Source organism: Somniosus microcephalus, chromosome 13 (assembly GCF_052327205.1).
Source record: "Somniosus microcephalus isolate GS21.2 chromosome 13, FLI_Smic_1.0, whole genome shotgun sequence".
Classification (NCBI taxonomy): Eukaryota; Metazoa; Chordata; class Chondrichthyes; order Squaliformes; family Somniosidae; genus Somniosus; species Somniosus microcephalus.
In genome coordinates, this window is record NC_140999.1 from 588 (window position 1) to 122500 (window position 121913).

General features: G+C 49.5%; 1 protein-coding gene across 1 annotated transcript; it reads right to left on the bottom strand.

The window, feature by feature from the left end:
• Positions 1 to 39446: 39446 nt before the first annotated feature.
• On the bottom strand, positions 39447 to 121261 carry gdf15 (Growth differentiation factor-15). Its single transcript, XM_086006010.1, has 2 exons — positions 120952 to 121261; positions 39447 to 40421 (listed from the first exon to the last, which is right to left on the bottom strand). Exons 1-2 carry the CDS (start codon positions 121259 to 121261, stop codon positions 39601 to 39603), a joined length of 1131 nt encoding a protein of 376 aa, XP_085862136.1. The 3' UTR covers positions 39447 to 39600.
• Between the last annotated feature and the right edge of the window lie 652 nt (positions 121262 to 121913).

Consider the following 121913-nt stretch of genomic DNA (forward strand, 5'->3'; position numbering starts at 1 on the left):
CTTCTCCTTTAACTCCACTCATTTCCTCCAAATCAAAGGTGTTGCCATGGGTACCCGCATGGGTCCTAGCTATGCCTGCCTTTTCGTGGGCTATGTGGAACAATCTTTGTTCCAGTCCTACTCAGGTCCCCTCCCTCACCTCTTTTTCCGATACATTGATGACTGTATCGGTGCCATTTCCTGCTCTCGCCCCGAACTTGACAATTTCATTCACTTTGCCTCCAATTTCCCCCTTTCCCTCACCTTCACATGGTCCATCTCTGACTCTTCCCTTCCCTTCCTCGACTTCTCCGTCTCCATCTCTGGGGATAGGTTATCGACCAATATTCCCTACAAGCCCACTGACTCCCACAGCTACCTGGACTACACTTCCTCCCACCCCGCTTCCTGTAAGGACTCTATTCCATTCTCGCAGTTTCTCCGTCTCCGCCGTATCTGCTCCGACGATGCCACCTTCCACACCAGTGCTTCAGACATGTCTTCCTTTTTCCGCAACCGAGGATTCCCCTCTACTGTGGTTGACACTGCCCTCGACCGTGTCAGTTCTATTTCCCGCACTTCTGCCCTCACCCCTGCCCCTCCCTCCCGGAACCACGATAGGGTTCCCCTTGTCCTCACCTTTCACCCCACCAGCCTCCACATTCAATGGATCATCCACCGGCATTTCTGCTACCTCCAAAGTGATCCCACCACCAAAGGTATCTTTCCCTCCCCTCCCCTTTCAGCATTCTGTAGGGACCGCTCTCTCCGAGACACCCTAGTCCACTCCTCTATCACCCCAAACAGCCCTTCCCCTTCGCCTGGCACCTTCCGTGCAAGTGGAGGAGATGTAACACCTACCCCTATACCTCCCCCCTTCCCACTGTCCAGGGCTCCAAACACCCCTTCCAGGTGAAACAGCGATTTACTTGTACTTCTCGCAATCTAGTATACTGTATTCGCTGCTCACGATGCGGTCTCCTCTACATTGGGGAGACCAAACGCAGATTGGGTGACCGCTTTGCGGAACACCTCCGTTCAGTCCGTAAGGGTGACCCCGAGCTTCCGGTCGCCTGTCACTTTAATTCACCGCTCCACTCCCACTCGGACCTCACCGTCCTTGGCCTCTTGTATTGTTCCACGGAAGCTCAACGTAAACTCGAGGAACAGCACCTCATCTTCCGATTAGGCACTCTGCAGCCTTCCGGACTCAATATCGAGTTCAACAATTTCAGATCATAACCTCGGGCCCTATTACATTTTTTCTTGTAATTTTTCCACTCCTTTCCCCCCCCCCCCTTTCCTTTTGTTTCTCTCTCCCACCTGGCAGCTATCTCTTGCCCTGCCAGTACACTTCACACCTAATCTCAGCCTATTACCATCTCGTCTAGCTTCAAATACCTTTTATTGTCTCTTCTACTTCTTTTGTTTCTTTCACTTCTTTTGTCCGATTGCAGCCCTGCCTTCGATCTATTTTCTTTTCTTTCCAGTTTTGAAAAAGGGTTCGACCCGAAACGTCAACTCAAATTTCTCTCCATGGATGTTGCCTGACCTGCTGAGTTTTTCCAGCATTTTCTGTTGTTATTTCGATGCAAGAGAGCATCTGGTTTAGTCAATAGCACTTGAGCACCCTGATCGTTGACTTGTAACTCATGGTAACACTGACTGCACCAATGACGCCACGCCATGCCCCCTGTGTTGATAAATGTGGGAGCATCTCCTTGCACAGGGTGCTGCAGAATGTGGGAGCACCTCCTTGCACAGGGTGCTGCAGAATGTGGGAGCACCTCCTTGCACAGGGTGCAGCAGAATGTGAGAGCACCTCCTTGCACAGGGTGCTGCAGAATGTGAGAGCACCTCCTTGCACAGGGTGCAGCAGAACGCTGTGAGCTCCAGATGAATTTGCAGAGGTGATGGAGCTGAGCGATTCTGCTGATCCTTCACCTCTGAGGTTTGGCTTCAAAGCCCCATCATGCGGAGGTGGTGAAGATTCTTTGTGTGATGAGTTTGGGTCATTTCAGCCAACTCCCAGAGAGAGTGAGGCCAGAGCAGAAACACCCCTCCCCCAGCCCATCCAGGAAGAACAATCCAGTTATGACCGGTTCGGACCGGATAGTGGAAGAGGAACCTCATGCACATAACCTGGGGGAGCAGCAAAGGTCATCGTCTCATCCATGGGGTCTCAGGAAAAAAGAATTGGGGTTCTGGGGGGACCCCTTGGGGGATTCGCGAAATAAACCAGAAGATGCAGGTTATGCTGAGCTACTTGTTTCTTTGTAATAGTTTTTTTTTGCACCTTATCTTCTTCCAGGACACAGCAGACCCCCGATGATACTTACTACCTGGAGAGCGATCCAGCTTGCGACCTTTACTTAAACGAGCAGCCGATATATTGTAACTACACAGAGTCGGTGGATAACCCAGAGGATGATGTGTATATCGTACCTGACAAGTAAATACAATGCTGTGACTCCCCGTGTACCTGTAAAATGACCGGTCAGATGCAGATCCTTTATTCCATTTCCTTTTTATACTGAGCACGAAAACCTTTAATCGTTAAGAACCTGGACAGATGACATGGACAATCCTACCAGAACATCGGGAACCCAACAGAACATCAGGAACCCAACAGAACATCAGGAACCCAACAGAACATCAGGAACCCAACAGAACGTCGGGAACCCAACAGAACATCAGGAACCCAACAGAACATCGGGAACCCAACAGAACATCAGGAACCCAGCAGAACATCGGGAACCCAACAAAACATCAGGAACCCAACCAGAACATTAGGAAGTGGATGAGAACAGTATCAGGACACTGCCAGTATGATATTGAATCCAGATGGCCGCACGTTTCGATATTTTGTAAAGAGGATTCATTCTACGTGGTGAATTTAGCACCAGGACGAGAGTGTGAAATTGTGCTTAGAATGCTGGGCCAGTCTGTTGGTTCCTCGTCTGGTTTTGTGTTTGAAATTTGACACCATCAGAACTGCAGGGCCTTTGTATTCCACAATGGGATGGTGGAGAGGCCTTGGGGTCATGGGAAATTCAGCCAATGGTCAGCAGGGATATGAGGAACCAGTCAATGGGATCAGTAAGAGCTGGTCAGCCAGCATCTAGCCTTTAGAGTCAGGGGAGAAGGTTAGTGAGGTCAGGAGGAACTGTTCAGAGGAGCTGAGAGAAACTGGTCAGTGGGTTGGGAAGAGCTAGTCAGTATGTTCACTAGTCGTTAGTCCGGGGGATCAGGTGAACCTGGGAGTTCATAGGGATACACTGGGAGTACATTGGGACACACCGGGAATCCATAGGGACACACCGGGAATCCATAGGGACACACCGGGAGTCCATAGGGACACACCGGGAGTCCATAGGGACACACCGGGAATCCATAGGGATACACCGGGAATCCATAGGGATACACCGGGAGTCCATAGGGACACACCGGGAATCCATAGGGATACACCGGGAATCCATAGGGACACACTGGGAATCCATAGGGATACACCGGGAGTCCATAGGGACACACCGGGAATCCATAGGGATACACCGGGAATCCATAGGGACACACCGGGAATCCATAGGGATACACCGGGAGTCCACAGGGATACACCGGGAGTCCATAGGGACACACCGGGAATCCATAGGGATACACCGGGAATCCATAGGGACACACCGGGAATCCATAGGGACATACCGGGAATCCATAGGGACACACTGGGAGTCCATAGGGACACACTGGGAGTCCATAGGGATACACCGGGAGTACATAGGGACACACTGGGAGTACATTGGGATACACCGGGAATCCATAGGGACACACTGGGAGTACATAGGGATACACCGGGAATCCATAGGGATACACCGGGAATCCATAGGGACACACTGGGAGCCCATAGGGATACACCGGGAGTACATAGGGACACACTGGGAGTACATTGGGATACACCGGGAATCCATAGGGATACACCAGGAATCCATAGGGACACACCGGGAGTCCATAGGGACACACCGGGAGTCCATAGGGACACACTGGGAGTACATTGGGATACACCGGGAATCCATAGGGACACACTGGGAGTCCATAGGGACACACTGGGAGTCCATAGGGATACACCGGGAGTACATAGGGACACACCGGGAGTCCATAGGGATACACCGGGAATCCATAGGGACACACCGGGAGTCCATAGGGATACACCGGGAGTACATTGGGATACACCGGGAATCCATAGGGACACACCGGGAGTCCATAGGGATACACCGGGAGTACATTGGGATACACTGAGACTCTCGGTCCACAGGGCACGTTTGATAAACTGCCTCAAATGGAATAGTTTGTGATCTCATCTGCGTAAAATGTCAATATCATTTTATTTCTAATCACTGGGGAGCAGCTTCGAGCTTGAGCTACAGCAGCGGCGTCATCGAGTGACCCTCACCCCGAATAAACAGTGACTCTGTACAGTTACACAGTGAGTGACCCTTACCCTGAATAAACAGTGACTCTGTACAGTTACAGCGAGTGACCCTCACCCTGAATAAACAGTGACTCTGTACAGTTACACATTGAGTGACCCTTACCCTGAATAAACAGTGACTCTGTACAGTTACAGTGAGTGACCCTTACCCTGAATAAACAGTGACTCTGTACAGTTACAGTGAGTGACCCTTACCCTGAATAAACAGTGACTCTGTACAGTTACAGTGAGTGACCCTTACCCTGAATAAACAGTGACTCTGTACAGTTACAGTGAGTGACCCTTACCCTGAATAAACAGTGACTCTGTACAGTTACACAGTGAGTGACCCTTACCCTGAATAAACAGTGACTCTGTACAGTTACAGTGAGTGACCCTTACTCTGAATAAACAGTGACTCTGTACAGTTACAGTGAGTGACCCTTACCCTGAATAAACAGTGACTCTGTACAGTTACAGTGAGTGACCCTTACCCTGAATAAACAGTGACTCTGTACAGTTACAGTGAGTGACCCTTACTCTGAATAAACAGTGACTCTGTACAGTTACAGTGAGTGACCCTTACCCTGAATAAACAGTGACTCTGTACAGTTACAGTGAGTGACCCTTACTCTGAATAAACAGTGACTCTGTACAGTTACAGCGAGTGACCCTTACCCTGAATAAACAGTGACTCTGTACAGTTACAGTGAGTGACCCTTACTCTGAATAAACAGTGACTCTGTACAGTTACAGTGAGTGACCCTCATCCTGAATAAACAGTGACTCTGTACAGTTACAGTGAGTGACCCTTACCCTGAATAAACAGTGACTCTGTACAGTTACAGTGAGTGACACTTACCCTGAATAAACAGTGACTCTGTACAGTTACAGCGAGTGACCCTTACCCTGAATAAACAGTGACTCTGTACAGTTACAGTGAGCGACCCTTACCCTGAATAAACAGTGACTCTGTACAGTTACAGTGAGTGACCCTTACCCTGAATAAACAGTGACTCTGTACAGTTACAGTGACCCTTACCCTGAATAAACAGTGACTCTGTACAGTTACAGCGAGTGACCCTCACCCTGAATAAACAGTGACTCTGTACAGTTACACAGTGAGTGACCCTTACCCTGAATAAACAGTGACTCTGCACAGTTACAGCGAGTGACCCTCACCCTGAATAAACAGTGACTCTGTACAGTTACAGTGAGTGACCCTCACCCTGAATAAACAGTGACTCTGTACAGTTACAGTGAGTGACCCTCGCCCTGAATAAACAGTGACTCTGTACAGTTACAGTGAGTGACCCTCGCCCTGAATAAACAGTGACTCTGTACAGTTAGTGAGTGACCCTTACCCTGAATAAACAGTGACTCTGTACAGTTACAGTGAGTGACCCTTACCCTGAATAAACAGTGACTCTGTACAGTTAGTGAGTGACCCTTACTCTGAATAAACAGTGACTCTGTACAGTTACACAGTGAGTCACCCTTACTCTGAATAAACAGTGACTCTGTACAGTTACAGTGAGTGACCCTTACCCTGAATAAACAGTGACTCTGTACAGTTACACAGTGAGTGACAACCAAAAACTCCCATTCCTACTGGGGGAGGAGAGAAGCTGTGTAACACTGGCGGCACACTATGTTACAGCTTGCCATGAACAGAGGGACAACCAGTAAACTAAGACAAGAGTATATATAAACAAGGCGAAAATATATTTATAAACTCAGGGATATACCTGTTTATACACAGTATGAATGGAACCGCGTTTATGTGTTCAACCATAAATGTATTTTGATGCTTTGGCAACATAAGATGTACCTTATCATGCCAATAAAGCGATTTGTATTGTATTATTATTATTGAGTGACCCTTACCCTGAATAAACAGTGGCTCTATACGGTTACGCTGTGTTTCTCCAGTGGCTGCAGCTCCGGTGGTGGGAGACAGCTGATCTTCCATTGAGGACCCTTCAGATGGTGGGCGACCTGAGTGGCTGTGGGCCATGAGGCCCCGGGCACAGACAGCAGCCTCTCGGAGAGGGTTGCTGAGGGTATATGTATATGAACTTTCAAAAGGCATTTAATAAAGTACCACATAACAAACTTGTTGGCAAAATTGAAGTCTATGGGATTAAAGGGGCAGCGACTGGGTGGATACAAACTGGCTGAGGGACAGGAAGCAGAGAACAATGGTGAGCGATTTTTCAAACTGGAGGGCAGTATACAGTGGCTCTGACGACAGATCATTGACCTGAAACATTAAGGGGGAAAAATTCGGTTGCTTTGCGCCTCCCGTTAGCGCCCTAACGGTGGGCGCAAAGCAACTAGCGCCGGGCGCAGCGATGTTTGCGTCGCTTGTGAAATTGACCAGACATTTTGCGGCGGTGCTAAACACTACCGCCACGATCTCCTGCGCCGGCAGATTGTGACGTCAGTCAAGCGTGCAACGCCCCGGTAGCGCCCCGGACCGGATATTGAGTGGCGCCCCCTGCCTTACCGCCTGCCGCTAGTAACGACAGGTTGAGGGGAGCGTTTTGCAGTCGGGAAGGGACGGGGGGAGCGCTATTTAAAGGCGACCGCTTCCTGTCTCTTTTTGTCGGCGACATTTTTGCACCACGCATTCTGAGAGAGAGAGAGAGAGACTTCTAGAGAGATTCAACGCTGTGTGAAGGAGTTTTGGGTACTGAGCAGCACTTTGCAGGTTCATTTTGATTTGGCCTTCCTTGCATCGATTTAGAAGAGACTATGGGGGCTGCACTCTGAGCTCTTTCCCTGGGCCTCTCCATTGTTCTTTCCAGCAGATTCGATGCACAGGTCTCTCCAGGCCGAGATTCAAGGCTGCAATGAGCAGGGTGTGGATGGAGAGCAAGATCGACCCTCCCCTTTAAGAACTGGCCGGCGCCAGTCTGTCTGTGTTCCATTGCTGACTGACATCACATGAGCTTCGCCAGCGCTCTGAGGTAGCGCCTCGCTCCTCGGCATTAGCGCCTTAAGAGAGGTGTGTAGCACCTGATTTAGCGCTCCAATCACCTCCAGGGGCGATAGAAGCCAAGTTTGCAGTCAGAGGCGATAATTAGCGCCAGGCGCGAATCTTTGCGCCCGGTCGATAATCGCGCCCCAAACGGGGCGATACCGAATTTCTCCCCCTAACTCTGTTTCTCTCTCCACAGATGCTGCCCGACCTACTGAGTATTTCCAGCATTTTCTGCTTTGATTATAGTATATATACAGTGGTGTTCCCCAGGGGTTGGTGTTGGGACCACTGCTCTTTCTACATAGATTAATGACCTGGAGTTGGGGGTACAGGGCATCGTTTCAAAGTTTGCAGATGACACGAAGCTCGGAAATGTAGTAAATAGTGAGGAGGATAGTAACAGACTTCAGGAGGGCATAGACAGACTGGTGACACACGGCAGATGAAAATTAATGCAGAGAAGTTTGAAGTAGGAAGAATGAGGACAGGCAATATAAACTATATATAAACTAAATGGTACTGTATTAAAGGTGTTTCAAGAACAGATACCTGACGTGTTGGCTCCACCCGCCGTGATTCTGCTGCGAGGGACCGGACAATACGGGACTCCCCTCCCCCGACTCCCCTTCCCCGACTCCCCTCCCCCCCCGACTCCCCTCCCCCTCAGGACCGGTCAGCGGTGACCTATAACCCACGGTTCACCCAGGCAGATTCGGCCTCTCTTGACCATATTCAGGTCAGCCTGTCAGTCCGTGGTTCCCGCCAGCAGGCAGGCATTTCGGGGAAAGAGGAAGTTGGGCTGATCAGTCTTTGTGAGTGAGTCGCGGCTGTTTGTCTGAGGAAGTTAAACTGCAGCATTCAGCTTCTCGCACCCTCCTCGCACCCTCCTTTCACAATCCACTTCCCTCCGGCCAAAAACTGCTTCTCGAAACATTTCACATTTCCCAGAATTTGAACTTTTTCAGTCACTGCAGAAATTGGTGCCAGTCAGTTGAAACATTACAATATTTAAATCTGTCATTTCCCCCACGCTCCCCTCCACACTCCCCCCCTCCTGCACTCTCCCCTCTCCCTCCCCTCCCCCACACTCCCCTCTTCCTCCCTCCCCCACGCTCCCCTCCCCCATCCTTCCCTCCCCTCCCTCACACTCCCCTCCCCTCCCCCACACTCCCCTTCCCCACCCCGGCTATGCCCCCTCGCACTCTGCCAGCAGATCTACACTCACCGCCCCTCCCCCCATTTGCCCCCAGACTGTCCATTCAATTGCAATAATTGACCAGTAATTTCATTGATATTCCGGCTTTGACTCGACCGTGGCTCAAGGCTGTTCTCACCTCCCCTCCCCGCTTGGCCATTGCTTCCTCCGCTTGCCCCGCCCAGACCGTCGCGGTGGCGATGTGGCCCTTATCACCAAATCACCCCTTGCTCTCTCCCCATCTCCTCCGGGACCTCCTTCCAGCGTCTCACCTCGTTCCACCCATCACCTCTCCTTTAAAGTCCTGACACTCTCCTGCCTGACGAAGGTTTTTACAGATTCACCATCACATCTCCACTTTTACGTTCTATACCTCTTGCCATAAAGCCCAGGATTCCATTCTCTTTTTCTATTTCCGTATCCACTTTTAATGTTGTGAACCCGAAGTCCTAAATCCCTCTGCTCTTCCATATCTCCCAGCTTTCCCCCATTCAAAGTATCATTATTACCTTTTATTTTACCAACATTTATCACACTTACTGACATTGCCACTTTTTGCCATTCCACCATCTTATCAGTATCCCCTTCCAGTTTCCTTTGATCCACAGAATTATTTACTGTGCCTCCTATTTTAATATCTTCTGAAAATTTGGCCCCACTCCCTCTAGTCCTGAGAGGAGAAACGGCCTGTGAATGGTTATAACGTTAGAAAAGGCTGGAACAGATTAGATTCGAATCTCGGTGAGTCTGGTGCTGTGTCACATCTCATTTCACCAGTTGAACAGCTCAAAGCAATCAGTGTGTATGAAATAAAAACAGAAAATGCTGGAAATACTCAGCAGGTCAGGCAGCAACTGTGCAGAGAGGAACAGTGAAGATTTCAGGTCGATGACCTTTCGTCGGTGTGTGAGCTGCTTTGAGACAATTGAGAGAAATGCAAGGCGCAGCATCAGGAGCGCGAGGCCGCTGAGCCTGAGCTGGTCACTGGTCAAAGAGGAAGTTTTAAAGGGGTTTTGTGGAAACAACCACATTGTAAATCTGAGGAAATAAAATGCAAAGTGAGCAGAGGCACTTCTCTCTGATTTCACAGGGTGGAGGTTTTCAGCATCGAACAGCGGTGAAAGGGGTGGGAGCGGCCCAGTTACTGTGAGTGTGTGAGTGAGTGAGTGAGTGAGTGTGAGTGTGTGAGTGAGTGTGAATGTGAGTGAGTGTGAATGTGAGTGTGTGAGTGTGTGAGTGAGTGTGAATGTGAGTGAGTGTGAATGTGAGTGTGTGAGTGTGTGAGTGAGTGTGAATGTGAGTGTGTGAGTGTGTGTGTGAGTGAGTGAGTGTGAATGTGAGTGTGTGAGTGAGTGTGAATGTGAGTGTGAATGTGAGTGTGTGAGTGTGTGAGTGAGTGTGAATGTGAGTGTGTGAGTGAGTGTGTGAGTGAGTGAGTGTGAATGTGAGTGTGTGAGTGTGTGAGTGAGTGTGAATGTGAGTGTGTGAGTGTGTGAGTGTGTGAGTGAGTGAGTGTGAATGTGAGTGCGTGAGTGAGTGTGAATGTGAGTGTGAATGTGAGTGTGTGAGTGTGTGAGTGAGTGTGAATGTGAGTGTGTGAGTGTGTGAGTGAGTGAGTGTGAGTGGGAGTGAGTGTGAATGTGAGTGTGTGAGTGTGTGAGTGAGAGTGAGTGTGTGAGTGAGTGTGAATGTGAGTGTGTGAGTGTGTGAGTGTGTGAGTGAGTGAGTGAGTGTGAATGTGAGTGTGTGAGTGAGTGTGAATGTGAGTGTGAATGTGAGTGTGTGAGTGTGTGAGTGAGTGTGAATGTGAGTGTGTGAGTGTGTGAGTGAGTGAGTGTGAGTGGGAGTGAGTGTGAATGTGAGTGTGTGAGTGTGTGAGTGAGAGTGAGTGTGTGAGTGAGTGTGAATGTGAGTGTGTGAGTGAGTGAGTGAGTGTGAGTGTGAGTGAGTGTGAATGTGAGTGTGTGAGTGTGTGAGTGAGTGAGTGAGAGTGAGTGTGTGTGTGTGTGAGTGAGTGTGAATGTGTGAGTGTGTGAGTGAGTGAGTGAGAGTGAGTGTGTGTGTGTGTGAGTGAGTGTGAATGTGAGTGTGTGAGTGAGTGAGTGAGTGTGAGTGGGAGTGAGTGTGAATGTGAGTGTGTGAGTGAGTGAGAGAGTGTGTGTGTGTGAGTGTGTGTGTGAGTGAGTATGTGAGTGAGTGTGTGTGTGTGTGTGAGTGAGTGAGTGTGAATGTGAGTGAGTGAGTGAGTGTGTGAGTGTGTGAGTGAGTGAGAGTGAGTGTGTGTGTGTGAGTGTGTGTGTGTGTGAGTGAGTGTGAGAGTATGAGTGTGAGAGTGAGTGAGTGTGAATGAGTGCGCGTGTGTGTGAGTGTGTGTGAGTGTGTGTGTGTGAGTGTGTGTGTGAGAGTGTCTGTGAGTGAGTGTGTGAGTGAGTGTCTGTGAGTGAGTGAGTGAGTGTGAGTGAGTGTGTGAGTGAGTGTGTGTGTGAGTGTGTGTGTGAGTGAGTGTCTGTGAGTAAGTGAGTGAGTGTGAGTGAGTGTGTGAGTGAATGTGAATGAGTGTGAGTGAGTGTGGGTGAGTGTGTGTGTGAGTGTGTGTATGTGTGAGCGAGTGAGTGTGTGAATGAGTGTGAGTGAGTGTGTGTGTGAGTGAGTATGTGAGTGAGTGTGTGTGTGTGTGTGTGAGTGAGTGAGTGTGTGTGAATGTGAGTGAGTGAGTGTGTGAGTGTGTGAGTGAGTGAGTGAGAGTGAGTGTGTGTGTGTGTGTGAGTGTGTGTGTGTGTGTGAGTGTGAGAGTATGAGTGTGAGAGTGAGTGAGTGAGTGTGAATGAGTGCGTGTGTGTGTGAGTGTGTGAGTGACTGTGAGTGAGTGTGTGAATGAGTGTGAATGTGTGTGAGTGTGTGTGAGTGTGTGTGTGAGTGTGTGTGTGAGTGAGTGTCTGTGAGTGAGTGTGTGAGTGAGTGTCTGTGAGTGAGTGTGAGTGAGTGTGTGTGTGAGTGTGTGTATGTGTGAGCGAGTGAGTGTGTGAATGAGTGAGTGTGTGAGTGAGTGAGTGTGTGAGTGAGTGAGTGTGTGAATGAGTGAGTGAGTGTGTGAGTGTGTGAGTGAGTGAGTGTGTGAATGAGTGAGTGAGTGTGTGAGTGAGTGTGTGTGAGTGAGTGTGTGAATGAGTGAGTGAGTGTGTGAGTGAGTGTGAGTGAGTGAGTGAGTTTGTGAGTGTGTGTGTGAGTGAACATGTGAGTGAGTGTGTGAATGAGTGAGTGTGTGAGTGAGTGAGTTTGTGAGTGTGTGTGAGTGAATGTGTGAGTGAGTGTGTGAATGAGTGAGTGTGTCAGTGAGTGTGAGTGAGTGAGTGAGGTTGTGAGTGTGTGAGTGAGTGTGAGTGAAAGTGAGTGAGTGTGTGTGTGAGTGAGTGAATATGTGAGTGAGTGAATGTGTGAGTGAGTGTGTGTGAGTGTGTGAGTGAGTGTGTGAGTGTGTGAGTGAGTGTGTGAATGAGTGTGTGAGTGAGTGAGTGTGTGAGTGAGTGTGTGAGTGTGTGTGTGTGAGTGAGTGTGTGTGGGAGTGAGTGTTTGTGTGAGTGAGTGTGAGTGAGTGTGTTTGTGAGTGAGTGAGTGTGTGTGAGTGAGTGAGTGTGTAAGTGAGTGTGAGTGTGTGAGTGAGTGAGTGAGTGTGAGTGTGTGAGTGAGTGTGTGTGTAAGTGAGTGTGAGTGAATGAGTGTGAGTGAATGAGTGTGAGTGAATGAGTGTGAGTGTGTGTTGCACAGACGTGGGATGAGCTCAGCTCCTTGATGCTGTTTCCACAAGGCCACCAGAGGGCAGTAGAGACAGGGTGAGATCTGACGGGTGATTCTCTGGTTCCTCTCCTCGAATCGCCCAACACCCAGTCCTGGGGCATGTTGATGATTTTAATACTGACATCACACGAGTATTGCACAGGAGTTGTTCACCGCTTGCACACTCCAAGCTGATACAGGAATGAACTCCAGACCCTTCATCACGAGCACACACACAACCTCAGCCGTGGCTCAGTGGGCAGCTCTCTCGCCTCGGAGTCAGAAGGTTGTGGGTTCGAGTCCCACTCCGGAGACTTGAGCACAAAATCAGGCTGACACTCCCAGTGCAGTACTGAGGGAGTGCCGCACTGTCGGAGGGGCAGTACTGAGGGAGCTCCGCACTGTCGGAGGGGCAGTACTGAGGCAGCGCTGCACTGTCGGAGGGGCAGTACTGAGGCAGCGCCGCACTGTCGGAGGGGCAGTACTGAGGGAGCGCCGCACTGTCGGAGGGGCAGTACTGAGGGAGCGCTGCACTGTCGGAGGGGCAGTACTGAGGGAGCTCCGCACTGTCGGAGGGGCAGTACTGAGGCGGCGCCGCACTGTCGGAGGGGCAGTACTGAGGCAGCGCCGCACTGTCGGAGGGGCAGTACTGAGGGAGCACTGCACTGTCGGAGGGGCAGTACTGAGGGAGTGTCGGAGGGTCAGTACTGAGGGAGTGCCGCACTGTTGGAGGGTCAGTACTGAGGGAGCGCCGCACTGTCGGAGGGGCAGTACTGAGGGAGCGCTGCACTGTCGGAGAGGCAGTACTGAGGGAGCGCTGCAGTGTCGGAGGGGCAGTACTGAGGGAGCGCCACACTGTTGGAGGGGCAGTACTGAGGGAGCGCTGCACTGTTGGAGGGGCAGTACTGAGGGAGCGCCGCACTGTCGGAGGGGCAGTACTGAGGGAGCGCTGCACTGTCAGAGGGGCAGTACTGAGGGAGCGCCGCACTGTCGGAGGGGCAGTACTGAGGGAGCGCTGCACTGTCAGAGGGGCAGTACTGAGGGAGCGTCGCACTGTAGGAGGGGCTGTCTTTCGGATGAGATATTAAACCGAGGCCCCGTCTGCTCTCTCAGGTGGATGTAAAAGATCGCACAGCCTCTATTTTGAAGAAGTTTGTCCTGGGTCAATATTTATCCCTCAATCAACATCACTAAAACAGATGATCTGGTCATTATCGCATTGCTGTTTGTGGGAGCTTGCTATGCACAAATTGGCTGCCGCGTTTCCCACATTACATCATTGACTACACTTCAAAAAGTACTTCATTGGCTATAAAGCGCTTTGGAACGTCCGGTGGTCGTGAAAGGCGCCATAGAAATGCAAGTCTTTCTTTCCTCAAAACCATCGGAGCCCAAAGCAGACTGACCCCGACATTAACCCTAACCCTAGAATCAAAATACTTAGCTGGAGGAGGGTTAACTTCAGCGAATTGAGGAGGGATCTGGCCCGGGTAAATTAGAGTCAAAGACTGGCAGGCAGAAATGCAATGGAGCAATGGGCGGCCTTTAAAGAGGAGATGGTTCGGGTACACTCGAGGTAGATTCCCACGAGGGGGAAAGGGGGGGCAGCCAAAGCCAGAGCTCCCTGGGTGACAAAGGAGTTGGAGAGTCGGATGAAGCAGAAAAAGGGGGCGTATAACAGACGTCAGCTTGATAATACAAGGGAGAATCAGGCTGAATATAAAAAGTACAGAGGAGAAGTGAAAAAGGAATTAAGAGGGGCAAAGAGACAGCTCAAGAATAGATTGGCGGCCAACATAAAAGGGAATCCAAAAGTTTTCTATCGGCATATTGACGGTAAAAGGGTTGTCAGAGGCGTGGTGGGGCCGATTAGGGGCCAAAATGGGGATCATTGGTGGAGGCAGAGGGCATGGCTGAGGTAATAAATTAATACTTTGCATCGGTGTTTACCAAGGAAGAGGACTTTGCCAAAGATACGGTAAACGAGGTGGTTGCTGGGATACTGGATGAGAAAAAAAGCAAAAGGAAAAATATCTGACATATTGGGCAGAAACAACAAAAACCCAAAGCAAACTCAGTTGCTACTTGGCCCTAAACAGACAATACAACATGGCTGATTACCTGACCATGGTAAAGGACAGCAAACTGAGAAAAATCTTGACAATGTACAGACTTAGTGAACATAGCCTGGCGATCAAAAAAGGTAGACACAGGCAGACCCGGCTACCAAGAGAGGACAGGATATGCTCTCACTGCAGTCAGGGAATGGTGGAGACAGAGATGCACTTCCTCACAGCTTGTAGAAAATATCAGGGCATAAGGGAGAATTTCTACCCAAAATTTACAAAAATATGCCCGGAATTCAGAAATTTGAATGACGACCAAAAACTCCCATACCTACTAGGGGAAGAGAGAAATTGCATAACACTAGCGGCACACTATGTTACAGCTTGCCATAAACAGAGGGACAACCACTAAAGATAAGATAAGAGTATATATAAATTATATGAAAGTATATTTATACACTCAGGGATATATCTGTTTATACACTGTATGGATAGATCTGTATTTTTGTGAACAAACATGAATGTCTTCTGATGCTTTGGCAACATAAGATGTAACTTGTCATGCCAATAAAGCGATTTGAATTGAATTGAATAAAGAGGAGGGAATAGACAGGCTGGCGTTACTTAAAGTGGATAATCACCCGGTTCGGATGGGATGCATCCCAGGTTGCTGAGGGAAATTGCGGAGACTGGCCACAATCTTCAAATCCTCCTCAGATACAGGGAGTGGTGCTAGAGGACTGGAGGATTGCAAATGTTACACCATGGTTCAAAAAAGGAGAGAAGGATAAATCTGGCAATTACAGACCAGTCAGTTTATCGTCGGTAGTGGGGAAGCTGAAGCCCATGGAATAAAAGGGGCAGTAGCAGCATGGATACAAAATTGGCTAATGGACAGAAAGCAGAGAGTAGTGGCGAATGGCTGTTTTTTGGACTGGAGGGAGATATACAGGGGCGTTCCCCAGGGTTCAGTACTCGGGCCCCTGCTGTTTTTGATGTACATTAATGACTTGGACTTGGGTGTACAGGGCACAATTTTGAAATTTGCAGATGACATGAAACTTGGAAGTGTAGTAAACAGTGAGGAAGGTAGTGATAGACTTCAAGAAGACATCGACAGACTGGTGAAATGGGCAGACACGCAGCAGATGAAATTTAATGCCGAGAAGTGTGAAGTGATACATTTTGGTAGGAACAATGAGGAGAGGCAATATAAACTACATGGTACAATTTTAAAGTGGGTGTAGGAACAGAGAGCTGGGGGGGGGGTGGTGTATACACATCGCTGAAGGTGGCAGGACAAGTTAACAAAGCATATAAAGAAAAGAAAGACTTACCTTTCTATAGCGCCTTTCACAACCTCATGACGTCCCAAAGCGTTTTACAGCCAATGAAGGATTTTTGAAGGACTTCTGGGACCTGGCCTTTTTAAATAGGAGCTTTCAAAAGGGAATTGGATAAATACTTGAAGGAGAATCAATTGTAGCGATATGGGGAAAGAGCGGGGGAGCGGGACTGACTGGATCGCTCTTCGAAAGAGCCGGCACAGACTCGATGGGCCGAATGGCCTCCTGCCGTGCTGGACAATTCTATGATTCTATGAAAACTCAAATAAACTGCACCCAAGGAGCAAATAACCCTAATCTAGGAAGTCACAGTTTGATGTTGACTAAAATCAGCCCCACTACTATAACCCCAGCCAGGGATAGATAATGGCAAGTTAAACTGGACAAAAAGCAATGGATAGAGTGAACCAAACAAAAGTGGCAGATACCAGTGAAACAAAAAACTCGAGTAATGAGAATACGAACACAAGATTTCCTACATTACATAGAAACATAGAAGATAGGAGCAGGAGTAGGCCATTCGGCCCCTCGAGCCTGCTCCGCCATTCAATGAGATCATGGCTGATCATTCAAATTCAGTACCCTGTCCCTGCCTTCTCCCCATATCCCTTGATTCCTTTAGCCTCAAGAAATATATCTAACTCCTTCTTGAATATATTTAATGAATTGGCCTCAACTGCCTTCTGTGGTAGAGAATTCCACAGGTTCACCACTCTCGGTGAAGAAATTCCTCCTCATCTCAGTCCTAAATGGCTTACCTCTTATCCTTAGACTGTGACCCCTGGTTCCGGACTCCCCCGCCATCGGGGACATCATTCCTGCATCTAGTCTGTCTAGTCCTGTTACAATTTTATAATTTTCAATGAGATCCCCTCTCATTCTTCTAAACTCTAGCAAATATAAGCCCAATCGACCCAACCTCTCTTCATACGTCATTCCTGTCATCCCAGGTATCAGTCTGGTGAATCTTCGCTACATTCCCTCCATGGCAAGAACATCCTTCCTCAGATAAGGCGACCACAACTGCAAACAATACTCAAGGTGTGGTCTCACCAAGGCCCTGTACAACTGCAGCAAGACATCCTTGCTCCTGTACTCGAATCCTCTCACTATGAAGGCCAACATGCCATTTGCCTTCTTAACCGTCTGCTGCACTTGCATGCTTACCTTCAGCGACTGGTGCACAAGGACACCCAGGTCTCGTTGTACTTCCCCTTTTCCCAATCTATTGCCGTTCAGATAATAATCTGTCTTCCTGTTTTTGCCACCGAAGTGGATAACCTCGCATTTATCCACATTATACTGCATCTGCCATGCATCTGCCCAATCACCCAACCTGTCCAAATCATACTGGAGTTTCTCTGCATCCCCCTCACAGCACACATGCCTACCCAGCTTTGTGTCGTCTGCAAACTTGGAGATATTACATCTAGTTCCCTCGTCTAGATCATTAATATATATTGTGAATAGCTGGGGTCCTAGCACCGATCCCTGTGGTACCCCACTAGTCACTGCCTGCCACTCTGAAAAGGACCCATTTATTCCAACTCTTTGCTTCCTGTCTGCCAACCAGTTCTCTATCCAAGTCAGTACCTTACCCCCAATCCCATGTGCTTTAACTTTGCATGCCAATCTCTTATGAGAGACCTTATCGAAAACCTTCTGAAAGTCCAGATACACCACATCCACTGGTTCTCCCTTATCTATTCTACCAGTTACATCCTCAAAAATTTCCAGTAGATTAGTCAAGCATGATTTACCTTTTGTAAATCCATGTTGACTTTGTCCGATCCTGTCACTGTTTTCCAAGTGGTCTGCTATTACATCTTTTATAATGGACTCTAGCATTTTCCCCACTACCGATGTCAGACTTACCGGTCTATAATTCCCTGTTTTCTCTCTACCACCTTTTTTAAATAATGGGGTAACATTAGCTACCCTCCAAGCCATGGGACTATTCCAAAGTCTATAGAATTTTGGAAGATGACCACCAATGCACCTACTATTTCTAGGGCCACTTCCGTAAGTACCCTGGGATGTAGATTATCAGGCCCTGGGGATTTATCGGCCTTCAATCCCGTAAATTTCCCTAACACTATTTCACTACAAAAACTGATTTCATTCAGTTCCTCCCTCTCATTAGACCCTATGTTCCCCGACATCTCTGTAGTTACAACAGTGACTACATTTCAAACGCACTTCATTGACTGTAAAGCGCTTTGGGATGTCCTGAGGTTGTGAAAGGCGCTGTTTAACTGCAAGCTACAGTATTTCTTTCAAGAGGGGACAAACACCCTCCTCCCACACCCACCAACCTAACCCCTAGACCCTAACCCCTGAACCCTAACCCCTAAACCCTAACCCCTAAGCACTAACCCTGACCATAAACCTAACCCTGACCCGAACATTAACCCTGACCCTGACCCTACCATTAACCCTGACCCTAACATTAACCCTGATCCTGACCCTACCATTAACCCTGACCCTACCATTAACCCTGACCCTACCATTAACCCTGACCCTAACATTAACCCTGACCCTGACCCTACCATTAACCCTGACCCAAACATTAACCCTGACCCTGACCCTGGCCCTACCATTAACCCTGACCCTACCATTAACCCTGACCCTGACCCTAACATTAACCCTGACCCTACCATTAACCCTGACCCTAACATTAACCCTGACCCTGACCCTAACATTAACCCTGACCCTACCATTAACCCTGACCCTGACCCTAACATTAACCCTGACCCTACCATTAACCCTGACCCTACCATTAACCCTGACCCTGACCCTAACATTAACCCTGACCCTACCATTAACCCTGACCCTACCATTAACCCTGACCCTAACATTAACCCTGACCCTGACCCTAACATTAACCCTGACCCTACCATTAACCCTGACCCTAACATTAACCCTGACCCTGACATTAACCCTGACCCTGACCCTACCATTAACCCTGACCCTACCATTAACCCTGACCCTACCATTAACCCTGACCCTACCATTAAACCTGACCCTAACATTAACCCTGACCCTACCATTAACCCTGACCCTACCATTAAACCTGACCCTAACATTAACCCTGACCCTACCATTAACCCTGACCCTACCATTAACCCTGACCCTAACATTAACCCTGACCCTAACATTAACCCTGACCCTACCATTAACCCTGACCCTACCATTAACCCTGACCCTAACATTAACCCTGACCCTAACATTAACCCTGACCCTACCATTAACCCTGACCCTACCATTAACCCTGACCCTACCATTAACCCTGACCCTAACATTAACCCTGGCCCTGACATTAACCCTGACCCTACCATTAACCCTGACCCTAACATTAACCCTGACCCTGACCCTACCATTAACCCTGACCCTAACATTAACCCTGACCCTACCATTAACCCTGACCCTACCATTAACCCTGGCCCTAACATTAACCCTGACCCTACCATTAACCCTGACCCTAACATTAACCCTGACCCTGACATTAACCCTGACCCTGACCCTACCATTAACCCTGACCCTAACATTAACCCTGACCCTACCATTAACCCTGACCCTACCATTAACCCTGGCCCTAACATTAACCCTGACCCTAACATTAACCCTGACCCTGACCCTACCATTAACCCTGACCCTAACATTAACCCTGACCCTACCATTAACCCTGACCCTGGCCCTACCATTAACCCTGACCCTAACATTAACCCTGACCCTGACCCTAACATTAACCCTGACCCTAACATTAACCCTGACCCTAACATTAACCCTGACCCTGGCCCTACCATTAACCCTGACCCTAACATTAACCCTGACCCTGACATTAACCCTGACCCTGACCCTACCATTAACCCTGACCCTAACATTAACCCTGACCCTACCATTAACCCTGACCCTGACGTTAACCCTGACCCTGACATTAACCCTGACCCTGACCCTACCATTAACCCTGACCCTAACATTAACCCTGACCCTAACATTAACCCTGGCCCTGACATTAACCCTGACCCTGACGTTAACCCTGACCCTAACGTTAACCCTGACCCTCGGGCTGCAGTCTGGGAACGTCCGTGAGCTGCAACACGTGACTTTGCAGTGAGTCAGAACCTGTTCTTGGTTTTAATGTGTTGTAAGCTCTCGGATCAGGAGCAGTGATGCAGCCCTTGAACTTGGGCTTGGATTAAATCCAAATGTGAGAGATGAGGAACACTCGGATCCGGCCAGGCTCCACGGACTCGAGCTCCCAGCCTGAGCTGCTCCACTTTTACTCCAATGGACAGCGATCTGCGCCCACTGCTGGACAGGACAGGTACTTACACAAGATTTCCTGGGTCAGCTTATTTGCATATCCATTGGAGGAGCCACTGGTGTAAAACAAGTGTAAAACGAGTGTAAATTGCTGGAAATTTAAAGAGACAGTCCCGCTCGAAGAGTCCAGCAGCAGCCGAGGGGAGGTGTGGGACAAAGCTCACTCACTGACTCTCACAAAACAAAATTGTTCCACGTTTTCCGGGCGAAAAATGGGGGCAAAATGGAGCAAGGCTGGGCGTGACACCCTGTGCCAGGATTGGGCACCGCCATATTGAAAAAGGCGACTTGTGAGGCGTCTCTGGCTCACCCAAATCACGTGTCGGTTAGGGGTCTTCGCCTGTGCGAGGAGGCTGCCCAGGAACCCCGAGAGCAGCTGGTGCTGGGGTGGATCCTCGCAGGAGTACCGGCTCCACACGCAGCCATACAGGGATCGCCGGGGGCCTCAACAAACAAGGGTCAGTGTCAGCAAGCAACACCTTCCCCTCCAAACTACACACAGTAAGAATGAACCAGAATGGAATACAGAGGGGGGAGAGTGTACCCAGGGTACAGAGGGGGGACAGTGTACCCAGGGTACAGAGGGGGGAGTGTACCCAGGGTACAGAGGGGGGAGAGTGTACCCAGGGTACAGAGGGGGGAGAGTGTACCCAGGGTACAGAGGGGGGAGAGTGTACCCAGGGTAGAGAGGGGGGAGAGTGTACCCAGGGTACAGAGGGGGGAGAGTGTACCCAGGGTATAGAGGGGGGAGAGTGTACCCAGGGTAGAGAGGGGGGAGAGTGTACCCAGGGTATAGAGGGGGGAGAGTGTACCCAGGGTACAGAGGGGGGAGAGTGTACCCAGGGTAGAGAGGGGGGAGAGTGTACCCAGGGTACAGAGGGGGGAGAGTGTACCCAGGGTACAGAGGGGGGAGAGTGTACCCAGGGTACAGAGGGGGGAGAGTGTACCCAGGGTACAGAGGGGGGAGAGTGTACCCAGGGTAGAGAGGGGGGAGAGTGTACCCAGGGTACAGAGGGGGGAGAGTGCACCCAGGGTACAGAGGGGGGAGAGTGTACCCAGGGTAGAGAGGGGGGAGAGTGTACCCAGTGTACAGAGGGGGGAGAGTGTACCCAGGGTACAGAGGAGGGAGAGTGTACCCAAGGTACAGAGGGGAGAGTGTACCCAGGGTACAGAGGGGGGAGAGTGTACCCAGGGTACAGAGGGGGGAGAGTGTACCCAGGGTACAGAGGGGGGAGAGTGTACACAGGATACAGAGGGGGGAGAGTGTACCCAGGGTAGAGAGGGGGGAGAGTGTACCCAGGGTACAGAGGGGGAGAGTGTACCCAGGGTACAGAGGGGGGAGTGCACCCAGGGTACAGAGTGGGGAAGGTGTACCCAGGGTACAGAGGAGGGAGAGTGTACCCAGGGTACAGAGGGGAGAGAGTGTACCCAGTGTACAGAGCGGGGAGAGTGTACCCAGTGTACAGAGGGGGTAGAGTGTACCCAAGGTACAGAGGGGAGAGTGTACCCAGGGTACAGAGGGGGGAGAGTGTACCCAGGGTACAGAGGGGAGAGAGTGTACCCAGGGTACAGAGGGGGGAGAGTGTACACAGGGTACAGAGTGGGGAGAGTGTACCCAGGGTAGAAAGGGGGGAGAGTGTACCCAGGGTACAGAGGGGGGAGAGTGTACCCAGGGTGCAGAGGGGGGAGAGTGTACCCAGGGTACAGAGGGGGAGAGTGTACCCAGGGTACAGAGGGGGGAGAGTGTACCCAGGGTACAGAGGAGGGAGAGTGTACCCAAGGTACAGAGGGGAGAGTGTACCCAGGGTACAGAGGGGGGAGAGTGTACCCAGGGTACAGAGGGGAGAGAGTGTACCCAGGGTACAGAGGGTGGAGAGTGTACACAGGGTACAGAGGGGGGAGAGTATGCCCAGGGTAGAGAGGGGGGAGAGTGTACCCAGGGTACAGAGGGGGGAGAGTGTACCCAGGGTACAGAGGGGGGAGGGTGTACCCAGGGTAAAGAGGGGAGAGTGCACCCAGGGTACAGAGTGGGGAGAGTGTATCCAGGGTACAGAGGGGGTAGAGTGTACCCAGGGTACAGAGGGGAGAGAGTGTACCCAGTGTACAGAGGGGGGAGCGTGTACCCAGGGTACAGAGGGGGGAGAGTGTACCCAGTGTACAGAGGGGGGGAGCGTGTACCCAGGGTACAGAGGGGGGAGAGTGTACCCAGGGTACAGAGGGGGGAGCGTGTACCCAGGGTACAGAGGGGGGAGCGTGTACCCAGGGTACAGAGGGGGGAGAGTGTACCCAGGGTACAGAGGGGGGAGAGTGTACCCAGTGTACAGAGGGGGGAGCGTGTACCCAGGGTACAGAGGGGGGAGAGTGTACCCAGGGTACAGAGGGGGGAGAGTGTACACAGGGTACAGAGTGGGGAGAGTGTACCCAGGGTAGAAAGGGGGGAGAGTGTACCCAGGGTACAGAGGGGGGAGAGTGTACCCAGGGTGCAGAGGGGGGAGAGTGTACCCAGGGTACAGAGGGGGAGAGTGTACCCAGGGTACAGAGGGGGGAGAGTGTACCCAGGGTACAGAGGAGGGAGAGTGTACCCAAGGTACAGAGGGGAGAGTGTACCCAGGGTACAGAGGGGGGAGAGTGTACCCAGGGTACAGAGGGGAGAGAGTGTACCCAGGGTACAGAGGGTGGAGAGTGTACACAGGGTACAGAGGGGGGAGAGTATGCCCAGGGTAGAGAGGGGGGAGAGTGTACCCAGGGTACAGAGGGGGGAGAGTGTACCCAGGGTACAGAGGGGGGAGGGTGTACCCAGGGTAAAGAGGGGAGAGTGCACCCAGGGTACAGAGTGGGGAGAGTGTATCCAGGGTACAGAGGGGGTAGAGTGTACCCAGGGTACAGAGGGGAGAGAGTGTACCCAGTGTACAGAGGGGGGAGCGTGTACCCAGGGTACAGAGGGGGGAGAGTGTACCCAGTGTACAGAGGGGGGAGCGTGTACCCAGGGTACAGAGGGGGGAGAGTGTACCCAGGGTACAGAGGGGGGAGCGTGTACCCAGGGTACAGAGGGGGGAGCGTGTACCCAGGGTACAGAGGGGGGAGAGTGTACCCAGGGTACAGAGGGGGGAGAGTGTACCCAGTGTACAGAGGGGGGAGCGTGTACCCAGGGTACAGAGGGGGGAGAGTGTACCCAGGGTACAGAGGGGGTAGAGTGTACCCAGGGTACAGAGGGGAGAGAGTGTACCCAGTGTACAGAGGGGGGAGCGTGTACCCAGGGTACAGAGGGGGGAGAGTGTACCCAGTGTACAGAGGGGGGAGCGTGTACCCAGGGTACAGAGGGGGGAGAGTGTACCCAGGGTACAGAGGGGGGAGCGTGTACCCAGGGTACAGAGGGGGGAGCGTGTACCCAGGGTACAGAGGGGGGAGAGTGTACCCAGGGTACAGAGGGGGGAGAGTGTACCCAGTGTACAGAGGGGGGAGCATGTACCCAGTGTACAGAGGGGTAGAGCTTGCCCCGATTCTGTCCTGTTCCCTGGGCTGGTTCAGTTAGAATCGGGACATTCAGTTGCCCTGACGGTTAGATTGATTCATGCTACAAGCAGTTAGTAACAATGCTTTTTCCTGTTTTGCAGCAATGACACAGATTCTAAACGTTAACTCTCAGCAATATTTACACAGTTCCTCATTCAGTCTCAGTTCACTGTGGTCTCGCCCCCGGTACAGCCTGTTTTTACATTGTGACAGATACTTTCCTTTCTGCCGCACCGGATGACTTGGTCTAAATTTGAGCCGTGACAGAATGACGACGTTTGGTTCCTGAATATTCGGATAAACCGGCAGATTTGCTTTCCTGGGGAAAGGAGACGGCGGGGTGGGGGGGGGGAAATTCGGTTGCTTTGCGCCTCCCGTTAGTGACCTAAGAGGGCGCTAATGGACGCAAAGCAACTTGCGCCCGGATTGGCGCTGCCAACGCCTCCTGCGAAATTCAGTGGGAGGTTAGCGGCAGCGCTAACCGTTAGTGCCCCATGGTGCTGCGCCGCCGGTAATGACATCATCGCCATGCGCAGCGCCCCGCTCACGTCCCGGCTGCGATCTTCGGTGGCTCCCCTTGACTTACCGCCAGACGCCATGTCCGACTGGGTCAGGGGGGCCTACCTGTTGCCGGGACGGCGCTATTGAAAGGGGAGGTGCCGGGCGGCCATTTTTATTGCTGGCCACTTGCCAGCACCTGCCTCCGCTCCCGTCCCCCGCGGAGTGCTAGCTGTGCGCTCCCTGAGCCCAGCACTTCTTTTGAGTGCCGGGCTCTTTTGTCGGCACTCCCGATCCCCGGGGGCCCAGTTGGGCCCCGGGTCACGCTGCGCAAGGCCCCTCCCCTTTAATAAGGAGAGAAAGTCCTGCAATACCGCGGCGCGCCGTGCCGCAGCACCGCGATATTCCCTCACAGCGCCCCAAGAGGGAGGCGGGGGTACTTCCAGTAGGGGGCGCTACCACTCAATTTCGGTCGCGGGGATGCTAATTTTTCAGAACTGCTAAACCCGGCGAAGTTAGCATCCCAGAGGGGGCGCGACTCAACTTCTCGCCCGGAGTGTTCGCCCACTGCAGGAAGATTTCTGGAACTTCATGAAGATAAAATAGAAAGGAATTGGACAGAAAGTGGTTGACGAAATCCCAGTGGCACGGAGAGTGTCAGAACGCCATCGTCACCTCGCCAGGTCTCAGCGGCCCGGGCCGGTCTGTTTGAATTTCAGTTTCATCCTGAGAGAGTCTCAGGATCCGTCCCGTGCTCGTCTAACTCATCATCTCCACAATGACAACATGTTCCCAGACATGGGGCCAGTTTCCACATGTAGGTGGACGACACCCTGCTCCACCTCACCACCACAAGTGTTGGGGACTGGGAGCCAATGGAGGTCAGTGAGCACAGGGGTGATAGTTGAGTAGGACTTGGTGTGAGCCAACGATATGGGCAGCAGTGTTTTGGATCAGTTTGGAACAAAGAAACATAAGAAGACGGGAACAGGAGGAGGCCATTCAGCCCCTCGAGCCTGTTCCGCCATTCAATTAGATCCTGGCTGATCTGTATCTTAACTCCATTTACCCGCCTTGGTTCTGTAACCCTTAATACCCTTACCCAACAAAAATCTATCAATCTCAGTTTTGAAATTTTCAGTTGACCCCCAGCCTCAACAGCTTTTTGGGGAGAGAGTTCCAGATTTCCACCACCCTTTGTGTGAAGAAGTGCTTCCTGACATCACCCCTGAACGGCCGGGCTCTAATTTTAAGGTTCTGCCCCCTTGTTCTGGACTCCCCCCACCAGAGGAAATAGTTTCTCTCTCTCCACCCGATCAACTCCTTTAATCATCTTAAACACCTCGATCAGATCATCCCTTAATCTTCTAAACTCGAGGGAATACAAGCCCAGTCTGTGCAACCTGTCCTCGTAATTTAACCCTTTCAGCCCCGGTATCATTCTGGTGAATCTGCGCTGCTCCCCCTCCGAGGCCGATATATCCTCCCGAGGGCGGGGCCCAGAACTGAACCCAGTGTCCAGAGGGGGTCTGACCAGAGCTCGGTACAACAGAAGCTTCACTTCCTCCCCACTGCATTCCAGCCCTCTTCCTGTGCTTGGACCCCTCGATCTCTCGGCTCCTCCACAGTTCCCAACTTCTCACCATTTAGAAAATACTCTGATTTATCTTTCTTAGGTTCAAAGTGGGTGACCTCACACTTCCCCACATTGGACTCCATCTGCCACTGTTTGGCCCACTCACTGAATCGACCAATGCCCCTTTGCAACTTTCTGCTCCCATCTACGCTAGTTACTGAGCCTCCGAACTTAGTGTCCTCAGCAAACCTGGATACACGGCTCTCTATTCCTTCATCCAAGTCATTTACAAATACAGTGAAAAGCTGAGGCCCCAGGATAGATCCCTGGGGACATCCTGCCCATTATCCCAACCTCTGTCTCCTGCCTCTCAACCACTTCCCGGCCACAAGTGGGCCAAACGCCGCACGTTCAGCATCCTGTGGAAATTAATATCTGCAAATTAGGTTCCCGCACATCTTGCAGAATTTGTTCTCCGTTATCGATCACCCCAACATGCACTCGCCATGTACTGACCTCTCTCAGCTTAATATACCGCTAACTAGCAGGAAACCCCCCCCCACCAGCGCTAGTTACCGGGATCAGGCAGGAAGAGGGGAGGGGGAGAAGGGGAGGAGGAGGGGGAGGAGGATTGGGGGAGGGGAGGAGGTGGAGGGGAGGAGGAGGGGTGGAGGGGAGGAGGAGGAGGAGAGAGTCTTCAGCGAAAACCTCTCCCTCAGACTGATTGAGTTCTGATCACAGAATCACAGAATCACAGAATCCCCACAGTGCAGATAGAGGCCATTTCGGCCCATCGAGCCTGCACCAACACATATCCCACCCTATCCCCGTAACCCCACGTATTTAATCCCCTAACACTAAGGGTCAATTTATCATAGCCAAATCAACCTAACCTGCACATCTTTGGACTGCAGCAGTAGTGCACGATCTCCTGTCAGACTGCAACAGGTGAGATCAGTAACAGCGGGCAGTTCACAGAGCACTGCAGTACCAGGGAAGGCACTGAGTCTCTCTACACCAGGAGGAATACATTCCTCGCGGATAGAGTGACACCTGGCGGGCTTGCCCAGGGTGCAAGGTGCCACAGACTGCATCCACATTGCGTCCCCATCACCAGCCCTGTGTCTTTCGCAATTGAAAGGGATTCCACACCCTCAACGTACAGCTGGTTTGCCATCACAGGCTATGCATTGTGGAAGCGAAGTGTGTTAGTGAGAGTGTGGTGAGGAGTTTGGACAATGTGGCTGTCAAGGTGGAATAGCTGACAGTGTGTGTGTGTAAGATGTAAGTTATGGGTGTGAGGAGTATAATAGTGGTGAGTGTGTGAGGATGAGGGAAAGGAGGTTTAGTGAAGTGTGGTGCAGTGATTCTCTTCTCTTAGGCAGTCCCTCGGAACCGAGGGTGACTTGCTTCCACACTAAAAATGAGTTCTCAGGTGACTGATGAGTCCAATGCGGGACCTACAGTCTCTGTCACAGGTGGGGCAGACGGTGGTTGAAGTGGCGGGCGTGTGGGGTGCTTGGGTTGACCCGCGCTCCTTGCGCTGCCTGCGCTTGGCTTCCACTTGCTCCCGGCGAAGAGACTCGAGGTGTTCGGCGCCTTCCCAGATGCTTCTCCTCCACTTTGTGCGGTCTTGGGCCAGGGATTCCCAGGTGTCGATGGGGATGTTACACTTTTTCAATGGAGGCTTTGAGGGTGTCCTTGAAGAGTTTCCTCTGCCCACCTGGCGCTCTCTTGCTGTGTCGGAGCTCCGAGTAGAGCGCTTGTTTTGGGAGTCTCGTATCGGGCATGCGGACAATGTGGCCCGTCCATCGGAGCTGTTCGAGTGTGGTCAAAGCTTCGATGCTGCGGATGTTGGCCTGAGCAAGAACACTGACGTTGGTGCGCCTATCCTGCCAATGGATTTGCAGGATCTTGCGGAGGCAGCGTTGGTGGTACCTCTCCAGTGCTTTGAGGTGCCTGCTGTACATGGTCCATGTCTCTGAGGCATACAGCAGGGCGGGTATCACTGCTGCTCTGTAGACCATGAACTTAGTGCCGGGTTTGAGGTCCTGGTCTTCAAACACTCTCTTCCTCAGGCGATGGAAGGCTGCACTGGCACACTGAAGGCAGTGTTGGACTTCGTCATCGACGTCTGCCCTTGTTGACAGTAGGCTCCCGAGGTATGGAAAGTGGTTCACGTTGTCCAAGGCCTTGTCGTGGATTTTGATAATCAGGGGGGCAGTACTGTGTGGCGGGGGCAGGTTGGTAGAGGACTTTTGTGTTACGGATGTTTAGTGTAAGGCCCATGCTCTCGTACGCTTCAGTGAAGGTGTTGACGATGGTTTGGAGTTCGGCCTCCGAGTGAGCGCAGTGATTGGAGGACAGATGGTGGAGGGCAGTGCGGTGATGGGAAAGTGTTTCACTGTAAACTTTTTCCGGCACTTCCTCCTCATCACATCTGGGAGGTTTCCTGCCCCCCGGGGGGAGCGGACCTCCCTCCTCCTGCCCCCCGGGGGGAGCGGACCTCCCTCATCCTGCCCCCCGGAGGGAGCGGACCTCCCTCCTCCTGCCCCCCGGGGGGAGCAGAGCTCCCTCCTCCTGCCCCCCTGGGGGGAGCGGACCTCCCTCCTCCTGCCCCCCTGGGGAGAGCGGACCTCCCTCCTACTGCCCCCCGGGGGGAGCGGACCTCCCACCTCCTGCCCCCCGGGGTGAGAGGACCTCCCTCCTCCTGCCCCCCGGGGGGAGCGGACCTCCCTCCTCCTGCCCCCCGGGGGGAGCGGACCTCCCTCCTCCTGCCCCCCTGGGGGGAGTGGACCTCCCTCCTCCTGCCCCCCTTGGGGGAGCAGACCTCCCTCCTCCTGCCCCCTGGGGGGAGCGGACCTCCCTCCTCCTGCCCCCCGGGGGGAGAGGACCTCCCTCCTCCTGCTCACTTTGGGCACTAAAGCCTCCAGCGCAGCATCAAACTCTTGGTGCCGCTCGCCCTCTCCTTCACCAGGAATGAGAATAGATCTCCCGAGTGCCGATTCTCCCACATGTTGCAGTTACAGGTTTTGAATGTTTCTTGCTTCTTTAAGTAGCTTCCTGGCCTCCCGATACCGACACCTCCTGATGAGGCGTGCAGCCAATGAACTGTGTGCTGCATACCCTCATCATTCTCATTGTAATGTATATATAGAGTGTATATACCTTTAAGGGGGGAACTACTTTTTACAGCTCATGTATACTGCAGTACCGGCAGTGACCACACCTGTATATAGCACTGAGTAGTAATCTGTATAGTTCAGTTCCAGAGTGAGCCACGTTGAGTAAACACCTGTTGTACCGTTCTCCTGCAGTCTTGTGTCTTATTACTGATGGACACAACATTGGCGACGAGAAAAATTCGATCCTACCTGCAACTCTGCATCACCTCCCAGGGATTTGTTCCTGGAAACCAGAAGATTGGAGGTCAAGGCTAGAGACACGGGCGTTGACCACGGGCAAACGCCCAGTCATCCATCAGAGCAGCAGAGACTCGAGAATTGCGGGGGAGGCTGTTGAGAGCCAGGCTTAGCGGTGGTCCAGCGAAATAGGCTGGCAACAGGGAGTGCGCAGACCCTTCCCGGACAGCGGCGGGCTAGAGCCCGACCGAGCGGCACAGCAAAGGGCCGAGCAGCGTCGACGGGGGAGAGAGAGCGAGGGCAGAGCGCACAGGGCGCAGCCGGTGTTCAGGGGCCGAGCAGCGTCGAGGAGAGAGAGAGAGATGAACAGAAACCCGCGAGGCGCCGCCATTGCCACGAGGACCGCCGAGAGCAGCGTTGGCAGCAGCGTAGGGAGGCCCGCGGAAAACTCGTTGGCAGCAGCGGGGGAGGAAGGAAAGCGCGGGAGACGCCATTTTAAGCCATTTTAAACCACACCCAAAATGCCGAAGAGTGGCAGTATCACCGCATTTGACAATGAAGTCAAAGATTGGACTACATATGTCGAACGAATAGAGGTATACTGCAAGGCAAATGAGGTGCCAGATGACAAGAAAGCGCTGGTATTGTTAAACTTAATGGGTGCAAAGACGTATGGTTTATTACGAAATCTAGTGACCCCAGCGAAGCCAGTGGAAAAGAGTTTTGGAGACATAGTGACGATACTACAGGAACATTTAAACCCCACACCGCTGCTGATAGCAGAAAGATTCAAGTTTCACAAACGGAACCAGCATAAGGATGAAAGCAATGCTGAATATTTAACAGAACTGCGCAAACTATTGAAACACTGCCAGTTTGGAATGGGACTGGCAGATACCTTAAGGGACAAGTTTGTGTGTGGGCTTCAAAGTGAAGGAACCCAGAAACGGCTTTTATCTGAAAAGGACCTTACGCTGGACAAGGCTTTCAGCATTGCGGTATCATATGAAGCAGCAGCACGGGGCGCTGCAGAGATACAACAGAGACCGCAAGAATATGGCACAAACGAAATGTCATACAGAACAGAGAAGTGCTATCGCTGCGGCAGAACAACACACGACCACAATGGTTGCTGGTTCAAAGACAAAGTGTGCAGACAGTGTGGAAAAGTAGAACACAGAGCACGAGTCTGCAGGTCGGGAGAGAAAACCAGCAATAAGAAATCTCCAAAAGAAAAGTACAAGAAGGTACATAAGGTGATGGAGAATGGTTCAGACGAACAAAAGAGTGATACCGACTCCGAAAGCAGGGAGCTGAGTTGTCTGAAACTACATAATGTGATCAAAACGGAGGATCACCGAACCATTTGGGTCACTCTCAAGATAGCAGGAGTCCAGGTAAAAATGGAATTGGACACAGGATCAGCCCTAACAGTCATAAACCGACGGGACTACGAGCAGCTATTCTCACACATACCCTTGAGAGACACAAAAATTATTTTGAAGACGTACACGGGGCAAAAAGTCTACCCCAAAGGAAAAATAAGAGTGACCGTTATATATAACAGTAAGGAAACACCAAAACTAGACCTGTATGTATTGCAAGATGGAGGACCACCATTACTGGGACGTGAATGGATCCGGAAAATACAGCTAGATTGGCATTCCATACAAGCACTAACTGTGGCTGCCAAAAAGGATGACGACGTCACACCTGGGCGACTGTCAAAGATCCTAACCGATGCGCAAGAAGTTTTCCAGCAAGGACTCGGAACACTAAAAGGCATGACAGCAACAATTAAAATTGAAGAAAACGCAAGCCCAAAATTTTTTAAGGCCAGACCGGTACCTTATGCGATCCGCCCAGCCGTCGAAGCAGAGCTGGAGAGTTTGGAACATTCAGGAGTACTGTCCAAGGTAGACTGGAGCGAGTGGGCTACGCCCATCGTCTCTGTGATGAAAAAGTCGTTGAGCAGCACGCCTGGGGAACCAAGGAAGGTTCGCATCTGTGGGGACTTTAAGGTAACAGTGAACCCAATCCTTCACACCGTACAATATCCACTTCCGCAGATTGAAGATATTTTCGCCTCGCTATCTGGAGGGAAACGCTTCACTAAGATTGATCTGGCCCAGGCGTATCTGTAAATGGAGGTAGAAGAAGCATCAAAAAAATACCACACAATCAACACCCATAAAGGTCTCTACCAATACAACCGGCTGGTATTTGGGGTAGCATCAGCTCCGGCTATTTGGCAAAGGGCAATGGAACAAGTCCTGCAAGGGATCCCAGGGACCCAGTGTTATTTGGACGACATCCTGGTCACAGGCAAAAATGACAGTGATCACCTCGCCAACCTGGAGCAGGTGCTCACTAGATTGAAGGAATATGGGCTCTGAGCTAACCGCCACAAATGCGAGTTTTAAAAAAAACAGATCTCGTATTGTGGCCACGTTATAAGAACATAAGAACATAAGAAATAGGAGCAGGAGTAGGCCAATCGGCCCCTCGAGCCTGCTCCGCCATTCAATAAGATCATGGCTGATCTGATCCTAACCGCCAATCTACTATCACAGAACCATCTCCTGAATCTAACAGAATTAGACACACGAAATAGGAGCAGGATCAGGCTACACGGCCCCTGGGCCCGCTCCGCCACCCACAGGGCCATGACCGATCCGAACCTAGACTCATGTCCAAATTCCTGCCCGCTCCCCGTAACCTTTAATTCCCTTTACTTCTAGGAAACTGTCTATTTCTGTTTTAAATTTATGTAATGATGTAGCTTCTACAGCTTTTTGGGGCAGCATATTCCATGGACCTACCACCCTCTGAGTGAAGTAGTTCCTCCTCATCTCAGTTTTGAAAGAGCAGCCCCTTATTCTAAGACTATGCCCCCTAGTTCTAGTTTCACCCATCACCGGGAACATCCTCCCCGCATCCACCCGATCCAACCCCTTCACAATCTTATATGTTTCAATAAGATCGCCTCTCATTCTTCTGAACTCCAATGAGTAGCGTCCCAATCTACTCAACCTCTCCTCATATGTCTGATATACCTATCAATTCATTCCATGAAAAGCGACGAGTTAAGATAGTAACTATAGGTTTTTATTGGCTAAATAACAGAGCCCACCCTCGTGGGTGATCGGTTCCAGCAAGGAAGAATACTAGCCAAGCAATCACCTTTATACCTGGGCAAGCAGGTGGAGCCATGGGCGGAGTCAGCTGAGGTATGCCTAGGTATAACAGTGTGCGAGGCAAGAGGTAACCTTGTGTAGCGATAACAACAGTGTAAACAGTGATAACAACAGTGTAACAATAGTGAATGGTTGTGAACGGTAACAGTGGTTTACCACAATGTCCATCCCCTCATCCCTGGGATTAACCGAGTGAGCCTTCTTTGTATTGACTCGAGAGCAAGTATGTCTTTTCTTAAGTATGGACACCAAAACTGTATGCAGTATTCCAGGTGCGGTCTCACCAATACCTTGTACAACTGAAGCAATACCTCCCTATTTTTATATTCTATCCCCCTAGCAATGAAAGCCAACATTCCATTGGCCTTCTTAATCACTTGCTGCACCTGCATACTAACCTTTTGAGTTTCGTGCACCAGGACCCCCAGATCCCTTTGTACTTCAGTACTTTCCAGTTTCTTGCCATTAAGATAATAGCTTGCTCTATGATTTTTCCTGCCAAAGTGCATAACCTCACACTTTCCAGTATTGTATTCCATCTGCCAAATCTCTGCCCACTTACTTAGGCTGTCTATGTCCCCTTGCAGGTTTTTTATGTCCTCCTCACTCACTACTTTCCCTCCCATCTTAGTATCATCTGCAAACTTTGATATGTTACACTCGGTCCCCTCCTCCAAATCGTTAATATAGATTGTAAAGAGCTGGGGACCCAGCACTGACCCCTGCGGAACACCACTAGTTACTGATTGCCAGTCTGAGAATGAACCATTTATCCCAACTCTCTGCCTTCTGTTAGATAGCCAATCCTCTATCCATGCCAGAATATTACCCCCAATCCTGTGATTTTTTATCTTAAGCAATAATCTTTTGTGTGGCACCTTGTCAAATGCCTTTTGGAAGTCTAAATACACTACGTCCACTGGTTCCCCTTTATCCACCCTATATGTTACTTCCTCAAAGAACTCAAGCAAATTTGTCAAACATGACTTCCCCTTCATAAAACCATGCTGACTTTGTCCTATTAAATGATGTTTATCCAAATGTCCTGTTACTGTCTCCTTAATAATGGACTCCAAAATTTTACCTACCACAGATGTTTCCAGCCTTCTGTCTTATCGATAAAGAGGGGTTACATAAGTCCCCAGAAAAGATTGAGGCAGTAGTCAAGGCTCCAGCACCGGAAAACGTGTCATAACTGAGGTCGTTCCTCGGGCTGGTATACTACTACCATAAGTTCTTGCCAAATTTGTCTACAATACTACACCCACTGAACACCCTACTGCAAACTGGGGTGCCATGGAAATGGAGTGATGAATGTAAACGAGCTTTCCAGAAGAGCAAAACACTAATCACATCGATAGAGGTATTGGCCCATTTCAACCCAGCACTACCAATTTGGTTGGCGTGTGATGCGTCACCCTACGGCATTGGAGCGGTGCTGTCGCACAAATTCTCGGATGGCTCAGAGAGGCCAATAGCCTTTGCGTCACGATCACTAACCTCAGCCGAGCATAACTACGCCCAGATTGAAAGGGAGGCCCTCAGCCTAGTGTGGGGAGTGAAAAAGTTCAATCACTATCTGCACGGGCAGAAGTTCACCTTGCTGACTGACCACCAGCCCCTTGTCTCCATTTTTAATCCAAAGAAGGGCGTTCCGGTGATGATTGCGCAACGACTACAAAGATGGTCACTCTTTCTAGGGGCGCACCACTATGAGATTGAATATTACGGCACGAAACAGCATGGAAATGCTGATGGGCTATCACGCCTGCCACTGCCTACTGCGGAGGAAGCACCAGCAGTGGATCCTGTCGAAATATTTCATTCGACTATAGTTGAATACCTACCGGTAACTAATGCTCGTATAGAAAAGGAGACCCGAAATGACCCGACACTGTCTCGGGTATATGATTTGACGGTGAAGGGATGGTCAGCACATGGCGACTCACTGTTGCCAGCATTCTCGTCAAGAAGAGAACAGCTGTCAGTGTGCCGGGGGACCTTGATGTGTGGATCCCGAGTGGTAATTCCACCCAAGTTAAGGGATAGAGTGCTCAATGAGCTTCATGAGGGTCATCTGGGAGGGGTAAAAATGAAAAGCCTTGCCAGGGCTTATGTGTGGTGGCCGGGAATCGATAAACAAATCGAGGACCTGACCAAGAGCTGCTCAGGATGCCAGCAAGTCCAAAATGCACCACCACATGCCCATTGGAGTGGCCCTCATCTCCATGGCAACGGGTGCATATTGATTTTGCTGGTCCATTCATGGACTCAATGTTTTTAATAGCTGTGGATGCGCACTCGAAATGGCCTGAGGTCATCAAAATGTCCTCCACCACCACGGAGAAAACTATTGCAGTCCTACAGACTATTTTTGCCAGGAACGGCTTGCCAGAACAGATTTGCTCCGATAACGGACCACAGTTTGTGTCCGAAGAGTTCCAGAGGTTTATGAAGAAGAATGGGGTAAGGCATTACACATCCGCCCCGTATCATCCAGCCACAAATGGATTGGCTGAGAGGTTCGTACAAACCTTTAAGAAGGCAATAAAGGCTATGTAAAATGACAACATTCCGCTGCAGCATAAGGTGGACAATTTCCTGTTTGCCTACCGGAATGCGACACATGCAGTCACCAACCAGGCCCCGGCCATGATGTTCTTTAACCGAAGGTTAAGATCTCACCTGGATTTGCTCAGACCAAACGTACGAAGAGATGTTGAGAGTAAGCAATTCCAGCACATCCATGAGAAGCCAACAAGGAGCTTCAATGTAGGGCAACCAGTCTTGGCCCGCGACTACTGAACAGAAAAATGGCAGCCAGGAACGATATGCACACGGCAGGGCCCACTAATGTACACAGTGGACGTTGGGGAGAACATCGTGAGACGCCATGCTGACCAGATCCTAGAGTCACAGGAACAAGTCAACCCCATGTCTCGCCCATACGTACCTGGTGAGGAACCCAACGTACAGGTCGCATCTACCTCAGAAACAGTAGCATCGGAAGCTGATGACCCAACCGACGACAGGGTGCCAGAATTGCCTCCGCACCAAGAGTGAGACACTCGGGAAAGGCGTTATCCAGAAAGGATCAGGAAGCCTCCCCAAATACTGAATATATAAATGGACTATTTTCAGATAACGTTGTATGTTAAAAGTGTTAATTGTAATTAGTTTGATATTTAATTGTTAAAAAAGTGTTATGGTACTGTTAATCTAAAAGGGGAGGAATTGTAATGTATATATAGAATGTATGTACCTTTAAGGGGTGAACTACTTTTTACAGCTCATGTATACTGCAGTACCGGCAGTGACCACACCTGTATATAGCACTGAGTAGTAATCTGTACAGTTCAGTTCCAGAGTGAGCCACGTTGAGTAAACACCTGTTGTACCGTTCTCTTGCAGTCTTGTGTCTTATTACTGACGGACGCAACACTCATCATTGGCAGTAACGAGCACTGACACTTCGCATCCCCCGTCCCAAACGCTTTATGGAAGTCCATATACACATCAACTGCCCTGCCCTAATCCACCCTCTGCTACCTCATCAAAAAACTCAATCAAGTTCGTCAAACACGATTTGCCCTCAACAAATCCTTGCTGGCTCTCCTTTATTAGTCCATGCTTGTCCAAGTGGCTGTTCATTTTCTCCCGGATTGTTGTTTCTAAAACCTTCCCCACCACCGACGGTAAACTGACTGGCCTGTAATTGCCAGGTTTATCCCTCTCTCCTTTTTTGAGTAAGGGTGTAACATTTTCAATCCTCCAGTCCTCTGGCAGCACCCCTGTATCTAAGGAGGATTGGAAGATTGTGGCCAGAGCCTTACTTCCCCCGGCAACCTGGGATGCATCCCATCCGGAGCGGGTGATTTATCCACTTTAAGTACAGCCAGCCTGTCTATTCCCTCCTCTTTATCTATTTATCTCATCCAGTATCCCAGCAACCACCTCGTTTACTGTAGCTTTGGCAAAGTCCTCTTCCTTGGTAAACACCGATGCAAAACCATCTCCCCTTGACATTCAATGGCATTACCATCGCTGAATCCCCCACTATTAACATCCTGGGGGTTACCATTGATCAGAAACTGAACTGGACCAGCCATATAAATACTGTGGCTACAACAGCAGGCCAGAGGCTGGGAATTCTGCGGCGAGTGTCTCACCTCCTGACTCCCCAAAGCCTTTCCACCATCTACAAGGCACAAGTCAGGAGTGTGATGGAATACTCTCCACTTGCCTGGATGAGTGCAGCTCCAACAACACTCAAGAAGCTCGACACCATTCAGGATAAAGCAGCCCGCTTGATTGGCACTCCATCCACCACCTTCAACATTCACTCCCTCCACCACTGGCGTACCGTGGCTGCAGTGTGTACCATCTACAAGGTGCACTGCAGCAACTCGCCAAAGCTCCTTCAACAGCACCTTCCAAACCAGCGACCTCTACCGCTTAGAAGGACAAGGGCAGCAGACGCATGGGAACATCACCACCTACAAGTTCCCCTCCAAGCCACACACCATCCTGACTTGGACCTGTATCGCCGTTCCTTCACTGTCGCTGGGCCAAAATCCTGGAACTCCCTTCCTAACAGCATTGTGGGTGTACCTACACCATATGGACTGCAGCGGTTCAAGAAGGCGGCTCACCACCATCTTCTCAAGGGCAATTAGGGATGGGCACTAAATGCAGGCCTAGCCAGCGACGCCCACATCCCATCAATGAATTAAAAAAATAAAAAAAATATTAATTTATTACCTCAGCCATGCCCTCTGCCTCCACCAATGATCCCCATTTTGGCCCCTAATCGGCCCCACCACGCCTCTGACAACCCTTTTACATCAATCTGCCGATAGAAGACCTTTGGATTCCCTTTCTGTTAGTTCAAGAATCCTTCTCCTTTCTTTTCTCTGATTTAAATAAAAGCAACGTGGAGTTAATTTTTCTATTTATTTAAATATTTTATTCTATAAATGTACAAAATACATTCAAAATATGTGTAATTTGCAAACAATTCCCATCACAAAATGCCTGATTGATGAGTCAGGGAAACATTCCAATAAATTAAAGATTAAAATAAATAATGTCAAAATAAATATCAAATACAATATGGTGCATTGTGGGTCAAAGTACTGGGACCAATCAGATCGCCAGGAGGAGCTGACCTAACGAGCAATTGCGCAGGTCACGGGACTGACCCCCGCTGAACTGACCCCCACTGACCCCCGGTGGACTGATTCCCACTGACCCCGCAGGACTGACCCCCGGCGTGACTGACCCCCCACTGACCCCACAGGACTGACCCCCGGCGTGACTGACCCCCCACTGACCCCGCAGGACTGACCCCCGGCGTGACTGACCCCCCACTGACCCCGCAGGACTGACCCCCGGCGTGACTGACCCCCCACTGACCCCGCAGGACTGACCCCCGGCGTGACTGACCCCCCACTGACCCCGCAGGACTGACCCCCGGCGGGACTGACCCCCCACTGACCCCGCAGGACTGACCCCCGGCGGGACTGACCCCCCACTGACCCCGCAGGACTGACCCCCGGCGTGACTGACCCCACACTGACCCCGCAGGACTGACCCCCGGCGGGACTGACGCCCCACTGACCCCGCAGGACTGACCCCCCACTGACCCCCGGCGTGACTGACCCCCCACTGACCCCCGGCGTGACTGACCCCCCACTGACTCCCGGCGGGACTGACCCCGCAGGACTGACCCCCGGCGGGACTGACTCCCCACTGACCCCGCAGGACTGAACCCCCACTGACCCCCGGCGTGACTGACCACCCACTGACCCCCGGTGTGACTGACCCCCCACTGACTCCCGGCGGGACTGACCCCGCAGGACTGACCCCCGGCGGGACTGACCCCCCACTGACTCCCGGCGGGACTGACCCCGCAGGACTGACCCCCGGCGGGACTGACCCCCCACTGACCCCGCAGGACACCCCCGGCGGGACTGACCCCCCCACTGACCCCGCAGGACTGACCCCCGGCGGGACTGACCCCCCACTGACTCCCGGCGGGACTGACCCCGCAGGACCGACCCCCGGCGGGACTGACCCCCCACTGACCCCGCAGGACACCCCCGGCGGGACTGACCCCCCCACTGACCCCGCAGGACTGACCCCCGGCGGGACTGACCCCCCACTGACCCCCGGCGTGACTGACCCCCCCACTGACCCCCGGCGGGACTGACCCCCCACTGACCCCCGGCGGGACTGACCCCCCACTGACCCCCGGCGGGACTGACCCCGCAGGACTGACCCCTGGCGGGACTGACCCCCCCACTGACCCCGCAGGACTGACCCCCAGCGTGACTGACCCCCCACTGACCCCCGGCGGGACTGACCCTCCCACTGACCCCGCAGGACTGACCCCCAGCGTGACTGACCCCCCACTGACCCCCGGCGGGACTGACCCCCCACTGACTCCCGGCGGGACGGACTGCCACTAAACATGCTGTCCGCGGGGTGTGATCTTAACCTGCTATTATTAGCAGTCGAGAAGGTAGCGGAATTCTTTAAAGATGTAAATCAGACTCCGATGATGTCATTTGGGCTGGAGACCTGTTTCAGAAGCCCCTCCCCCAACCACGAGCCCCTCCCCCAACCACGAGCCCCTCCCCCAACCACAAGGCCCCTCCCCCAACCACAAGGCCCCCCCCCCCACCTACCTGCGTGTCGGGAGTAACACCTGCTGGTTGCGAATGGGTTAATCTCAGCTGGCAGTGGCTGAGATGGGCTAGAATGCTGACTGATGGATCTCTGCCTGATGGGCAGTCTGCTGGACACTGATGGTGGATTTGGCTGTGTGCTGGACACTGATGGGGGACTGGGCAGTGTGCTGGACATTGATGGGGGACTGGGCAGTCTGCTGGACACTGATGGGGGACTGGGCAGTGTGCTGGACACTGATGGGGGACTGGGCAGTGTGCTGGACACTGATGGGGGACTGGGCAGTGTGCTGGACATTGATGGGGGACTGGGCAGTGTGCTGGACACTGATGGGGGACTGGGCTGTGTGCTGGACACTGATGGGGGACTGGGCTGTGTGCTGGACATTGATGGGGGACTGGGCAGTGTGCTGGACACTGATGGGGGACTGGGCTGTGTGCTGGACACTGATGGGGGACTGGGCTGTGTGCTGGACACTGATGGGGGACTGGGCTGTGTGCTGGACACTGATGGGGGACTGGGCAGTGTGCTGGACACTGATGGGGGACTGGGCAGTGTGCTGGACACTGATGGGGGACTGGGCTGTGTGCTGGACATTGACGGGGAGCATGTAGAGAGGTGGCAGGGACATCAGGAGCAGTGACAATTTGTGACAATCATGTCGTCAAAGGCTGTGAGTGTGAGCTTTCCCTCAGTGCTGTAGTGCAGCAGGGTCATCGGTTCATAGGCTGCGGGAATGCAGCAAAGTCCTGGACTGGTGCCTCCAGAGAGCTGGTGCATGGCAGATTTAATCATGGCGTGCATGTTGGCAGGTTTGTAGTTGGCAGGGCAGGCGCCCCCACAGTTGTACATATTGTAGGACTCGGGCGCCCTAATCCAGTCACTCCACCCGATTTCTTTAAACGACACCTGCAAAGATTTCCTGCAGCAGCTCCTCTGTCTCCGCAGACAGTCCTCAGCTGAGCTTGTGGCTCGTCGCTCCCTCGTGATACTGCGCACCTCCTTGGTCTCAACCTCCAATCTCAGATAACTGCTTGTATCTGAGGTCAAGATTGGCACCAAAATTTCAGGATGTGGTGGGTGAAATTCCAGCTGCACTCGGACTTGCTCCTGGCCACTGTCCGTCCAGCGCTGAATAAGTGGCCTGACATTGCTGCTGAAGGTGATGATGGGCCCATAGTCCAACGCCTTAGAATCAAGCAGCTGGTGAAACTGTTCTCCAGCCTGGCTGGTGGGCTCCAATATCTCGTAAACGTTGACATGCCGTCCAGAGCTGGAATTTACCCTTTCAAGATTCTCAGTGATCAGGAGACGTTTGTAAAATTTTAATTCAGCGCGGACAACCTTTAACCCTGGGTAAATGGCCTTAGTCCTGGAGAAGCAAAGCGTGAGTCTATGAGTAAGGTCTAGCTCCTCTTGAGTATTCAATCCACTTACTTTGGCTGTTTCAACTGTGGGGAGAACAACAGCATTAAATTAGGTCAAGGAAACAGTGAGAAACTTCTGCCCATATCAGAGCTCACCACGACCAGGATAGCATCCAGGCTGGGCTGACAGTTGGCAGGAACATTCAAACCATATAATTGTCAGGCAATGACCATCTCTAGAATCATAGAATCATAGAATCATAACAGCACAGAAAGAGGCCATTCGGCTCGTTGAGCCCATGCCGGCTCTCTGCAAGAGCACTTCAGCTAGTCCCACTCCCCCGCACTTTCCCCCTGGCCTTGCAAATTTCTTCCCCTCGGGTACTTATCCCATTCCCTTTTGAAAGCCGTGATTGAATCTGCCTCCACCACCCTTTCAGGCAGTGCATTCCAGATCCTAACCACTCGCTGCGTAAAAAAGTTTTTCCTCATGTCGCCTTTGGTTCTTCTGCCAATCGCCTTAAATCTGAGTCCTCTGCTTCTCGACCCCTCTGCCAATGGGAACAGTTTCTCTCTCTCTACTCTGTCCAGATCCCTCATGATTTTGAACACCTCTATCAAATCTCCTCTCAACCTTCTCTGCTCTAAGGAGAACAACCACAGCTTCTCCAGTCTATCAACATAACTGAAGTCCCTCATTCCTGGAATCATTCTCGTAAATCTTTTCTGCACCCTCTCTAAGGCCTTCACATCCTTTCTAAAGTGCGGTGCCCAGAATTGGACACAATACTCCAGTTGAGGCCGAATCAGTGATTTATAAAGGTTCATCATAACTTCCTTGCTTTTGTACTCTATGGGCAGGATTTTCATTGGGCCGTGGAGTCGGGATTGGAGGCGTGCGGGGGGTTAAAATCCCGAAATCAGGGGTCACGACCCCATCCCGCACCCAAACCTGCCTCCATGCCAGTTTCAAAGGAGGTGGGTACCCGCCCCGCACTGGGACCCGCCTACCCGAGGTGAGAAGGGATTAGTGCCAATTAACTGCCTGTTAACAAGTAGTTAACAGGCGGTTTTTAGCCTAATCCCTATTTTTAAGGTTGAAGTGTGGGATTCCCGACGGCTCCAAACCACGCCAAGTTAGAGGAGGCGGGCCGTCGGGTTGAAGGACTTGGAGGGGTCGAGATGTCGGTGTTCAGGTGAGTGATGTGTGCATGAGTGCAAAGGTAAGTGTGTTTGGTGTGTCTAAAGTGATTAAATAAGTTTTACATACCTTTTCTTACCTCTTCAGCCTTCCTTCCTTCAGGTCTCGGGAGTCCCTCATCTCACTGGCACAGAAAGCAGAATGGCTGCGAACTGTCAAAAGTGACAGCCTTCAGCTTTCTATGCAGGAGAGATTTCTAACTGAGTCTGTGGAGAAGGACTCATGTTAGAAGTAAGACTGTCAGTGTTTGACAGCTTCAAACAGCTGTGAAACGCTGATATTTCATCTGTCAAAACCTCTTGACAGATGAAATTTCAGTCTGTGACATCACCTGTTGCCGGGTGGCCCTTAATTGGTCTGCTGAGCCCGCTGGGTGGGCTCAACAAAGTCAATCAAGTTAAAATCGCGCGGATTGGCCGCATCTCGATGGAGGCGGGACTACAACCCCGAAAGTTGTAGTCCCGCCTCCAACCCGACTCCTGAATGAAAATCCTGCCCTATGCCTCTATTCATAAAACCCAGGATCCTGTAACTGCTTTCTCAACCTGCCCTGCCACCTTCAACGATTTGTGTACATATGCCCCCAGGACTCTCTGATCCTGCACCCCCTTTAGTATTGCACCATTTAGTTTATATTGCTTCTCCTCATTCTTCCTACCAAAATGTATCACTTCACATTTTTCTGCATTAAATTTCATCTGCCACGTGTCCGTCCATTTCACCAGCCTGTCTGTCCTCTTGAAGTCTATCACTCTCCTCCTCACTGTTCACTATACTTCCAAGTTTTATGTTGTTTGCAAAATTTGAAATAGTGCCCTCTACACCCAAGTCCAATTCGTTAATATATATCAAGAAAAGCAGTGGTCCTAGAACCGACCCCTGGGGAACACCACTGTAAACCTTCCTCCAGTCCGAGAAACAACCGTTCACCACTACTCTCTTTAGCAGGAGAATGGCCAACGATCAGCATCCAAGAGTCACAACCAACCAGAAACTGAACTGGATCAGACACATCAACACCATGGCAACAAGTACAGGTCAGAGGATGCTGCAGTCAGTGGCTCACCGCCTGAACCTTCAATGCCTCTCCAGCATCTACAAGGCACCAAGGCAGACGAGCGATCGATCAGTCACTGCTCAGGTGGGCAGTGCAGCCACAGAAACCCTCGGGAGAATCAACAACATTCCAGGACTCGCTGCCACTGGACTCAATCGGTTCTATTCAGCAATGTAAGGAACGGCGAGAGCTCGCTCTATTTAGGACTGAGTTACTCTCTCACAGTCACTCACTCACTAAGTTACTGTCTCTCACACTCACTCACTCACTGAGTAACTCTCTCTCACACTCATTCACTCAGAGAGTTATTCTCTCACTCTCAATCGGTGAGTTACTCTCTCTCACACTCACTCACTCGGTGAGTTACTCTCACACTCACTCGGTGAGTTACTCTCTCACACTCACTCACTCGGTGAGTTACTCATTCTCACACTCACTCACTCGGTGAGTTACTCTCTCACACTCACTCACTCGGTGAGTTACTCTCACACTCACTCACTCGGTGAGTTACTCTCTCACACACTCACTCACATGGTGAGTTACTCTCTCACACACTCACTCACTTGGTGAGTTACTCTCTCTCACACTCACTCGGTGAGTTACTCTCTCTCACACTCACTCACTTGGTGAGTTACTCTCTCACACTCACTCATTCGGTGAGTTATTCTCTCACACTCACTCACTCGGTGAGTTACACTCTCTCACACTCATTCACTCGGTGAGTTACTCTCTCTCACACTCACTCACTCGGTGACTTACTCTCTCTCACACTCACTCACTCGGTGAGTTACTCTCTCTCACACTCACTCACTCGGTGAGTTACTCACTCTCACTCACTCACTCGGTGAGGTAATCTCTCTCACACTCACTCACTCGGTGAGCTAATCTCTCTCACACTCACTCACTCGGTGAGTTACTCTCTCTCACACTCCCTCACTTGGTGAGTTACTCTCTCACACTCACTCACTCGGTGAGATACTCTCTCTCACACTCACTCACTCGGTGAGTTACTCTCTCACACTCACTCACTCAGTGAGTTACTCACTCTCACTCACTCACTCGGTGAGTTACTCTCTCACACTCACTCACTCAGTGAGTTACTCTCTCACACTCACTCACTCAGTGAGTTACTCATTCTCACTCACTCAGTCGGTGAGTTACTCTCTCTCACACTCACTCACTCGGTGAGTTACTCTCTCTCACACTCACTCACTCGGTGAGTTACCCTCTCAAATACTCACTCACTTGGTGAGTTACTCTCTCACACTCACTCACTCAGTGAGTTACTCGCTCTCACATTCACTCACTCGGTGAGTTACTCTCTCACACACACTCACTCGGTGAGTTACTCTCTCTCACACACACTCACTCGGTGAGTTACTCTCTCTCACACTCACTCACTCGGTGAGTTACTCTCTCTCACACTCACTCATTCGGTGAGTTACCCTCTCAAATACTCACTCACTCAGTGAGTTACTCTCTCAAACTCACTCACTCGGTGAGTTACTCACTCAAATACTCACTCACTCGGTGAGTTACTCTCTCACACTCACTCACTCAGTGAGTTACTCGCTCTCACATTCACTCACTTGGTGAGTTCCTCTCTCACACACACTCACTCGGTGAGTTACTCTCTCTCACACTCACTCACTCGGTGAGTTACTCTCTCTCACACTCACTCACTTGGTGAGTTCCTCTCTCACACACACTCACTCGGTGAGTTAATCTCTCTCACACTCACTCACTCGGTGAGTTACTCTCTCTCACACACACTCACTCAGTGAGTTACTCTCTCTCACACTCACTCACTCGGTGAGTTACTCTCTCACACACACACTCACTCGGTGAGTTACTCTCTCTCACACTCACTCACTCGGTGAGTTACTCGATCTCACTCACTCACTCGGTGAGTTACTCTCTCTCACACTCACTCACTTGTTGAGTTACTCTCTCACACTCACTCGCTTGGTGAGTTACTCTCTCTCACACTCACTCACTCGGTGAGTTACTCTCTCACACTCACTCACTCGGTGAGTTACTCTCTCACACTCTCTCACACGGTGAATTACTCTCTCACACTCACTCACTCGGTGAGTTATTCTCTCTCACACTCATTCACTCGTTGAGTTACTCTCTCTCACTCAGTCACTCGGTGAGTTACTCTCTCTCACACTCACTCACTTGTTGAGTTACTCTCTCACACTCACTCGCTTGGTGAGTTACTCTCTCTCACACTCACTCACTCGGTGAGTTACTCTCTCACACTCACTCACTCGGTGAGTTACTCTCTCACACTCTCTCACACGGTGAATTACTCTCTCACACTCACTCACTCGGTGAGTTACTCTCTCTCACACTCATTCACTCGTTGAGTTACTCTCTCTCACTCAGTCACTCGGTGAGTTACTCTCTCACACTCACTCACTCGGTGAGTTACTCTCTCTCACACTCATTCACTCGTTGAGTTACTCTCTCTCACTCAGTCACTCGGTGAGTTACTCTCTCACACTCACTCACTCGGTGAGTTACTCTCTCTCACACTCATTCACTTGGCGAGTTACTCTCTCTCTCACTCACTCACTCGGTGAGTTACTCTCTCACACTCACTCACTCAGTGAGTTACTCTCCCAAACTCACTCACTCGGTGAGTTACTCTCTCTCACACTCACTCACTCAGTGAGTTACTCTCCCACACGCACTCACTCGGTGAGTCACTCTCTCTCACAATCACTCGGTGAGTTACTCTCTCACACTCACTCACTCGGTGAGTTACTCTCTCTCACACTCACTCACTCGGTGAGTTACTCTCTCACACTCACTCACTCGGTGAGTTACTCTCTCACACGCACTCACTTGGTGAGTTACTCTGTCACACTCACTCACTCGGTGAGTTACTCTCTCTCACACTCATTCACTCGGTGAGTTACTCTCTCACACTCACTCAGTTGGTGAGTTACTCTCTCGCACTCACTTGGTGAGTTACTCTCTCACACTCACTCACTCGCTGAGTTACTCTCGCTCACACTCACTCACTCGGTGAGTTACTCTCTCTCACACTCACTCACTCGGTGAGTTACGCTCTCACACTCAGTCACTCGCTGAGTTACTCTCTCACACACTCACTCACTCGGTGAGTTAATCTGTCACAGTCACTCACTCGGTGAGTTACTCACTCTCACACTCACTCAGTCGGTGAGTTACTGTCTCTCACACTCACTCACTGGGTGAGTGACTCTCTCTCACGCTCACTCACTCGGTGAGTTACTCTCTCTCACACTCACACACTCAGTTAGTTACTCTCTCTCACACTCATTCACTCGGTGGGTTCCTCACTTTCACACTCACTCACTCGGTGAGTTACTCACTCTCACTCCCTCACTTGGTGAGTTAATGTCTCTCACACTCACTCACTCGGTGAGTTACTCACTCTCACTCCCTCACTCGCTGCGTTAATCTCTCTCACACTCAGTCACTCGGTGAGTTACTCTCTCTCGCGCTCACTCACTCGGTGAGTTACTCTCTCTCACACTCACTCACTCAGTGAGTTACGCTCTCACACTCACTCACTCATTGAGTAACTCACTCTCACTCACTCGGTGAGTTACTCTCTCTCACACTCACTCACTCAGATAGTTACTCTCTCACACTCACTCGGTGAGTTACTCTCTCACACTCACTCACTCGGTGAGTTACTCTCGCAAATACTCACTCACTCTTTGAGTTACTCTCTCAAATACTCACTCACTCGGTGAGTTACTCTCTTTCACACTCACTCACTCGTTGAGTTACTCGCTCACATTCACTCACTCGGTGAGTTACTCTCTCTCACACTCACTCACTTGTTGAGTTACTCTCTCAAACTCACTCACTTGGTGAGTTACTCTCTCTCACATTCATTCACTCAGTGAGTTACTCTCTCACACTCACTCACTCGGTGAGTTACTCCCTCACACTCACTCACTCGGTGAGTTACTCCCTCTCACACTCACTCACTCGGTGAGTTACTCTCTCTCACACTCATTCACTTGGCGAGTTACTCTCTCTCTCACTCACTCACTCGGTGCGTTACTCTCTCACACGCACTCACTCGGTGAGTTACTCTCTCATACTCACTCGGTGAGTTACTCTCCCACACTCACTCACTCGGTGAGTTACTCTCTCTCACACTCACTCACTCGGTGAGTTACTCTCTCACACTCACTCACTCGGTCAGTTAATCCGTCACACTCACTCACTCGGTGAGTTACTCACTCTCACACTCACTCAGTCGGTGAGTTACTCTCTCTCACACTCACTCACTTGGTGAGCTACTCTCTCTCACACGCACTCACTCGGTGAGTTATTCTCTCTCACACTCGCTCGGTGAGTTTCTCTCTCACACTCACTTGGTGAGTTACTCTCTCACACTCACTCATTCAGTGAGTTACTCTCTCTCACACTCACTCACTCAGTGAGTTACTCCCTCTCACACTCACTCACTCGGTGAGTTACTCTCCCTCACACTCATTCACTCGGTGAGTTATGCTCTCACACTCACTCACTTGGTGAGTTACTTTCTCACACTCACTCATTCAGTGAGTTACTCTCTCTCACACTCACTCACTCGCTGAGTTAATCTCTCACATTCACTCACTCGGTGAGTTCATCTCTCACACTCAATCACTCGGTGAGTTACTCTCTCTCACACTCACTCACTCGGTGAGTTACTCTCTCTCATACTCACTCACTCAGTGAGTTACTCTCTCTCACACTCACTCACTCGGTGAGTTACTCGCTCACACTCACTCTCTCGGTGAGTTAATCTCACACTCACTCACTCGGTGAGTTACTCTCTCTCACACTCATTCAGTCGGCGAGTTACTCTCTCACACACACTCACTCGGTGAGTTACTCTCTCACACTCACTCGGTGAGTTACTCTCTCACACTCACTCACTCAGTGAGTTACTCTCACACTCACTCACTCGGTGATTTACTCTCGCACATGGTGAGTTACTTGCTCACACTCACTCACTCGGTGAGTTACTCTCTCACACATTCACTCACTCGGTGAGTTACTCTCTCACACTCATTCGGCGAGTTATTCCCTCACACTCGCTCACTCGGTGAGTTACTCTCTCTCACACTCACTCACTCGGTGAGTTACTCTCTCTCACACTCACTCACTCGGTGAGTTATCCTCTCACACTCACTCACTCACTCGGTGAGTTACTCTCTCACACATTCACTCACTCGGTGAGTTACTCTCTCACACTCACTCACTCATTGAGTTACTCACTCTCACTCACTCACTTGGTGAGTTACTCTCTCTCACACTCACTCACTCGGTGAGTTACTCTTTCACACTCACTCGCTGAGTTACTCTCTCTCACACTCACTCAGTGAGTTACTCTCTCACACTCACTCACTCAGTGAGTTACTCACTCTCACTCACTCACTCGTTGAGTTACTCTCTATCATACTCACTCACTTGGTGAGCTACTCTCTCACACTCACTCACTCGGTGAGTTAATCTCTCAAATACTCACTCACTCGGTGAGTTACTCTCTCATACTCACTCACTCGTTTAGTTACTCTCTCTCACACTCACTCACTTGGTGAGTTACTCTCTCACACTCACACACTCGGTGAGTTACTCTCTCACACATTCACTCATTCGGTGATTTACTCTCTCACACTCACTCACTCGGTGAGTTACTCTCTCTCACACTCACTCACTCGGTGAGTTACTCTCTCTCACTCACTCACTCGGTGAGTTACTCTCTCACACTCACTCACTCGGTGAGTTAGTCTCTCACACTCACTCCCTCGGTGAGTTACTCTCTCTCACATGCGCTCACTCCGTGAGTTACTCTCTCTCATACTCACTCAATCGGTGAGTTACTCTGTCACACTCACTCACTCACTTAGTTACTCCCTCACACACACTCACTCGGTGAGTTACTCTCTCACACTCATTCACTCGCTGATTTACTCCCTCTCACAATCACTCACTCGGTGAGTTACTCTTTCTCACACACACTCACTCGGTGAGTTACTCTCTCTCACACTCACTCACTTGTTGAGTTACTCTCTCACACTCACTCACTCAGTGAGTTACTCCCTCACACTCACTCACTCGGTGAGTTACTCCCTCTCACACTCACTCACTCGGTGAGTTACTCTTTCTCACACTCATTCACTCGGTGAGTTACTCTCTCTCACTCACTCACTCAGTGAGTTACTCTCTCACACTCAATCACTCGGTGAGTTACTCTCTCACACTCATTCACTTGGCGAGTTACTCTCTCTCTCACTCACTCACTCGGTGCGTTACTCTCTCACACGCACTCACTCGGTGAGTTACTCACTCATACTCACTCGGTGAGTTACTCTCCCACACTCACTCACTCGGTGAGTTACTCTCTCTCACACTCACTCACTCGGTGAGTTACTCTCTCACACTCACTCACTCGGTCAGTTAATCTGTCACACTCACTCACTCAGTGAGTTACTCACCCTCATACTCACTCAGTCGGTGAGTTACTCTCTCTCACACTCACTCACTTGGTGAGTTACTCTCTCTCACACGCACTCACTCGGTGAGTTACTCTCTCTCACAGTCACTCAGTGAGTTACTCTCTCACACTCACTCACTCGGTGAGTTACTCTCTCACACTCACTTGGTGAGTTACTCTCTCACACTCACTCACTCGGTGAGTTACTCTCTCTCACACTCGCTCACTCGGTGAGTTACTCTCTCTCACTCACTCACTCGGTGAGTTACTCTCTCACACTCACTCACTCGGTGAGTTACTCTCTCACACTCACTCCGTCGGTGAGTTACTCTCTCTCACATGCGCTCACTCCGTGAGTTACTCTCTCTCATACTCACTCAATCGGTGAGTTACTCTGTCACACTCACTCACTCACTGAGTTACTCCCTCACACTCACTCACTCGGTGAGTTACTCTCTCACACTCATTCACTCGCTGATTTACTCCCTCTCACACTCACTCACTCGGTGAGTTACTCTCTCTCACACACACTCACTCGGTGAGTTACTCTCTCTCACACTCACTCACTTGTTGAGTTACTCTCTTACAATCACTCACTTGGTGAGTTACTCTCTCTCACACTCACTCACTCAGTGAGTTACTGTCTCACACTCACTCACTCGGTGAGTTACTCCCTCACACTCACTCACTCGGTGAGTTACTCCCTCTCACACTCACTCACTCGGTGAGTTACTCTGTCTCACACTCATTCACTCGGTGAGTTACTCTCTCTCACTCACTCACTCACTCAGTGAGTTACTCTCTCACACTCACTCACTCGGTGAGTTACTCTCTCACACTCATTCACTTGGCGAGTTACTCTCTCTCTCACTCACTCACTCGGTGCGTTACTCTCTCACACGCACTCACTCGGTGAGTTACTTACTCATACTCACTCGGTGAGTTACTCTCCCACACTCACTCACTCGGTGAGTTACTCTCTCTCACACTCACTCACTCGGTGAGTTACTCTCTCACACTCACTCACTCGGTCAGTTAATCTGTCACACTCACTCACTCAGTGAGTTACTCACCCTCATACTCACTCAGTCGGTGAGTTACTCTCTCTCACACTCACTCACTTGGTGAGTTACTCTCTCTCACACGCACTCACTCGGTGAGTTACTCTCTCTCACACTCATTCAGTGAGTTACTCTCTCTCACAGTCACTCACTCAGTGAGTTACTCCCTTTCACACTCACTCACTCGGTGAGTTACTCTCCCTCACACTCATTCACTCGGTGAGCTATACTCTAACACTCACTCACTTGGTGAGTTACTCTCTCACACTCACTCATTCAGTGAGTTACTCTCTCTCACACTCACTCACTCGGTGAGTTACTCTCTCTCACACTCACTCACTCGGTGAGTTACTCTCTCTCACACTCACTCACTCGGTGAGTTACTCACTCTCACTCACTCACTCGGTGAGGTAATCTCTCTCACACTCACTCACTCGGTGAGCTACTCTCTCTCACACTCACTCACTCGGTGAGTTACTCTCTCTCACACTCCCTCACTTGGTGAGTTACTCTCTCACACTCACTCACTCGGTGAGATACTCTCTCTCACACTCACTCACTCGGTGAGTTACTCTCTCACACTCACTCACTCAGTGAGTTACTCACTCTCACTCACTCACTCGGTGAGTTACTCTCTCACACTCACTCACTCAGTGAGTTACTCTCTCACACTCACTCACTCAGTGAGTTACTCATTCTCACTCACTCAGTCGGTGAGTTACTCTCTCTCACACTCACTCACTCGGTGAGTTACTCTCTCTCACACTCACTCACTCGGTGAGTTACCCTCTCAAATACTCACTCACTTGGTGAGTTACTCTCTCACACTCACTCACTCAGTGAGTTACTCGCTCTCACATTCACTCACTCGGTGAGTTACTCTCTCACACACACTCACTCGGTGAGTTACTCTCTCTCACACACACTCACTCGGTGAGTTACTCTCTCTCACACTCACTCACTCGGTGAGTTACTCTCTCTCACACTCACTCATTCGGTGAGTTACCCTCTCAAATACTCACTCACTCAGTGAGTTACTCTCTCAAACTCACTCACTCGGTGAGTTACTCACTCAAATACTCACTCACTCGGTGAGTTACTCTCTCACACTCACTCACTCAGTGAGTTACTCGCTCTCACATTCACTCACTTGGTGAGTTCCTCTCTCACACACACTCACTCGGTGAGTTACTCTCTCTCACACTCACTCACTCGGTGAGTTACTCTCTCTCACACTCACTCACTTGGTGAGTTCCTCTCTCACACACACTCACTCGGTGAGTTAATCTCTCTCACACTCACTCACTCGGTGAGTTACTCTCTCTCACACACACTCACTCAGTGAGTTACTCTCTCTCACACTCACTCACTCGGTGAGTTACTCTCTCACACACACACTCACTCGGTGAGTTACTCTCTCTCACACTCACTCACTCGGTGAGTTACTCGATCTCACTCACTCACTCGGTGAGTTACTCTCTCTCACACTCACTCACTTGTTGAGTTACTCTCTCACACTCACTCGCTTGGTGAGTTACTCTCTCTCACACTCACTCACTCGATGAGTTACTCTCTCACACTCACTCACTCGGTGAGTTACTCTCTCACACTCTCTCACACGGTGAATTACTCTCTCACACTCACTCACTCGGTGAGTTATTCTCTCTCACACTCATTCACTCGTTGAGTTACTCTCTCTCACTCAGTCACTCGGTGAGTTATTCTCTCTCACACTCACTCACTTGTTGAGTTACTCTCTCACACTCACTCGCTTGGTGAGTTACTCTCTCTCACACTCACTCACTCGGTGAGTTACTCTCTCACACTCACTCACTCGGTGAGTTACTCTCTCACACGGTGAATTACTCTCTCACACTCACTCACTCGGTGAGTTACTCTCTCTCACACTCATTCACTCGTTGAGTTACTCTCTCTCACTCAGTCACTCGGTGAGTTACTCTCTCACACTCACTCACTCGGTGAGTTACTCTCTCTCACACTCATTCACTCGTTGAGTTACTCTCTCTCACTCAGTCACTCGGTGAGTTACTCTCTCACACTCACTCACTCGGTGAGTTACTCTCTCTCACACTCATTCACTTGGCGAGTTACTCTCTCTCTCACTCACTCACTCGGTGAGTTACTCTCTCACACTCACTCACTCAGTGAGTTACTCTCCCAAACTCACTCACTCGGTGAGTTACTCTCTCTCACACTCACTCACTCAGTGAGTTACTCTCCCACACGCACTCACTCGGTGAGTCACTCTCTCTCACAATCACTCGGTGAGTTACTCTCTCACACTCACTCACTCGGTGAGTTACTCTCTCTCACACTCACTCACTCGGTGAGTTACTCTCTCACACTCACTCACTCGGTGAGTTACTCTCTCACACGCACTCACTTGGTGAGTTACTCTGTCACACTCACTCACTCGGTGAGTTACTCTCTCTCACACTCATTCACTCGGTGAGTTACTCTCTCACACTCACTCAGTTGGTGAGTTACTCTCTCGCACTCACTTGGTGAGTTACTCTCTCACACTCACTCACTCGCTGAGTTACTCTCGCTCACACTCACTCACTCGGTGAGTTACTCTCTCTCACACTCACTCACTCGGTGAGTTACGCTCTCACACTCAGTCACTCGCTGAGTTACTCTCTCACACACTCACTCACTCGGTGAGTTAATCTGTCACAGTCACTCACTCGGTGAGTTACTCACTCTCACACTCACTCAGTCGGTGAGTTACTGTCTCTCACACTCACTCACTGGGTGAGTGACTCTCTCTCACGCTCACTCACTCGGTGAGTTACTCTCTCTCACACTCACACACTCAGTTAGTTACTCTGTCTCACACTCATTCACTCGGTGGGTTCCTCACTTTCACACTCACTCACTCGGTGAGTTACTCACTCTCACTCCCTCACTTGGTGAGTTAATGTCTCTCACACTCACTCACTCGGTGAGTTACTCACTCTCACTCCCTCACTCGCTGCGTTAATCTCTCTCACACTCAGTCACTCGGTGAGTTACTCTCTCTCGCGCTCACTCACTCGGTGAGTTACTCTCTCTCACACTCACTCACTCAGTGAGTTACTCTCTCACACTCACTCACTCATTGAGTAACTCACTCTCACTCACTCGGTGAGTTACTCTCTCTCACACTCACTCACTCAGATAGTTACTCTCTCACACTCACTCGGTGAGTTACTCTCTCACACTCACTCACTCGGTGAGTTACTCTCGCAAATACTCACTCACTCTTTGAGTTACTCTCTCAAATACTCACTCACTCGGTGAGTTACTCTCTTTCACACTCACTCACTCGTTGAGTTACTCGCTCACATTCACTCACTCGGTGAGTTACTCTCTCTCACACTCACTCACTTGTTGAGTTACTCTCTCAAACTCACTCACTTGGTGAGTTACTCTCTCTCACATTCATTCACTCAGTGAGTTACTCTCTCACACTCACTCACTCGGTGAGTTACTCCCTCACACTCACTCACTCGGTGAGTTACTCCCTCTCACACTCACTCACTCGGTGAGTTACTCTCTCTCACACTCATTCACTTGGCGAGTTACTCTCTCTCTCACTCACTCACTCGGTGCGTTACTCTCTCACACGCACTCACTCGGTGAGTTACTCTCTCATACTCACTCGGTGAGTTACTCTCCCACACTCACTCACTCGGTGAGTTACTCTCTCTCACACTCACTCACTCGGTGAGTTACTCTCTCACACTCACTCACTCGGTCAGTTAATCCGTCACACTCACTCACTCGGTGAGTTACTCACTCTCACACTCACTCAGTCGGTGAGTTACTCTCTCTCACACTCACTCACTTGGTGAGCTACTCTCTCTCACACGCACTCACTCGGTGAGTTATTCTCTCTCACACTCGCTCGGTGAGTTTCTCTCTCACACTCACTCACTCGGTGAGTTACTCTCTCACACTCACTTGGTGAGTTACTCTCTCACACTCACTCATTCAGTGAGTTACTCTCTCTCACACTCACTCACTCAGTGAGTTACTCCCTCTCACACTCACTCACTCGGTGAGTTACTCTCCCTCACACTCATTCACTCGGTGAGTTATGCTCTCACACTCACTCACTTGGTGAGTTACTTTCTCACACTCACTCATTCAGTGAGTTACTCTCTCTCACACTCACTCACTCGCTGAGTTAATCTCTCACACTCACTCACTCGGTGAGTTCATCTCTCACACTCAATCACTCGGTGAGTTACTCTCTCTCACACTCACTCACTCGGTGAGTTACTCTCTCTCATACTCACTCACTCAGTGAGTTACTCTCTCTCACACTCACTCACTCGGTGAGTTACTCGCTCACACTCACTCTCTCGGTGAGTTAATCTCACACTCACTCACTCGGTGAGTTACTCTCTCTCACACTCATTCAGTCGGCGAGTTACTCTCTCACACACACTCACTCGGTGAGTTACTCTCTCACACTCACTCGGTGAGTTACTCTCTCACACTCACTCACTCAGTGAGTTACTCTCACACTCACTCACTCGGTGATTTACTCTCGCACATGGTGAGTTACTTGCTCACACTCACTCACTCGGTGAGTTACTCTCTCACACATTCACTCACTCGGTGAGTTACTCTCTCACACTCATTCGGCGAGTTATTCCCTCACACTCGCTCACTCGGTGAGTTACTCTCTCTCACACTCACTCACTCGGTGAGTTACTCTCTCTCACACTCACTCACTCGGTGAGTTACCCTCTCACACTCACTCACTCACTCGGTGAGTTACTCTCTCACACATTCACTCACTCGGTGAGTTACTCTCTCACACTCACTCACTCATTGAGTTACTCACTCTCACTCACTCACTTGGTGAGTTACTCTCTCTCACACTCACTCACTCGGTGAGTTACTCTTTCACACTCACTCGCTGAGTTACTCTCTCTCACACTCACTCAGTGAGTTACTCTCTCACACTCACTCACTCAGTGAGTTACTCACTCTCACTCACTCACTCGTTGAGTTACTCTCTATCATACTCACTCACTTGGTGAGCTACTCTCTCACACTCACTCACTCGGTGAGTTAATCTCTCAAATACTCACTCACTCGGTGAGTTACTCTCTCATACTCACTCACTCGTTTAGTTACTCTCTCTCACACTCACTCACTTGGTGAGTTACTCTCTCACACTCACACACTCGGTGAGTTACTCTCTCACACATTCACTCATTCGGTGATTTACTCTCTCACACTCACTCACTCGGTGAGTTACTCTCTCTCACACTCACTCACTCGGTGAGTTACTCTCTCTCACTCACTCACTCGGTGAGTTACTCTCTCACACTCACTCACTCGGTGAGTTAGTCTCTCACACTCACTCCCTCGGTGAGTTACTCTCTCTCACATGCGCTCACTCCGTGAGTTACCCTCTCTCATACCCACTCAATCGGTGAGTTACTCTGTCACACTCACTCACTCACTTAGTTACTCCCTCACACACACTCACTCGGTGAGTTACTCTCTCTCACACTCACTCATTCGGTGAGTTACCCTCTCAAATACTCACTCACTCAGTGAGTTACTCTCTCAAACTCACTCACTCAGTGAGTTACTCGCTCTCACATTCACTCACTTGGTGAGTTCCTCTCTCACACACACTCACTCGGTGAGTTACTCTCTCTCACACTCACTCACTCGGTGAGTTACTCTCTCTCACACTCACTCACTTGGTGAGTTCCTCTCTCACACACACTCACTCGGTGAGTTAATCTCTCTCACACTCACTCACTCGGTGAGTTACTCTCTCTCACACACACTCACTCAGTGAGTTACTCTCTCTCACACTCACTCACTCGGTGAGTTACTCTCTCACACACACACTCACTCGGTGAGTTACTCTCTCTCACACTCACTCACTCGGTGAGTTACTCGATCTCACTCACTCACTCGGTGAGTTACTCTCTCTCACACTCACTCACTTGTTGAGTTACTCTCTCACACTCACTCGCTTGGTGAGTTACTCTCTCTCACACTCACTCACTCGATGAGTTACTCTCTCACACTCACTCACTCGGTGAGTTACTCTCTCACACTCTCTCACACGGTGAATTACTCTCTCACACTCACTCACTCGGTGAGTTATTCTCTCTCACACTCATTCACTCGTTGAGTTACTCTCTCTCACTCAGTCACTCGGTGAGTTACTCTCTCTCACACTCACTCACTTGTTGAGTTACTCTCTCACACTCACTCGCTTGGTGAGTTACTCTCTCTCACACTCACTCACTCGGTGAGTTACTCTCTCACACTCACTCACTCGGTGAGTTACTCTCTCACACTCTCTCACACGGTGAATTACTCTCTCACACTCACTCACTCGGTGAGTTACTCTCTCTCACACTCATTCACTCGTTGAGTTACTCTCTCTCACTCAGTCACTCGGTGAGTTACTCTCTCACACTCACTCACTCGGTGAGTTACTCTCTCTCACACTCGTTCACTCGTTGAGTTACTCTCTCTCACTCAGTCACTCGGTGAGTTACTCTCTCACACTCACTCACTCGGTGAGTTACTCTCTCTCACACTCATTCACTTGGCGAGTTACTCTCTCTCTCACTCACTCACTCGGTGAGTTACTCTCTCACACTCACTCACTCAGTGAGTTACTCTCCCAAACTCACTCACTCGGTGAGTTACTCTCTCTCACACTCACTCACTCAGTGAGTTACTCTCCCACACGCACTCACTCGGTGAGTCACTCTCTCTCACAATCACTCGGTGAGTTACTCTCTCACACTCACTCACTCGGTGAGTTACTCTCTCTCACACTCACTCACTCGGTGAGTTACTCTCTCACACTCACTCACTCGGTGAGTTACTCTCTCACACGCACTCACTTGGTGAGTTACTCTGTCACACTCACTCACTCGGTGAGTTACTCTCTCTCACACTCATTCACTCGGTGAGTTACTCTCTCACACTCACTCAGTTGGTGAGTTACTCTCTCGCACTCACTTGGTGAGTTACTCTCTCACACTCACTCACTCGCTGAGTTACTCTCGCTCACACTCACTCACTCGGTGAGTTACTCTCTCTCACACTCACTCACTCGGTGAGTTACGCTCTCACACTCAGTCACTCGCTGAGTTACTCTCTCACACACTCACTCACTCGGTGAGTTAATCTGTCACAGTCACTCACTCGGTGAGTTACTCACTCTCACACTCACTCAGTCGGTGAGTTACTGTCTCTCACACTCACTCACTGGGTGAGTGACTCTCTCTCACGCTCACTCACTCGGTGAGTTACTCTCTCTCACACTCACACACTCAGTTAGTTACTCTGTCTCACACTCATTCACTCGGTGGGTTCCTCACTTTCACACTCACTCACTCGGTGAGTTACTCACTCTCACTCCCTCACTTGGTGAGTTAATGTCTCTCACACTCACTCACTCGGTGAGTTACTCACTCTCACTCCCTCACTCGCTGCGTTAATCTCTCTCACACTCAGTCACTCGGTGAGTTACACTCTCTCGCGCTCACTCACTCGGTGAGTTACTCTCTCTCACACTCACTCACTCAGTGAGTTACTCTCTCACACTCACTCACTCATTGAGTAACTCACTCTCACTCACTCGGTGAGTTACTCTCTCTCACACTCACTCACTCAGATAGTTACTCTCTCACACTCACTCGGTGAGTTACTCTCTCACACTCACTCACTCGGTGAGTTACTCTCGCAAATACTCACTCACTCTTTGAGTTACTCTCTCAAATACTCACTCACTCGGTGAGTTACTCTCTTTCACACTCACTCACTCGTTGAGTTACTCGCTCACATTCACTCACTCGGTGAGTTACTCTCTCTCACACTCACTCACTTGTTGAGTTACTCTCTCAAACTCACTCACTTGGTGAGTTACTCTCTCTCACATTCATTCACTCAGTGAGTTACTCTCTCACACTCACTCACTCGGTGAGTTACTCCCTCACACTCACTCACTCGGTGAGTTACTCCCTCTCACACTCACTCACTCGGTGAGTTACTCTCTCTCACACTCATTCACTTGGCGAGTTACTCTCTCTCTCACTCACTCACTCGGTGAGTTACTCTCTCACACTCACTCACTCGGTCAGTTAATCCGTCACACTCACTCACTCGGTGAGTTACTCACTCTCACACTCACTCAGTCGGTGAGTTACTCTCTCTCACACTCACTCACTTGGTGAGCTACTCTCTCTCACACGCACTCACTCGGTGAGTTATTCTCTCTCACACTCGCTCGGTGAGTTTCTCTCTCACACTCACTCACTCGGTGAGTTACTCTCTCACACTCACTTGGTGAGTTACTCTCTCACACTCACTCATTCAGTGCGTTACTCTCTCTCACACTCACTCACTCAGTGAGTTACTCCCTCTCACACTCACTCACTCGGTGAGTTACTCTCCCTCACACTCATTCACTCGGTGAGTTATGCTCTCACACTCACTCACTTGGTGAGTTACTTTCTCACACTCACTCATTCAGTGAGTTACTCTCTCTCACACTCACTCACTCGCTGAGTTAATCTCTCACACTCACTCACTCGGTGAGTTCATCTCTCACACTCAATCACTCGGTGAGTTACTCTCTCTCACACTCACTCACTCGGTGAGTTACTCTCTCTCATACTCACTCACTCAGTGAGTTACTCTCTCTCACACTCACTCACTCGGTGAGTTACTCGCTCACACTCACTCTCTCGGTGAGTTAATCTCACACTCACTCACTCGGTGAGTTACTCTCTCTCACACTCATTCAGTCGGCGAGTTACTCTCTCACACACACTCACTCGGTGAGTTACTCTCTCACACTCACTCGGTGAGTTACTCTCTCACACTCACTCACTCAGTGAGTTACTCTCACACTCACTCACTCGGTGATTTACTCTCGCACATGGTGAGTTACTTGCTCACACTCACTCACTCGGTGAGTTACTCTCTCACACATTCACTCACTCGGTGAGTTACTCTCTCACACTCATTCGGCGAGTTATTCCCTCACACTCGCTCACTCGGTGAGTTACTCTCTCTCACACTCACTCACTCGGTGAGTTAGTCTCTCTCACACTCACTCACTCGGTGAGTTACCCTCTCACACTCACTCACTCACTCGGTGAGTTACTCTCTCACACATTCACTCACTCGGTGAGTTACTCTCTCACACTCACTCACTCATTGAGTTACTCACTCTCACTCACTCACTTGGTGAGTTACTCTCTCTCACACTCACTCACTCGGTGAGTTACTCTTTCACACTCACTCGCTGAGTTACTCTCTCTCACACTCACTCAGTGAGTTACTCTCACACTCACTCACTCAGTGAGTTACTCACTCTCACTCACTCACTCGTTGAGTTACTCTCTATCATACTCACTCACTTGGTGAGCTACTCTCTCACACTCACTCACTCGGTGAGTTAATCTCTCAAATACTCACTCACTCGGTGAGTTACTCTCTCATACTCACTCACTCGTTTAGTTACTCTCTCTCACACTCACTCACTTGGTGAGTTACTCTCTCACACTCACACACTCGGTGAGTTACTCTCTCACACATTCACTCATTCGGTGATTTACTCTCTCACACTCACTCACTCGGTGAGTTACTCTCTCTCACACTCACTCACTCGGTGAGTTACTCTCTCTCACTCACTCACTCGGTGAGTTACTCTCTCACACTCACTCACTCGGTGAGTTAGTCTCTCACACTCACTCCCTCGGTGAGTTACTCTCTCTCACATGCGCTCACTCCGTGAGTTACCCTCTCTCATACTCACTCAATCGGTGAGTTACTCTGTCACACTCACTCACTCACTTAGTTACTCCCTCACACACACTCACTCGGTGAGTTACTCTCTCACACTCATTCACTCGCTGATTTACTCCCTCTCACACTCACTCACTCGGTGAGTTACTCTTTCTCACACACACTCACTCGGTGAGTTACTCTCTCTCACACTCACTCACTTGTTGAGTTACTCTCTCACACTCACTCACTCAGTGAGTTACTCCCTCACACTCACTCACTCGGTGAGTTACTCCCTCTCACACTCACTCACTCGGTGAGTTACTCTGTCTCACACTCATTCACTCGGTGAGTTACTCTCTCTCACTCACTCACTCAGTGAGTTACTCTCTCACACTCAATCACTCGGTGAGTTACTCTCTCACACTCATTCACTTGGCGAGTTACTCTCTCTCTCACTCACTCACTCGGTGCGTTACTCTCTCACACGCACTCACTCGGTGAGTTACTCACTCATGCTCACTCGGTGAGTTACTCTCCCACACTCACTCACTCGGTGAGTTACTCTCTCTCACACTCACTCACTCGGTGAGTTACTCTCTCACACTCACTCACTCGGTCAGTTAATCTGTCACACTCACTCACTCAGTGAGTTACTCACCCTCATACTCACTCAGTCGGTGAGTTACTCTCTCTCACACTCACTCACTTGGTGAGTTACTCTCTCTCACACGCACTCACTCGGTGAGTTACTCTCTCTCACACTCACTCAGTGAGTTACTCTCTCACACTCACTCACTCGGTGAGTTACTCTCTCACACTCACTTGGTGAGTTACTCTCTCACACTCACTCACTCGGTGAGTTACTCTCTCTCACACTCGCTCACTCGGTGAGTTACTCTCTCTCACTCACTCACTCGGTGAGTTACTCTCTCACACTCACTCACTCGGTGAGTTACTCTCTCACACTCACTCCCTCGGTGAGTTACTCTCTCTCACATGCGCTCACTCCGTGAGTTACTCTCTCTCATACTCACTCAATCGGTGAGTTACTCTGTCACACTCACTCACTCACTGAGTTACTCCCTCACACTCACTCACTCGGTGAGTTACTCTCTCACACTCATTCACTCGCTGATTTACTCCCTCTCACACTCACTCACTCGGTGAGTTACTCTCTCTCACACACACTCACTCGGTGAGTTACTCTCTCTCACACTCACTCACTTGTTGAGTTACTCTCTTACAATCACTCACTTGGTGAGTTACTCTCTCTCACACTCACTCACTCAGTGAGTTACTGTCTCACACTCACTCACTCGGTGAGTTACTCCCTCACACTCACTCACTCGGTGAGTTACTCCCTCTCACACTCACTCACTCGGTGAGTTACTCTGTCTCACACTCATTCACTCGGTGAGTTACTCTCTCTCACTCACTCACTCACTCAGTGAGTTACTCTCTCACACTCACTCACTCGGTGAGTTACTCTCTCACACTCATTCACTTGGCGAGTTACTCTCTCTCTCACTCACTCACTCGGTGCGTTACTCTCTCACACGCACTCACTCGGTGAGTTACTTACTCATACTCACTCGGTGAGTTACTCTCCCACACTCACTCACTCGGTGAGTTACTCTCTCTCACACTCACTCACTCGGTGAGTTACTCTCTCACACTCACTCACTCGGTCAGTTAATCTGTCACACTCACTCACTCAGTGAGTTACTCACCCTCATACTCACTCAGTCGGTGAGTTACTCTCTCTCACACTCACTCACTTGGTGAGTTACTCTCTCTCACACGCACTCACTCGGTGAGTTACTCTCTCTCACACTCATTCAGTGAGTTACTCTCTCTCACAGTCACTCACTCAGTGAGTTACTCCCTTTCACACTCACTCACTCGGTGAGTTACTCTCCCTCACACTCATTCACTCGGTGAGCTATACTCTAACACTCACTCACTTGGTGAGTTACTCTCTCACACTCACTCATTCAGTGAGTTACTCTCTCTCATACTCACTCACTCGGTGAGTTACTCTCTCTCACACTCACTCACTTGGTGAGTTACTATCTCTCACACTCACTTGGTGAGTTACTCTCTCTCACACTCACACTCACTCACTCGGTGAGTTACTCTCTCACACAGTCATTCGGTGAGTTTCTCTCTCTCACACTCACTCACTCGTTGAGTTACTCTCTCATTCTCACTCACTCAGTGAGTTACTCTCTCACTCACTCACTGACTCGGTGAGTTACTCTCTCTCACACTCACTCACTTGGTGAGTTACTCACTCTCACACTCACTCTTGGTGAGTTACTCTCTCACACTCACTCACTCGGTGAGTTACTCTCTCACACTCACTCACTCGGTGAGTTACTCACTCTCACACTCACTCACTCGGTGAGTTACTCTCTCATCTCACTCGGTGAGTTACTCTCTCTCACACTCACTCACTCGGTGAGTTACTCTCTCTCACACTCACTCACTCGGTGAGTTACTCTTTCTCACACTCACTCACTCGGTGAGTTATTCGCTCACACTCACTCACTCGGTGAGTTACTCTCTCTCACACTCACTCATTCGATGAGTTACTCTCTCACACTCACTCACTCGGTGAGTTACTCTCTCTCACTCTCACTCGCTGAGTTACTCTCTCACATGCGCTCACTCGGTGAGTTACTCTGTGACACTCACTCACTCGTTGGGTTACTCTCTCTCACTCTCACTCAGTGAGATGCTCCCTCTCACACTCACTCACTCGGTGAGTTACTCTCTCTCACACTCACTCACTCGTTGGGTTACTCTCTCTCACTCTCACTCAGTGTGATGCTCCCTCTCACACTCACTCAATCTGTGAGTTACACTCTCACATGAGCTCACTCGGGGAGTTACTCTGTCACACTCACTCACTCGGTGAGTTACTCTCTCTCGCACTCACTCGCTGAGTTACTCTCTCTCACAATCACTCGGTGAGTTACTCTCTCACACTCACTCACTCGTTGGGTTACTCTCTCTCACTCTCACTCAGTGAAATGCTCCGTCTCACACTCACTCACTCGGTGAGTTACTCTCTCTCACACTCACTCAGTCGGTGAGTTACTCTCTCACTCTTACTCACTCAGTGATTTACTCTCTCTCACACTCACTCACTCGGTGAGTTACTCTCTCATATGCACTGACTCGCTGAGTTAAGCTCTCTCACACTCACTCACTCGGTGAGTTACTCTCTCTCACACTCACTCACTCGGTGAGTTACTCTCTCACACTCACTCACTCGGTGAGTTACTCTCTCTCACACTCACTCATTTGGTGAGTTACTCTCTCACACTCACTCACTCGGTGAGTTACTCTCTCTCACACTCACTCACTCTGTGAGTTACTCCCTCTCACACTCACTCACTCGGTGAGTTACTCTCTCACACTCACTCACTCGGTGAGTTACTCTCTTTGACTCTCACTGGGTGAGTTACTGTCTCACTCTCGGTGATTTACACTCTCTCATGCGCTCACTCGGTGAGTTACTCTGTCACACTCACTCACTCGGTGAGTTACTCTCTCTCACACTCACTCGCTGAGTTACTCTCTCTCACACTCACTCACTCTTTGGGTTACTCTTTCTCACTCTCACTCAGTCAGTGAGATGCTCCCTCTCACACTCACTCACTCGGTGAGTTACTCTCTGTCACACTCACTCTCTCGGTGCGTTACTCTCTCACACTCACTCACTCGGTGAATTACGCTCTCACACTCACTCACTCGGTGAGTTACTCTCTCACATGCGCTCACTCGGTGAGTTGCTCTCTCTCACTCACTCACTCGGTGAGTTACTGTCTCACACTCACTCGGTGAGTTACTCTCTCACACTCACTCACTCGGTGAGTTACTCTCACACTCACTCACTCGGTGAGTTACTCTCTCACACTCACTCACTTGGTGAGTTACTCTCTCACACACTCACTCACTCGGTGAGTTACTCTCTCACAGTCACTCACTCGGTGAGTTACTCTCTCTCACACTCATTCACTCGGTGAGTTACTCTCTCTCACACTCACTCACTCGGTGAGTTACTCTCCCTCACACTCACTCACTCGTTGAGTTAAGCTCTCTCACACTCACTCACTCGGTGAGTTACTCTCTCACACACTCACTCACTTGGTGAGTTACTCTCTCACACTCACTCACTTGGTGAATTACTCTCTCTCACACTCACTCACTCAGTGAGTTACTCTCTCTCACACTCACTCACTCGGTGTGTTATAGAGTCATAGAGTTTTTACAGCACAGAAAGAGGCCCTTCGGCCCATCGTGACTGCACCGCCCATCCATCCCTGTCCAGTCTAATCCCATTTTCCAGCATTTGGTCCATAGCCTTGTATGCAATGGCATTTCAAGTGCTCATCCAAATGCTTCTTGAATGTTGTGAGGGTTCCTGCCTCTACCACCCTTTCAGGCATTGAGTTCCACATTCCAACCACCCTCTGGGTGAAAAAGTTCCTCCTCAAATCCCCTCTAAATCTCCTGCCCCTTACCCTGAATCTATGCCCCCTTGTTATTGACCCCCCCACTAAGAGGAAAAGTTCCTCTTTATCTACCCTATCTATGCCCCTCACCATTTTGTACACCTCAATCAGGTCCCCCCTCAGCCTTCTCTGCTTAAAGGAAAACAACCCCAGCCTGTCCAGCCTCTCTTCATAGCTGAGGCGCTCCATCCCAGGTAACATCCTGGTGAATCTTCTCTGCACCCTCTCCAAAGCAATCACATCCTTCCTATAGTGAGGCGACCAGAACTGCACACAGTACTCCAGCTGTGGCCTCACCAGCATTTTGTACAGCTCCATCATAACCTCCCTGCTCTTATATTCTATGCCTCGGCTAATGAAGGCAAGTATCCCATATGCCTTTTTAACCACCTTATCTACCTGCTCCGCTGCCTTCAGGGATCTATGTACATGTACACCAAGGTCCCTCTGACCCTCTGTACTTCCTAGGGTCCTACCACTCATTGCGTATTCCCTTGCCTTATTTGTCCATCCAAAATGCATCACCTCGCACTTTTCAGGGTTAAATTCCATTTGCCACTATTCCGCCCATCTGACCAACCCGTTTATATCGTCCTGTACTCTCTCACACACTCACTCACTTGGTGAGCTACTCTCTCACACTCATTCACTTGGTGAGTTACTCCCTCTCACGCTCACTCACTTGGTGAGTTACTCTCTCTCAGTCTCACTCACTTGGTGAGTTACTCTCTCTCAGTCTCACTCACTTGGTGAGTTACTCTCTCTCTCACTCAATCACTCGGTGAGTTACTCTCTCACACACTCACTCACTTGGTGAGTTACTCTCTCACACTCAGTCACTTGGTGAGTTAAGCTCTCTCACACTCACTCACTCGGTGAGTTACTCTCTCACACACTCACTCACTGGGTGAGTTACTCTCTCACACTCATTCACTTGGTGAATTACTCTCTCTCACACTCACTCACTCAGTGAGTTACTCTCTCTCACACTCACTCACTCGGTGAGTTACTCTCTCACGCACTCAGTCACTTGGTGAGTTACTCTCTCACACTCACTCACTTGGTGAGTTACTCTCTCTCACACTCACTCACTTGGTGTGTTACTCTCTCTCAGTCTCACTCACTTGGTGAGTTACTCGCTCACACTCACTCATTCAGTGAGTTACTCTCTCTCATACTCACTCACTCGGTGAGTTACTCTCTCTCACACTCACTCACTTGGTGAGTTACTATCTCTCACACTCACTTGGTGAGTTACTCTCTCTCACACTCACACTCACTCACTCGGTGAGTTACTCTCTCACACAGTCATTCGGTGAGTTTCTCTCTCTCACACTCACTCACTCGTTGAGTTACTCTCTCATTCTCACTCACTCAGTGAGTTACTCTCTCACTCACTCACTGACTCGGTGAGTTACTCTCTCACACTCAGTCACTTGGTGAGTTACTCTCTCACACTCACTCACTTGGTGAGTTACTCTCTCTCACACTCACTCACTTGGTGTGTTACTCTCTCTCAGTCTCACTCACTTGGTGAGTTACTCGCTCACACTCACTCACTCAGTGAGTTACTCTCTCTCTCCCTCAATCACTCGGTGAGTTACTCTCCACACACACTCACTCGGTGAGTTACTCTCTCTCACTCACTCACTCGGTGAGTTACTCTCTCTCACACTCACTCACTCAGTGAGTTACTCTCTCTCACTCAATCACTCGGTGAGTTACTCACTCTCACACTCACTCACTCGGTGAATTACTCTCTCACACTCACTCAGTGAGTTGCTCGCTCACACTCACTCGGTGAGTTACTCTGTCACACTCACTCACTCGGTGAGTTACTCTCTCACACTCACTCACTCGGTGAGTTACTCTCTCTCACACTCACTCACTCGGTGAATTACTCTCTCACACTCACTCGGTGAGTTACGCTCTCTCACTCACTCGGTGAGTTACTCGCTCACACTCACTCGGTGAGTTACTCTCTCACACTCACTCACTCGGTGAGTTACTCTCTCACACTCACTCACTCGGTGAGTTACTCTCTCTCACACTCACTCGGTGAGTTACTCTCTCACACTCACTCACTCGGTGAGTTACTCTCTCACACTCACTCACTTGGTGAGTTACTCTCTCTCACATTCACTCAGTGAGTTACTCCCTCCCACTCACTCACTTGCTGAGTTACTCTCTCTCACACTCACTCACTCGGTGCGTTACTCTCTCACACTCACTCACTCGGTGAGTTACTCCCTCTCACACTCACTCGGTGAGTTACTCCCTCACACTCACTCACTCACTGAGTTACTCTCTCTCACTCTCACTCACTCGGTGAGTTACTCTCTCTCACACTCACTCACTCGGTGAGTTACTCTCTCACACTCACTCACTCGGTGAGTTACTCTCTCACACTCACTCACTTGGTGAGTTACTCTCTCACACTCATTCACTCGGTGAGTTACTCACTCTCACACTCACTCATTCGGTGAGTTACTCTCTCACACTCACTCACTCGGTGAGTTACTCTCACACTCACTCACTCGGTGAGTTACTCTCTCACACACTCACTCACTTGGTGAGTTACTCTCTCTCACACTCACTCACTTGGTGAGTTACTCTCTCACACTCACTCACTCGGTGAGTTATTCTATCACACACACTCACTTGGTGAGTTACTCTCTCACACTCACTCACTCGGTGAGTTACTCTCTCTCACACTCACTCACTCGGTGAGTTACTCTCTCTCACACTCACTCACTTGGTGAGTTACTCTCTCACACTCACTCATTCGGTGAGTTATTCTCTCACACTCACTCACTCGGTGAGTTACTCTCTCTCACATTCACTCACTCGGTGAGTTACTCTCTCTCACACTCACTCACTCGGTGAGCTACTCTCTCTCACACTCACTCACTTGGTGAGTTACTCTCTCTCACACTCCCTCACTTGGTGAGTTACTCTCTCACACTCACTCACTCGGTGAGATACTCTCTCTCACACTCACTCACTCGGTGAGTTACTCTCTCACACTCACTCACTCAGTGAGTTACTCACTCTCACTCACTCACTCGGTGAGTTACTCTCTCACACTCACTCACTCAGTGAGTTACTCTCTCACACTCACTCACTCAGTGAGTTACTCATTCTCACTCACTCAGTCGGTGAGTTACTCTCTCTCACACTCACTCACTCGGTGAGTTACTCTCTCTCACACTCACTCACTCGGTGAGTTACCCTCTCAAATACTCACTCACTCGGTGAGTTACTCTCTCACACTCACTCACTCAGTGAGTTACTCGCTCTCACATTCACTCACTCGGTGAGTTACTCTCTCACACACACTCACTCGGTGAGTTACTCTCTCTCACACACACTCACTCGGTGAGTTACTCTCTCTCACACTCACTCACTCGGTGAGTTACTCTCTCTCACACTCACTCACTCGGTGAGTTACCCTCTCAAATACTCACTCACTCAGTGAGTTACTCTCTCAAACTCACTCACTCGGTGAGTTACTCTCTCAAATACTCACTCACTCAGTGAGTTACTCTCTCACACTCACTCACTCAGTGAGTTACTCGCTCTCACATTCACTCACTTGGTGAGTTCCTCTCTCACACACACTCACTCGGTGAGTTACTCTCTCTCACACTCACTCACTCGGTGAGTTACTCTCTCTCACACACACTCACTCAGTGAGTTACCCTCTCTCACACTCACTCACTTGGTGAGTTCCTCTCTCACACACACTCACTCGGTGAGTTAATCTCTCTCACACTCACTCACTCAGTGAGTTACTCTCTCTCACACACACTCACTCAGTGAGTTACTCTCTCACACACTCACTCACTCGGTGAGTTACTCTCTCACACAGACACTCACTCGGTGAGTTACTCTCTCTCACACTCACTCAGTGAGTTACTCCCTCACACTCACTCACTTGCTGAGTTACTCTCTCTCACACTCACTCACTCGGTGCGTTACTCTCTCACACTCACTCACTCGGTGAGTTACTCACTCTCACACTCACTCACTCGGTGAGTTACTCTCTCACACTCACTCACTCGGTGAGTTACTCTCACACTCACTCACTCGGTGAGTTACTCTCTCACACACTCACTCACTTGGTGAGTTACTCTCTCTCACACTCACTCACTTGGTGAGTTACGCTCTCACACTCACTCACTCGGTGAGTTATTCTATCACACACACTCACTTGGTGAGTTACTCTCTCACACTCACTCACTCGGTGAGTTACTCTCTCTCACACTCACTCACTCGGTGAGTTACTCTCTCTCACACTCACTCACTTGGTGAGTTACTCTCTCACACTCACTCATTCGGTGAGTTATTCTCTCACACTCACTCACTCGGTGAGTTACTCTCTCTCACATTCACTCACTCGGTGAGTTACTCTCTCTCACACTCACTCACTCGGTGAGTTACTCACTCTCACTCACTCACTCGGTGAGGTAATCTCTCTCACACACACTCACTCGGTGAGCTACTCTCTCTGACACTCACTCACTCGGTGAGTTACTCTCTCTCACACTCCCTCACTAGGTGAGTTACTCTCTCACACTCACTCACTCGGTGAGATACTCTCTCTCACACTCACTCACTCGGTGAGTTACTCTCTCACACTCACTCACTCAGTGAGTTACTCACTCTCACTCACTCACTCGGTGATTTACTCTCTCACACTCACTCACTCAGTGAGTTACTCTCTCACACTCACTCACTCAGTGAGTTACTCATTCTCACTCACTCAGTCGGTGAGTTACTCTCTCTCACACTCACTCACTCGGTGAGTTACTCTCTCTCACACTCACTCACTTGGTGAGTTACCCTCTCAAATACTCACTCACTCGGTGAGTTACTCTCTCACACTCCCTCACTCAGTGAGTTACTCGCTCTCACATTCACTCACTCGGTGAGTTACTCTCTCACACACACTCACTCGGTGAGTTACTCTCTCTCACACACACTCACTCGTTGAGTTACTCTCTCTCACACTCACTCACTCGGTGAGTTACTCTCTCTCACACTCACTCACTCGGTGAGTTACCCTCTCAAATACTCACTCACTCAGTGAGTTACTCTCTCAAACTCACTCACTCGGTGAGTTACTCTCTCAAATACTCACTCACTCGGTGAGTTACTCTCTCACACTCACTCACTCAGTGAGTTACTCGCTCTAACATTCACTCACTTGGTGAGTTCCTCTCTCACACACACTCACTCGGTGAGTTACTCTCTCTCACACTCACTCACTCGGTGAGTTACTCTCTCTCACACACACTCACTCAGTGAGTTACTCTCTCTCACACTCACTCACTTGGTGAGTTCCTCTCTCACACACACTCACTCGGTGAGTTAATCTCTCTCACACTCACTCACTCGGTGAGTTACTCTCTCTCACACACACTCACTCAGTGAGTTACTCTCTCTCACACTCACTCACTCGGGGAGTTACTCTCTCACACACACACTCACTCGGTGAGTTACTCTCTCTCACAGTCACTCACTCGGTGAGTTACTCGATCACACTCACTCACTCGGTGAGTTACTCTCTCTCACACTCACTCACTTGTTCAGTTACTCTCTCACACTCACTCGCTTGGTGAGTTACTCTCTCTCACACTCACTCACTCGGTGAGTTACTCTCTCACACTCACTCACTCGGTGAGTTACTCTCTCACACTCACTCACTCGGTGAGTTACTCTCTCACACGGTGAATTACTCTCTCACACTCACTCACTCGGTGAGTTACTCTCTCTCACACTCATTCACTCGTTGAGTTACTCTCTCTCACTCAGTCACTCGGTGAGTTACTCTCTCACACTCACTCACTCGGTGAGTTACTCTCTCTCACCCTCACTCACTCGGTGAGTTACTCTCTCTCACACTCACTCACTCAGTGAGTTACTCTCCCACACTCACTCACTTGGTGAGTTACCCTCTCTCACACGCACTCACTCGGTGAGTCACTCTCTCTCACAATCACTCGGTGAGTTACTCTCTCACACTCACTCACTCGGTGAGTTACTCTCTCTCACACTCACTCACTCGGTGAGTTACTCTCTCACACTCACTCACTTGGTGAGTTACTCTCTCACACTCACTCACTCGGTGAGTTACTCTCTCACACGCACTCACTCGCTGAGTTACTCTGTCACACTCACTCACTCGGTGAGTTACTCTCTCTCACACTCATTCACTCGGTGAGTTACTCTCTCACACTCACTCAGTCGGTGAGTTACTCTCTCGCACTCACTTGGTGAGTTACTCTCTCACACTCACTCACTCGGTGAGTTACTCTCGCTCACACTCACTCACTCGGTGAGTTATTCTCTCTCACACTCACTCACTCGGTGAGTTACGCTCTCACACTCAGTCACTCGCTGAGTTACTCTCTCACACACTCACTCACTCGGTGAGTTAATCTGTCACAGTCACTCACTCGGTGAGTTACTCACTCTCACACTCACTCAGTCGGTGAGTTACTGTCTCTCACACTCACTCACTGGGTGAGTGACTCTCTCTCACGCTCACTCACTCGGTGAGTTACTCTCTCTCACACTCACACACTCAGTGAGTTACTCTCTCTCACACTCATTCACTCGGTGAGTTCCTCACTTTCACACTCACTCACTCGGTGAGTTACTCACTCTCACTCCCTCACTTGGTGAGTTAATGTCTCTCACACTCACTCACTCGGTGAGTTACTCACTCTCACTCCCTCACTCGCTGCGTTAATCTCTCTCACACTCAGTCACTCGGTGAGTTACTCTCTCTCGCGCTCACTCACTCGGTGAGTTACTCTCTCTCACACTCACTCACTCAGTGAGTTACTCTCTCACACTCACTCACTCATTGAGTTACTCGCTCTCACTCTCACTCACTCGGTGAGTTACTCTCTCTCACACTCACTCATTCAGATAGTTACTCTCTCACACTCACTCGGTGAGTTACTCTCTCTCACACTCACTCACTCGGTGAGTTACTCTCGCAAATACTCACTCACTCTTTGAGTTACTCTCTCAAATACTCACTCACTCGGTGAGTTACTCTCTCTCACACTCACTCACTCGGTGAGTTACTCGCTCACATTCACTCACTCGGTGAGTTACTCTCTCTCACACTCACTCACTTGTTGAGTTACTCTCTCAAACTCACTCACTTGGTGAGTTACTCCCTCTCACATTCATTCACTCAGTGAGTTACTCTCTCACACTCACTCACTCGGTGAGTTACTCCCTCACACTCACTCACTTGGAGAGTTACTCTCTCTCACACTCACTCACTTGGTGAGTTACTCTCTCACACTCACTCACTCGGTGAGTTATTCTATCACACACACTCACTTGGTGAGTTAATCTCTCACACTCACTCACTCGGTGAGTTATTCTCTCACACTCACTCACTTGGTGAGTTACTCTCTCACACTCACTCACTCGGTGAGTTACTCTCTCTCGCACTCACTCACTCGGTGAGTTACTCTCTCTCACACTCACTCACTTGGTGAGTTACTCTCTCACACTCACTCATTCGGTGAGTTATTCTCTCACACTCACTCACTCGGTGAGTTACACTCTCTCACACTCATTCACTCGGTGAGTTACTCTCTCTCACACTCACTCACTCGGTGAGTTACTCTCTCTCACACTCACTCACTCGGTGAGTTACTCTCTCTCACACTCACTCACTCGGTGAGTTACTCACTCTCACTCACTCACTCGGTGAGGTAATCTCTCTCACACTCACTCACTCGGTGAGTTACTCTCTCTCACACACACTCACTCGGTGAGTTACTCTCTCTCACACTCACTCACTCGGTGAGTTACTCTCTCTCACACTCACTCACTCGGTGAGTTACCCTCTCAAATACTCACTCACTCAGTGAGTTACTCTCTCAAACTCACTCACTCGGTGAGTTACTCTCTCAAATACTCACTCACTCGGTGAGTTACTCTCTCACACTCACTCACTCAGTGAGTTACTCGCTCTCACATTCACTCACTTGGTGAGTTACTCTCTCACACTCACTCACTCGGTGAGTTACTCTCTCTCACACTCACTCACTCGGTGAGTTACTCTCTCTCACACTCACTCACTTGGTGAGTTACTCTCTCACACTCACTCATTCGGTGAGTTATTCTCTCACACTCACTCACTCGGTGAGTTACACTCTCTCACACTCATTCACTCGGTGAGTTACTCTCTCTCACACTCACTCACTCGGTGAGTTACTCTCTCTCACACTCACTCACTCGGTGAGTTACTCTCTCTCACACTCACTCACTCGGTGAGTTACTCACTCTCACTCACTCACTCGGTGAGCTAATCTCTCTCACACTCACTCACTCGGTGAGTTACTCTCTCTCACACACACTCACTCGGTGAGTTACTCTCTCTCACACTCACTCACTCGGTGAGTTACTCTCTCTCACACTCACTCACTCGGTGAGTTACCCTCTCAAATACTCACTCACTCAGTGAGTTACTCTCTCAAACTCACTCACTCGGTGAGTTACTCTCTCAAATACTCACTCACTCGGTGAGTTACTCTCTCACACTCACTCACTCAGTGAGTTACTCGCTCTCACATTCACTCACTTGGTGAGTTCCTCTCTCACACACACTCACTCGGTGAGTTACTCTCTCACACTCACTCACTCGATGAGTTACTCTCTCTCACACACACTCACTCAGTGAGTTACTCTCTCTCACACTCACTCACTTGGTGAGTTCCTCTCTCACACACACTCACTCGGTGAGTTAATCTCTCTCACACTCACTCACTCGCTGAGTTACTCTCTCTCACACACACTCACTCAGTGAGTTACTCTCTCTCACACTCACTCACTCGGTGAGTTACTCTCTCACACACACACTCACTCGGTGAGTTACTCTCTCTCACACTCACTCACTCGGTGAGTTACTCGATCACACTCACTCACTCGGTGAGTTACTCTCTCTCACACTCACTCACTTGTTGAGTTACTCTCTCACACTCACTCGCTTGGTGAGTTACTCTCTCTCACACTCACTCACTCGGTGAGTTACTCTCTCACACTCACTCACTCGGTGAGTTACTCTCTCACACTCTCTCACACGGTGAATTACTCTCTCACACTCAGTCACTCGGTGAGTTACTCTCTCTCACACTCATTCACTCCTTGAGTTACTCTCTCTCACTCAGTCACTCGGTGAGTTACTCTCTCACACTCACTCACTCGGTGAGTTACTCTCTCTCACACTCATTCACTTGGCGAGTTACTCTCTCTCTCGCTCACTCACTCGGTGAGTTACTCTCTCACACTCACTCACTCAGTGAGTTACTCTCCCACACTCACTCACTCGGTGAGTTACTCTCTCACACTCACTCACTCAGCGAGTTACTCTCCCACACTCACTCACTTGGTGAGTTACCCTCTCTCACACACACTCACTCGGTGAGTCACTCTCTCTCACAATCACTCGGTGAGTTACTCTCTCACACTCACTCACTCGGTGAGTTACTCTCTCTCACACTCACTCACTCGGTGAGTTAGTCTCTCACACTCACTCACTCGGTGAGTTACTCTCTCACACTCACTCACTCGGTGAGTTACTCTCTCACACGCACTCACTTGGTGAGTTACTCTGTCACACTCACTCACTCGGTGAGTTACTCTCTCTCACACTCATTCACTCGGTGAGTTACTCTCTCACACTCACTCAGTCGGTGAGTTACTCTCTCGCACTCACTTGGTGAGTTACTCTCTCAGACGCACTCACTCGGTGAGTTACTCACTCATACTCACTCGGTGAGTTACTCTCCCACACTCACTCACTCGGTGAGTTACTCTCTCTCACACTCACTCACTCGGTGAGTTACTCTCTCACACTCACTCACTCGGTCAGTTAATCTGTCACACTCACTCACTCAGTGAGTTACTCACCCTCATACTCACTCAGTCGGTGAGTTACTCTCTCTCACACTCACTCACTTGGTGAGTTGCTCTCTCTCACACGCACTCACTCGGTGAGTTACGCTCTCTCACACTCACTCAGTGAGTTACTCTCTCACACTCACTCACTCGGTGAGTTACTCTCTCACACTCACTTGGTGAGTTACTCTCTCACGCTCACTCATTCAGTGAGTTACTCTCTCTCACAGTCACTCACTCAGTGAGTTACTCCCTTTCACACTCACTCACTCGGTGAGTTACTCTCCCTCACACTCATTCACTCGGTGAGCTATACTCTCACACTCACTCACTTGGTGAGTTACTCTCTCACACTCACTCATTCAGTGAGTTACTCTCTCTCATACTCACTCACTCGGTGAGTTACTCTCTCTCACACTCACTCACTTGGTGAGTTACTATCTCTCACACTCACTTGGTGAGTTACTCTCTCTCACACTCACACTCACTCACTCGGTGAGTTACTCTCTCTCACACTCACTCACTCGTTGAGTTACTCTCTCATTCTCACTCACTCAGTGAGTTACTCTCTCACTCACTCACTGACTCGGTGAGTTACTCTCTCTCACACTCACTCACTTGGTGAGTTACTCACTCTCACACTCACTCTTGGTGAGTTACTCTCTCACACTCACTCACTCGGTGAGTTACTCTCTCACACTCACTCACTCGGTGAGTTACTCACTCTCACACTCACTCACTCGGTGAGTTACTCTCTCATCTCACTCGGTGAGTTACTCTCTCTCACACTCACTCACTCGGTGAGTTACTCTCTCTCACACTCACTCACTCGGTGAGTTACTCTTTCTCACACTCACTCACTCGGTGAGTTATTCGCTCACTCTCACTCACTCGGTGAGTTACTCTCTCTCACTCTCACTCGCTGAGTTACTCTCTCACATGCGCTCACTCGGTGAGTTACTCTGTGACACTCACTCACTCGTTGGGTTACTCTCTCTCACTCTCACTCAGTGAGATGCTCCCTCTCACACTCACTCACTCGGTGAGTTACTCTCTCTCACACTCACTCACTCGTTGGGTTACTCTCTCTCTCTCTCACTCAGTGTGATGCTCCCTCTCACACTCACTCAATCTGTGAGTTACACTCTCACATGAGCTCACTCGGGGAGTTACTCTGTCACACTCACTCACTCGGTGAGTTACTCTCTCTCGCACTCACTCGCTGAGTTACTCTCTCTCACAATCACTCGGTGAGTTACTCTCTCACACTCACTCACTCGTTGGGTTACTCTCTCTCACTCTCACTCAGTGAAATGCTCCGTCTCACACTCACTCACTCGGTGAGTTACTCTCTCTCACACTCACTCAGTCGGTGAGTTACTCTCTCACTCTTACTCACTCAGTGATTTACTCTCTCTCACACTCACTCAGTCGGTGAGTTACTCTCTCATATGCACTGACTCGCTGAGTTACTCTCTCTCACACTCACTCACTCGGTGAGTTACTCTCTCTCACACTCACTCACTCGGTGAGTTACTCTCTCACACTCACTCACTCGGTGAGTTACTCTCTCTCACACTCACTCATTCGGTGAGTTACTCTCTCACACTCACTCACTCGGTGAGTTACTCTCTCTCACACTCACTCACTCTGTGAGTTACTCCCTCTCACACTCACTCACTCGGTGAGTTACTCTCTCACACTCACTCACTCGGTGAGTTACTCTCTTTGACTCTCAGTGGGTGAGTTACTGTCTCACTCTCGGTGATTTACACTCTCTCATGCGCTCACTCGGTGAGTTACTCTGTCACACTCACTCACTCGGTGAGTTACTCTCTCTCACACTCACTCGCTGAGTTACTCTCTCTCACACTCACTCACTCTTTGGGTTACTCTTTCTCACTCTCACTCAGTCAGTGAGATGCTCCCTCTCACACTCACTCACTCGGTGAGTTACTCTCTCTCACACTCACTCTCTCGGTGCGTTACTCTCTCACACTCACTCACTTGGTGAGTTACTCTCTCACACTCACTCACTCGGTGAATTACGCTCTCACACTCACTCACTCGGTGAGTTACTCTCTCACATGCGCTCACTCGGTGAGTTGCTCTCTCTCACTCACTCACTCGGTGAGTTACTGTCTCACACTCACTCGGTGAGTCACTCTCTCACACTCACTCACTCGGTGAGTTACTCTCACACTCACTCACTCGGTGAGTTACTCTCTCACACTCACTCACTTGGTGAGTTACGCTCTCACACACTCACTCACTCGGTGAGTTACTCTCTCACAGTCACTCACTCGGTGAGTTACTCTCTCTCACACTCATTCACTCGGTGAGTTACTCTCTCTCACACTCACTCACTCAGTGAGTTACTCTCCCTCACACTCACTCACTCGTTGAGTTAAGCTCTCTCACACTCACTCACTCGGTGAGTTACTCTCTCACACACTCACTCACTTGGTGAGTTACTCTCTCACACTCACTCACTTGGTGAATTACTCTCTCTCACACTCACTCACTCAGTGAGTTACTCTCTCTCACACTCACTCACTCGGTGAGTTATAGAGTCATAGAGTCATAGAGTTTTTACAGCACAGAAAGAGGCCCTTCGGCCCATCGTGTCTGCACCGCCCATCCATCCCTGTCCAGACTAATCCCATTTTCCAGCATTTGGTCCATAGCCTTGTATGCAATGGCATTTCAAGTGCTGATCCAAATGCTTCTTGAATGTTGTGAGGGTTCCTGCCTCTACCACCCTTTCAGGCATTGAGTTCCACATTCCAACCACCCTCTGGGTGAAAAAGTTCCTCCTCAAATCCCCTCTAAATCTCCTGCCCCTTACCCTGAATCTATGCCCCCTTGTTATTGACCCCCCCACTAAGGGGAAAAGTTCCTCTTTATCTACCCTATCTATGCCCCTCACCATTTTGTACACCTCAATCAGGTCCCCCCTCAGCCTTCTCTGCTTAAAGGAAAACAACCCCAGCCTGTCCAGCCTCTCTTCATAGCTGAGGCGCTCCATCCCAGGTAACATCCTGGTGAATCTTCTCTGCACCCTCTCCAAAGCAATCACATCCTTCCTATAGTGAGGCGACCAGAACTGCACACAGTACTCCAGCTGTGGCCTCACCAGCGTTTTGTACAGCTCCATCATAACCTCCCTGCTCTTATATTCTATGCCTCGGCTAATGAAGGCAAGTATCCCATATGCCTTTTTAACCACCTTATCTACCTGCTCCGCTGCCTTCAGGGATCTATGTACATGTACACCAAGGTCCCTCTGACCCTCTGTACTTCCTAGGGTCCTACCACTCATTGCGTATTCCCTTGCCTTATTTGTCCGTCCAAAATGCATCACCTCGCACTTTTCAGGGTTAAATTCCATTTGCCACTATTCCGCCCATCTGACCAACCCGTTTATATCGTCCTGTACTCTCTCACACACTCACTCACTTGGTGAGCTACTCTCTCACACTCACTCACTTGGTGAGTTACTCTCTCTCACGCTCACTCACTTGGTGAGCTACTCTCTCTCAGTCTCACTCACTTGGTGAGTTACCCTCTCTCAGTCTCACTCACTTGGTGAGTTACTCTCTCGCTCACTCAATCACTCGGTGAGTTACTCTCTCACACACTCACTCACTTGGTGAGTTACTCTCTCACACTCAGTCACTTGGTGAGTTACTCTCTCTCACGCTCACTCACTTGGTGAGTTACTCTCTCTCAGTCTCACTCACTTGGTGAGTTACTCTCTCTCTCACTCAATCACTCGGTGAGTTACTCTCTCACACACTCACTCACTTGGTGAGTTACTCTCTCACACTCAGTCACTTGGTGAGTTAAGCTCTCTCACACTCACTCACTCGGTGAGTTACTCTCTCACACACTCACTCACTGGGTGAGTTACTCTCTCACACTCACTCACTTGGTGAATTACTCTCTCTCACACTCACTCACTCAGTGAGTTACTCTCTCTCACAGTCACTCACTCGGTGAGTTACTCTCTCACGCACTCAGTCACTTGGTGAGTTACTCTCTCACACTCACTCACTTGGTGAGTTACTCTCTCTCACACTCACTCACTTGGTGTGTTACTCTCTCTCAGTCTCACTCACTTGGTGAGGTACTCGCTCACACTCACTCACTCAGTGAGTTACTCTCTCTCTCACTCAATCACTCAGTGAGTTACTCTCCACACACACTCACTCGGTGAGTTACTCTCCCTCACTCACTCACTCGATGAGTTACTCTCTCTCACACTCACTCACTCAGTGAGTTACTCTCTCTCTCACTCAATCACTCGGTGAGTTACTCTCTCACACACACTCGGTGAGTTACTCTCTCTCACTCACTCACTCGGTGAGTTACTCTCTCTCACACTCACTCACTCGGTGAGTTACTCACTCTCACACTCACTCACTCGGTGAATTACTCTCTCACACTCACTGAGTGAGTTGCTCGCTCACACTCACTCGGTGAGTTACTCTGTCACACTCACTCACTCGGTGAGTTACTCTCTCACACTCACTCACTCGGTGAGTTACTCTCTCTCACACTCACTCACTCGGTGAATTACTCTCTCACACTCACTCGGTGAGTTACTCTCTCTCACTCACTCGGTGAGTTACTCGCTCACACTCACTCGGTGAGTTACTCTCTCACACTCACTCACTCGGTGAGTTACTCTCTCACACTCACTCACTCGGTGAGTTACTCTCTCTCACACTCACTCGGTGAGTTACTCTCTCACACTCACTCACTCGGTGAGTTACTCTCTCACACTCACTCACTTGGTGAGTTACTCTCTCTCACACTCACTCAGTGAGTTACTCCCTCACACTCACTCACTTGCTGAGTTACTCTCTCTCACACTCACTCACTCGGTGCGTTACTCTCTCACACTCACTCACTCGGTGAGTTACTCCCTCTCACACTCACTCGGTGAGTTACTCCCTCACACTCACTCACTCACTGAGTTACTCTCTCTCACTCTCACTCACTCGGTGAGTTACTCTCTCTCACACTCACTCACGCGGTGAGTTACTCTCTCACACTCACTCACTCGGTGAGTTACTCTCTCACACTCACTCACTCGGTGAGTTACTCTCTCACACTCATTCACTCGGTGAGTTACTCACTCTCACACTCACTCACTCGGTGAGTTACTCTCTCACACTCACTCACTCGGTGAGTTACTCTCACACTCACTCACTCGGTGAGTTACTCTCTCACACACTCACTCACTTGGTGAGTTACTCTCTCTCACACTCACTCACTTGGTGAGTTACTCTCTCACACTCACTCACTCGGTGAGTTATTCTATCACACACACTCACTTGGTGAGTTACTCTCTCACGCTCACTCACTCGGTGAGTTACTCTCTCTCACACTCACTCACTCGGTGAGTTACTCTCTCTCACACTCACTCACTTGGTGAGTTACTCTCTCACACTCACTCATTCGGTGAGTTATTCTCTCACACTCACTCACTCGGTGAGTTACACTCTCTCACACTCATTCACTCGGTGAGTTACTCTCTCTCACACTCACTCACTCGGTGAGTTACTCTCTCTCACATCCACTCACTCGGTGAGTTACTCACTCTCACTCACTCACTCGGTGAGGTAATCTCTCTCACACTCACTCACTCGGTGAGCTACTCTCTCTCACACTCACTCACTCGGTGAGTTACTCTCTCTCACACTCCCTCACTTGGTGAGTTACTCTCTCACACTCACTCACTCGGTGAGATACTCTCTCTCACACTCACTCACTCGGTGAGTTACTCTCTCACACTCACTCACTCAGTGAGTTACTCACTCTCACTCACTCACTCGGTGAGTTACTCTCTCACACTCACTCACTCGGTGAGTTACTCTCTCACACTCACTCACTCAGTGAGTTACTCATTCTCACTCACTCAGTCGGTGAGTTACTCTCTCTCACACTCACTCACTCGGTGAGTTACTCTCTCTCACACTCACTCACTCGGTGAGTTACCCTCTCAAATACTCACTCACTCGGTGAGTTACTCTCTCACACTCACTCACTCAGTGAGTTACTCGCTCTCACATTCACTCACTCGGTGAGTTACTCTCTCACACACACTCACTCGGTGAGTTACTCTCTCTCACACACACTCACTCGGTGAGTTACTCTCTCTCACACTCACTCACTCGGTGAGTTACTCTCTCTCACACTCACTCACTCGGTGAGTTACCCTCTCAAATACTCACTCACTCGGTGAGTTACTCTCTCAAACTCACTCACTCGGTGAGTTACTCTCTCAAATACTCACTCACTCGGTGAGTTACTCTCTCACACTCACTCACTCAGTGAGTTACTCGCTCTCACATTCACTCACTTGGTGAGTTCCTCTCTCACACACAGTCACTCGGTGAGTTACTCTCTCTCACACTCACTCACTTGGTGAGTTACTCTCTCTCACACACACTCACTCAGTGAGTTACTCTCTCTCACACTCACTCACTTGGTGAGTTCCTCTCTCACACACACTCACTCGGTGAGTTAATCTCTCTCACACTCACTCACTCGGTGAGTTACTCTCTCTCACGCACACTCACTCAGTGAGTTACTCTCTCTCACACTCACTCACTCGGTGCGTTACTCTCTCACACTCACTCACTCGGTGAGTTACTCCCTCTCACACTCACTTGGTGAGTTACTCCCTCACACTCACTGACTCACTGAGTTACTCTCTCTCACTCTCACTCACTCGGTGAGTTACTCTCTCTCACACTCACTCACTCACTCGGTGAGTTACTCTCTCACACTCACTCACTCGGTGAGTTACTCTCTCACACTCACTCACTCGGTGAGTTGCTCTCTCACACTCATTCACTCGGTGAGTTACTCACTCTCACACTCACACACTCGGTGAGTTACTCTCTCACACTCACTCACTCGGTGAGTTACTCTCACACTCACTCACTCGGTGAGTTACTCTCTCACACACTCATTCACTTGGTGAGTTACTCTCTCTCACACTCACTCACTTGGTGAGTTACGCTCTCACACTCACTCACTCGGTGAGTTATTCTATCACACACACTCACTGGTGAGTTACTCTCTCACACTCACTCACTCGGTGAGTTACTCTCTCTCACACTCACTCACTCGGTGAGTTACTCTCTCTCACACTCACTCACTTGGTGAGTTACTCTCTCACACTCACTCATTCGGTGAGTTATTCTCTCACACTCACTCACTCGGTGAGTTACACTCTCTCACACTCATTCACTCGGTGAGTTACTCTCTCTCACACTCACTCACTCGGTGAGTTACTCTCTCTCACATTCACTCACTCGGTGAGTTACTCTCTCTCACACTCACTCACTCGGTGAGTTACTCACTCTCACTCACTCACTCGGTGAGGTAATCTCTCTCACACTCACTCACTCGGTGAGCTACTCTCTCTCACACTCACTCACTCGGTGAGTTACTCTCTCTCACACTCCCTCACTTGGTGAGTTACTCTCTCACACTCACTCCCTCGGTGAGATACTCTCTCTCACACTCACTCACTCGGTGAGTTACTCTCTCACACTCACTCACTCAGTGAGTTACTCACTCTCACTCACTCACTCGGTGAGTTACTCTCTCACACTCACTCACTCGGTGAGTTACTCTCTCACACTCACTCACTCAGTGAGTTACTCATTCTCACTCACTCAGTCGGTGAGTTACTCTCTCTCACACTCACTCACTCGGTGAGTTACTCTCTCTCACACTCACTCACTCGGTGAGTTACCCGCTCAAATACTCACTCACTCGGTGAGTTACTCTCTCACACTCACTCACTCAGTGAGTTACTCGCTCTCACATTCACTCACTCGGTGAGTTACTCTCTCACACACACTCACTCGGTGATGTACTCTCTCTCACACACACTCACTCGGTGAGTTACTCTCTCTCACACTCACTCACTCGGTGAGTTACTCTCTCTCACACTCACTCACTCGGTGAGTTACCCTCTCAAATACTCACTCACTCGGTGAGTTACTCTCTCAAACTCACTCACTCGGTGAGTTACTCTCTCAAATACTCACTCACTCGGTGAGTTACTCTCTCACACTCACTCACTCAGTGAGTTACTCGCTCTCACATTCACTCACTTGGTGAGTTCCTCTCTCACACACACTCACTCGGTGAGTTACTCTCTCTCACACTCACTCACTTGGTGAGTTACTCTCTCTCACACACACTCACTCAGTGAGTTACTCTCTCTCACACTCACTCACTTGGTGAGTTCCTCTCTCACACACACTCACTCGGTGAGTTAATCTCTCTCACACTCACTCACTCGGTGAGTTACTCTCTCTCACACACACTCACTCAGTGAGTTACTCTCTCTCACACTCACTCACTCGGTGAGTTACTCTCTCACACACACACTCACTCGGTGAGTTACTCTCTCTCACACTCACTCACTCGGTGAGTTACTCGATCACATTCACTCACTCGGTGAGTTACTCTCTCTCACACTCACTCACTTGTTGAGTTACTCTCTCACACTCACTCACTTGGTGAGTTACTCTCTCTCACACTCACTCACTCGGTGAGTTACTCTCTCACACTCACTCACTCGGTGAGTTACTCTCTCACACTCTCTCACACGGTGAATTACTCTCTCACACTCACTCACTCGGTGAGTTACTCTCTCTCACACTCATTCACTCGTTGAGTTACTCTCTCTCACACAGTCACTCGGTGAGTTACTCTCTTGCACTCACTCACTCGGTGAGTTACTCTCTCTCTCACTCATTCACTTGGCGAGTTACTCTCTCTCTCACTCACTCACTCGGTGAGTTACTCTCTCACACTCACTCACTCAGTGAGTTACTCTCCCACACTCACTCACTCGGTGAGTTACTCTCTCTCACACTCACTCACTCAGTGAGTTACTCTCCCACACTCACTCACTTGGTGAGTTACCCTCTCTCACACGCACTCACTCGGTGAGTCACTCTCTCTCACAATCACTCGGTGAGTTACTCTCTCACACTCACTCACTTGGTGAATTACTCTCTCTCACACTCACTCACTCGGTGAGTTACTCTCTCACACTCACTCACTCGGTGAGTTACTCTCTCACACTCACTCACTCGGTGAGTTACTCTCTCACAGGCACTCACTCGGTGAGTTACTCTGTCACACTCACTCACTCGGTGAGTTACTCTTTCTCACACTCATTCACTCGGTGAGTTACTCTCTCACACTCACTTGGTGAGTTACTCTCTCACACACTCACTCGGTGAGTTACTCTCGCTCACACTCACTCACTCGGTGAGTCACTCTCTCTCACACTCACTCACTCGGTGAGTTACGCTCTCACACTCAGTCACTCGCTGAGTTACTCTCTCACACACTCACTCACTCGGTGAGTTAATCTGTCACAGTCACTCACTCGGTGCGTTACTCACTCTCACACTCACTCAGTCGGTGAGTTACTGTCTCTCACACTCACTCACTGGGTGAGTGACTCTCTCTCACGCTCACTCACTCGGTGAGTTACTCTCTCTCACACTCACACACTCAGTGAGTTACTCTCTCTCACACTCATTCACTCGGTGAGTTCCTCACTTTCACACTCACTCACTCGGTGAGTTACTCACTCTCACTCCCTCACTCGCTGCGTTAATCTCTCTCACACTCAGTCACTCGGTGAGTTACTCTCTCTCGCGCTCACTCACTCGGTGAGTTCCTCTCTCTCACACTCACTCACTCAGTGAGTTACTCTCTCACACTCACTCACTCATTGAGTTTCTCACTCTCACTCTCACTCACTCGGTGAGTTACTCTCTCTCACACTCACTCACTCAGATATTTACTCTCTCACACTCACTCGGTGAGTTACTCTCTCTCACACTCACTCACTCGGTGAGTTACTCTCTCAAATACTCACTCACTCTTTGAGTTACTCTCTCAAATACTCACTCACTCGGTAAGTTACTCTCTCTCACACTCACTCACTCGGTGAGTTACTCTCTCACACTCACTCCCTCGGTGAGTTACTCTCTCTCACATGCGCTCACTCCGTGAGTTACTCTCTCTCATACTCACTCAATCGGTGAGTTACTCAGTCACACTCACTCACTCACTGAGTTACTCCCTCACACACACTCACTCGGTGACTTACTCTCTCACACTCATTCACTTGATGATTTACTCCCTCTCACACTCACTCACTCGGTGAGTTACTCTCTCTCACACACACTCACTCGGTGAGTTACTCTCTCTCACACTCACTCACTTGTTGAGTTACTCTCTTACAATCACTCACTTGGTGAGTTACTCTCTCTCACACTCACTCACTCAGTGAGTTACTCTCTCACACTCACTCACTCGGTGAGTTACTCCCTCACACTCACTCACTCGGTGAGTTACTCCCTCTCACACTCACTCACTCGGTGAGTTACTCTGTCTCACACTCATTCACTCGGTGAGTTACTCTCTCTCACTCACTCACTCAGTGAGTTACTCTCTCACACTCACTCACTCGGTGAGTTACTCTCTCTCACACTCATTCACTTGGCGAGTTACTCTCTCTCTCACTCACTCACTCGGTGCGTTACTCTCTCACACGCACTCACTCGGTGAGTTACTCTCTCATACTCACTCGGTGAGTTACTCTCCCACACTCACTCACTCGGTGAGTTACTCTCTCTCACACTCACTCACTCGGTGAGTTACTCTCTCACACTCACTCACTCGGTCAGTTAATCTGTCACAATCACTCACTCAGTGAGTTACTCACCCTCGCACTCACTCAGTCGGTGAGTTACTCTCTCTCACACTCACTCATTTGGTGAGTTATTCTCTCACACTCACTCACTCGGTGAGTTACACTCTCTCACACTCATTCACTCGGTGAGTTACTCTCTCTCACACTCACTCACTCGGTGAGTTACTCTCTCTCACATTCACTCACTCGGTGAGTTACTCTCTCTCACACTCACTCACTCGGTGAGTTACTCACTCTCACTCACACACTCGGTGAGGTAATCTCTCTCACACTCACTCACTCGGTGAGCTACTCTCTCTCACACTCACTCACTCGGTGAGATACTCTCTATCACACTCACTCACTCGGTGAGTTACTCTCTCACACTCACTCACTCAGTGAGTTACTCATTCTCACTCACTCAGTCGGTGAGTTACTCTCTCTCACACTCACTCACTCGGTGAGTTGCTCTCTCTCACACTCACTCACTCGGTGAGTTACTCTCTCACACTCACTCACTCGGTGAGATACTCTCTCACACTCACTCACTCAGTGAATTACTCACTCTCACTCACTCACTCGGTGAGTTACTCTCTCACACTCACTCACTCGGTGAGTTACTCTCTCACACTCACTCACTCAGTGAGTTACTCTCCCACACTCACTCACTCGGTGAGTTACTCTCTCTCACACTCACTCACTCAGTGAGTTACTCTCTCTCACACACACTCACTCGGTGAGTTACTCTCTCTCACACTCACTCACTTGTTGAGTTACTCTCTTACAATCACTCACTTGGTGAGTTACACTCTCTCACACTCACTCACTCAGTGAGTTACTCTCTCACACTCACTCACTCGGTGAGTTACTCCCTCACACTCACTCACTCGGTGAGTTACTCCCTCTCACACTCACTCACTCGGTGAGTTACTCTGTCTCACACTCATTCACTCGGTGAGTTACTCTCTCTCACTCACTCACTCAGTGAGTTACTCTCTCACACTCACTCACTCGGTGAGTTACTCTCTCTCACACTCATTCACTTGGCGAGTTACTCTCTCTCTCACTCACTCACTCGGTGCGTTACTCTCTCACACGCACTCACTCGGTGAGTTACTCTCTCATACTCACTCGGTGAGTTACTCTCCCACACTCACTCACTCGGTGAGTTACTCTCTCTCCCACTCACTCACTCGGTGAGTTACTCTCTCACACTCACTCACTCGGTCAGTTAATCTGTCACAATCACTCACTCAGTGAGTTACTCACCCTCGCACTCACTCAGTCGGTGAGTTACTCTCTCTCACACTCACTCATTTGGTGAGTTATTCTCTCACACTCACTCACTCGGTGAGTTACACTCTCTCACACTCATTCACTCGGTGAGTTACTCTCTCTCACACTCACTCACTCGGTGAGTTACTCTCTCTCACATTCACTCACTCGGTGAGTTACTCTCTCTCACACTCACTCACTCGGTGAGTTACTCACTCTCACTCACACACTCGGTGAGGTAATCTCTCTCACACTCACTCACTCGGTGAGCTACTCTCTCTCACACTCACTCACTCGGTGAGATACTCTCTATCACACTCACTCACTCGGTGAGTTACTCTCTCACACTCACTCACTCAGTGAGTTACTCATTCTCACTCACTCAGTCGGTGAGTTACTCTCTCTCACACTCACTCACTCGGTGTGTTGCTCTCTCTCACACTCACTCACTCGGTGAGTTACTCTCTCACACTCACTCACTCGGTGAGATACTCTCTCACACTCACTCACTCAGTGAATTACTCACTCTCACTCACTCACTCGGTGAGTTACTCTCTCACACTCACTCACTCGGTGAGTTACTCTCTCACACTCACTCACTCAGTGAGTTACTCTCCCACACTCACTCACTCGGTGAGTTACTCTCTCTCACACTCACTCACTCAGTGAGTTACTCTCTCTCACACACACTCACTCGGTGAGTCACTCTCTCTCACACTCACTCACTTGTTGAGTTACTCTCTTACAATCACTCACTTGGTGAGTTACACTCTCTCACACTCACTCACTCAGTGAGTTACTCTCTCACACTCACTCACTCGGTGAGTTACTCCCTCACACTCACTCACTCGGTGAGTTACTCCCTCTCACACTCACTCACTCGGTGAGTTACTCTGTCTCACACTCATTCACTCGGTGAGTTACTCTCTCTCACTCACTCACTCAGTGAGTTACTCTCTCACACTCACTCACTTGGTGAGTTACTCTCTCTCACACTCATTCACTTGGCGAGTTACTCTCTCTCTCACTCACTCACTCGGTGCGTTACTCTCTCACACGCACTCACTCGGTGAGTTACTCTCTCATACTCACTCGGTGAGTTACTCTCCCACACTCACTCACTCGGTGAGTTACTCTCTCTCACACTCACTCACTCGGTGAGTTACTCTCTCACACTCACTCACTCGGTCAGTTAATCTGTCACAATCACTCACTCAGTGAGTTACTCACCCTCGCACTCACTCAGTCGGTGAGTTACTCTCTCTCACACTCACTCATTTGGTGAGTTATTCTCTCACACTCACTCACTCGGTGAGTTACACTCTCTCACACTCATTCACTCGGTGAGTTACTCTCTCTCACACTCACTCACTCGGTGAGTTACTCTCTCTCACATTCACTCACTCGGTGAGTTACTCTCTCTCACACTCACTCACTCGGTGAGTTACTCACTCTCACTCACACACTCGGTGAGGTAATCTCTCTCACACTCACTCACTCGGTGAGCTACTCTCTCTCACACTCACTCACTCGGTGAGTTACTCTCTCTCACACTCCCTCACTTGGTGAGTTACTCTCTCACACTCACTCACTCGGTGAGATACTCTCTCACACTCACTCACTCGGTGAGTTACTCTCTCACACTCACTCACTCAGTGAGTTACTCATTCTCACTCACTCAGTCGGTGAGTTACTCTCTCTCACACTCACTCACTCGGTGAGTTGCTCTCTCTCACACTCACTCACTCGGTGAGTTACTCTCTCACACTCACTCACTCGGTGAGATACTCTCTCACACTCACTCACTCAGTGAATTACTCACTCTCACTCACTCACTCGGTGAGTTACTCTCTCACACTCACTCACTCGGTGAGTTACTCTCTCACACTCACTCACTCAGTGAGTTACTCTCCCACACTCACTCACTCGGTGAGTTACTCTCTCTCACACTCACTCACTCAGTGAGTTACTCTCCCACACTCACTCACTTGGTGAGTTACCCTCTCTCACACGCACTCACTCGGTGAGTCACTCTCTCTCACAATCACTCGGTGAGTTACTCTCTCACACTCACTCACTCGGTGAATTACTCTCTCTCACACTCACTCACTCGGTGAGTTACTCTCTCACACTCACTCACTCGGTGAGTTACTCTCTCACACTCACTCACTCGGTGAGTTACTCTCTCACAGGCACTCACTCGGTGAGTTACTCTGTCACACTCACTCACTCGGTGAGTTACTCTTTCTCACACTCATTCACTCGGTGAGTTACTCTCTCACACTCACTTGGTGAGTTACTCTCTCACACTCACTCACTCGGTGAGTTACTCTCGCTCACACTCACTCACTCGGTGAGTCACTCTCTCTCACACTCACTCACTCGCTGAGTTACTCTCTCACACACTCACTCACTCGGTGAGTTAATCTGTCACAGTCACTCACTCGGTGAGTTACTCACTCTCACACTCACTCAGTCGGTGAGTTACTGTCTCTCACACTCACTCACAGGGGAACGTGTTGATCTGTGGGGACCTCAATTCAAGAACGGGCGAAGAACCAGACTTCACCAATAATCAGGGAAACAATTACGCATTCGGGAATAACCACTTTGACATCCCTTCCCTTCCATACAGGCATAACTGCGACAAGCAGTCAAATACCAACGGTAAACAGCTACTACAGCTCTGTCGAAACCTGGGTCTGTACATTGTCAATGGTAGGTTCATAGGAGACCTCCTAGGAAGATCGACCTACTGCTCACCTCTTGGCTGCAGCACAGTAGACTATATGATTACAGACTTGGACCCATCCTCTTTCAGAGCATTCACAGTCAAACCACAAACAACACTGTCAGATCACAGTCAAATTACTATGTTTCTCAAAAAGACAGAAACAAACAACATAGAAACACAACCCAGTAAACTGTACAACACCAAAAACTCGTACAGATGGGCCAAAAACGACACGGAAAAATACCAGAAAACAATTAGCAATGCATCAACTCAAGCTCTCTTAGACACCTTTCTGGATAACATATACACTCACAATAAAGAAGGCGTAAACCGGGCAGTTAGTAAACTAAACAATATTTTTGATAATTTGGCAACAAATGCAAACTTGAAAGCTCGCAAGAACAAACCCAAAACAAAAAACTATGAAAAATGGTTTGACCATGATTGCCATAACATGAGGAAAAAACTTAGAAAACTATCAAACCAAAAACACAGACATCCAGAAAACGAGGAATTACGCCTTACTTATTGTCAGACGCTAACACAATACAGAAACACACTCAGGACCAAAAAAGAGCAATTTATTAAGAATACACTCAGCTCCATGGAGGAATCCATTGAGTCGAATTATTTCTGGGACAACTTGAAAACACTACACAAAAAACAACACGACGATTTGTCCATTCAAAATGGGGACACATGGGTAAACCACTTTGAAAAATTATACCAGAAAAACACACTAGGACCAGAGCAACACCAAATACGCAAAAAACTTGAAAAGCTTGAAATGGCCATAAAAGATAACCAAAACCCGCTAGACGCCATAATAACAGAAAAAGAACTTCTTGAAAAACTCAAGGACCTGCGACCAGGAAAAGCTTGCGGGACAGACGGCATACTAAACGAGATGATTAAACACGCAGACGACAAACTGAAACTGGCTATCCTAAAACTCTTCAACTTGGTTCTGAGTGTCGGTTATTTCCCTGACATCTGGAACAAAGGACTCATAACACCCATATACAAAAGTGGGGACAAAATCGACCCAAACAACTATCGAGGCATCTGTGTAAACAGTAACCTGGGGAAGGTATTCTGTAGCATCATAAACAAAAGACTTATAAACTTCCTTGAAGAGCACAATGTCTTGAGTAAAAGCCAAATTGGATTCCTGCCAAACTATAGAACATCCGATCATATCTTCACCCTACAGACCCTAATTGACAAACACGTTCACCATAACAAAAGCAAAATCTACGCATGCTTTGTAGATTTCCAGAAGGCTTTCGACTCCATCTGGCATGACGGTTTATTCCTGAAACTTATCGAAAGCGGGGTAGGAGGTAAAACATATGATGTAATTAAATCAATGTATACAAACAATAAATGTGCAGTTAAAATTGGAGACAAACAAACAAAATACTTCCCACAGGGGCGGGGGGTGACGCAGGGCTCGCCAATCTCACCGACACTCTTTAATATTTACATTAATGGATTGGCAAAACTACTTGAACAATCTACAGCACCCGGCCTCACCCTATATGAATCCAAGGTTAAATTCCTCCTCTATGCCGACGACCTGGTTCTGCTGTCACCAACTAAGGAGGGTCTACAGCAGAACCTGGACCTGCTGGAGTCGTACTGCCAGACTTGGGCCCTGACAATAAATCCCCAAAAAACCAAAGTCCTTGTGTTCCAGCAAAGATCCAAACAACATGGACCCACAATAAATTTCACAGTAGGAACAACCAAAATTGAACAAACCACTCACTACACATACTTGGGCTTAAAAATCAGTTCTACGGGAAACTTCAAACTGGCTGTGAATGAACTGAAAGAGAAAGCAAGAAGGGCTTTCTATGCCATCAAAAAATCAATCCAAATAGAAATCCCAATTAGCATTTGGCTCAAAATTTTCAAATCAGTAATTGAACCAATTGCACTCTATGGCAGTGAGGTCTGGGGACCACTAACACAACAAGATTTTGCAAAATGGGACAAACACCCAATTGAGATCCTACATGCGGAATTCTGTAAAAGTATCCTCCGGACTCAAAGGAAAACAGTAAACAACGCATGCAGGGCGGAACTAGGCCAATACCCATTAATAATCACTATCCAAAAAAGAGCCACCAAATTTTGGAATCACCTACAAATGAGCAACCCCCAATGCTATCACTACGACGCCCTGAAATGCCAAGAGCTGACCATAAAGAAGAATACCCTCAGTCAACTAGCCCTGGGACTCAATAAAGTAACTAATAACAATACTAACAATAACCAGCCCCAGGACAGTGACAGGGTAACACAAAGAATTCGACCCAACACAATCGTCGCTAAGCAAAAGGAAAAATATCTGTCATATTGGGCAGAAACAACAAAAACCCAAAGCAAACTCAATTGCTACTTGGCCCTAAACAGACAATACAACATAGCTGATTACCTGACCATGGTAAAGGATAACAAACTGAGAAGAACCTTGACAAGGTACAGACTTAGCGAACATAGCCTAGCGATCGAAAAAGGCAGACACAGGCAGACCAGGCTGCCAAGAGAAGACAGGATATGCTCTCACTGCAGTCAGGGAGTAGTTGAGACAGAGATGCACTTCCTCACAGCCTGTGGAAAATATCAGGGCATCAGAGAGAATTTCTATCAAAAATTCTCACAAATATGCCCTGAATTCAGAAATCTGACTGACAACCAAAAACTCCCATTCCTACTGGGGGAGGAGAGAAGCTGTGTAACACTGGCGGCACACTATGTTACAGCTTGCCATGAACAGAGGGACAACCAGTAAACTAAGACAAGAGTATATATAAACAAGGCGAAAATATATTTATAAACTCAGGGATATACCTGTTTATACACTGTATGAATGGAACCGCGTTTATGTGTTCAACCATAAATGTATTTTGATGCTTTAGCAACATAAGATGTACCTTATCATGCCAATAAAGCGATTTGTATTGTATTGTATTGTATTGGGTGAGTGACTCTCTCTCACGCTCACTCACTCGGTGAGTTACTCTCTCTCACACTCACACACTCAGTGAGTTACTCTCTCTCACACTCATTCACTCGGTGAGTTCCTCACTTTCACACTCACTCACTCGGTGAGTTACTCACTCTCACTCCCTCACTCGCTGCGTTAATCTCTCTCACACTCAGTCACTCGGTGAGTTACTCTCTCTCGCGCTCACTCACTCGGTGAGTTACTCTCTCTCACACTCACTCACTCAGTGAGTTACTCTCTCACACTCACTTACTCATTGAGTTTCTCACTCTCACTCTCACTCACTCGGTGAGTTACTCTCTCTCACACTCACTCACTCAGATATTTACTCTCTCACACTCACTCGGTGAGTTACTCTCTCTCACACTCACTCACTCGGTGAGTTACTCTCTCAAATACTCACTCACTCTTTGAGTTACTCTCTCAAATACTCACTCACTCGGTGAGTTACTCTCTCTCACACTCACTCACTCGGTGAGTTACTCTCTCACACTCACTCCCTCGGTGAGTTACTCTCTCTCACATGCGCTCACTCCGTGAGTTACTCTCTCTCATACTCACTCAATCGGTGAGTTACTCAGTCACACTCACTCACTCACTGAGTTACTCCCTCACACACACTCACTCGGTGACTTACTCTCTCACACTCATTCACTCGCTGATTTACTCCCTCTCACACTCACTCACTCGGTGAGTTACTCTCTCTCACACACACTCACTCGGTGAGTTACTCTCTCTCACACTCACTCACTTGTTGAGTTACTCTCTTACAATCACTCACTTGGTGAGTTACTCTCTCTCACACTCACTCACTCAGTGAGTTACTCTCTCACACTCACTCACTCGGTGAGTTACTCCCTCACACTCACTCACTCGGTGAGTTACTCCCTCTCACACTTACTCACTCGGTGAGTTACTCTGTCTCACACTCATTCACTCGGTGAGTTACTCTCTCTCACTCACTCACTCAGTGAGTTACTCTCTCACACTCACTCACTCGGTGAGTTACTCTCTCTCACACTCATTCACTTGGCGAGTTACTCTCTCTCTCACTCACTCACTCGGTGCGTTACTCTCTCACACGCACTCACTCGGTGAGTTACTCTCTCATACTCACTCGGTGAGTTACTCTCCCACACTCACTCACTCGGTGAGTTACTCTCTCTCACACTCACTCACTCGGTGAGTTACTCTCTCACACTCACTCACTCGGTCAGTTAATCTGTCACAATCACTCACTCAGTGAGTTACTCACCCTCGCACTCACTCAGTCGGTGAGTTACTCTCTCTCACACTCACTCATTTGGTGAGTTATTCTCTCACACTCACTCACTCGGTGAGTTACACTCTCTCACACTCATTCACTCGGTGAGTTACTCTCTCTCACACTCACTCACTCGGTGAGTTACTCTCTCTCACATTCACTCACTCGGTGAGTTACTCTCTCTCACACTCACTCACTCGGTGAGTTACTCACTCTCACTCACTCACTCGGTGAGGTAATCTCTCTCACACTCACTCACTCGGTGAGCTACTCTCTCTCACACTCACTCACTCGGTGAGTTACTCTCTCTCACACTCCCTCACTTGGTGAGTTACTCTCTCACACTCACTCACTCGGTGAGATACTCTCTCACACTCACTCACTCAGTGAGTTACTCACTCTCACTCACTCACTCGGTGAGTTACTCTCTCACACTCACTCACTCGGTGAGTTACTCTCTGACACTCACTCACTCAGTGAGTTACTCATTCTCACTCACTCAGTCGGTGAGTTACTCTCTCTCACACTCACTCACTCGGTGAGTTACTCTCTCTCACACTCACTCACTCGGTGAGTTACCCTCTCAAATACTCACTCACTCGGTGAGTTACTCTCTCACACTCACTCACTCAGTGAGTTACTCGCTCTCACATTCACTCACTCGGTGAGTTACTCTCTCACACACACTCACTCGGTGAGTTACTCTCTCTCACACACACTCGCTCGGTGAGTTACTCTCTCTCACACTCACTCACTCGGTGAGTTACTCTCTCTCACACTCACTCACTCGGTGAATTACCCTCTCAAATACTCACTCACTCGGTGAGTTACTCTCTCAAACTCACTCACTCGGTGAGTTACTCTCTCAAATACTCACTCACTCGGTGAGTTACTCTCTCACACTCACTCACTCAGTGAGTTACTCGCTCTCACATTCACTCACTTGGTGAGTTCCTCTCTCACACACACTCACTCGGTGAGTTACTCTCTCTCACACTCACTCACTCGGTGAGTTACTCTCTCTCACACACACTCACTCAGTGAGTTACTCTCTCTCACACTCACTCACTCGGTGAGTTACCCTCTCAAATACTCACTCACTCGGTGAGTTACTCTCTCAAACTCACTCACTCGGTGAGTTACTCTCTCAAATACTCACTCACTCGGTGAGTTACTCTCTCACACTCACTCACTCAGTGAGTTACTCGCTCTCACATTCACTCACTTGGTGAGTTCCTCTCTCACACACACTCACTCGGTGAGTTACTCTCTCTCACACTCACTCACTCGGTGAGTTACTCTCTCTCACACACACTCACTCAGTGAGTTACTCTCTCTCACACTCACTCACTTGTTGAGTTCCTCTCTCACACACACTCACTCGGTGAGTTAATCTCTCTCACACTCACTCACTCGGTGAGTTACTCTCTCTCACACACACTCACTCAGTGAGTTACTCTCTCTCACACTCACTCACTCGGTGAGTTACTCTCTCACACACACACTCACTCGGTGAGTTACTCTCTCTCACACTCATTCACTCGGTGAGTTACTCGATCACATTCACTCACTCGGTGAGTTACTCTCTCTCACTCACTCACTTGTTGAGTTACTCTCTCACACTCACTCACTTGGTGAGTTACTCTCTCTCACACTCACTCACTCGGAGTTACTCTCTCACACTCACTCACTCGGTAAGTTACTCTCTCACACTCTCTCACACGGTGAATTACTCTCTCACACTCACTCACTCGGTGAGTTACTCTCTCTCACACTCATTCACTCGTTGAGTTACTCTCTCTCACACAGTCACTCGGTGAGTTACTCTCTCGCACTCACTCACTCGGTGAGTTACTCTCTCTCACACTCATTCACTTGGCGAGTTACTCTCTCTCTCACTCACTCACTCGGTGAGTTACTCTCTCACACTCACTCACTCAGTGAGTTACTCTCCCACACTCACTCACTCACTCGGTGAGTTACTCTCTCTCACACTCACTCACTCAGTAAGTTACTCTCCCACACTCACTCACTTGGTGAGTTACCCTCTCTCACACGCACTCACTCGGTGAGTCACTCTCTCTCACAATCACTCGGTGAGTTACTCTCTCACACTCACTCACTCGGTGAGTTACTCTCTCACACTCACTCACTCGGTGAGTTACTCTCTCACAGGCACTCACTCGGTGAGTTACTCTGTCACACTCACTCACTCGGTGAGTTACTCTCTCACACTCACTCAGTCGGTGAGTTACTCTCTCTCACACTCACTCACTCGGTGAGTTGCGCTCTCACACTCAGTCACTCGCTGAGTTACTCTCTCACACACTCACTCACTCGGTGAGTTAATCTGTCACAGTCACTCACTCGGTGAGTTACTCACTCTCACACTCACTCAGTCGGTGAGTTACTGTCTCTCACACTCACTCACTGGGTGAGTGACTCTCTCTCACGCTCACTCACTCGGTGAGTTACTCTCTCTCACACTCACACACTCAGTGAGTTACTCTCTCTCACACTCATTCACTCGGTGAGTTCCTCACTTTCACACTCACTCACTCGGTGAGTTACTCACTCTCACTCCCTCACTCGCTGCGTTAATCTCTCTCACACTCAGTCACTCGGTGAGTTACTCTCTCTCGCGCTCACCCACTCGGTGAGTTACTCTCTCTCACACTCACTCACTCAGTGAGTTACTCTCTCACACTCACTCACTCATTGAGTTTCTCACTCTCACTCTCACTCACTCGGTGAGTTACTCTCTCTCACACTCACTCACTCAGATATTTACTCTCTCACACTCACTCGGTGAGTTACTCTCTCTCACACTCACTCACTCGGTGAGTTACTCTCTCAAATACTCACTCACTCTTTGAGTTACTCTCTCAAATACTCACTCGGTGAGTTACTCTCTCTCACACTCACTCACTCGGTGAGTTACTCTCTCACACTCACTCCCTCGGTGAGTTACTCTCTCTCAGATGCGCTCACTCCGTGAGTTACTCTCTCTCATACTCACTCAATCGGTGTGTTACTCTGTCACACTCACTCACTCACTGAGTTACTCCCTCACACACACTCACTCGGTGAGTTACTCCTTCACACTCATTCACTCGCTGATTTACTCCCTCTCACACTCAGTCACTCGGTGAGTTACTCTCTCACACACACTCACTCGGTGAGTTACTCTCTCTCACACTCACTCACTTGTTGAGTTACTCTCTTACAATCACTCACTTGGTGAGTTACTCTCTCTCACACTCACTCACTCAGTGAGTTACTCTCTCACACTCACTCACTCGGTGAGCTACTCCCTCACACTCACTCACTCGGTGAGTTACTCCCTCTCACAATCACTCACTCGGTGAGTTACTCTGTCTCACACTCATTCACTCGGTGAGTTACTCTCTCTCACTCACTCACTCAGTGAGTTACTCTCTCACACTCACTCACTCGGTGAGTTACTCTCTCTCACACTCATTCACTTGGCGAGTTACTCTCTCTCTCACTCACTCACTCGGTGCGTTACTCTCTCACACGCACTCACTCGGTGAGTTACTCTCTCATACTCACTCGGTGAGTTACTCTCCCACACTCACTCACTCGGTGAGTTAGTCTCTCTCACACTCATTCACTCGGTGAGTTACTCTCTCACACTCACTCACTCGGTCAGTTAATCTGTCACAATCACTCACTCAGTGAGTTACTCACCCTCGCACTCACTCAGTCGGTGAGTTACTCTCTCTCACACTCACTCATTTGGTGAGTTATTCTCTCACACTCACTCACTCGGTGAGTTACACTCTCTCACACTCATTCACTCGGTGAGTTACTCTCTCTCACACTCACTCACTCGGTGAGTTACTCTCTCTCACATTCACTCACTCGGTGAGTTACTCTCTCTCACACTCACTTACTCGGTGAGTTACTCACTCTCACTCACTCACTCGGTGAGGTAATCTCTCTCACACTCACTCACTCGGTGAGCTACTCTCTCTCACACTCACTCACTCGGTGAGTTACTCTCTCTCACACTCCCTCACTTGGTGAGTTACTCTCTCACACTCACTCACTCGGTGAGATACTCTCTCTCACACTCACTCACTCGGTGAGTAACTCTCTCACACTCACTCACTCAGTGAGTTACTCACTCTCACTCACTCACTCGGTGAGTTACTCTCTCACACTCACTCACTCGGTGAGTTACTCTCTCACACTCACTCCCTCGGTGAGTTACTCTCTCTCACATGCGCTCACTCCGTGAGTTACTCTCTCTCATACTCACTCAATCGGTGAGTTACTCAGTCACACTCACTCACTCACTGAGTTACTCCCTCACACACACTCACTCGGTGACTTACTCTCTCACACTCATTCACTCGCTGATTTACTCCCTCTCACACTCACTCACTCGGTGAGTTACTCTCTCTCACACACACTCACTCGGTGAGTTACTCTCTCTCACACTCACTCACTTGTTGAGTTACTCTCTTACAATCACTCACTTGGTGAGTTACTCTCTCTCACACTCACTCACTCAGTGAGTTACTCTCTCACACTCACTCACTCGGTGAGTTACTCCCTCACACTCACTCACTCGGTGAGTTACTCCCTCTCACACTTACTCACTCGGTGAGTTACTCTGTCTCACACTCATTCACTCGGTGAGTTACTCTCTCTCACTCACTCACTCAGTGAGTTACTCTCTCACACTCACTCACTCGGTGAGTTACTCTCTCTCACACTCATTCACTTGGCGAGTTACTCTCTCTCTCACTCACTCACTCGGTGCGTTACTCTCTCACACGCACTCACTCGGTGAGTTACTCTCTCATACTCACTCGGTGAGTTACTCTCCCACACTCACTCACTCGGTGAGTTACTCTCTCTCACACTCACTCACTCGATGAGTTACTCTCTCACACTCACTCACTCGGTCAGTTAATCTGTCACAATCACTCACTCAGTGAGTTACTCACCCTCGCACTCACTCAGTCGGTGAGTTACTCTCTCTCACACTCACTCATTTGGTGAGTTATTCTCTCACACTCACTCACTCGGTGAGTTACACTCTCTCACACTCATTCACTCGGTGAGTTACTCTCTCTCACACTCACTCACTCGGTGAGTTACTCTCTCTCACATTCACTCACTCGGTGAGTTACTCTCTCTCACACTCACTCACTCGGTGAGTTACTCACTCTCACTCACTCACTCGGTGAGGTAATCTCTCTCACACTCACTCACTCGGTGAGCTACTCTCTCTCACACTCACTCACTCGGTGAGTTACTCTCTCTCACACTCCCTCACTTGTTGAGTTACTCTCTCACACTCACTCACTCGGTGAGATACTCTCTCACACTCACTCAGTCAGTGAGTTACTCACTCTCACTCACTCACTCGGTGAGTTACTCTCTCACACTCACTCACTCGGTGAGTTACTCTCTCACACTCACTCACTCAGTGAGTTACTCATTCTCACTCACTCAGTCGGTGAGTTACTCTCTCTCAGACTCACTCACTCGGTGAGTTACTCTCTCTCACACTCACTCACTCGGTGAGTTACCCTCTCAAATACTCACTCACTCGGTGAGTTACTCTCTCACACTCACTCACTCAGTGAGTTACTCGCTCTCACATTCACTCACTCGGTGAGTTACTCTCTCACACACACTCACTCGGTGAGTTACTCTCTCTCACACACACTCGCTCGGTGAGTTACTCTCTCTCACACTCACTCACTCGGTGAGTTACTCTCTCTCACACTCACTCACTCGGTGAATTACCCTCTCAAATACTCACTCACTCGGTGAGTTACTCTCTCAAACTCACTCACTCGGTGAGTTACTCTCTCAAATACTCACTCACTCGGTGAGTTACTCTCTCACACTCACTCACTCAGTGAGTTACTCGCTCTCACATTCACTCACTTGGTGAGTTCCTCTCTCACACACACTCACTCGGTGAGTTACTCTCTCTCACACTCACTCACTCGGTGAGTTACTCTCTCTCACACACACTCACTCAGTGAGTTACTCTCTCTCACACTCACTCACTCGGTGAGTTACCCTCTCAAATACTCACTCACTCGGTGAGTTACTCTCTCAAACTCACTCACTCGGTGAGTTACTCTCTCAAATACTCACTCACTCGGTGAGTTACTCTCTCACACTCACTCACTCAGTGAGTTACTCGCTCTCACATTCACTCACTTGGTGAGTTCCTCTCTCACACACACTCACTCGGTGAGTTACTCTCTCTCACACTCACTCACTCGGTGAGTTACTCTCTCTCACACACACTCACTCAGTGAGTTACTCTCTCTCACACTCACTCACTTGTTGAGTTCCTCTCTCACACACACTCACTCGGTGAGTTAATCTCTCTCACACTCACTCACTCGGTGAGTTACTCTCTCTCACACACACTCACTCAGTGAGTTACTCTCTCTCACACTCACTCACTCGGTGAGTTACTCTCTCACACACACACTCACTCGGTGTGTTACTCTCTCTCACACTCATTCACTCGGTGAGTTACTCGATCACATTCACTCACTCGGTGAGTTACTCTCTCTCACTCACTCACTTGTTGAGTTACTCTCTCACACTCACTCACTTGGTGAGTTACTCTCTCTCACACTCACTCACTCGGAGTTACTCTCTCACACTCACTCACTCGGTAAGTTACTCTCTCACACTCTCTCACACGGTGAATTACTCTCTCACACTCACTCACTCGGTGAGTTACTCTCTCTCACACGCATTCACTCGTTGAGTTACTCTCTCTCACACAGTCACTCGGTGAGTTACTCTCTCGCACTCACTCACTCGGTGAGTTACTCTCTCTCACACTCATTCACTTGGCGAGTTACTCTCTCTCTCACTCACTCACTCGGTGAGTTACTCTCTCACACTCACTCACTCAGTGAGTTACTCTCCCACACTCACTCACTCACTCGGTGAGTTACTCTCTCTCACACTCACTCACTCAGTGAGTTACTCTCCCACACTCACTCACTTGGTGAGTTACCCTCTCTCACACGCACTCACTCGGTGAGTCACTCTCTCTCACAATCACTCGGTGAGTTACTCTCTCACACTCACTCACTCGGTGAGTTACTCTCTCTCACACTCACTCACTCGGTGAGTTACTCTCTCACACTCACTCACTCGGTGAGTTACTCTCTCACACTCACTCACTCGGTGAGTTACTCTCTCACAGGCACTCACTCGGTGAGTTACTCTGTCACACTCACTCACTCGGTGAGTTACTCTCTCACACTCACTCAGTCGGTGAGTTACTCTCTCTCACACTCACTCACTCGGTGAGTTACGCTCTCACACTCAGTCACTCGCTGAGTTACTCTCTCACACACTCACTCACTCGGTGAGTTAATCTGTCACAGTCACTCACTCGGTGAGTTACTCACTCTCACACTCACTCAGTCGGTGAGTTACTGTCTCTCACACTCACTCACTGGGTGAGTGACTCTCTCTCACGCTCACTCACTCGGTGAGTTACTCTCTCTCACACTCACACACTCAGTGAGTTACTCTCTCTCACACTCATTCACTCGGTGAGTTCCTCACTTTCACACTCACTCACTCGGTGAGTTACTCACTCTCACTCCCTCACTCGCTGCGTTAATCTCTCTCACACTCAGTCACTCGGTGGGTTACTCTCTCTCGCGCTCACCCACTCGGTGAGTTACTCTCTCTCACACTCACTCACTCAGTGAGTTACTCTCTCACACTCACTCACTCATTGAGTTTCTCACTCTCACTCTCACTCACTCGGTGAGTTACTCTCTCTCACACTCACTCACTCAGATATTTACTCTCTCACACTCACTCGGTGAGTTACTCTCTCTCACACTCACTCACTCGGTGAGTTACTCTCTCAAATACTCACTCACTCTTTGAGTTACTCTCTCAAATACTCACTCACTCGGTGAGTTACTCTCTCTCACACTCACTCACTCGGTGAGTTACTCTCTCACACTCACTCCCTCGGTGAGTTACTCTCTCTCAGATGCGCTCACTCCGTGAGTTACTCTCTCTCATACTCACTCAATCGGTGTGTTACTCTGTCACACTCACTCACTCACTGAGTTACTCTCTCTCACACACACTCACTCGGTGAGTTACTCTCTCTCACACTCACTCACTTGTTGAGTTACTCTCTTACAATCACTCACTTGGTGAGTTTCTCTCTCTCACACTCACTCACTCAGTGAGTTACTCTCTCACACTCACTCACTCGGTGAGCTACTCCCTCACACTCACTCACTCGGTGAGTTACTCCCTCTCACAATCACTCACTCGGTGAGTTACTCTGTCTCACACTCATTCACTCGGTGAGTTACTCTCTCTCACTCACTCACTCAGTGAGTTACTCTCTCACACTCACTCACTCGGTGAGTTACTCTCTCTCACACTCATTCACTTGGCGAGTTACTCTCTCTCTCACTCACTCACTCGGTGCGTTACTCTCTCACACGCACTCACTCGGTGAGTTACTCTCTCATACTCACTCGGTGAGTTACTCTCCCACACTCACTCACTCGGTGAGTTAGTCTCTCTCACACTCACTCACTCGGTGAGTTACTCTCTCACACTCACTCACTCGGTCAGTTAATCTGTCACAATCACTCACTCAGTGAGTTACTCACCCTCGCACTCACTCAGTCGGTGAGTTACTCTCTCTCACACTCACTCATTTGGTGAGTTATTCTCTCACACTCACTCACTCGGTGAGTTACGCTCTCTCACACTCATTCACTCGGTGAGTTACTCTCTCTCACACTCACTCACTCGGTGAGTTACTCTCTCTCACATTCACTCACTCGGTGAGTTACTCTCTCTCACACTCACTTACTCGGTGAGTTACTCACTCTCACTCACTCACTCGGTGAGGTAATCTCTCTCACACTCACTCACTCGGTGAGCTACTCTCTCTCACACTCACTCACTCGGTGAGTTACTCTCTGTCACACTCCCTCACTTGGTGAGTTACTCTCTCACACTCACTCACTCGGTGAGATACTCTCTCTCACACTCACTCACTCGGTGAGTAACTCTCTCACACTCACTCACTCAGTGAGTTACTCACTCTCACTCACTCACTCGGTGAGTTACTCTCTCACACTCACTCACTCGGTGAGTTACTCTCTCACACTCACTCACTCAGTGAGTTACTCATTCTCACTCACTCAGTCGGTGAGTTACTCTCTCTCACACTCACTCACTCGGTGAGTTACTCTCTCTCACACTCACTCACTCGGTGAGTTACCCTCTCAAATGCTCACTCACTCGGTGAGTTACTCTCTCACACTCACTCACTCAGTGAGTTACTCGCTCTCACATTCACTCACTCGGTGAGTTACTCTCTCACACACACTCACTCGGTGAGTTACTCTCTCTCACACACACTCACTCGGTGAGTTACTCTCTCTCACACTCACTCACTCGGTGAGTTACTCTCTCTCACACTCACTCACTCGGTGAATTACTCTCTCTCACACTCACTCACTCAGTGAGTTACTCTCTCTCACACTCACTCACTCGGTGAGTTACTCTCTCACGCACTCAGTCACTTGGTGAGTTACTCTCTCACACTCACTCACTTGGTGAGTTACTCTCTCTCACACTCACTCACTTGGTGTGTTACTCTCTCTCAGTCTCACTCACTTGGTGAGTTACTCGCTCACACTCACTCACTCAGTGAGTTACTCTCTTTCACTCACTCACTCGGTGAGTTACTCTCTCTCACACTCACTCACTCGGTGAGTTACTCACTCTCACGCTCACTCACTCGGTGAGTTACTCTCTCTCACACTCACTCACTCGGTGAATTACTCTCTCACACACACTCAGTGAGTTGCTCGCTCACACTCACTCGGTGAGTTACTCTGTCACACTCACTCACTCGGTGAGTTACTCTCTCACACTCACTCACTCGGTGAGTTACTCTCTCTCACACTCACTCACTCAGTGAATTACTCTGTCACACTCACTCGGTGAGTTACTCTCTCTGACTCACTCGCTGAGTTACTCGCTCACACTCACTCGGTGAGTTACTCTCTCACACTCACTCACTCGGTGAGTTACTCTCTCACACTCACTCACTCGGTGAGTTACTCTCTCTCACTCTCACTCGGTGAGTTACTCTCTCACACTCACTCACTCGGTGAGTTACTCTCTCACACTCACTCACTTGGTGAGTTACTCTCTCTCACACTCACTCAGTGAGTTACTCCCTCACACTCACTCACTTGCTGAGTTACTCTCTCTCACACTCACTCACTCGGTGCGTTCCTCTCTCACACTCACTCACTCGGTGAGTTACTCCCTCTCACACTCACTCGGTGAGTTACTCCCTCACACTCACTCACTCACTGAGTAACTCTCTCTCACTCTCAGTCACTCGGTGAGTTACTCTCTCTCACACTCACTCACTCGGTGAGTTACTCTCTCACACTCACTCACTCGGTGAGTTACTCTCTCACACTCACTCACTCGGTGAGTTACTCTCTCACACTCATTCACTCGGTGAGTTACTCACTCTCACACTCACTCACTCGGTGAGTTACTCTCTCACACTCACTCACTCGGTGAGTTACTCTCACACTCACTCACTCGGTGAGTTACTCTCTCACACACTCACTCACTTGGTGAGTTACTCTCTCTCACACTCACTCACTTGGTGAGTTACTCTCTCACACTCACTCACTCGGTGAGTTATTCTATCACACACACTCACTTGGTGAGTTACTCTCTCACACTCACTCACTCGGTGAGTTATTCTCTCACACTCACTCACTTGGTGAGTTACTCTCTCACACTCACTCACTCGGTGAGTTACTCTCTCTCACACTCATTCACTCGGTGAGTTACTCTCTCTCACACTCACTCACTTGGTGAGTTACTCTCTCACACTCACTCATTCGGTGAGTTATTCTCTCACACTCACTCACTCGGTGAGTTAAACTCTCTCACACTCATCACTCGGTGAGTTGCTCTCTCTCACACTCAGTCACTCGGTGAGTTACTCTCTCTCACATTCACTCACTCGGTGAGTTACTCTCTCTCACACTCACTCACTGAGTGAGTTACTCACTCTCACTCACTCACTCGGTGAGGTCATCTCTCTCACACTCACTCACTCGGTGAGCTACTCTCTCTCACACTCACTCACTCGGTGAGTTACTCTCTCTCACACTCCCTCACTTGGTGAGTTACTCTCTCACACTCCCTCACTCGGTGAGATACTCTCTCTCACACTCACTCACTCGGTGAGTTACTCTCTCACACTCACTCACTCAGTCAGTTACTCACTCTCACTCACTCACTCGGTGAGTTACTCTCTCACACTCACTCACTCGGTGAGTTACTCTCTCACACTCACTCACTCAGTGAGTTACTCATTCTCACTCACTCAGTCGGTGAGTTACTCTCTCTCACACTCCCTCACTCGGTGAGTTACTCTCTCTCACACTCACTCACTCGGTGAGTTACCCTCTCAAATACTCACTCACTCGGTGAGTTACTCTCTCACACTCACTCACTCAGTGAGTTACTCGCTCTCACATTCACTCACTCGGTGAGTTACTCTCTCACACACACTCACTCGGTGAGTTACTCCCTCTCACACACACTCACTCGGTGAGTTACTCTCTCTCACACTCACTCACTCGGTGAGTTACTCTCTCTCACACTCACTCACTCGGTGAGTTACCCTCTCAAATACTCACTCACTCGGTGAGTTACTCTCTCAAACTCACTCACTCGGTGAGTTACTCTCTCAAATACTCACTCACTCGGTGAGTTACTCTCTCACACTCACTCACTCAGTGAGTTACTCGCTCTCACATTCACTCACTTGGTGAGTTCCTCTCTCACACACACTCACTCGGTGAGTTACTCTCTCTCACACTCACTCACTCGGTGAGTTACTCTCTCTCACACACACTCACTCAGTGAGTTACTCTCTCTCACACTCACTCACTTGGTGAGTTCCTCTCTCACACACACTCACTCGGTGAGTTAATCTCTCTCACACTCACTCACTCGGTGAGTTACTCTCTCTCACACACACTCACTCAGTGAGTTACTCTCTCTCACACTCACTCACTCGGTGAGTTACTCTCTCACACACACACTCACTCGGTGAGTTACTCTCTCTCACACTCACTCACTCGGTGAGTTACTCGATCACATTCACTCACTCGGTGAGTTACTCTCTCTCACACTCACTCACTTGTTGAGTTACTCTCTCACACTCACTCACTTGGTGAGTTACTCTCTCTCACACTCACTCACTCGGTGAGTTACTCTCTCACACTCACTCACTCGGTGAGTTACTCTCTCACACTCTCTCACACGGTGAATTACTCTCTCACACTCACTCACTCGGTGAGTTACTCTCTCTCACACTCATTCACTCGTTGAGTTACTCTCTCTCACACAGTCACTCGGTGAGTTACTCTCTCGCACTCACTCACTCGGTGAGTTACTCTCTCTCACACTCATTCACTTGGCGAGTTACTCTCTCTCTCACTCACTCACTCGGTGAGTTACTCTCTCACACTCACTCACTCAGTGAGTTACTCTCCCACACTCACTCACTCGGTGAGTTACCCTCTCTCACACGCACTCACTCGGTGAGTCACTCTCTCTCACAATCACTCGGTGAGTTACTCTCTCACACTCAGTCACTCGGTGAGTTACTCTCTCTCACATTCACTCACTCGGTGAGTTACTCTCTCTCACACTCACTCACTGAGTGAGTTACTCACTCTCACTCACTCACTCGGTGAGGTCATCTCTCTCACACTCACTCACTCGGTGAGCTACTCTCTCTCACACTCACTCACTCGGTGAGTTACTCTCTCTCACACTCCCTCACTTGGTGAGTTACTCTCTCACACTCCCTCACTCGGTGAGATACTCTCTCTCACACTCACTCACTCGGTGAGTTACTCTCTCACACTCACTCACTCAGTCAGTTACTCACTCTCACTCACTCACTCGGTGAGTTACTCTCTCACACTCACTCACTCGGTGAGTTACTCTCTCACACTCACTCACTCAGTGAGTTACTCATTCTCACTCACTCAGTCGGTGAGTTACTCTCTCTCACACTCCCTCACTCGGTGAGTTACTCTCTCTCACACTCACTCACTCGGTGAGTTACCCTCTCAAATACTCACTCACTCGGTGAGTTACTCTCTCACACTCACTCACTCAGTGAGTTACTCGCTCTCACATTCACTCACTCGGTGAGTTACTCTCTCACACACACTCACTCGGTGAGTTACTCCCTCTCACACACACTCACTCGGTGAGTTACTCTCTCTCACACTCACTCACTCGGTGAGTTACTCTCTCTCACACTCACTCACTCGGTGAGTTACCCTCTCAAATACTCACTCACTCGGTGAGTTACTCTCTCAAACTCACTCACTCGGTGAGTTACTCTCTCAAATACTCACTCACTCGGTGAGTTACTCTCTCACACTCACTCACTCAGTGAGTTACTCGCTCTCACATTCACTCACTTGGTGAGTTCCTCTCTCACACACACTCACTCGGTGAGTTACTCTCTCTCACACTCACTCACTCGGTGAGTTACTCTCTCTCACACACACTCACTCAGTGAGTTACTCTCTCTCACACTCACTCACTTGGTGAGTTCCTCTCTCACACACACTCACTCGGTGAGTTAATCTCTCTCACACTCACTCACTCGGTGAGTTACTCTCTCTCACACACACTCACTCAGTGAGTTACTCTCTCTCGCACTCACTCACTCGGTGAGTTACTCTCTCACACACACACTCACTCGGTGAGTTACTCTCTCTCACACTCACTCACTCGGTGAGTTACTCGATCACATTCACTCACTCGGTGAGTTACTCTCTCTCACACTCACTCACTTGTTGAGTTACTCTCTCACACTCACTCACTTGGTGAGTTACTCTCTCTCACACTCACTCACTCGGTGAGTTACTCTCTCACACTCACTCACTCGGTGAGTTACTCTCTCACACTCTCTCACACGGTGAATTACTCTCTCACACTCACTCACTCGGTGAGTTACTCTCTCTCACACTCATTCACTCGTTGAGTTACTCTCTCTCACACAGTCACTCGGTGAGTTACTCTCTCGCACTCACTCACTCGGTGAGTTACTCTCTCTCACACTCATTCACTTGGCGAGTTACTCTCTCTCTCACTCACTCACTCGGTGAGTTACTCTCTCACACTCACTCACTCAGTGAGTTACTCTCCCACACTCACTCACTCGGTGAGTTACTCTCTCTCACACTCACTCACTCAGTGAGTTACTCTCCCACACTCACTCACTTGATGAGTTACCCTCTCTCACACGCACTCACTCGGTGAGTCACTCTCTCTCACAATCACTCGGTGAGTTACTCTCTCACACTCACTCACTCGGTGAGTTACTCTCTCTCACACTCCCTCACTCGGTGAGTTACTCTCTCACACTCACTCACTCGTTGAGTTACTCTCTCACACTCACTCACTCAGTGAGTTACTCTCTCACAGGCACTCACTCGGTGAGTTACTCTGTCACACTCACTCACTCGGTGAGTTACTCTCTCTCACACTCATTCACTCGGTGAGTTACTCTCTCACACTCACTCAGTCGGTGAGTTACTCTCTCACACTCACTTGGTGAGTTACTCTCTCACACTCACTCACTCGGTGAGTTACTCTCGCTCACACTCACTCACTCGGTGAGTCACTCTCTCTCACACTCACTCACTCGGTGAGTTACGCTCTCACACTCAGTCACTCGCTGATTTACTCTCTCACACACTCACTCACTCGGTGAGTTAATCTGTCACAGTCACTCACTCGGTGAGTTACTCACTCTCACACTCACTCAGTCGGTGAGTTACTGTCTCTCACACTCACTCACTGGGTGAGTGACTCTCTCTCACGCTCACTCACTCGGTGAGTTACTCTCTCTCACACTCACACACTCAGTGAGTTACTCTCTCTCACACTCATTCACTCGGTGAGTTCCTCACTTTCACACTCACTCACTCGGTGAGTTACTCACTCTCACTCCCTCACTTGGTGAGTTAATGTCTCTCACACTCACTCACTCGGTGAGTTACTCACTCTCACTCCCTCACTCGCTGCGTTAATCTCTCTCACACTCAGTCACTCGGTGAGTTACTCTCTCTCGCGCTCACTCACTCGGTGAGTTACTCTCTCTCACACTCACTCACTCAGTGAGTTACTCTCTCACACTCACTCTCTCATTGAGTTACTCACTCTCACTCTCACTCACTCGGTGAGTTACTCTCTCTCACACTCACTCACTCAGATAGTTACTCTCTCACACTCACTCGGTGAGTTACTCTCTCTCACACTCACTCACTCGGTGAGTTACTCTCTCAAATAATCACTCACTCTTTGAGTTACTCTCTCAAATACTCACTCACTCGGTGAGTTACTCTCTCTCACACTCACTCACTCGGTGAGTTACTCGCTCACATTCACTCACTCGGTGAGTTACTCTCTCTCACACTCACTCACTTGTTGAGTTACTCTCTCACACTCACTCACTTGGTGAGTTACTCTCTCTCACATTCATTCACTCAGTGAGTTACTCTCTCACACTCACTCACTCGGTGAGTTACTCCCTCACTCTCACTCACTCGGTGAGTTACTCCCTCTCACACTGAATCACTCGGTGAGTTACTCTGTCTCACACTCATTCACTCGGTGAATTACTCACTCTCACTCACTCACTCGGTGAGTTACTCTCTCACACTCACTCACTCGGTGAGTTACTCTCTCTCACACTCATTCACTTGGCGAGTTACTCTCTCTCTCACTCACTCGGTGCGTTACTCTCTCACACGCACTCACTCAGTGAGTTACTCTCTCATACTCGGTGAGTTACTCTTCCACACTCACTCACTCGGTGAGTTACTCTCTCTCACACTCACTCACTCGGTGAGTTACTCTCTCACACTCACTCACTCGGTCAGTTAATCCGTCACACTCACTCACTCGGTGAGTTACTCACTCTCACACTCACTCAGTCGGTGAGTTACTCTCTCTCACACTCACTCACTTGGTGAGTTACTCTCTCTCACACGCACTCACTCGGTGAGTTATTCTCTCTCACACTCACTCGGTGAGTTTCTCTCTCACACTCACTCACTCGGTGAGTTACTCTCTCACACTCACTTGGTGAGTTACTCTCTCGCACTCACTCATTCAGTGAGTTACTCTCTCTCACACTCACTCACTCGGTGAGTTACTCTCCCTCACACTCATTCACTCGGTGAGTTATGCTCTCACACTCACTCACTTGGTGAGTTACTTTCTCACACTCACTCATTCAGTGAGTTACTCTCTCTCACACTCACTCACTCGCTGAGTTAATCTCTCACACTCACTCACTGGGTGAGTTCATCTCTCACACTCAATCACTCGGTGAGTTACTCTCTCTCACACTCACTCACTCGGTGAGTTACTCTCTCTCATACTCACTCACTCAGTGAGTTACTCTCTCTCACACTCACTCACTCGGTGAGTTACTCGCTCACACTCACTCTCTCGGTGAGTTAATCTCACACTCACTCACTCGGTGAGTTACTCTCTCACACTCATTCAGTCGGCGAGTTACTGTCTCACACACACTCACTCGGTGAGTTACTCTCTCACACTCACTCGGTGAGTTACTCTCTCACACTCACTCACTCAGTGAGTTACTCTCACACTCACTCACTCGGTGATTTACTCTCGCACATGGTGAGTTATTTGCTCACACTCACTCACTCGGTGAGTTACTCTCTCACACATTCACTCACTCGGTGAGTTACTCTCTCACACTCACTCGGCAAGTTATTCCCTCACACTCGCTCACTCGGTGAGTTACTCTCTCTCACACTCACTCACTCGGTGAGTTACTCTCTCTCACACTCACTCACTCGGTGAGTTACCCTCTCACACTCACTCACTCACTCGGTGAGTTACTCTCTCACACATTCACTCACTCGGTGAGTTACTCTCTCACACTCACTCACTCATTGAGTTACTCACTCTCACTCACTCACTTGGTGAGTTACTATCTCTCACACTCACTCACTCGGTGAGTTACTCTTTCACACTCACTCGCTGAGTTACTCTCTCTCACACTCACTCAGTGAGTTACTCTCTCACACTCACTCACTCAGTGAGTCACTCACTCTCACTCACTCACTCGTTGAGTTACTCTCTATCATACTCACTCACTTGGTGAGCTACTCTCTCACACTCACTCACTCGGTGAGTTACTCTCTCAAATACTCACTCACTCGGTGAGTTACTCTCTCACACTCACTCACTCGTTGAGTTACTCTCTCTCACATTCACTCACTTGGTGAGTTACTCTCTCACACTCACACACTCGGTGAGTTACTCTCTCACACATTCACTCATTCGGTGATTTACTCTCTCACACTCACTCACTCGGTGAGTTACTCTCTCTCACACTCACTCACTCGGTGAGTTACTCTCTCTCACTCACTCACTCGGTGAGTTACTCTCTCACACTCACTCACTGGGTGAGTTACTCTCTCACACTCACTCCCTCGGTGAGTTACTCTCTCTCACATGCGCTCACTCCGTGAGTTACTCTCTCTCATACTCACTCAATCGGTGAGTTACTCTGTCACACTCACTCACTCACTGAGTTACTCCCTCACACACACTCACTCGGTGAGTTACTCTCTCACACTCATTCACTCGCTGATTTACTCCCTCTCACACTCACTCACTCGGTGAGTTACTCTCTCTCACACACACTCACTCGGTGAGTTACTCTCTCTCACACTCACTCACTTGTTGAGTTACTCTCTTACAATCACTCACTTGGTGAGTTACTCTCTCTCACACTCACTCACTCAGTGAGTTACTCTCTCACACTCACTCACTCGGTGAGTTACTCCCTCACACTCACTCACTCACTCGGTGAGTTACTCCCTCTCACACTCACTCACTCGGTGAGTTACTCTGTCTCACACATTCACTCACTCGGTGAGTTACTCTCTCACACTCACTCACTCATTGAGTTACTCACTCTCACTCACTCACTTGGTGAGTTACTCTCTCTCACACTCACTCACTCGGTGAGTTACTCTTTCACACTCACTCGCTGAGTTACTCTCTCTCACACTCACTCAGTGAGTTACTCTCTCACACTCACTCACTCAGTGAGTCACTCACTCTCACTCACTCACTCGTTGAGTTACTCTCTATCATACTCACTCACTTGGTGAGCTACTCTCTCACACTCACTCACTCGGTGAGTTACTCTCTCAAATACTCACTCACTCGGTGAGTTACTCTCTCACACTCACTCACTCGTTGAGTTACTCTCTCTCACATTCACTCACTTGGTGAGTTACTCTCTCACACTCACACACTCGGTGAGTTACTCTCTCACACATTCACTCATTCGGTGATTTACTCTCTCACACTCACTCACTCGGTGAGTTACTCTCTCTCACACTCACTCACTCGGTGAGTTACTCTCTCTCACTCACTCACTCGGTGAGTTACTCTCTCACACTCACTCACTGGGTGAGTTACTCTCTCACACTCACTCCCTCGGTGAGTTACTCTCTCTCACATGCGCTCACTCCGTGAGTTACTCTCTCTCATACTCACTCAATCGGTGAGTTACTCTGTCACACTCACTCACTCACTGAGTTACTCCCTCACACACACTCACTCGGTGAGTTACTCTCTCACACTCATTCACTCGCTGATTTACTCCCTCTCACACTCACTCACTCGGTGAGTTACTCTCTCTCACACACACTCACTCGGTGAGTTACTCTCTCTCACACTCACTCACTTGTTGAGTTACTCTCTTACAATCACTCACTTGGTGAGTTACTCTCTCTCACACTCACTCACTCAGTGAGTTACTCTCTCACACTCACTCACTCGGTGAGTTACTCCCTCACACTCACTCACTCGGTGAGTTACTCCCTCTCACACTCACTCACTCGGTGAGTTACTCTGTCTCACACTCATTCACTCGGTGAGTTACTCTCTCTCACTCACTCACTCAGTGAGTTACTCTCTCACACTCACTCACTCGGTGAGTTACTTTCTCTCACACTCATTCACTTGGCGAGTTACTCTCTCTCTCACTCACTCACTCGGTGCGTTACTCTCTCACACGCACTTACTCGGTGAGTTACTCTCTCATACTCACTCGGTGAGTTACTCTCCCACACTCACTCACTCGGTGAGTTACTCTCTCTCACCCTCACTCACTCGGTGAGTTACTCTCTCACACTCACTCACTCGGTCAGTTAATCTGTCACACTCACTCACTCAGTGAGTTACTCACCCTCGCACTCACTCAGTCGGTGAGTTACTCTCTCTCACACTCACTCACTTGGTGAGTTACTCTCTCTCACACGCACTCACTCGGTGAGTTACTCTCTCTCACACTCACTCGGTGAGTTACTCTCTCACACTCACTCACTCGGTGAGTTACTCTCTCACACTCACTTGGTGAGTTACTCTCTCACGCTCACTCATTCAGTGAGTTACTCTCTCTCACAGTCACTCACTCAGTGAGTTACTCCCTTTCACACTCACTCACTTGGTGAGTTACTCTCTCACACTCACTCATTCAGTGAGTTACTCTCTCTCATACTCACTCACTCGGTGAGTTACTCTCTCTCACACTCACTCACTTGGTGAGTTACTATCTCTCACACTCACTTGGTGAGTTACTCTCTCTCACACTCACACTCACTCACTCGGTGAGTTACTCTCTCACACAGTCATTCGGTGAGTTTCTCTCTCTCACACTCAGTCACTCGTTGATTTACTCTCTCATTCTCACTCACTCGGTGAGTTACTCTCTCACTCACTCACTGACTCGGTGAGTTACTCTCTCTCACACTCACTGACTTGGTGAGTTACTCACTCTCACACTCACTCTTGGTGAGTTACTCTCTCACACTCACTCACTCGGTGAGTTACGCTCTCGCACTCACTCACTCGGTGAGTTACTCACTCTCACACTCACTCACTCGGTGAGTTACTCTCTCATCTCACTCGGTGAGTTACTCTCTCTCACACTCACTCACTCGGTGAGTTACTCTCTCTCACACTCACTCACTCGGTGAGTTACTCTCTCTCGCACTCACTCACTCGGTGAGTTATTCGCTCACACTCACTCACTCGGTGAGTTACTCTCTCTCACACTCACTCATTCGGTGAGTTACTCTCTCACACTCACTCACTCGGTGAGTTACTCTCTCTCACTCTCACTCGCTGAGTTACTCTCTCACATGCGCTCACTCGGTGAGTTACTCTGTGACACTCACTCACTCGTTGGGTTACTCTCTCTCACTCTCACTCAGTGAGATGCTCCCTCTCACACTCACTCACTCGGTGAGTTACTCTCTCTCACACTCACTCACTCGTTGGGTTACTCTCTCTCACTCTCACTCAGTGAGATGCTCCCTCTCACACTCACTCAATCGGTGAGTTACACTCTCACATGAGCTCACTCGGGGAGTTACTCTGTCACACTCACTCACTCGGTGAGTTACTCTCTCTCGCACTCACTCGCTGAGTTACTCTCTCTCACAATCACTCGGTGAGTTACTCTCTCACACTCACTCACTCGTTGGGTTACTCTCTCTCACTCTCACTCAGTGAAATGCTCCGTCTCACACTCACTCACTCGGTGAGTTACTCTCTCTCACACTCACTCAGTCGGTGAGTTACTCTCTCACTCTTACTCACTCAGTGATTTACTCTCTCTCACACTCACTCACTCGGTGAGTTACTCTCTCATATGCACTGACTCGCTGAGTTAAGCTCTCTCACACTCACTCACTCGGTGAGTTACTCTCTCTCACACTCACTCACTCGGTGAGTTACTCTCTCACACTCACTCACTTGGTGAGTTACTCTCTCTCACACTCACTCATTCGGTGAGTTACTCTCTCACACTCACTCACTCGGTGAGTTACTCTCTCTCACAATCACTCACTCGGTGAGTTACTCCCTCTCACACTCACTCACTCTGTGAGTTACTCCCTCTCACACTCACTCACTCGGTGAGTTACTCTCTTTGACTCTCACTGGGTGAGTTACTGTCTCACTCTCGGTGATTTACACTCTCTCATGCGCTCACTCTGTGAGTTACTCTGTCACACTCACTCACTCGGTGAGTTACTCTCTCTCACACTCACTCGCTGAGTTACTCTCTCTCACACTCACTCACTCTTTGGGTTACTCTTTCTCACTCTCACTCAGTCAGTGAGATGCTCCCTCTCACACTCACTCACTCGGTGAGTTACTCTCTCTCACACTCACTCTCTCGGTGCGTTACTCTCTCACACTCACTCACTTGGTGAGTTACTCTCTCACACTCACTCACTCGGTGAATTACGCTCTCACACTCACTCACTCGGTGAGTTACTCTCTCACATGCGCTCACTCGGTGAGTTGCTCTCTCTCACTCACTCACTCGGTGAGTTACTGTCTCACACTCACTCGGTGAGTTACTCTCTCACACTCACTCACTCGGTGAGTTACTCTCACACTCACTCACTCGGTGAGTTACTCTCTCACACTCACTCACTTGGTGAGTTACTCTCTCACACACTCACTCACTCGGTGAGTTACTCTCTCACAGTCACTCACTCGGTGAGTTACTCTCTCTCACACTCATTCACTCGGTGAGTTACTCTCTCTCACACTCACTCACTCGGTGAGTTACTCTCCCTCACACTCACTCACTCGTTGAGTTAAGCTCTCTCACACTCACTCACTCGGTGAGTTACTCTCTCACTCACTCACTCACTTGGTGAGTTACTCTCTCACACTCACTCACTTGGTGAATTACTCTCTCTCACACTCACTCACTCAGTGAGTTACTCTCTCTCACACTCACTCACTCGGTGAGTTATAGAGTCATAGAGTTTTTACAGCACAGAAAGAGGCCCTTCGGCCCATCGTGTCTGCACCGCCCATCCATCCCTGTCCAGTCTAATCCCATTTTCCAGCATTTGGTCCATAGCCTTGTATGCAATGGCATTTCAAGTGCTCATCCAAATGCTTCTTGAATGTTGTGAGGGTTCCTGCCTCTACCACCCTTTCAGGCATTGAGTTCCACATTCCAACCACCCTCTGGGTGAAAAAGTTCCTCCTCAAATCCCCTCTAAATCTCCTGCCCCTTACCCTGAATCTATGCCCCCTTGTTATTGACCCCCCCACTAAGGGGAAAAGTTCCTCTTTATCTACCCTATCTATGCCCCTCATCATTTTGTACACCTCAATCAGGTCCCCCCTCAGCCTTCTCTGCTTAAAGGAAAACAACCCCAGCCTGTCCAGCCTCTCTTCATAGCTGAGGCGCTCCATCCCAGGTAACATCTTGGTGAATCTTCTCTGCACCCTCTCCAAAGCAATCACATCCTTCCTATAGTGAGGCGACCAGAACTGCACACAGTACTCCAGCTGTGGCCTCACCAGCGTTTTGTACAGCTCCATCATAACCTCCCTGCTCTTATATTCTATGCCTCGGCTAATGAAGGCAAGTATCCCATATGCCTTTTTAACCACCTTATCTACCTGCTCCGCTGCCTTCAGGGATCTATGTACATGTACACCAAGGTCCCTCTGACCCTCTGGACTTCCTAGGGTCCTACCACTCATTGTGTATTCCCTTGCCTTATTTGTCCGTCCAAAATGCATCACCTCGCACTTTTCAGGGTTAAATTCCATTTGCCACTTTTCCGCCCATCTGACCAACCCGTTTATATCGTCCTGTACTCTCTCACACACTCACTCACTTGGTGAGCTACTCTCTCACACTCACTCACTTGGTGAGTTACTCTCTCTCACGCTCACTCACTTGGTGAGTTACTCTCTCTCAGTCTCACTCACTTGGTGAGTTACTCTCTCTCTCACTCAATCACTCGGTGAGTTACTCTCTCTCAGTCTCACTCACTTGGTGAGTTACTCTCTCTCTCACTCAATCACTCGGTGAGTTACTCTCTCACACACTCACTCACTTGGTGAGTTACTCTCTCACACTCAGTCACTTGGTGAGTTAAGCTCTCTCACACTCACTCACTCGGTGAGTTACTCTCTCACACACTCACTCACTTGGTGAGTTACTCTCTCACACTCACTCACTTGGTGAATTACTCTCTCTCACACTCACTCACTCAGTGAGTTACTCTCTCTCACACTCACTCACTTGGTGAGTTACTCTCTCACGCACTCAGTCACTTGGTGAGTTACTCTCTCACACTCACTCACTTGGTGAGTTACTCTCTCTCACACTCACTCACTTGGTGTGTTACTCTCTCTCAGTCTCACTCACTTGGTGAGTTACTCGCTCACACTCACTCACTCAGTGAGTTACTCTCTCTCTCACTCAATCACTCGGTGAGTTACTCTCCACACACACTCACTCGGTGAGTTACTCTCTCTCACTCACTCACTCGGTGAGTTACTCTCTCTCACACTCACTCACTCAGTGAGTTACTCTCTCTCTCACTCAATCACTCGGTGAGTTACTCTCTCACACACACTCGGTGAGTTACTCTCTCTCTCTCACTCACTCGGTAAGTTACTCTCTCTCACACTCACTCACTCGGTGAGTTACTCACTCTCACGCTCACTCACTCGGTGAGTTACTCTCTCTCACACTCACTCACTCGGTGAATTACTCTCTCACACTCACTCAGTGAGTTGCTCGCTCACACTCACTCGGTGAGTTACTCTGTCACACTCACTCACTCGGTGAGTTACTCTCTCACACTCACTCACTCGGTGAGTTACTCTCTCTCACACTCACTCACTCGGTGAATTACTCTCTCACACTCACTCGGTGAGTTACTCTCTCACACTCACTCGGTGAGTTACTCGCTCACACTCACTCGGTGAGTTACTCTCTCACCCTCACTCACTCGGTGAGTTACTCTCTCACACTCACTCACTCGGTGAGTTACTCTCTCTCACACTCACTCGGTGAGTTACTCTCTCACACTCACTCACTCGGTGAGTTACTCTCTCACACTCACTCACTTGGTGAGTTACTCTCTCTCACACTCACTCAGTGAGTTACTCCCTCACACTCACTCACTTGCTGAGTTACTCTCTCTCACACTCACTCACTCGGTGCGTTACTCTCTCACACTCACTCACTCGGTGAGTTACTCCCTCTCACACTCACTTGGTGAGTTACTCCCTCACACTCACTCACTCACTGAGTTACTCTCTCTCACTCTCACTCACTCGGTGCGTTACTCTCTCTCACACTCACTCACTCGGTGAGTTACTCTCTCACACTCACTCACTCGGTGAGTTACTCTCTCACACTCACTCACTCGGTGAGTTACTCTCTCACACTCACTCACTCGGTGAGTTACTCTCTCTTACACTCACTCTCTCGGTGAGTTATACTCTCACACACACTCACTCGGTGAGTTACTCTCTCACACTCACTCACTCGGTGAGTTACTCTCTCACACTCACTCAGTCGGTGAGTTACTCTCTCTTACACTCACTCTCTCGGTGAGTTACACTCTCACACACACTCACTTGGTGAGTTACTCTCTCACACTCACTCACTCGGTGAGTTACTCTCTCACGCGCACTCACTCGGTGAGTTACTCTCTCTCACACTCACTCGGTGAGTTACTCGCTCACACTCCCTCACTCGGTGAGCTACTCTCTCTCACACTCACTCACTCGGTGAGTTACTCTCTCTCACACTCACACGGTGAATTACTCTCTCACACTTACTCACTCGGTGAGTTACTCTCTCACAGACTCAATCACTCGGTGAGTTACTCTCTCTCACACTCACTCACTTGTTGAGTTACTCTCTCACACTCACTCACTCGGTGAGTTACTCTCTCTCACACTCACTCACTTGGTGAGTTACTCTCTCTCACACTCACTCACTCGGTGAGTAACTCTCTCTCACGCTCACTAGGTGAGTTAGTCTCTCACACTCACTCACTCGGTGAGTTACTCACTCTCACACTCACTCAGTCGGTGATTTACTCTCTCTCACACTCACTCACTCGGTGAGTTACTCTCTCACACTCACTCACTCAGTGAGTTACTCTCTCACACTCACTCACTCGGTGAGTTACTCTCTCGCACTCACTCACTCGGTGAGTTACTCCCTCACACTCACTCGGTCAGTTACTCTCTCTCACACTCACTCGGTGAGTTACTCGCTCACACTCACTCACTCGGTGAGTTACTCCCTCTCACACTCACTCACTCGGTGAGTTACACTCTCTCACACTCACTCACTCGGTGAGTTACTCTCTCACAGACTCAATCACTCGGTGAGTTACTCTCTCTCACACTCACTCACTTGGTGAGTTACTCTCTCACACTCACTCACTCGGTGAGTTACTCTCTCTCACACTCACTCACTCGGTGAGTTACTCTCTCTCACACTCACTCAGTTGGTGAGTTACTCTCTCTCACACTCACTCACTTGGTGAGTTAGTCTCTCACACTCACTCACTCGGTCAGTTACTCACTCTCACACTCACTCAGTCGGTGAGTTACTCTCTCTCACACTCACTCACTTGGTGAGTTAGTCTCTCACACTCACTCACTCGGTGAGTTAATCTCTCACACTCACTCACTCGGTGAGTTACACTCTCACACTCACTCACTCGGTGAGTTACTCTCTCTCACACTCACTCGGTGAGTTACTCTGTCTCACACTCACTCACTCGGTGAGTTACTCTCTCACACTCACTCACTCAGTGAGTTACTCTCTCACAGTCACTCACTCGGTGAGTTACTCTCTCTCACTCAACTCGGTGAGTTACTCTGTCACACTCACTCACTCGGTGAGTTACTCTCTCACACTTACTCACTCAGTGAGTTACTCTCTCTCACACTCACTCACTCGGTGAGTTACTCCCTCTCACACTCACTCACTCGTTGAGTTACTCTCTCTCACACTCACTCACTCAGTGAATTACTCTCTCACACTCACTCGGTGAGTTACTTCCTCACACTCACTCACTCGGTAAGTTACTCTCTCACACTCACTCACTCAGTGAGTTACTCTCTCACACTCACTCACTCGGTGAGTTCTTCACTCTCACACTCACTCACTCGGTGAGTTACTCTCTCACACTCACTCACTCGGTGAGTTACTCTCTCTCACACTCACTCACTCGGTGAGTTACTCTCTCACACTCACTCACTCAGTGAGTTACTCTCTCACAGTCACTCACTCGGTGAGTTACTCTCTCTCACTCAACTCGGTGAGTTACTCTGTCACACTCACTCTCTCGGTGAGTTACTCTCTCACACTTACTCACTCAGTGAGTTACTCTCTCTCACACTCACTCACTCGGTGAGTTACTCCCTCTCACACTCACTCACTCGGTGAGTTACTCTCTCTCACACTCACTCACTCAGTGAACTACTCTCTCACACTCACTCGGTGAGTTACTTCCTCACACTCACTCACTCGGTGAGTTCCTCTCTCTCACACTCACTCACTTGGTGAGTTACTCTCTGTCACACTCACTCACTCGGTGAGTTACTCTCTCTCACACTCACTCACTCGGTGAGTTACTCTCACACACTCACTCACTCGGTGAGTTACTCTCTCACACTCACTCACTCAGTGAGTTACTCTCTCACACTCACTCACTTGGTGAGTTCCTCACTCTCACACTCACTCACTCGGTGAGTTACTCTCTCACACTCACTCACTCGGTGAGTTACTCTCTCTCACACTCACTCACTCGGTGAATTACTCTCTCACACTCACTCGGTGAGTTACTCGCTCGTACTCACTCCGTGAGTTACTCTGTCACACTCACTCACTCGGTGAGTTACTCTCTCACACTCACTCACTCTGTGAGTTACTCTCTCCCGCACTCTCTCACTCGGTGAGTTACTCTCTCTCACTCACTCGGTGAGTTACTCTCTCTCACACTCACTCACTTGGTGAGTTACTCTCTCTCACACTCACTCAGTGAGTTGCTCTCTCACACTCACTCACCTGGTGAGTTACTCTCTAACACTCACTCTGTGAGTTACTCTCTCTCACACTCACTCAGTGAGTTACTCTGTCACACTCACTCACTTGGTGAGTTACTCTCTCACACTCACTCACTCGGTGAGTTACTCTCTCACACTCACTCACTCGGTGCGTTACTCTCTCTCACTCACTCACTCGGTGAGTTACTCTCTCACACTCACTCACTTGGTGAGTTACTCTCTCTCACACTCACTCAGTGAGTTACTCTCTCTCACTCACTCACTCGGTGAGATGCTCCCTCTCACACTCACTCACTCGGTGCGTTACTCTCTCACACTCACTCATTCGGTGCGTTACTCTCTCACACTCACTCACTCGGTGAGTTACTCTCTCACACTCACTCACTCGGTAATACACATATATTTACAATTTGCAGGGCTGTAATACTCACTCTGTGCTGGGAAGACATGAACTGATCTGACAGAATCTATGGAAGTGCTCAGTCTGGTGCTCGTGTTGTGCAGATTGCCTTCTCGCTGTAGGAAGAGCTGATACATTCTCTCCTCCTCCTCCCAGCTCACACGCTTCCTGATCACTGGTGGCTGCTCCAATCCCAGATAGTCGAGGATCCCTCTTTTGACAGCTTCAATCTGCAACCATTTTCTGTGGCTGTCGTGAGGTCTCAGATCAACACCTGTGGCAGATAATAGGAACAGGCAGGTAGCAGCATACCTGAGCGAGCGTGTCGAGAGGGGAGACATTATTCTCTCTGTGTATGAGTCTCCAGCTTATCCTCTGCTGCACTGTGTGTGTCTGAGTCTGTGAATGGAAGTCTTCAGGCACAGCTTTATATGCTTTGAGTGGTGTGGAGGCGCAGGGAACATCCCCTCGATCAGTCACATCTTACTACAATATAAAGAACTACACAAAGGATAAGGACCCTGACGGATTCATCCGCTCTCAGTACCTGTGGGAGGTAAAGTCTCTAATCTGATAGAGGGCAGGTGGAGTCAGGCACAGCTTTGCCCAGTGGGAGGGGCCCTGAGGGGTCGCAGTTCTGCCTCTGACTCACTCACGCTAAGATTCTGGAACTTTTTTTCGGTCAGGATGCTGCAGTCTTTAATTCTTTTCTCAGAATGTTTCCTCGTGCTTCCATTCTTTTATTGCAACTGTCTTCCTCCTGTTAATATTCTGGCCACTCCTGTCTGTGAGAGAGAGAGAGAGAGTCAGACAGAGAGAAAGACAGACAGTGAGACAGAGAGAGAGCCAGAGAGGGAGAGACAGACAGACAGATAGACAGAGAGACGGAGAGAGACAGACAGACAGAGGGAGACAGAGAGAGTGACAGAGAGGGAGAGGCAGACAGAGAGAGAGAGAGAGAGACAGACAGACAAAGAGACAGAGAGAGAGAGA

Excerpts from the sequence above, each read along its gene's own strand:
- gdf15 (XM_086006010.1), bottom strand. The coding sequence starts at position 121,261 with ATGTCTCCCCTCTCGACACGCTCGCTCAGGTATGCTGCTACCTGCCTG. Across the intron at positions 40,422-120,951 it reads TCATGTCTTCCCAGCACAGA|TTGAAACAGCCAAAGTAAGT; the intron begins GTGAGTATTACA and ends TTCTCCCCACAG.